Genomic DNA, 144,179 nt, shown 5'->3' on the forward strand with positions numbered 1-144,179 from the left:
TTCAGGTCTATTCTGCCAGTGGTGCAAAAGGTCGGCCCAGTGTAGATCTTCCCTGGGCCAGGAAGGACCTGCCAAAGGCTGGCTGTGCATAAGTGGGGTGGGAGTGAGAGAGCTCATCCTGAGAATTTCTGTTCCCCCTCCTCCCCCACCTCGGGGGACATCAGCTGACCAGCCTGAGCATTCACCCAGGCCCCAAGGTTTGGCTCCCCTTGTGTTAATTCTGGCTCCTTCTCCTTCCCTCTTTCTCTGCAAAGCCCTCTGTGTAATGGGTTTTCCCTTCCAGTTCAGTTTCAAGACATGTTGAGCCAAGAAGGGACCTTGGGTCTTTGCCAGTGTTTGTTGTCGTTGACAGGAAACACTAACGGTGAGTCACTCCAAAAGCAGTGTATCAAAGAGCAGGGCAGTGCAGGACGGGCTTCCTGTGGGGTAGGTGCTGCTCTCTCTGGGGGGGACTGAGAGGACAGTGCCCCAGGGAAGAGCCTCAGGTCAGACCACAGGCTGAACAGTAGTCAGTAGAGGAGAACCGACAAAAAGCCGAAGTCATCTCAAGTCACGAATCCAATGTCCAGGAGCCCAGTGCGTCAGAGCTGAAGGCCATTCCTCCTGAAAGACAGTGCAGGCCCAAGGCCTGGCCAGAGCCCTGGGCAGCAGAGGGCTAGGCTGACCCATCTAAGCCCCTTATTTGCAAGGCTACAGGAGTTGAAGGCCACCTGCAAATGTGGGTATCCCTGGGAGACACGGAACAGTGTTAGTGTGACCACTGTCAATGTTGTCACCATAAACAGACTGTTATGGACTGAATATTTCAACATATGGACCAAATCCATATGTTGAAACCTACCCTGCAATATGACAATGGTAAGAAGGTGGGGCCTATGGGAGATGATGAGATTGATCATGAGGATAGAATCCTGACAATGGGATTGGTGCCCTTATAAAGGAGACACCAGACAGCCCTCTTGTCTCTTCCTCCATGTGAGGACACATGAGAAGATGCTATTTGTGAACCAGACAGCAGGCCCTGCATCAAATCTGCCAGTGTCTTGATCTTAGACTTCCAGCCTCCAGATCTGTGAGAAATGGATGTCTGTTGTTTATAGGCCACCTGGTCTGCAGTGTTGTCTTATAACAGCCAGAGCTGAGGAAGACACACGCTCACACACACCTGTCATTCAAAATATTCTCCATGTGTGGTGACCATGAGAAGTGGTCCTAGTGAGATCTACACTGTCTAAATTAATGCTCACCTATCTGATGAACTCCAATCCTTATTTAACACTGACTATAGTCTGTGGCTGAAGGCACAAAGAAGCAAGAAAAAAAATTACCACCCTCAAGAAACTTTGACTCACAATGGGATTCAAAATAGAGCTGTGCAAAACAGAAAACAGTGCAGAATACTACACTCTCAATTGTATGAGTGTGTGGTTATAAGCCAAATAGTATTGGATTTTAGCGAGAAGAGAAAACTATAGCATCTGGAGGCCTAGATTATAGTAATCGGGGGAGGCTTCCTGGAGGTGGTGAGGCCTGAGTGTATCTTTGCATGATAGGTTCAGAAGAGGGGAAATGAAATCCTAGGTGGGAGAAGCAGCATGAATAGTCAGTACTGAATATATAGTTAGCTCTAATTATAGCAGGTTATTCATTTCTTGGCCCCACAACCACATTCTACTCAAATAGTAGATGGTAGGATGATAGAAATCCCTGAAGGGAATGAGAATTTGTGTTTCTAAGAAAAAAAGAATGTGTGTTTCTGACAGACATCTCTGCATTTCAGATCCGAGACAGGACAGATGCCAGTTTTTCACTGTCTACTGTGTGCCAGGCACTTTACAGAAATTAACTTATTTAGGTTTCACAACAAACCTAGAGGATATTATCATTATTCCCACTTCACAGACAGGAAAACTGAGGCTTACAGAGGTTAGGAACACTGCCCAAGGTCACATAGCATAGTGGCAGAGGAAATAACTGGGCCTGCCAGTGCCCTTTTCACTGGGCTTCTGCCTTCCTCCAGCCGGTGGTGGCCAGCTTACCTTTGCCCTTTGCCAAAGGTGCCTTAGGGGTAAATGCTTTCCCTCTACTCCAACCACCACTTCCTCCAGTGGTGATCCACCATGAGATCCTTCCTGATCTTACCTCAGCCAGACGTGCTCCGTCCTTCTTTGGATTTAAAGATCCCTGAGGTCACAGTGCATCTTAGGATGGAAAGCATCTTTAAATAACATTGACAGTGGTTGCCTGGGCATAGGAGCAGGAGAGGCATGGGTAAACTTTGGGGGGTGATGGCTATGTTCATTATATTATGTGGGGTGATGGTTTCACTTGTGTATTCACATGTCAAAATGGATCAAATTGTTCACTTTAAATATGTGCAGCTTCTCATGTGTCTGTCACTCCTCAACAAAACAGTTTAAAAGCATTCTAACTCGGGCTATCTTACTCCAAAAGAAAATGGTATGATGGGCAGGATATTTCTTCAGTGGCAAAAAAGAAGGGTGTGCTCGACACGGAGACAACCTGTGGTGCTGCTCCTGAGACCCCGCTGAGAAAGCTTGCTCCCGTGTCAGCAGCAGCTTTCCCCACGGAGACGCCCGGGCACCGTGCCACACAGGTATTGTGACCTGAAGCTATGCCCAGTGATACTTCAGAAAACCCAGCCCTTTTTGGCTCTGTCTGCTTTTAAGAGCAGGTGTGGAAGAGACTTTAATCTGCCATTTTTTAACAGATAAGGAAATGGAGCCAGAAGGAAAAAGCTCATAAATGTTCACGTCACCTCTGAGTCAGGACAGAAACAACAATTGACCTTCTTCCTTCTTTAGCGGCCTTGGGATGAAACCTGGGCCTGATTGCTCCATCCCATCAGAGCCCCCCAGAAACGCCCTCCTGTCTGCCCACCTAAGGTCCAGTGCCCCTGCCCACACACTCACAGCCACCAGCCCAGCCTGCTGAGAACACAGGGCTGCCTCCTGCGGCACAACGCCCAGGAGCGGGAGGCCCTTCCTTTGTTGCCTTGCTGGTTTCTTTTCATGCAGCTGGGCTCAGTTTCTGGATTATGTGATTTAGTACCACCAGTTTTAGGAGCAAAGGCATACTTTCCCCCTAAGGACACCATTCCACATGCTGCAAGGATGAATTATTACCATTGGATTAAGCCCAGAAGCAGGACCGCCACGTTCAGGCTGCACACTGCACAACCACAGGGGGTGCCATCACACAGTGACCTGCCTGGAGGGATTTGTGATGTCATGGGAACAAACTGTACTACAGAACTCTCTTCATCATAGACTATAAAAAAGTGGAACAAGCAGACTTGTCCATGTCAATGTCATGAATGACAAGCAGTGTAGGACAAGAGGCTAAGCCCCAGCTGAGGCCCAAGAGATCTGGTTCTAGCCCCAGCTCAACCAGGAACTAGCTGTTTGACCTCAGGCAAGAGCCTTAGTTACCTCATTCCTAACTATATAAAGCATGTGCAAGTACTGTAAAAACTATGTAACTTAGTAAGTGTATATATCATTATTTTGAAAGTTAAAATCCAACTGGACTAAAACGCCTTCAAAGTCCCTGCTGGCTGGGTCATTCTACAAGATACAAAAGGTAGAATTAGGACTGGGAGAGGATTCAGTGATGCGGGAACAAGAGGGAGAGCCAGGTGGGGCTAGTCTTACCTAAATACTGTAAGAACAGGGAAACCAGCCCACACCCTCTACAACTTCTGATTTTTCTTCACCCGTCTCAGCTGGAACAAAGAGCCTTTTTGTGAGTTTAATGGAGGCTGACTTAGCAAACTTTTCCGTCTCCTTCTTCGGTTGGAGAGAAAAAAAAACAAACCTTTCTCTGCTAGGCTCCTTTGAAGGCCTGGCAGCTTTGGTTTAGGCAAACAGGAACCTGGTTGGGTGTGCCCTGCTAAATGAGCTTTTTGGCAAGACTTTCCAGGAGACCTCCTGTGTGCAGAGACTGAAGAGGGAGCAGCAGTGGGTGGGGAGGGGGCTGAGGCATGAACGGGGCAGGAGAGAGCAGGCACTGGGCCAAGCGCAAGGGGCTCTAGTTATTGTGGCTGACATTTCCGAGCGCAGGTACTTTGCAGGCCCTTCATTGTATTCATTTATTGGAATCTACCTAAGTTAGCTCATTTAATACTCTCCACCAGCCAAACTGGTGAGGACAACTGCCCATTTTCTGGATTAGGAAATGGGGGTTCAAGAGGTTGTATAACTTTGCTGGCGGCCACACTACCAGATGAGTCAAATCCAAGGCCTGGGCTCCTTCTAAGGGCCCTGTCTGCTCCCCAAAGAACCCCCAACCTCCTCCCATTCTTCTCAATCCCCCAGGCCCCAGATCGTCCAAGCAGGCAGCTTAATAGTCACACCTGAAATTGGCTCTCAGTCACTCGAGCCAGGGCACCATTTCCCCAATGTTAAGGAAAAGAAGCAAGTTCCAATTCCAACACAAGCACCTGTAAACTCTCCCTCCTCTGCTCTGGCCTCCTGCTCCAGGGAGTGTCAGCCCCTCCCTGCCTGCCCCACTCCACACTCACCTACAGTCACACTCACCCCTGCACATACACATACTCTCGCTCACTCTCACACTCACACACACACACCCCTCCCAGCATACTACAGTGAGATAAGACACAGGTACCTTCCAGGAACAAGCTATCTCTAGGTGACCTCAGGCCCTGTAAACAATTCACCCATTCATCTGAGTGACTAATGATGGGTGTATACTCAAGGGGGAGGGATGAAGTCATTTATTTATTTAGATTTCCATCCCTCCACTCTTCCCCTTTGGCAACCCCAGCTATGTCTATGTGTCTGTTTCTGTTTTTTTGTTTATTCATTTGTGGTTTTTTGTTTATTTGTTTTTAAGATTTTTGTTTATTTGTTGTAAGTGATATCATATGGTTTTGGTCTTTGTCTGACTTGTTTCACTTAGCATAATACCCTCTAATCCATCCATGTTAGGCAAATGGCATGATTTTCTTCTCTTTATGGCCAAGTATGTTTCCACTGTATATATGTACTACATCTTCCTTATCCAGTCGTCTATCGACGGAAATCTAGGTTGCTTCCATATCTTGGCTACTATAAATAATGCTGCAATGAACATAGGGGTGTATATATCTTTTCAAATTAGTTTTTTTCTTTTCTTCAAACAAACACCCAGAAGTGGGATTGCTGGGTTATATGCCAGGTCTTTAATTTTCAGAGGAATCTCCATACTGGTTTCCATAGTGGATTCTCCCATTTGCAATCTCGACAACAGTGCACGAGGGTTTCCTTTCCTCCACATTCTTGCCAGCCCTTGTTTGTTCATTTATTGATAGCCATTTTGACAGGTATGAGGTGATATCTCATAGTGGTTTTAATTTGCATTTCTCTGATGATTAGTGATATTGAGCATCTGGTCATATGTCTGTTGGCCATCTGTATGTTCTCTTTGGAGATGTGTCTGTTTAGGTCCTCTGCCCATTTTTTAATTAGATTTTTTGGTGTTAAGTTGTATGAGTTCCTTATATTTTTTGGATATTACCTCCATATCAGATGTATCATTTTCTATTATCTTCTCCTATTCAATAGGTTGTCTTTTCATTTTGTTGATGGCTTCCTTTGCTGTGAAAAAACTTTTTAGTTTGTTGAAGTTCTACTTGTTTAATTTTTCTTTTGTTGCTCTTGATCAAGAAGATATATCAAAAAATATTGCTAAGACTGATGTTAAAGAGTTTACTGCCTATGTTTTCTTCTAGGAGTTCATGGTTTCAGGTCTTGCAGTTAAGCCTTTAATTTATTTTGAGTTTATTCTTGTGTATAGTATAAGAAAGTGGTCCAATTTTTTTGCATGTCCAGTTTTCTTAACACCACTTATTGAAGAAAGTGTCTTACCCTATTGTATATCCTATATCCTTTGTCATAGATTAATTGACAATATAAGCAAAGATTTATTTCTGGGCTCACTATTTTATTCCATTGATCTACGTATATGTTTATGTGCCAGTACCATACTGTTTTGATTATTGTAGCTTTGTGTTATACTATAGTTTGATATTAGGGAGCATGATACCTTCTACTTTGTTCTTTCTCAAGATTTCTTTGACTATTTGGTGTCTTTTGTGATTCCATATAAATTTTAGGATTAGTTTTTATTCTGAGAAGAATGCCATTGGTATTTTAATACGGATTGCATTGAATCTGTATATTCCTTTGATTAGTAAGGACACTTAAACAATATTAATCCTTCCAATCCATGAACACAGTATATTCTTTTATTTATTTGTATCTTCTTGGATTTCTTTCTTCAGTATTGTATAGTTGACAAGAATACGGGTCTTTCGTCTCTTTAAATTTATTCCTAGATATTTTATGCTTTGTGATTCAGTTATGAATAGGAGTCTTAGCTTCTCCTTCTAATCCTTTGTTATTGCTGTCTAAAAACACAACAGATTTTTGTATATTGATTCTGTATCCTGCAACTTTACTGAATTAATGTGCTAGCTCTGATAGATTTTTGGTGGAAAATAAAGTCAATTTAATGCCATTTCCTGTTATTGGAGTGTCCAGAAACAAGGAGAAGGGAAGGAAGTTCTTTCAGAAGCCCACACGTGCGCATGTGCACACACAGCAGCAGCAGAATAGCCTGCTTGGCTCCCCATGCACTGTAGCACCAAGCAGATAAAAGACTGAAGACACTAAACACTATCACTGGCCAGCATTTACTGTATACTCAGGATGTGGCAGGCATTATGGTAAGCTCTTTAAACTCAGAAAAAGAAATTTCCAATTAATTCTCACAACAACCCAATGAGGCAGGAACTATTATTCCCATTTTCCAGAAGAGGATTTTAGGGTTCAGAGCTTGGGTAACTCCTAAGCTCCCATGGCTAATAAGTGGCAAAAGAGCCCTTTTATTAACCAGCTGACTCTTCCCCTTCCATATAGGGCCCTCTCAATATCATAAAAGCCTCTACTATGTGGGCTGCCTACCCTCAGGTGACAATGCTGTTTGCCCAGTCCCTGGTGTGAAGTAATTACTTTCAGTTTTTTTAGCATGTCCAGTGCCTCAATGGATGGGCTTCCAAAGCAGGACTAGACCAAGGCTACCCCAGGGCCTTTTCTTCTCCCCTTTCCTCTGCTCTGTTCTCCACGGTTTCTCATGGGCTCCACACAGTGGACGCCAAGAGAGGGTTTAAGGGGTGGCCAGGGTGGGAGGCCAGAGACCCTATTACCTTTTGCTTCCTGGCTGACGTCTGCTTTTCCCAGCAGCTCTGAGGACATGTAAGGAGGTGTGAGTTAGGGAGCCAGAGTGAAGAGAAAGGTATGGTAGCCTGAATAATGCCTTCCCACCTAAAGATGTCATCATCCTAATTCCTAGAACCTGTGATTGTTGCCTCATATGGCAAAAGGGACTTCACAGATGTGAATAAACTAAAAATCTTGAGATGGGGAAATGGCCCTGTGTAATCACAGGGTCATGGAACATGGGCCATCCATCTTGCCTTGCCCTTGTACATCTGCTCCCTGGTGCTCAGACCTTTAGGTTTGAACTGACCGCACCACCAGGCTGTTGCTCACAAGAGGCAAGCAGAAGGGTCAGCGTCAGCAGGAGGGGGTTCACAGAGGGGGGAGTAACTTGAGGAAGGGGCCTCTAGAAAAAGGCAAGGAAGTAGGTTCTTTCCTAAAGCCTCTAGAAGGAACCAGCCTGCCAAGACCTTGGTTTTAGACTTCAGACTGCCAGAACTATACAAGAATAGATTGTATTGTTTTAACTGCCTGGTCTGTGGTAATTTATTATGGCCTCCATAGAAAACCAATACAGAAGAAAACCAGAACAGTGGAGATTCACATCAGGAGAAGATAGTGGGGACTGTCTCTGTCAGCTCAGGCGCCACAGCAAAATACCACACCATGGCTTAAACAACAGACGCTTTCTTTCTTACAGTGCTGGGGGCCGGAAGTCCAAAATCAAGGCGCCGGCAGGGCTGGCTTCCTCTGTGTGCACTCTCACTCCTGGTGTCTCTGTGTCCTCATCTCCTCTTCTTATAGGGACACCAGCTTGATTGAATTATGGGCCTTATTTTGTCTCAGTCACCTCTGTAAAGGCCCCATCTCCAAATCCAATCACACTTGGAGGTCCTGGAGGTTAGGGCTTCAACAGGTGGATTTGGGGGACACAGTTCAGACCAAAGAGGACACCTCCATGCTGGCCTCATCCCAGCAAGGTCCTGACTCTTCCAGTAACTTCCCACCCACCCAAGGGCTCAGCTTGAGCCCAAGCAGCCACTGCCAGTTGAACAGGTGGCAGCTTGCCCGGGGAACTGATCAGGGTAGGCCAGCGGGACCGAGCATCCTGAGAGAGAACTCAGGTGGGGGCAGAATGACAGAGGCACAAAGGGTTCTCAGATGGGCACAGAATAATTTGGTCTGTCATCCAGGAAGACCCTCACAGACTCCTACTCCTTCAGGCAGCTCTGGAATGAATGATCACACATCAGAATGGAGTGCCGCTGGGCACCATGCAGAGGGGCCACAGTTTAGACCTGCTCTGGCTGAGTGGCTCTTTGCAGGGATGGTGGCCAGGGAGAGAAAAGGCATATCTATCAGCAGTCCCCACAGCATGCCCAGGACTCCTAATTCCTGAGAGAGGAGCATACCTAATTTCTCCTCCCCAAACCACCCAGGCCCCTTAACTGACCTATGCCTGGCCCCAGACAGCGGAAGTGACTCAGCTGTCTTCAAAGTTTGGTCCCCCTTTGCTCCTCCTCACTGACTGATGAGGCCTCCTACCTCCACAGGGGTCCCAGCAATATCTCCTCTCTCCCCTCCCCTCCAGGCCTCCTCCAGGCCAAGCTGGCATCACTCTCATGACCTGGGAAGCTCCGAAGCTCATGGTCATGCTTCAGATAGGAGACTCACCATTACTTGAATGGAGAACATTTAATACACATACTGGCATAGTATGAGATTGCTAACCTGGTGACTACAAAGGTAAAATGATAACTCTGTAGTATCACCCCTGAGGCTGAGGGAGCAAAGGGGAGAGGCTGGGATGATTACAGCTTGGAAACTTGGAGAGGAGCTTATGGGCCTCGTAATCCACCTCAGAGTATGAGATTCAGCTGGTGCTGGTGTGTCTAAAGTGGGGTGCAATGAAGTTTTTATAAGTGTTGTGAAAGTCCTAAAATGGATTCTGCTCCCCAGCCTGACCCTCTACCTCTTAGATTCTGAGTATTTCCATGGTCTCGTCATAAAAACACAACTCACCTTCACACTGGCTCCCTCCTCCTGTATCTTCACTGACCCAGTAGTCTCAGCCAAGGTTGGAAAATCTTGGAGCTCACTCTGATCCCAGAACCCAACTCTGACATTTCTTCTGTCTTGCTTCTTCAGTTTATGCGATGGTAAATTTGACGTGTCTTCCTTAAGAGGCTAAGGGATATCCAGAGAGCTGATAAAACATAATTCCTGCATATGTGTGAGGGTGTTTCAAGAAGAGATTAGCATTTGATTCCGTGGACTGGGGAAAGCAGATCACCCTTTCTGATGTGGGTGGGCCTCATCTAAAACTTCAGGGGCCCAAATAAAACAAAAGGAAGGAGGAAGAGTGAATTCTCTTTGCTTGAGCTGCTACATCCATCCTCTGCCCTCGGATATCAGTGTTTCTGGTTCTCAGGCCATCGGACTTGGATTAGATACCACCATCGGCTTTCCTCGGACTCCAGCTTGCAGACGGCAGATCAATGGGACTTCTCAGCCTCCATAACCATGTGAGTCAATTTCTATAATAAATCTCTTTCTATTTATCTGTATATCGTATTAGTTCTATCTCTCTGAGGAACCCTGGCTAATGCAGCAGCAGGCTCTCTTTGGTCTGATATTCCCCTACTTGTGGCCAGGAGATGAGTGCACACAGGACCATGGGAGCTTTTCAGTGCCATTGTGAGAGCCGGGTTCCCCAGGCAAAGGATTTCCATTTAGTTGCCCGCAGTCATTGAGGGATCGCAGGAGACAAACTGGCACTCCATTCTTATCCACCCCTCTGTGAAATGGATAGAGGCCAGCTCACCCAGAGACTGCCATAGCCAGAGTAGTGTTACTCAGTCTGGTTATGCAGTCTCCCCACCCAGCATCAGACCTCTGGTACTACAGCTCTGTTCCCCAGGGTTTTAAAAAACTTTTCTACCACTTGTTTGTTCTCCAGCACATGTGTTTGTGGAGATCTGTTCTCAGAGAATGAGACCATCAAACCTCATTTTATAGAAAATCTAAGAAAAGATAGTTTTCTAATTAGAATAATTTGAGAAGGGTATAATAAAGGGACTTGCTAAGCCCTGGCTGGTGTGGCTCAGTGGACTGAGCACCAGCCCATGGACCAAAGGGTCAATGGTTCGATTCCCAGTCAGGGCACATGCCTGGGTTGTGGGCCAGGTCCCCAGTTGGGGGAGCACGAGAGGAAACCACACATTGATGTTTCTCTTTCTCCGTCTCTTAAAAATAAATAAAATCTTTTTTTTTAACAAAACTGACAAGCTATTTAAATAAGTAAAATAAAGGGACTGCCTAAGAAGGTTTCATAGCATGTAGGGAAACCATGGTCATGTTGTGCCCCATATGACAACGGCAGAGACCTGAGGAGATGGGATATGGTCAAGTGAAAAAGAGAAAGAGATGAGAGGAGCCGTGACCTCTGGGTCAGACACAGGGAGCCTGACTTGGCCCAGCAGGGAGGGATGCAGAATAAACACCTGCACCTCATTCTTCCCACTCTGAGCTCCAGCTGGGGATCCCCACTGCACACTCACCCCAGAAGGCAGAGAATAAGCCCACGCAGGTCATTCTCAGGGCAGGGAGCAGGATGGACCTGGAGGGGCAACTGGAAGGTACTCAGGACACTCAAAGTCCCCTGGAGAAAAACTACCTTTCTATAAACAATGCTCCCTGGAAAATGGCGATTCTACCTCTGCAGTGAGGCTAAGGGCTCTTACCCCAAAGGCCTGATGGATACAGGCACAGCCCGAGTCATCAGAGGAAATCTAGAGTGACAAGGATGGTTCAGAGTCTCGGAATGATTTTGGCCACTCTTTGGGGATCTGACATGGCCCAAGGTGCCCTCACTTCCATCAAGATTCCTTCTAGTGTATATGGCGCTGCCTGTTATGAAAAGCACAGGGTCTGAACCAGGCTGCGCAGTGCCCCTCCCACCCCAGCAATCCTATTGGAGCTGGGCACCGGTTACGAGGTCCTAAACCAAACACAATCCTGCAGGAAAACTCATCAAGCTCTGCTCCAGGTCAGCCAGTCAAAAATGGATTCTGATTTCTCGGAGGCACACATGGATCATTTCTGCTAATTAAACAAATATTTTTCCAGAGCTGTCTTGGTTTCCGCTGTTGCCGTTGGCCCAAGTTGCTGGCACGCCACTGGAGCAGTGCCCTGAAAAGCAGCACAGATGAGAGGAGCTTTTGGCAAAAGACAAGGAACATGTCTTCAGAGCAGAGGAGCTCTGAGTCCAAACAGAAAGAAGGAAGAGGGAAGGAACAAGGGAGTTCTAGCTCTGAGTCACAGCCAGCTTACAAATGCTTGCGCATTCACAGACACACACACTCACACACGCTGACGGAATGCAGTCTCTCTCTCTCTCTCTCTCTCTCTCTCTCTCTCTCTCTCTCTCTCTCTCTCTCTCTCTCTCTCTCTCTCTCCATCCCTCCCACCTCCAACACACAAATAAGCAATCCGGTACAGAATAACAATCCCAAATTTGGACGCTGAAGTGTGGCTTTTATACCCACCCTGAAGGAAGTTCAGGGGCAGCTACAGATGTTACTTGGAAAAAAGAGTGCTAAGTCTGCATTCAGTTCTTAAGCCCTGTGAGAGTGTGATTATCACGACCGCCCCAGACTCCCCTGCCAAACAACCCTCGTCCAGGAGAAGCATGCACACCATGTTCCCGTACAAGGTCAGAAAGTGCAGGGTTTTCTGAAGCTGGCTTAGAGGGACCCTCAGATCCTCGGATGGCAGCTCCAGAACCCCAGTGACAGAGCAGTCAGTCCTGCACGCTGAGCAGAGTTGTTGAGGACATTATTTGTCTTTTTCAGCACCCCTTGACTGGAAGCACTTAGCATCCTGGATCCTTCTCCTGGCATGTGCCCCCTGCCCCCACGCCCAAATATACACACCCAACCCAAGCTGCCCTTTTAAACTTGGAACTCTGACTTTCCTCAGAAAAGGCTCGGTATCTCTTCAGCCCCTTATGTTGCACAGGAGCGTTATGGACACCTGCCAGGCCTGGCTGCCCTGAAGGCTCTAGGTCTGCACTAATGACGCGATACCTGCAAACCTCCTTCTCTCTTGACCTCCGGACTCCTCGTCTATAACATGAGATGCATGGGCTGCACCAGCAGCTTCACACTCTTTTTAACCAAAAGCTCTTGCTAGGCCAGACTATAAAAGCAGAACAAAGCAGAGATGCTCTAGTTGAAGTAGGGGGTGGGGACCCCATTGACCCCTAGGTCTCTGAGAAGCACAATAAGAAAATGCTGGACTAAGTGCCCTGAAGCCTATGAATGTTATAATCCTGGGTTTCCTTGGGAGTCTGCATCTAAACCATCCATCTCCCCACCAACCCACAACTCATCACTCATAAATCTGTTCCTCCTTTCTGTATCATTCTATTTTAGGTAATCTGATGAACTAGCCAGGCTTCAGGGCTCAGAGGGTATTGTTAGGTTCATAAGCCAGTGCCACTCTCAGAGGCACTGCATTATAAAAGGGATCACTTCACTACAAGTGAGAAATGTTAAAATATTTTTTTTCATTTTTAAATTCCATAAGTAACATGATTTTTATAAGCAACTGCAGTACAATAGAAATACATTGCATAAGAGTTGAAAAACTCCTACTTTGCTCCCCTCCCTGCCCCCTGTCAAATTCAAGGCCTTGAGATAAAGAAATGCTTGAGTGGCAAGCATTCTAGCAGCCTTGGCAGTCCTAGCAAAGGCCTGCTGGGGAGAATGGGGCACCTTCCCCTCCCCAGGGAGTTGGCCACCTGCAACCTAGGGCTCTGGTCTGTGCAGGGGCTGCCAGGAGACCCTTGCCCAGGGGTGCATGAATTCGAACACTGAGCCCTTCAGGTCACTCTTCTCCATCAGCTGTTACTACCTTCCTGAGATAATGGGTTAACTCCCAGCTGACCTCACAAGGGTGGGGACAAAACCGGAAAAGAATCAATTCTCTCCTGATGGAGAAATGATAATCCAGCTCGTTAAGACCAGACATTCAGGTTTGGGAAATAACCAGAGCTCCCAAACCACCAGGGGTCTGGGGACTCTAAAGACCATCTTTAAGGAGCTTTCAATTTAGTAGCGTTGACAGGAAGCATCGAGTCCAGTGCCTTGTGATTGTGCAGACTCTGCTTAAACACTTCTGGTGATAGGGAGCTTTCTACGCTGCACTGGGAGAAGGTCCTTGTAATTAGGAAAGCCCTCCTCTGCTATGCACACCCCTTGGGGCTTCTGCTGGGCTCCCCATGTATCAAAGCACCCAGTGGAAACCCAGGGACGCCCTGATCCCTGTGCTGTGCCTTGATATTTCACCAAATAAACAATTCCCATTTCACATCAAAGAAACCTCGAAGCGTTATGAGCAACTCAGCGTCTTTCAGGCCAGGTGTCTTCTCCCCTAATAACCAGGCCTTCCCTTGAGCTCAGCTCTGCCAAGTGTTTCATCTCCATGTCCTGTTTGTGGACCAGGGGAAGCGTGGGTACATCTGATCTTAGCATGTGGACCTGCCACCAAACAATACATCAAAGTCCACTTCATTGAAAAACAGAGACTATCTTATTACAATTCCAGAACAAATTCAACCTAGCATTCCAGGAGGAAATCCCAGCTGACCTCTTGCTCCCTGAATTCCTAAGACACTTCACTGTGTGTACTGTCCATTGGTCACTTCGTCATGTGCTTCCTTAGCATCTTTTCTCTTGGGAGGGAGCCCAGGTGGACAGAGTGTTTCTCCCCTTTCCCTCCCAGCCCCACATTCTGGTCACAAGCTAAGAGAGAGTAGCAGAGAGCACCTTAATTAAGCTGTCAACTGAAGGGTTGTACCCCAGGGCCCCTCCCGGCACCCATGCTTCTAGGAAGAAGACTGCTTGTAGTGCCTGCCTGGGGGGAGTATCCTGGCAGGACCAGGGGCACTGGCTGCCGTGGTCTGAGGACACTCCTGCCACTTGACATAGTGGGTGGCACAAGTCTTCCCATGTGCCAAATGGATGCTCATCTTGAAGCAGCCTAAGGTGCAGGGGTATGCACTGGCAAAGCCAGGTCAGGAGATGAGGTGGCTAGAGAGGGCATCACCCACATCAGCAAATGCTGCTGGGCTGGGACCCCAAGTGTGTGTTGTGGAGCTCCTAGAGAACAAAGCCCCCCCCACCCCCCGGGGAAGGCCAGTGATGGGTGTCTGGGCAAGGAGGCCATTCAGGAGCCCATAGTGACACCATGTCCTGCATCCCTCTTCTTCTCCCCGAACCTCAGAGGAGCCCAGGGCCCAGGCAGAGGCTCTGGTCCAGAAGCTGGGAGGGCAGCTATGAAAGTTGGGCAGAGCTGGTCCCCCTTCCTACACTGCTGGGAACATCTTTCCGTCCATGCCCTGCATGACTGGGGCCCCCAGCCTCCTCCCAGCATGGGAAAGGGACAGTGCACTACTGCTAGCTGCTCTGGAAGTGCTGACCAGCAATGAGGGGCAAGGCCCCTGTCTTCACAGGACCCTGGGAGAAGACGGGCTCCGCCTTTGTTCTCTCAGGCTTGTGCAGGCACAGAAAGGCCTCCACCGCCCTGCATGCTCTTCTCCAACACCACCCGTTTATGAAGAGGTCCCTGCCACCTTTACCAGAAGAAGATGATCTCTGTGGAGCCCTTATAGCAACTGGGCTTCTCCCAGGGGACTTACTCAGTGTGTGGTGGATCCCATTCATCTTTGAATCCCAATTGCCCTGGACAGAGAAAGCCTCCAGTACATAGAAAGTGCTCAAAAATATTCATTGAACGAAGTTTAAAACAAGAAGCCAACTCTGCAGACAGCACCATGGAACCAGCAGCTGTGTGTTCCTGTTGTCCCCTGTAAGTGATGAGGACAGCCTGTCCCAGGTCCCAGTCTTGGAGGCAGAAGAGCCTCTGGAGGATATAGGTGTTGTTCCAACTCAGGATTGTTGCATGTTTCAGTGCATGTGGACCCAGATAAATCACAAATGATATCAACCTTAATTCCCTTCCAAGAGTTTCTTCTGCGAGAGATTCATCCAGCGGCCATAACTCAGCTTTATGTAGATGCACATTTTTTTAAGTGCACAAAATTTTTTGTGGGACCTCCCCTCCAGAGAGAATGAATGCCTCAGTGCCGTGCTTAATAAATGAAGACCAATGTGTTCGCACATGTTTTAGAGTGTTGACCTCACGCAAGTTATGTGTCGACTTCGCTGTCTAAGAATTTCTAATCTTTGATTGAGTGGCTTGGGCACTTGTTTACTCTTCCAGGATCCACAATACCTCTGGGAACCTGGATGGTATCAAACTTTAATCAAATTGTACCACATGGGAATTTCAAGTATGAATGATGCAATCTCTCTCATAATAAAAACCTATTACTTCCTCATCTGGCAGTAATACTGCCCTCCCCAGACCCCCACTCGTTGCCTTTTCCTTAGCGCCCCCTACCCCCACACTGTCTGGAGAGAGAGCCAAGAGTCCTCCCAGGAAGGAAACCGTGAAGAAACAGAATGTCTAAATAAAGTCAAGTCTTCTCTGAGCACCTTGAAATCATTACTCAAAGAGCTTTCACGCTCACACTCTCACTCTGTATACAGGACACCTTCCTGGGTGGCTTCAGAAAGTCACAGGCACCGAGGCCTCATCAGGAGGCACACACATCCACAAATAACTTGTCCTTTTTGGCCAGCTTCTCATTTAACAGCAGTCTTGGAGGGAAAATGTAAAGAATATTCAACCTTTAAAAAAATGACACATAACCAAAACTAACTGGCAGGGCTTAAAGGGCTAAGTTGGGATTTATCTAAAATTAGACTCAGTGTTCTGTGACTCAGTCACTCAGGTTCTTATCTGAAATACATTTGAGTCCTGGCCTCTTTCTCTTGGTGCTCAGCTTTGTCTCCAGACAACATGCGTGATAGGAAAAGGTCAGCGGGGTGCTGGGGGAGGGGGTGACCACAAGGCCGGGAATATTAGGTTGTTCTTGCCCAGTGATTCTTTGGAAACGGGTTGGAAATGACCTTCTAAGGGATTTGAGTGTCTTAAAAGAAACATATTCTATTTTACTTACAATAGTCCTGTGGGTCAAGTAATCAACCAATGACTGTTTACTGAGAATAGCAGAAAACTAAAGCCTAACGTTGGCTCTCAAGGAGCTTATGGTGCAGTTCCCAGGAGTGAGAAGCAGAGTTCACCAACCCAAGATTAAGGAGGGGGTGAGGTCCAGCTCTGCCACTTATAATGGCTGCATCACACGATTCTTGCCTCAGAGCTTTGTTGCAAAGGTTAGGTGAGGAAGTTTGCAAGAGACCTGGCACATGCAAGTTCTCTGTAAAGGTGGGGTATTACTATCATCTATAAAATAAAACCCCAAGGACCCATGCAGGATAACAAATTAAGTGGCACAGTTATTAAGTCGTGGAAACTCAGGCTTGGAGAGACAGGCAGGGATCAAGGTGACTTAGGGACCAGAGAGGAAGATGTTCACAGAGGAAATGTTTAGCAGTGACCAAGGCTCAAAAGTTCTGGTGGAGAAGCTGGTTACTAAGCATGGTAACTATGACCTTTACTCTTCCTTAGACATGGTCAGGCAGGACTGCTTTCTTGTAAAGGATGGGATTTCAGGTTATCTGCTTCCACTCTACTGGCTTGCCTTCCTGTCCCAGACACCACACCCAGTGAGTGACTCCCAATGACATGGATCCTCAGGGTGGGTGCCCTAGGACAAGGCTGAGGAATGTCTTCAGTGGGTGCAAGTGAGACTCCTCCCAGTGAAGATGACCACCATCTTCCTCCCCATCAGAAGAGGTAGACAGGAGACAGGGGCAGAGTGGGCAAATTTCAGGCCGCGTCTTACAGTTCAAACTTCTTCAGCACATTCCTTCCCACCACCTGACTGGCCCTGGCCCAGACCTGAGGAGAAGAATGCAAGCAGACCCTTCCCAGAACTCCAGCTCTCCTCGAAATCCCGCAGAAGGGGTTAGCCAAGGGTCGTGGTATGTGGTAGTCTGCAGAGAGTCAGATAAAAGTCTCAGTTGAGCTAACACTCTCTTTTATGAAAACTTCTTATTGAACGTCTGCTGATATGTGACCATATGCCTTGAGGAAGATGTAAAAATTAAGTTAGTCCACTCCTCTGGGTTCCCAGAGATCTTGGTTCACATCTCATTGACCTGGCATTGTAGCTGTTGACCCATTGCTTTCTCAACTGGATGTTCAGGTCTGGCCATATCTTTCTCTTTTGAATCCCCGATACCCAGCCGAGGGCGCAGCACATGGTTGCCACCACTTAATGTTTGTTGAATTAAATAAACCGAGTTTATGTCTTCAGGACTGAAGAGTCCTGTGCTGTGGTTAGCACAGTTCTCAAAGGTATGAATGATACAGTCACATTAGCCATGAAAGCAGAGGCCATGGGAGTTGGGATTGGGGAGCACATGTTCTACAGAGAAGGTGACATCTGAGAAAGCCCTTGAGAAAGAATTCAAAGTGAGGACTGGAGCTTCCGTGGGTGGAGAGGAGATTCCTAGGAAAAGAGGCAGGAAAAGGGCACCAGAATGTGTGGGAAACAGCTGAGTCTATTAGGATGTGATAGGCAAGGTGAGTCAGAGCAGGTGGGAGTTTGAGCAGTTGCTCAAGGTGCTGGACTTTACTCAGTGGACAATATTCCCTCTTCTTATCATCCTTATTTGCCAACACTGATAATACTAATAAAAATAACAACAGCAATACCTAGCATTGTCTGAGTGCTTAACATGTGCGGGGTGCTGTTTTAAGCATTTTGCATGAGTGAATCCTTCAATCCTCACAAAAACTCTATGGGGAGAGCCTTCCATTTTACAGATAAAGAAACAGATGCAGAAAGGAAGCTTCCCAAAATTAATAGTTCCAAGTGGCAGAGTGAGGGTTCAGACCCAGGCATGCAACTCCAGAGCGCACTTCCCACTTCTCCTCACTTCCACTCCCAAGGTCAGGATTGCCCACGCTGCTTCTCCTTGCTCCCAGCCCAGGCCACCACCCTGTGCTCTGGTTCTAATCCTCCTCCTGGTTTTATGTGTACGGGCTCCATTTCACCACACCTTGCTCTCAAGGCTGAAAAGCAGTCTGAGTGACACGGCCCTGCCTCAGAATGATGTAATGGCTTTAGGGGTGTAGTAGGTGCCCTCTTTCACTAGTCCATCAGCTTCCACCAGCAGCAGTGCCTGCTGTATCTTGATTGTCTTGTTCCTGAAGCCTTTCGTTATCTTCAGTGTGAAGAACATCAAGCCTTTCGAGCATCAAACCACAGCTGCTGCTGCTGGCATCCCCCTTAGGGGTAACCAACGGCACAGGCTTCTGCCCCCCCCCCCAGTGTTCCCCAAACCCAAATCTCCAGGGCCATTTTGACGCTGGTATGTAATGTCTGTCCCCACCCACAGGGTCTCACATGGACTTCATGGATCAGCTGCGTAAGCTTCTGCCTGAAACTCTCTCACATGTGGCTCAAAAGACAATTTATAGGACCTGCTATCTGCTATCCTCCGTCTCTGCCTGAGGAACCAATAAGTAGAGCTCCTCCTCACTGCCCCGCCCCCCAACACGAATTCCTCACCTCAACAGCCAGAAAGGAGTGGGTGAGACCTTTGAGGTCCCACCCCAACGTAGCCTCAACAGAGACCACCCTGCCACCAGTGAGCCCCCTTATTTATGTGCAAGTCTTCAACATGAATTGTTAATGTCTGTTTTTCCTTCTCTTTTCAAACTAGTTGGCATAAGAGAAATTTAAATCACTTAATTTTCTTCCTATCTAGCAATTCTAATAAAAAGCTTTGGTCAGAGTTCCATAAAGAAATTTTTAAGAATGAAATGATGAATTATCTAGATTTGCTTAAAAACACTATGGGCAGATACGGGGACTAGAGATGAAATGAGATTGGTTATGAGTTGATTGTTGTTGATGGAATGCAGGAGTGGAATGTAGAAGAGGCTCTGTTCACTTTTCCATGCATGCAAAACCTTCCACCTACAGCATAGGAAACATAGTCAATAATATTTTAATAATTATGTGTGGTGCCAGTTGGGTACTGAAAATATCAGGAGGAACACTTTGTAAAGTATATAAGTAACTAACAACTATGCTGTACACCTGACACTAATACAAAATATTATTAAATGTAAGCTGTAATTCAAAAACATCTTTTTAACTTAAAAATAAATAAAACTTTTCAACAAAAAAGTAAAAGATATAAAATTTAAGAAAATGTTGGTGGACAAGAGGTTCAAACTTACAGCAATAACACCATTTTGGAGTTTCTCTTTTTTATTGCATTTCTTCACATAATCTCTGGCACTTTGTTAGCCAAGAACAGGTGGGCCTTGGCTGGCTGTGTGTTCCTGGTTCAATAAAACAAGACATAGTTGGAATTGAAGTCTGTGAGTTGATGCCTCCCAGCTCACGAGCCCAGACAACCTGCCTAGAGTGTTCCCCAGGCCCAGCATTACAGCAGCTTCATCAAAGCCACTGCCCTGGGTCCAGACACAGGTTGGAGTGTCAATGTCCCAGCTTCTTCTGGGTCAGTGAAATGCAGACATCAACAATGAGGTCTGTGACATTATCGCAGAGGAGTGACCTCCTAGAGGTGGCCACCAAGTTCAGACGCCAAAATAACAGACTGCTGGAGGGTGTTGAGAGGGAATGTGGAGAAAAGGGTGAAGATGGTGGCATGGGGGTTCTCTCTTGGGCCTTTCAAGTGTCCGCTTTCATATGGAGGGGCCAAAGGGACATCTGATGGCTCAGATTTGAAGAAATTCCAGGCACCCTGAGGAAGCCAAGACATCTTAATTCCGTAGCTTTCTGTGATCCAGGCCTGGTGCCTTTCATACGTATGGCAGAATGGCTCTCAAGAAAGCGGGGTGCCAGCCTTGGGGAAGCCTCAGGGTTGGAACATGTTTGTGTGACTCAGAGAATGAAGTGGCCCCAGCCTGTGGACAGCCCATCTGCATGGAGGCCTCAGTCTCCTCCACCTCACCCACCCCCTCTGCCATCTGTGAGTGCCTCAGCAGTCAGCAGTGCACTGCCTCACCTGGTTAGAGCCCTCCCGTGCCTGGCCTCTTGGGTGCTATCCTGTGACTCCATGAGGACCTCAGAGGGTACCCTCCTTTTGGTTTCCAAGGGAGTTTCAGAGATGTGAGCCACTTCTGCATCAATGTTGTCCGAAGAGCTGAGTCCAGGCTGTCCTCTTCTTTCTCCCAGAGGCTGAAAGGAACATGGAGAGGAGACAGCAGTAAATCCAGCCTGAGTCTGACCCACACCCAAGCTAGACCACGGGGGTGCTCCAAGCAGGGATGTGGGTGCCTTAATTCAGTCTACGGTCACCTATCACCAGGATCACTGCAACGGGTCTCCTTGCACCAGTCTTGATGCCTCCATTGTGTTCTCACATGGCAGGTAAATGATCTGTCTAAATGGCAGGTCAAGTTAGATCACAGCCTGCTTGCAAACCTTCAGTGCCGGCCTATTGTCTCAATCTCCCTAACAGAGTCCTCTAGGCCTGACAGCCTCAGCCCCAGCACTGAAGCCCTCTTCGCCTTCCTTGCCATCCTCTCTGGCTTCTCTCCCCTCCTAAGGGCACCTCTGCTCTGGCCTAATTGGGACCCACTCTTCACTTTGCCTGTGCCCGCCAACACCAACTCCCCATTAGGGTCTCTGATCTCCAACTCTAGATTAATGCTATTACTTAGTGGGTGATCCGGTGTGACCTGCACAGCCCTTGTCACACTGTGTTGCAATTGCTGGTGTACTTCCTTGCTGCTATGGGCTTAATGTCTGGGTCCCCCCCAAATTCATGTGTTGAAGCCTAGCCCCCCATTAGATGGTGTTAGGTGGTGGAGCCTTTGGGAGAAGATGAAGTCTTGAGGGTGGAACTCTCAGGGCAGATTAAAGAGGCTTAAGGAGTCTCTGGAGATGAAGTCATGGAATGGGGAGTCTCTGGCTGAGAAGGTGTGACTCAGGGTGGAGTCAGCTGTTCCGGCCGCCTTTTGGGTGAGGTGCGAGGAGATACCTGGGAGGCGAGAGGCAAAGACTTGAACTCTCTCTTCCTGCTCTCGTTGAGGCATATGGACATCTGGGGGAGGAGGATCGATAGGGGTGCTGGCTGACAACTCTATGTCTTAGGGGCAGAGACTCAGTTCTGGATATGAAGGTGAGCATGGATGAGCTTACAAGGATTCAGACCATTCTCCAAGGAGTGAATGGAGCTTAACTTGTGCAGACAGATCAGGAATAGGGAAAGCAAGAGAACTTTGAGGGGACCCCCCCCCCCATCCTTACCATGGCCCAGTGGTTAGTCACCTCTGAGAGTTTATTCTCAAGGCTGATGGCCTTTCTGCAGGGTTCATGGGTTACCAGCTCTGATGTCCAAGAGGAGTCCCAGGAATTCCTTGTCTTCCTGAGGGATCCTATTGCTAATGTCACTATTGGTTAAGGCAGCACTAGGTTCCAGCTGTTTAGTGGTGAGTGATCGCTCAGGCAGCCAGCCTCCTTCCCCCATCCCCACCTCACCAATGCTCTCTGGGGACATACCACCCATGGGGCCTTCAGATGCCTTCTACCCACACCTGTTTCTCACTTAGTCCTTGGGGAAGAAGCAGAGGAACAGGGAAAACAAGGCCAGGAGAATCCATTCTTCTCAGGGGTGATTGTGGTTCCTGTATCTCCTACAATTTGTAAGGTGAGGAGGTCCAGGAGATCTTTAGCCTGAGAAGAGGCAGAACAGGAAGGCTTCTGGTCATGATAATTCATGTGTAAGGAGAAGTGACTTACCAGGGGTGGGCTATCTTGTCACATTTCCGGAAAAGCCACAAGATGGAGGCACACATGTGTTCAAAGCCAGTCCGGACAAAACTGTAAAGGATCCCAATACAAAAGACGGGGACATGCTCACCATTTTCTCATCTAGCTTCAGGGCACCATTTCACTTTGACTCACTTTGATGGTTATTAACTGGCTGTGGTTTCTGGCCCCTGGCCAGTTATTTTAAAGGCCAAGTTTCCATAACTATGTGACAGACCCTGTCTCTAGGCCATCAAATACTCCCACTGCCTTCTTTTCCACCTTCTCCTATATCCATGCTTTCTCCTTTTAAGACTCATATTTCACTTTATACCAAATTTCTCTTTTCTCTTTCAGTATGTTGACTGGCAATCACCTTGGCAACCCTCCCTACTCCATGAATCTCTTTTAGAAATGAGCCCCCAGGCAGGGGCTGTACTCATCATCTCTATTAGTCACAGTGGTGATGAGCTTAACTTCCCTCCAAATTCATCATCATCTTCATGAGTGCTCCCTCAGTTTGTTTGTAGCTAGGACAACTCTGTGATTAGTGAGCTTTGGGGAGGGCGGGAGAATCTTCCCTGGGGGCAGGAAGTAGGTCAAGTTGCCTCCGGCATTAGCTCCTCCAGTGATAAAAGGGGAGCTGCTCTAGTTCTCTGTACAGTACAAAATGTATAGTGCAAGACCGTTAACCATATACATTTTTTAAGCTGTATTTTACCTATAACAAAAACTACTTTGAAGATTTTTCTCACACTCATGATCACAAACTGCTTTTGTGGGTGATTTTTCTCAAAAATAAAGCTAGCCATAAATCCACAAAAGACAGGCATGAATGAGGGTCATTTTGCAAACCTTGCTATATCTTCTGGGAAATAAATATGCTGCATTTGACTCCCCAAGATGTTATTAAAATATTTGTGAGCCAAAAAATAGTCAGAAGGTATAGAGTTAAATATACTTTGTTTACGTAATCCTCCATAAATATTTACCCAGTGATAAGGGAAAATGCCACCTTGTTCAAAACTTGTATCCCTTAAGTAATGGTTTTAAGAGACTCAGCTAATTAAATAATACCAATATTAATTTTTTCTGATATGTGCACACATTTTATCTTGTGGTATGAATGTTATCACATGTTTTATGAATATATGGCCATGTTAATGATCCTAAATAGAAAAACCCCACCCCTGCTCTGGGTATGGGAGGTAAAATCTCTCTTGAAAGGTGAGGTCATTCCTAATGTCATTTGCCAGGTATAATGAAGTCTGTTGCTCATATCGAAAATGATCAGTGGAATATGGTTATTTCACAGGTATACAAAAGGTGTCCTCCCAAGAAAACCAGAATTACCTTTCAATACTGGCTTCTCCTACTAGGTAAGTGTTCTAGGAACCTATCTTTATCAGTGTACCAGTTGGTGTTGTTGTGAGAAGCTGAGTTTGGCCTCAGTGAATTTTTTTTTGAAGATTCTTTCAGTGCATTTGTTCATTTCATCATGCATGAGTTACAAGCACACCTGCCTACACCATGCTGAATGTTCAGCAATTTTTGACCAAAAATGGCCCCGTCCTCCCTATTCACCTGGTCTCACCCCAAGTGACATTTTTTTTGTTTCCCTGGATGAAAAAAGTCCTCAAAGGGAAACAATTTGCCAATGTGGACGAGGTGAAACAAAAAACAGCAGAAGCACTAAAAGGCATCAAAATTGGTGATTTCAAAACCTCTTTTGAGCAGTGGAAAAAAGTCTCGATAGGTGTCCTGCATCAAATGGAAAGTACTTTGAAGGCGACTGAAGCTTAAACATGTAAGAATAAATACACAATTTTTAATAAATAAATTCCATTTTTGAGGGGTCCCCCCTCACATACATATGTAAGAATCCATCAACCCATATACCTTTGTACATTTTATTACATCGAGATCCTGTAGAAAAACATGATAAATGATCAGGGAGAGTGCCAAAGGTGAACTTGAGATGTGTCAAAATATCTCCTGAAGTGTTTGTGTGTGTGGGGTGGAGTTATGTCATCAAGAGCATGACATAGGTTGTTCCTGATGTTACTCCCTCTCACAATATGGGATGGTGAACGGTACCTTTTTTCTGTCTTCCCTGCATCTATTTGTACAGGTTCTTAGCCTCATCAATTAGAATCACCCACTTTTCCACAAAGAGAATTCAGATTTTTATACAAGAATACAAGAAGGAAGATGTGCGCATGGTCCATTTTCTCACTTCCCAATAGGCCCCTTGATGCCAAACTCAGAAACAGTGGTTTTGAAAGACAGCCAAAACTTTTGATTAATTCCAAGAGGAGAGTTACTTTCAGAAGAGAAAAGGCTCTTTGATAATCAAGGGGGAAGGCATGGAAGGAAGTGGGCACAGGGTTTGCCCCATAAAAATAGGCTGGAAACTCTGGAGGAAAACCTGGCTGCCCAGTCCTGGGAGGACTAGATAATGGTCACTGCCTGAGAGGACAGAGAATGGGGTGGGAAACATCAGAGGGGCCTGAAAGAAGGGATCAGATCTGGTGAATCCCATCCTTGCAGCCAGGGTACAGACAGAGGCCAGGAAGCCACACTGGGGCCGAGCTGATGTCCACAGCTCACAGTCTGATCATGCAGGGGAACCTGTTCATCCTGCTTGAGGGGGTGGGGCACTCTCTGTCCTCAGTGCCTTTGGCAAGGACTGTCCACTGCCTACTCACTCTGCCGCCCTGTGGATTACCCTGCAGAATGGACATAACCCATGGCTTAACTTTTCCAGAAATTCATCAAAATTCCTGCCTGTATTTCTTTTTGAATAGTCCAGGACAGCTTTAAGCTCCAAACCAGAAGGTCAGGTCCTTGTTACTCAGAGGGGCATGGCGGTAGGGAAGGGAAAGAGCCCCAAGCCTAAGCTCTCGGGGCCTACCCCATGGCATCCCCTGGTGTGGCCTCAGTTAGAGGGATCCCAGGGCATTCCACTGAAATGTGTTACAGACACTGGTAAAATGAGTCTTCAGTTAGAAATATGGGATAATAAAATTAAGCTTTATCTCCCTGCCCTGGCATGTGAGTCTTCTTCTAGATGACAACACTAGCCAGAGACATGACAAAATGAGTCGTAGAGAGCCAGGGGCTCAGCGGCCCAGAGCACCACCCCACACAGCCTGGGACCCTCCTTTGAGCCCCTTCTCACCCCATGCAGCCCCATGACCAAACACCGAAGGCGAAGGCCTGCTCACCATGCTTCCATGCTGTCGATGCCCACCCTAGGAATAAGACAGTGGGTTGTATGGCCGCAGAATGACAGCCTGGAGATATGAGATTATAATTACACTGAGGGACTTTGCATGATGCATGTCAAGAAGACCCACAGGAGCAAACTGTCAAAAGAGTACAACTTTTTGAAGAAGGTTCAAGAAGCCATTCTAGAAGTCTTGCCCTAAAGAAAGCCCTGGGTGGGTGACCACCAGCACTGGAGACTTCCACATGGGACACAAGCCGTCCAGAGCGATGCCCACCCCACCCAGTGGTGTGACCAACCACTGGTGCAGCACAGGGATACCTGCCGGCCAACTATGCATCAGGAAGGAAGGCTGGGGAGAAGGGAGTGACCAAGAGCACCATGAGAAGTGAGCCAGTGGGCCTGCTGCCCCATGTAGTGTCTTGGCTGTGGTCAGAATTCCACAGCAGCCACCCACTGTGGGAGATGACAATGCCTCACTTCTCACTTCTGTGTCCACTGCAGTCCAAGCAAAGTTGCCACCTGCAGGTCCTTGAAGCTGGCAGCAAGTCAGGTCAAAGAGGGGAACCCAAACAAGGCAAAGGTATCTGGTCCTGTGAAAAGTGAGGCGATGCACCATTTCTCTTTTTTAATAGTAATTCTAAAATGTCCATGACCTTTGCTCTGACCAGGTGGCTCAGTTGGTTGCAGCATCGTTCTATACAACAAAGTTTGCAAAGGTTGCGAGTTGGATTGCCTGTCAGAGTACGGCGTAGGTTACAGGTTCAATCCCTGGTCAGGGAGCATACTGGGAGCCACTGATCAATGTTTCTCTCTCCCTCCCTCTCTCTCCTCCTCTGTCTCACTCTCGCTCTCCCCCTTCCTCTCTCTCTAAAATCAATAAATATATATCCATGGGTGAGGATTAAAAAATAAAATAATGAAATAAAATGTCCATGTCCTTTGACGCAGTCATTTCACTGGTAAGAAACTATTCTTAGGAAATTATCAGAAATAAGGACAGAAGTACATATAATGATATTGTTCTGTGCTGTTTATACTAATTAAGTGTTAAAATCAAAACTTTTAACAATGGGGTGATGGTTAAATAAATTATGCTGCATACAGCCAATAAAAGATATCACCAGAAACCATTCTTAACAAATGTTTACACTAAAGGTTTACTTCTTTCAAAAAGTAAGGTGCCAAACTACCTATATGGCAATTATGTTGTCATGTGTATTCAAAGGAAAAAGACTAGTAGGAAATATGCCAACGTATACTTGGGTGCTGATGATTGCTGTCGTGCTTCTCTTATTTTCCAAATTTTCACAGTGAGCATGTGTTGTTGTCTAAGCATGGATTTTTCCAGAAAGCAAGCCTAAGGCTGAGGGCAGATAGTTCATTTTGGGAAGCGATTCTAGGGAGCAGGGGAGTGACTGAGCAGTGAATCAGGGCAGGAGAACTGAGATGGTGTATGATGGACCTCTCGCTACTCAGGGAACAAGGAGGACTCAAGTCCCCTGCAACCCAGACCTCAAATCCTCAGCCTGTGATCCCAAGAGTGACTGTGTTTTTCTCCACAGAGCCCTGTCATCTGGGTACGTGCTTTATAGCCTGACCACCAGCACAGAAGGTACCCAAATCCTCATGAATTCTGCACCCATTTGACAATACTCTAGTAATAATAATGGCTAACACTTAATATATACCAGGTGTGTTTCTAAGCATTTAGTATTCATTATTTCATTTAATCCATACAACAATCCCATTGACAGGTGATGAAACTGAGGTACACAAGGGTGAATAACTCACCTCTGCACACAAACACTAACTCCCAGATTCAAACCAGACAATTTGGCTCCAGGCACTATAACAATCACTTTGGTGCCCCTTCAAAATGGGCCCATTTAAGGTGACTTCAAATGGAATCTGCAAAGAGAGATCTCCACCAAGCTGAACCTGCTCTTCAGCTGTGCTAAGGACTGATTTGCCCCTTTCTCCTCTCTCCTGAACATCACACCTAACAAGAGCCCTGACTTCTAATCCAGCCACATTTGGGGTCTCACCTGCGGAAGTGTGATTTTGACCTGGCCTTTGCAGGTTTCTCTACACACAGTGGTCACTCAGTCAACTTTGGGTTGCTCATGGTCGGCAAGTCGGATGAATTAGTGAATTCTGCCCTATCAAAAGTCTACTTTCCCCTAAATCTCTTCTCCACCAGTCTCAGAGTCTGCCATTTCCCATATTAAGATCACCACCAGTTCAAAAGCTTAATGGAAACAAATATTTTCACTAGATCACAGAGTTATTTTCTCAGTAAAGTTGGGAACATATGAACAAGCTAAAAATTCCCCAGGACTCATTTCTCTAGTACGCCTTCCCTTTCATCTCATGTCACCCTTACCAAGGATAGGCGCACAGTGGGTGTGTTTTGATGGAAAGGAGGGAAGAAGAAAAGACCTAGAGCAGAACTTCCCACACCAGTTCCAGAAAAACTGTTGTGAATTCAGCTGCTTCTCAAATGAGCTTCTTTGTTCTTCTTTAAATGATGGAAATCTGTTGTCAAGCCCCATTCCACCTTTTTTTATTTTTTTATCTTCATCAAGGACATGTTAATTGACTTAAGAGAGAAAGAAAGGGAAAGAGATATAGAGAGAAGTATCAATGTGAGAGATAAACATCAATATCTTGCCTCTAATATACACCTTCCTCCTCCAGGACTCGGGATCAAACCCACAACCTAGGTATGTACTGTGACCAGGGATCGAACCCACAACCTTTTGGTGCATGGGGTAATGCTCCAAGCAACTGAGCCACCTGGCCAGGGCAAGGTCCATTCAATATTTTAATGTGTTACCATGATCACAATTCTCCCCAAAAGGAGAATTTCATAGGCAAAATTTCTCAAAAACACTTCACCCTAGAACCACAGGCCAGCAACATGCTCACTTGAGAAGCTCAGCACAAGGAGTGCATCCTCAAGCAGAGGGTTCAGCTTGGTGGTGCCCTGGACCACCTGGGACTCTTAAAAACACAGATTTCCAGGCCCCACCCTAAACCTTTGGGAACAGTCTCTAGGTTGGGACAGGAAAAATTCCCACCCAATGATCTGAAGGTGAGCCATTTGGGCATCTCAGCTGAAGGCCTGGGACACTGTGGGAAGGCCTGGGTGGAAGAAGCCATGGGAGTGAGGGGTGCGGGAAAGGGGAGAGCTACTTGGGAGCCAAGAATTAGGAACATACTTACAGGAAAAGTGTCATGTGTTGGGGCCAAGCTTCACCCAACTGACAATCTCCCCTGTGTTCTCAGGAGCAGAGTGGGGGCCATGTACTTTTAGAAGGAGCAGCCTCTGCCACTAAAGTGAAGAGTGCAGGAAGAGTAAAAGCATGTTGTCTTCGTAGACAAGCACAGGCATGGTGCCCACTGGCTGCTGATACAGCCAGGCCAGCCTTGGAGGAGATGCTGGGCCAAGAGCTCTGCCCACTCCTCATCTGTCTCCATCATGCACGATGGGATGGGAGGCAGCCTCAGGGCCTCCAGGGTCCGGAGCAGGCTTCAGGCTGGGTCTCAGAACCTGTTTGGGCTGACAGCACTGGGAGGCCCGTGGAGCAGTGTTGGGATGAAGCCAAAAATGCCCCCTGGCTTTGGGTTCTGATTCTTTGTCCTTGACTTTCATCAACTTCCCTCACTACCCTGCCAAACATCCCCTCCTTACTGTTTCAGGTACCCAGTGCCTAGCACCAAGTCTGGCCCACAGTAAGTATGAGATAAGTACTCATTAAATTGAGTTGAATTCTTTTTGATTGCTCTCAAGCGCCTCCATTTCTCTCATTCTGGCTTCTAACAGTTGGGCATTTGGCTGAAAGAGGGATGTGCTTCAGCCAGCACTGTGCACACAGGAAGTGTTCAGTGTGAGCTGGACTTCTGGACTTGAAATGAGCACCTTCAAAGCCCTCTCCCCTTTGGTGTGGGGTTAGTCTGGGTCCCATGTAAACTTAGCTGCCACTGTTGCTTGGGGACACACTACCATGTCTTCTTCTCTTCCTGCTTCTGTAACCTCTGCTCTCAGTGTGAACCAGAGAGAAGCCTTTTGATTGTTCTTGCCTGTATCTGACTTGAGAAGAGGGAGTGAGGTATCTCTGTTCTACCAGCTGTGTGATCCAGAACAAACTGTCCAACCTCTCTCACCTGCCACGATAGAGGCTCAGCAGGTACAAGGGCCATATGTGAAACTATCACTCAGTAGATAAAGTTCTATTTACTAATAAAGATGTGGTTTACACGTTGTCGCATTTTTGTTTGAGCATTTGCATAAACATGTGTTTGTGCTTGTTTGTGAACATGTGTTGTGTGTTTGTTGTGGGGAAATATGTGCCCTCCAGGCTTGGACACTCAAACCAATTGTCTCCCAGGCCCAGTGCCAGGTCCCTCCTGCACAAAGGCCAACATCCTTGTCCGTGGGGACCCCGTGTTTGAGTCACAGTCTTTGTTTTCAGGACCACAGGGGATGTAGGTGGCTGGCTGGCAGCTGTTGCTCTCAGGAGGCAGAGCTGGAGGGAAGAATTCTTGAAGCAGGATTAATTCAACAAATATCAATTGAACACCTAACATGTAGCATGCACTGGACTTACAATCTTCTTTAGGTGAGTGGGGGCAAAGTCAGGGCACCGAAGATATTAATATTATTTTTTACAGATTTGATACAAGTTTATTGATATTTATTGAGTGCTGTGCCCAGGATTTTCAAAGCAGAGGAAGAGGAACTCGAGCTGTGGACATAATCGGGGCCCAAGGATCTGAGAGTAAAGGAGAAAGAGCTCCTCCTGCCCACATACCTGTGGAGGTGGGCACACTAGTCATATCTGGTTCCATGCCTGGGGCCCAAGTATAGTTTTAGAAAGTCCTACAGCTGGATAAATGTACCCTTAACAGTAGGTTCTGGGAAGGAAGAAAGGGGAATGACCACAGATCCTGAAGGCTTTCTACCTGTGTTTATTTATCCTGTTCTAGGCCATGGACTTGATAAGAACAGGCCACCTAGCAGGGATCTTTCAGCAACATGTGCTTATGCAATGGGGAAGGGCCTGAACAACACCCCCGCCCCCCAAGAAGGAAGTGCCCTTATCTTTCCTGAAATTGGGTTGGAACAATGGGAGAGGTTCCTCAGAGGACAGCCAACTCAGCAGAATCTGTGCCAACCCCTTCCCCCAGGAGGAGGAGGAAGATAGGATGGCAGAAGCCTTTTTGAGGACAATGATCAAGGTTTCCAAAGAGCTACAGCTCTGTCTGGGCCTTGTTTGTGGCAGGAGGTTCTGAGGGTGTAGGGGGAAGGGGACGACGGGGCTGGGGCTGGAGGGCTCCCAGGCTTGAGGGAGACATGGCAGCCCTCTAGCCCCTCTCTCATTGTCACCTTTTCGTCTTTGCAGGACTCTGAACAAATAATCAGACTCTTGGGTTAGCCTGGTCCTTAGACAGACCAAGACCCTGATGCTAGAAGGCATCGCTCTGGGCCTCCTTGCGGGCTGGTCCCCGTGGGCCCAAGCACAGTCTCCTGGTTCTATTCATCTCTTCCACTGCTTCCTCATGCCTTTCCTTGGCACATGAGTATGGAGCAATTATTCACAGGGCTTTTAGATTCACAAAGTCTGGACCTGATTAGTTGTGCTATGCCTGCCTGCATTACAGAATCTAAAGTTCAGGGAGATTAAATACATCGCTGAGGTCAAGCAAATGGCAGTCCACTGAGTCACTCAGCTGCCTTACAAATGCTGTTTAAACAAGGACAGAGCCTGAGGGGAGGTCCCCAACAGAAATTAGACATGAAGGGAGAGAAACTATGCAGCGAGCAAGTGACTAGCCAAAAATAAAATGAGCATTGTAATTATGAATAATGCACTTGATCTCAGATGGTTTTTACCATGTGACTGGTACCTTATAGCTATCATGTGGGAATTGAGCAAGCAGGGAGGGGACTTGTAGGCCAGTGGAATATGTAGGTATTTAAGTCAGTATAATTGAGTCTTCCTGGTCATAAAGATGGGGAAATTAATGAGTGTTCAAACCAGAATTTGTGTGTGCTAAGCTTTCTGTGTGTTATCTCAGAAAATATTCACAGCAGCCCAGGAACCCCTGGTGATCAGCTGTGGTTCAGATGCACAGGGGCCCATTAAATTGCTCCCTACAGCAAATCTGGCCTCCAGCTTGTCTCAGAGGCCCCACCACTGGTGTAAGATGCTGACTCTGAGCCTGTCGCATTTAGAACAACATCCCGCCTCCAGGCACGCCTAAACCCACTGCAGCATGTGCCCACTCTGTGCCATTCACCCTGAGGAGTCCTCCCTTCCCAGCTCTGAGGTCAACTCGGAGGAGGCTGAGGACAACATGTAGCTTCTCCCTCTGCAGTGAGCAGCACATGGTGTTCTTGTGCCTGAGAAATATATCAGGAATTTTATTATCTAAGGAGGAAAGCTCCAGGCTGCCCACGCCTACTGTAGAGCTGGCCTCAAAACCACAGTCGGTAGGAAGGCTGGGTGCACCTCCGTGATTGAATGTCCCCCGTGAGGCCAGACCAGTCTCAGTCTCAGCATAAGGGACCAACAGGGACTTTGGAGAGGACTGAGGTGCTGAAAAGTTGTGGAAGTATCACTGCTGGATAAGAGTCAGAAACAAGATGGGGACCAGTATTCTGACCTTGGTAATGCAACACCACTCAACAACTAGAAAGAAGGTCTCTTGTGCACACCTATTCACTCATTCAATCCCCCCGATGCCCGCGACTCTGCAAGGCCAGCACTGCTACTATCGCCATGCCAAATACAAGGAACCTGAGGCACAGAGAAAACAGGTTGTCCAATGTCACAACAGCCAGTTTGCCTCTTTCCCATCATGACCCTGTGGTTCTTACCTGCTCCTGCACAGCCTCAACCTCCCAGCCAGAAGGGCCACCTGGTTAATAATTGACACATTCTTCAGGATCCCAGGTGTTCAGGCAGCGTGCCCAGCTACTGGCTCACCAGAACCTGCTGTTTTATAGGTGATCATAAATGTCTTATGACCATAAGGACACAGGTTAGGGGACTCTCAGACACACAGCCAACCCAGGCAGATGCTCAGACACTTCCGCCTTGTGTCTAATCTTTGCCCCCACACACCCTGCACAGCAGGAGTGCTGGCACACCATCCCCCACTGCCCACTCATGCATGACACATGTCCCCCTCCTTCATGCCTGCCTCCTCCAGAACACTGCCCACTGTTACCCTCACTGAGCTGTCCTTTCCTCCCGAAAAGCTTTCTCTGACCCTCCACTTCCACAAGGCCACGGTGGGCAGTGCTTAGGAGCATGACTTGCCTTAAAGCTAGTTCACTAGCCATGTGACTTGGAGTTTTGGAGGCACATAAGATTGCTGTGCCTCAGTTTCCTCATTGATAAAACTTGATGTCCATTGAATTAGACGAGCGAGTGTATATGAGGCAGGTAGTAAGCCCAGTGTCAGACACTCTCTCTTCCTAGGCCCCTTGGCCCCTGCCAACTCAGCAGTGGTCTCTGTCCCATCACAGGAGATCCCTGACGGCAGGAACTGTGTCTTAGCATCTCCCCACAGAGCAGGTGCCCAGTAAATGATGTCTCTTTTAGTAGAGCTCTTTCTTAAATATCTGTGGTGAGGGAAGGAAGCATAAACACTCCCAAACAGAAAACATTCCTTTGCCCTGGCCGGTGTGGCCCAGTTGGTTGGGGGTCATTCTGCAAAGCAGAAGGTCACCGGCTTGATTCCTGGTCAGGGCACATGCCTGGGTTGTGGGTTCAGTCCCCAGTCAGGTGCACCAATCAATGGTTCACTCTCATATTGATGTTTCTCTCTCTCTCTCTTGCTCCCTTCCTTCCCCTCGCTCTAAAAATAAACAAAGAAAACATTCCTCCTTAATGACAGGATCACACTCATGAAAAGCAGGAAAGAGCACTTCATGCATTCTCAAGTTAGAAAGGATTTTCCATTTTCTCCTGGTAAGTGTTCATCCTCACAAGGTTGTTTTCACTTGTCTCCCTTATAAACTTATGGGGCAAGTGATTCATATGCAGGCTGCTGTGCATCCTTCCTTCACCTCAGTTTCTCAAGTCACTCATCTAACTGCTCAGTGACTTGACATAAAGCTGCCCCCTCCCCGGGGCAGTGCAGTGGTCCCCAAAGCAGGGCTGGCACAGTGAGTCTAGATTCACAGGATAATCTTCACAGGAATCTGATGTGCTCACAGGAGACACCGGGCTGGAGAATGGGACGCCACCTTGCATAGCCATGGTGAAGGTGGAAGAGCCGTGGGAAAGGAACTGGCATGGAAGTTATAAGTGGGACACTGTAACAGCCTGACTGTTGGAGCATCTCTTCACACGGCACTGTTTCCCGTCCAACACCCTCCGGCTGAAATCTGGACCAGGTGCCTGAGCTCCTGCACCTCACTCGAAGGAACCATGGGCCTCCCTGACTGCTTGGTCAGGGCCTGTGGTCAGGGTCAGAGGGGACAGCTGTCTCTCTTTTCAACCAGCCTCTAAGCAATGCCCTGCTCTGCTGAATGGTCCCCTGCCCTATCTGCTTGGAAATGAGTTTGGTCACGTGGGGACAAGATGGTCTCTGCCTCAGGGGGTACAGGAGCAGCTCAGGCAAAGACAGGCTGCCCTGCTGCCTGCCGTGCCCCCACTGTCTTCTCCCCTCCCCCCTTGACCCAGGCCTTCAGGCCTGCTGCTGGCTGCTGTTTCCTCTCTCCCTCTCAACCTCTGTCCCCCTCCCTCCCTGCTTCTCTTCCCCACCCCTGTTTTCTCCCCCGAAGAGGCCACAGCCTCCTCTAGACAGCTTACTTTGCTCTTGGCCTCCCTCCAGACATTTGTTTCCATTTCCCCTCAGTGGGGATCAGGAGGGGCAGTCCAAGGGCTGTGGAGAGAGGGAGAGCTGAGACCTGCCCTCCTGGATTTTCTCTGAAATGTGAGTATTTCTGGTGGGGTTACTCAGCCTTTTCAGAGAGCATCTCCTGTTTCCTCCTCTGCTGCCTTCCGATGTGGGGCTCTGAGCCCACGTTGGCTTCTGCTGCACCGCCTAGCCTGTGCACGTCTGTGCGTGTGTGCATACTCACAGGCACACATGGAAACATACACACTCACAGGTACACACTAACATACTCATACACAGTTGCACATGCACACATGTCTAGTGCACACTCACATAAACATGCATATAATCGCACTTGCAATCTCACACAGGCACACACTGACATGCTCACACATTCACACATGAACACACATACATGTGCTTGCATGCACACACAAATATACTCTGTTCCTTGCTTGGCATTTCCATGGAGGTAAAGGGTATACATATGAACCAAAGAAGCCTTCCTAAATAATGCAAAGTATGCTAAGTAAAATATCCAATTTAATGCAAATTTCAGCAAACCAAAAATTATTATAAACGCCTAAACTTGTGGTTTGAGGCATTAGGTTTCCTCCATGATTCTCTGTCACTCCTCTAGCAACAGGGTCCCCTGACTTAAGAGTTCAGAGCCCTGGCCATTGACCCCTGACCAGGCCAACACAGGAGCACCTGTCAAGGAACAGCACGGGACACTGTGCGAGGGGCTGGTGGGCGGAGCCAGCAGAGGGACCACACTTGACATTTGAAACAATCATTCCTGAACAGTGGACCTGGCCCAACCCCTGGCCTCCCCTCAACTCTGTGACCTAGAGGCGGGTCCAGAGCCTCAGCCCTTTTCTGTTGCTTTCTTCTGCACCACTGGTTGCCTTGGCAACAGTTGCTGCTGGCCCCTGGCCTCCCAAAGCTCAAACTGCAACGTGATCTCTGGCAGGTTTGTTCTGCTCCGCTGGCTTTGAAGACAAAAAGGGGGTGCTGGGCAGCAGCTCTGGTTTCAAAACCTGTCCCCAGGGACCTCCCAAGTAAGGGGAGGGAATAGGACCTGGGAGGAAAGGTGAAGAGGGGGCCACAGGAGCAGCTCAGCTAGGAGAGAAGCAGCTGGAGGAGTGGGAGTGAGGAACTTTCCTAGGACACCCTTTGGGTAAATGGGCTGGCTGAGAGTCCACAGTGGGACTGATCTGTCATTGATTAAACTGTAACAACTGAAGAAGGTGTCTTGGCCCATCCTGACCGCTCACTGTTTTAATCAATGACTCTGTGAAAACATGGCTTTAGAGTCACAGGTAACACAAAGCTGCAAGGCAGAGCCCATGTGCTTTGATGACTAGATTGTATTCATAGGGGAGACTTTATTAGGTTGAAGTAATAGGAAGTTTGGTTGCACAAAAATTGTCTTGAGGATGCTAATCACTCATGACATCTTAGAGAACAGATGCCTCTGGAACACACTGCATGCTTGGTAATCACCTGCTTCCTACATGCATAGTGGCCAGGAGTCTCTCGGGTAAGGTGTGTAGGTCTTAGAAATTCAGGGGGATGATGGGATTGGAATTCAGGCTCCACTATTGTTTTTAGAATGTAAGTATGTAATTGTGTAACTCAGAAACTGTTTAATGTTGTGGTTAAGAACAAGAATTTTGGAGCCAAACTAGCTGGATTTGAACCCTAGCTCTAGTATTTATAAGCTGTGTGTCCTTAAGGAAGTTACTTAACCTCTCTGTGTGTCAGTTACCTCATCTATGCTATGGAGACAATAACACTACCTATCTCCTACGGGCTGGCAAGAATTGTGCCATTGACTCTACATAAAACACTTAAAAGCGTGCCTAGCACACAGTTAATGCTTATAAGTAAGTGGTTGCTACTGGCATCAGTTACTTGCCTGTGTACTTTTAGAAGCTTGATGAGTTATTTTTGCCTGGAGGGTCCAAGACTCTGAATGCCTGGCCAACCTCCATATGCTTGGACAACTCGATCTCCAAACTCCTTGTTGCCCTGATGTTGTCAGGCTGTGCCTGGCCACTCTTGAAGTGAGGTTGAGGTTTACACCCAGGTATCCCTGTCAGTAAGAGGGCCCAGGACAGCCTGAGGCTATAAGCCCCCAGTCTACACATTGCCCTGGGTGAGACCCATTCATGAGAGCGCTGTCCCTCCTTTGACTGGTATACAAGGACCCACTCTTCTGAGGGCCACACCATGGCTGTCAGGAAAGCACATCTTCCATCCCAATTCCACACCCAGCCGTCCCAGAAAGGATGGAGGAAGCCACCATCTTTATTTTCCTTCTCTAGCTAGTGGTTTCTCTTCCCCTCTGAAGCTTGGGAAGGTTGGAGAGGCCAATACCCAATGGAGATGTGATATTATATAAACATCTGCTTGTCCAGAGGAGGAAGACACTACTCTCACTCAAATCCTAGAAGATTTGTCTGTAATTAGCCCCGTACACTATCTCAGCTAAGACCTTTTTCATTGATAATTTCTCCTTGCCAACATGGCAGTGTTGATTCTGGGAGCCTGGAACCCTCGCTCTCAGAGAAATGACTACACAATGCTTTGCGAGAATGTAGGCCACTGCTCCCAGGACTGAGGCTCTGAGGCGGGCAGGACCGTGGTCTTTAAGTGAGTTTTGGAATCACATTCCTTCCTATGTGCTTGCCCACAAACCAAAGCATATTTCAAACAACTGAAACTAGGCTTGAAAAACAAAACACACGCTGGGTAACTGCCAAACTTCATTTGAAAAACTGAATACGGTCTCTTCCCGTCTGTTGTGGCCACATTTTAATTCTACTTACGTTATTTATTTTAACAGATGCTGTTCTCAGAGCTTTGCAAACAGTGCCTCCTCCTTTAATCCTCCTAATAGCTCAATAAAATAGATGTTGTCATTATCTTCATCCCCATTTTCAGAGGGGGAAACTGAGCCATGGCGAGGTTAAGCAACCTGTCCAAGGTATATAGCCAGTAAGTAGCCAATTCAGAATTCAGACTCAGGCAGCAAGTTCCAGAGTCCATAGTCTAACCCACCATCCTGCCTTTCAGTCTTCCATGCTAGTCTGCATTTTCCATAAGTAGCCTGGAATCTTCTAGAAGTCATAGCTAGTGTCTTCATAAAAACATTTTACAGTGGGTACGCAGGCAAGCAGTAAATACTTGTAATGCTGTTAACAATAGTGCCAATGACCAAGCATTGTCATTTACCTCCATGCACCACTGTGGGACACTGTGGCCCTGGAGAGCAGGAATAACCAGCTCCTCCCCCAGGGAGCTGCTGCCAGTACAGCTTGCCTGGGTACTTTAAGAACAGTGACAGTGACAGTGACAGTGTCCCAGGGGTCCTGGGAAGGGCTGGGCAGCAGCAGCATGCCTGCTCCAGCAGGAGAGACAACTTCCCTGCGGACCTCGGCCTGACCTCTCCAAGACCTGTAACCACCCCACCCTTCCAGCTTCCCCAACTGAAAACAGCATCTTCGCTTCATTGTTCTTTGAGGAAGTTTGGCAGCAGCACAGAAAGCGTTTCTTCCAGGCCCCAGGCAGGCTTGCCTCTGGACTTCTCTGCCAGGACCTGCAGCTCAGGTGACCCATCCTCAATGGAGGTGCTGAACTGGGAGGGGACAAGAGCTGGCTCCCGGTTACAATCAGGTAGCTTGCCTGGCCTGAGCCCCCGGGGCTGGGGAAGGGCAGTCACCTCTAGGTGACATGGCCCCTCTTCCCATGAATGACCCACTTGTGTAAGCACAGCCCACACCATGCTCAATCCTGTTCCTGTGGGAAGAGTGACAGCTCTCATGTCTGTGTCACACAGGACGGGGGACACACATCTCCCAGTCCTGGCTCTGGTTTACTCCCTGACCCACTGCTGCTCGGGGTGGGTGGGGGGACGTTTAGCTCACACAGGTTTTTTTCTGGTAGCCCCTGAGGTTTACAGAGCAAGGTCAGCCCTGAAGAACACAGCAGATGGAAGCCCACTTCTTCCGCACACCAGGGGCTCTCCTCCCACATACTTGCTAGCGAGGCCTTGGGCAAGGATAGATGTGTGACCCCAAGGGAAACAAGGAGGGGGCAGTCACCACCCGCTGCTCTCTGTGTCTCTACAGTCAGCTGCTTCCTTCTGGGGAGGGACTGTTTCTGTATCCCCTTCCGGAAGCAAGGGCACTTTGCAGGTGCTGCCAACACCTCACGTGCCCCATCAAGTAAGTGGCAGGTTGTGTGTTCACAGCAACTGTGCAAAGTAGAGGGTCCTGTGCCCCTTTCGCAGATGAGACACCCAGGACCAGAGAGTGACCTATCGAACGGCACCCATCCTGGCTCATCTCAGGCACCCTTCCCTTCAACACGAGGCTGTGGAGGGAGGCGACTGAGCAGGCGGTGAGGGACGTGAGGAGGGAACTGCACAAACTTTATTGAGAGGTTTCTTTAAATTTGGAGCCCAGGGAATGCTACTGGCCTCACCTGTCCCAGCCCTGTGGAACCCTGCTGTCACGTGATTAAAGGCAGGCGTCCGAGCGAGGATCCTGTGGCCACACGCCCAGTTATTCTCCTCCACTCCAAGGAGAGCCCACCCAAAACTTAGCAAGCATTTCCTCTCTGTGGGAGGAAATCATCCCCAGGCTCTCTTCTCTGCTAGACTCTGGGATGCTCCTGGAAGGATCCACCTTCCCTTTAGAAAACCAAGGGATACACAGCAATAGTCAGCCCAGGAAAGTGAGCCTGAGGGACCTTGAGGAGGTGCCCTAGATAGAGCGCTTTTGAGTGACAGCTTCTTCATGGGCACAGCTGGGACAGTGTGGAGAAATGGGGCAGCAGGAGGCAGGAGACCGGGTGTCCCCAGTAGGCTTAGCAAAGCTATTTTGCAACTGGCTTATTGGGCGGCCAGCATGGTTTCCCCACGCTTGTGTGGTGACTCAGGAGGCACTGGGTACAGGGAGAGAATGGAGAGAACAGCTCAAGGGACACCAGATCAGCCAGGGGTGAAGCAAAAGGAAGGGGGAGGGACATGTGGAGGTGAAAAAGGCAGAAGTGGTGCGACTTCCGACCGGGGGGGTGGGGGGGTGGGGGGGAGCATCTCACCAGCCTGCAGGGCCACATATCTAGCCACCTCCTGCTGGTGGTGGGTGGCAAGAGCAGGCAAGCCACGCCTCCAAGTGGGCAGGTTCTGCCCTGCAGGCAGGTCAGAGACCTCCCAAGTGAGTCTCCAGTGGCCATGGCACCATCTGTCCTGGGGGGGCACGCACCTCCTGCTGAGGCCTTTCAGGAGGCTCCTGTCCTCCTAGCTAAAAAGCCTGTGCCCAACGACCAGCCCTGCCTGGGGCTCACAGAGCTTCCCTGGCATAGTGTTCCATAGGGAACGATCAAGGGGTAAAGGTTCTTCTGCTGCGAACCATCATCTGTAACAGCCTTTCTGCCCCCGCCCCACACCTTGAGATCCCGATACAGCTGCAGAGGAGTCAGCGCCCGTGGTTCCTGTCTGTCCACAGCTGGGTGGCCATAGTCCAGAACCTGAACTGTGCTACCACACTACTGCAGCCTTACTCCCAGCATCCTCCTATTATCTCCAAGCCCCAGGACCTGCCACGTCTGAAATGGAAATGGAAATGCCCCAGCAGTACTTACCTGGCCTGTGTTGCCTTGAGTGTCAGTGTCATGATAACAATTCAGAAGCTACTGATCCTGTTGAGAAACTATGACACAGATGTCCCAAAACTTTGATTGTACGAGACACAGGCCTTGACCAAAACAGGATTACCCACTAGCTGGATAGAATGTGTGAGTGAAAAAATGAATGGCATGACCGCATAACCGGTGGTAAGAAGCAAACCAGCATTGATACAACAAGAGGGGTTACAAGAGTTCCAGAAAGGGGACACCGCAGTTCCCAATGTTGTCCAGGCCTGAGGGAAGATTAGAGGCTTGAACTGAACTCAGACCCCGTTCTCAGCGCAAAACATGGGACAGAGGTTCAGAGGTGGGAGGGGGAGGGCAGGAGTGGAAAATGATGCCTTCACAGTGTCCAGACTAGAAAATCTAATAAAGGGACGCTTGCTAATTGCCCAGTCATAGGACTTCGGCAGCCTAATTAAATTGCATCTTTTTCAGTGATTCCATAAGGACTGAGGCTGATGCCAGGAATTTCCAACACTGGTGCAACACAGTTTTGGGTGAGTTGCCCCATCTCCCAGCTCTCTTCCTAGGTGTGCACAGGACTGGGGACTGCCATCTGGACTGGAGAGACCAACGATGAAGAGAGGGAAAAGCCCTCAGGGATAGAAGAAGAAAGCCTTGTCCACCCCATAGCAGGCCCCCAACCCCAGCGTCCCTCTCCATAGTTCCCTCCCGGTCCTGCCTTTAGGGAGCGCTGGCTGTTTCTGCAGAGCACTCTGTGCACAGAAAGGGCCTGCTCTGACTCTGATGCAACCAGCCCAGGCCTTTCGGCTAGGAGTCGCAGGTTTTACTTTAAGCTTATTTGTTGCCAAGCTTAGATTCAATTCACTCCTGCTTTCTGTTACTTATCATCATTCTTCTCAAACCTGGGGGCCCAGCTCCTGTCTAAATGCCTCCCTCCTCCAAAATTTATTCCCGCTCTTCCGTCCCACTACAACTCTGTATCTACTCATCATACCCCCTCTTTACTTCTCCTGCTTTTGCCTCATTCATGTGCCCTGACATTTAGAACGTTCTTTCTGTCATATTATGCCAGCTTCAGCCAAGATGCCTTGAAGTCTACATCTTACAGACTCTCAGCATTTAGGTAGGATGCTACCAGTGCAGTTCAAACACAATTGCATTTTGCAGTTATTTCTCAATGCTGAATATATAAAACTGAAGTACCCAACTAGGCCATTAGAAAGAAGAGATGACAATCACCACTCTCTAGTGGCCTGCCTGAAGACTTGGGGAGGCTAGCTGACCAAATGAAATACTAAGTGCCCTAGGCTGCCTGGTGGATGACAGGGGTCTCTGGCGTGGAGGTGGAATGTGCTCCCTGACCTGCAGCTCTCAGGGCCCCCGACTGAGCTCCCCAGGGTCTGCCCCCACCTGTCCCTGCACTTCACCCAGCCACTGGAGAGGCCCCAGCGCAGCTTCCCAGGCCCAGACGTGGGGAACTTTTGAGGGCTGGGTCTGGAACGAAGCCTTTCTGGGTCACAGTGGCTCAGAGAGCTGGCCTCCCAGTGTGAAAGCTCTAAGCTGGAGGTCTGCACAGGCCAGGCAGAGAGGGTGGCAGGCGTAGCTAAAGGCTTCCTGGGAACAATGAGCAGGGCCTGCTTTCACCTGTTGTTCTCTGCCCTGACAGCTGTGGGAGATGAATGAGCCATGAGCTGCGCCAGCTGCAAGGGGAGGCTGGCTGCAGCCCCTGTGTGGCCTGTGTGCACACACACCATTGCAGTCACATCCTTTGTAATGTGACCAGGACTCACGGCCTCCAGTCCTCCATGCCACCACGGCTGGGAGCTTCTGTTGACAGAGCCTGAAGCTGTATTGTCACAGGATCTTGGGCTGTGTTCCTGCTTGCTGTGCCTCGAAAGAGCCCTCTGTTCTGTTTATTATATAAGTGGATCTCATGAAGGAGTCAGCACGGCTGTGGCAGTACTTCCATCAAGGTCTGTTCCAGGAGCCCCTCCAGGTCACACCCACAGCAACTGCTTCTCGGCCACCCAGGAGGCAGATGCTAACAGGTGACTCATGACAACCACAGTGTCTTGCCTTTCCCTTATATTTTGCCTGCTCACAGGTGTCATAGCCCCACATTCAGAACTCTACTTCTTTTCTGTCGTATGTACTAAACATCATCCAGGATGCCTTGAAGTCCTTATAGAGTCCCAGAATTTAGGCAGAGTGCTCTCACAATTGAAATTTGCATTGATATCTCAATGTTTAATGTATATGAAGCACCAAGCAAGACCATTAGGAACAATTTGAGTGCTAACACTGGAACAATCCAGAGAAGATGAGCATAGCCTCTGTGCAAGGATGACACACAAATTATGAGGCATCCCATATTTTAGGTTGTGTTAACTAACTTTGTTGTGACAATCATTTTGCAGTATATACATACATAAAATCACTACTTTGCACACCTTAAACTTACACAATTTTACATGTCAATTATATCTCAATAAAGCCAAAAACAACCAATAAAAGGTACTTAGAAGGAAGATAACACAATCACCACTCTGAAGTGGCTTGCTTGAAGATTTGGGGAGGCCAGCTGGCAAACAAACAGGAAATATTGCAAGGACAGCACAAGAAAGAATTCAGTTTAGTGCCCAAAGGATGTTTCGGAAATGCTATGAAATGAAGGAGAATCCACCCAGGTGTGCGTGTCAGGAAAGCCTGACTGTTATGAAGAATGAAAAAACATGATTCTATGTGAGGTGCTGATATCAATGGCAGAAATGAGGAGTGTTTGCTTTTGGGAGAGGAGTGTGCAGAGCCGCCCAAATCCCAGTAAAGGGGGTGGAAGACGGAGCACGGTTCTGTCGCTAGAAGCAGCAGGAAGCCCCTTGTGAAAAACTGCCCCCCACCACTCCCACCTGGCTCTATCATTTCTAAATTAACAACTAAATGGGATTTTTTTTTTTTTTCGCTTCCAAAATGAGTCATCTGTGTTTGTGGCTGAAAATTCAGAAAATTCAAATGAACAAACAGAATAAAGTATAAATGAGGTGTATTCTCACCTACGGTAACACTGTCCCTCCAGTCTTTTCTCTATATGAGCAAAGTTTTGCTAAATTATCATTTGTTACCATTGTTTACCTTAGATTGTGCTATTGTTGCCCATGTTCATAGGTGTTTCAGTGACAATGATGACTCGTTCTGTGTGCAGGAGGGCTGGAAAGACTTATCCTTTGGGAATGATAACCATTATTTGTCACACCATCCCTTGGATTTATCATCCACCTGGATGGATGTCTTTGTGTGAAGAAAGGCAGGACTCTACCTACCATCCCCTCAGCCAATAACACAATCATTTATGTTATTGTCCCCATTTCACCTTTGTTTTCCTTAGTGCATGTCTGTGATAGAGTGTGGAGAGTGAGACGTATTTAAAATACTTCTAACAACTTCTCTGCCTCTTGTTTAATCTCTTTGGTTCAAAAGTAATAAACCCACATGGGGCAGGAAGATGTAGAAAAATGACTATGTGCACCCAGGCATGGCCCTTGACCTCAGGGAAGAGTCCATCCTGGGAGAAGCAGCACACAGACTAAACACTCATATAATGCATAACTGAGTGTGCTCATTGGCTCGCCTAATGGAAGAGCTGGAGGGAATGCAGGAACAATCTGGTCTGTCCACCCGGCCCACCACCACTTTTATATTGCAGACGAGGAAACTGCTAGAAACAGATTTACCCAAAGGCCTCCACCAAAGCCCAAAATGTCTGTTTCTGAGCCCTGATGTAATTTCTTAGCAGTTTTTGTGCATTCAGGTTTGGGTGCACACGCATCAGACACATTTTTAGTGAGTTCATAGTAAATCACTGTGACTCATGTCCTCTTCCTCCAAAAGGTAAAATCACCCAGAGCAAGTTGGAGGATGCAGGACCTTCTCCACCCCGAAGGGTTCACTGATGTAAGTGGTGATCGCCCACTGGTGTTTGGACAGGAAAGGAACTCGGAGGCTGTTTTTCTTCTCTGAAAGCCAATCCCAGTGGAGTCGCAGGGGTTTTTTAAACCAAACGTCTTTAAAGCTTGACATGAAAAACCATGACCTCAGCCGTCACACACGCAGCCCCTGCTGTGATACATCTAGCACCACGCACTCCGGGCGTCCCGTAAATAACTCGCGTCTGTGGGGCACATGTGGGGCCGATGAGCTGCCATCAGACATGGTTTTAGTTGGAAGGCCACAGACTCCAGCCCTGCAGACCGTACAGTCATCTGTTAGCCATTTCCCACTCCCATTAAAATCAGACGCTGGACCCATGTATGTCGTGGCAGACTGTCATAAGGGATTCATTTTTATTGCTTGGGCTCTGGTTTCTGAACCACATCAATTACAGTCCTTTGTGTTACCGATGGGGGTGTGAAATGAAATGATGACAATCTCCTTGCCGTGGAACAGTTCACAGATTGTATGGAGATGGAATCCCACGTTCATCATGAGAACAGAGCAGGGATGAAAATAGATTCTAGGCTACAGAGAAAAATCTACTCCCCAAAATACGAATGCCTAATCACTATCTGAGCAAACCATATTGGGAAGTTTAGGCTGCATTAAACGTAACTTCACCAGTGTCAGGCAATGGAGACTTAAAACCTTAAGGAGTAATTTTCAGAATTATGCTATTATTATTATTATTCATAACAGCATGTAAAAAATTTACTTGTTATTAACTAGCTTCATGGAGACTAAAACCCACAAGGGACCAGCCAGAGAAAAACTGGTTTTTGTTCTGGTTCTTCCACGAATTTGCTCTGTGAAGTTGGGCATGTCATGGACATTGAGCCTCACTTTCTTCTTCTATGAGATTAAGGGTTTAGATGATGTGGATTTTCCTCCACCTCTCACTTCCTAAGACTCAAAGCACCTTTAGTAAGTGTGCACATAAAATCATAGCAGATAAAGGCATGCATGACTTGAGAAATCACTGTCCCACAGCAGTGAACAGTGCTGGGCTACTGCCACCCAAGGCAGTCAGACAGAAAGGCCCGAGCCTTCCCAGAGCCCATGACCTAAGACACCGTGACTGCAGTGACAAGAACCCTTGTGCACAGGATTGAATTGGGGTTCAAACTCCAAGTGCTGCATCATGAAGGCCTATAAAGAACTACTTTACCATGCAGCGGGGCCTCCAGACCATTGGCAACTATGTTCTGCCTTTGAGGTAACTCCAAGCCCACCCCCAGGAGAAGAGCCGAAGTTACACTGTGGGAGAAGGGACCCTGGAACATATATGAAGAATAGCTTTTTGTCTTCAGAAAACCCCTAGACCTCAGAGAACGGGCCTGACTTGGCTAAAGATACCCCCAGCTCCCCCACAGAGGCTCACCAGCCACGACAAGTCCGTCAAATACTGGAAAAAAAGGAGGTTTGCAGCCAGGAGTTTGCAAAATTGTCTTCTCTCTTGCTCTCTTTTGTTTTCTTCAAGTGACAGATGGCTGCACAGGTGAGGAAGGTCAGCCTGGTAAGTCATTTCCTCCTCCAAAGGCATCTGACTCGCCTCTGCTTCACCTCGCACAAGTCTGCTCAGGACCAGACAGTGCGCCGGGGCTTTTTCCTGAGCTGTAATCTACCGTAGTTCTTGACTGAGCCCCGCAAGTTGCGTAGCTTGTTCAGGAGGCCCGAGTCTGGGGCTGTGGGACTGAGTCCTAATCCTGTTTCTCTGCTATTAACTTGGCAGGGACCTGGAATGGGTCCTGTTCATCTCATTTCCACTCTAGGGGAACAGAAGGATAAGGCTGCCCAGACTCACAGGAGCATGGAGTCCAGTCACACGGTCCAGCTGGAACAAGACCCCACTTGTCCCGAGTGCCCATCATCACCTGGCCTTACAAGGAAACTCAACAGCAGCTCCCACCAGGCTGGACACCTACACAGCTATGAATATCACATCCTGAGAAAAAATGTCTTAATTGTCCACCAACCATGCATTTTCCGGGCTTACCCCCAAAGCTTGGAGGAGGGAACTGCAGCTGACAGCCTAGGAGAAGGAAAGCAGACACTCTTTACTATGCCTTTTTTCTCTCTACCATGTGCCTGTGGACACCCAGTAGTGTGTGTGTGTGTGTGTGTGTGTGTGTGTGTGTGTGTGTGTGTATGTGTGTCTGACTCACACACATACAGCTAGGGGTGACTATGCATCAGCAGCCCCAGCAGAATGGGCAAAGGGAACAGTGGATGGAATGAGTCTTAATGAAGAGAGATCTGCCCATGGGCTCCAGCTTGTTGGGGGTAGAAGTGACAGCTCCACTTGCAGCCCATAGAGGACGCCCTTGGCCTGTATGGAGACAACTTCTGCCCATCATACCTGTCATTCTGTGAATCATTGCTGACTGCCTACAAGATGGACCGTCATGATCTGCCTGGGCCACAGAAACAGCTGGCAGACAGCGCTCATCAGATTGCCAGGGTTGCCTCCCGGGGGTACTGATCTCACAGCTAATGCCACTGAAAACTCCAGGGGCAGCAGGTGGTCCCCTGAAGGAAGACAGAGGTGGTTGGAGAGAACCAGGCTGTCTCTGCAGATTTTCCCACCACTGGAGGGGCCTGAGCACAGGCTGGATGCCCTCAGCAGGGGAGTATTGGGACCGGGGCGGGGGGTGGGGGGTGGGGAGGGTGACAAAAGCTTCCAAAGGCCCCATTGATTCCCACATTCCAGGATGATCCCACCTCCTGGGCATCTCAGAGAGACTTAGGTCAGGATTCTCCATACATAAAACATGTGGTGCGATCTGAGAGAGGAGAGTGGCTAAGGAGGCAGAACGGATTTGGGGACACCTCTCAGTCCTTCACTTCTACCTTGAGATGCTACTAAGGCAATAGGCAAAGAGGGGAACCAGGCAGCAACATTAGGGGACATGGGGAAGTGTGAATTCTGGAGGGTTTCTCTTCTTGAATTTTCCCCTTTCTCTAATCAAATTTTATGCCTGATATCCCTAAGTAAAAGTAGCAGGAATATTAACAGCAACATTCACTGGGTACTTAGTGTATGCCAGGCACATTTATTAATAGTTCATTTAATCAAGACAGAGTAGGAAGCAGAAGTAGCCCGCACATTTTTCTGGCTTTTGTTGGGAGAATTGGAGAGAGAGCGCATCTTGAAGAAACTTGGAAGCAAAAGAATTTCCCTCTGACAAAAGATTCATTTGGCCTGTGAGAAAAAAACCACAAGAAAAAAGAGGAATGAGAGAGAAGGTCGTGGATTAGGGGGCTAGAAAGGGGTGGGGGACCTGCTGAGGAAGAGAGAAGGTAGGTACATGAGCACTTGTCCCCACCTCAAGCCTGACAAAGAAGCACAAGGCCAGAGTGGCCATGCCTGGGCAGCAGGTGTCTCAACCCTTATCCTGGGCACTGTGTGTCAGGGACCATACAACTGCTCCCAAGGCTTTCGCACTATTCAAGAGCCTCGAATATACCACAATCTTTGGATAGCGGTAGCCCGAGAAAGGCTGTGAGGGTAAGTTTCCAGCAGCTTGGCAGAAGATGAGAGTGAGATTGGGTATTACTGATTGTTGTTATAGAAAAATAAACTCAGCCCTATCTCCCTAGTAACTGAAGTTTTAGACTGAGATTCACATGTGCTACATTTATCTGAATTTCCAACCTAACATCCAGTGGTTCTTCAATAAATGTTCATTGAGTGATTGGGTGAGCACAAGTAAGAAAGGGTGCTATAGATGAGGAAAATGCAGAAACAGTTCTTAAAGTGTGGAACAGGGACCCCTGAGGGTGTCCAAGATCCTTTCATAATAATCCGAAGATTGCTTTTTTTACTCTCATCCTCTCACAGTAGAGTTTTCCAGAGGCTACATAATATGTGATGTTGCAACTGATTGACTGCAAAAGCAGATATAACAATCCCACTGTCACCTATGAAGCCAGACATTCAAACCATTTTCAAAATGTAGAATAATATCACTCTATTCACTAATATTTTTGTTTTAGAAAATATAGTCATATCATAAAATATTTAATTGTATTTTTAATGAATTAATAACGCACACTTTTAAAAATTCTCATCTTGAATTTAATTGATCCCAAGTTATTTGGGAACTATGTACTGTAACAGACAAAGAGCATGAGGGGGAATAAGATAGAGGTACAGGAAGTCATTCAACCTCTACCAAATGAAGACTCTGGGCCAAAGGCTCCAAGGTCTCTGTCCTTAATCTCTAATTTCACAGGTATAGGCAGAGATAGAAGCTCAATAAAGTCAAAAGGGCCCTGCCTAAAATTCCAACTCCCTTTAGTGCACCATGGGAATGCCACAGCATGGGTTTGCTGGCTAAAAATAATTGCCCTGAGACCAGGGGGTCAGAGGGCTCCTCAGAGAGCTGGGAGGTAAATGATGTCAGTCCTGGGAGCCCTTAGCATTCCTGGGCGGCTCAGGTCTGTGAGTGACTGCTCAGGAATCCACCATCCTTTTGTGCCTCCAGAAATGTCATCTCTAATCTCTGCCTGAGCCCAGAGGGTGTGTGTGTGTGTGTGTGTGTGTGTGTGTGTGTGTGTGTGTGTGTGTGTACATGCCATCAAAGGCTAGAAGTGAATCCAATTTAGGATCTGATGTCCTTTCAGGGAAGCCTCAACAGAGAAACAAAGCTCAGAGGCTTATTTTTCAGTTCAGCCACCCTTTGCCCCATGGTGTGGCCTCAGCAAGAAGAAATGCTGAGGAGGAGGCAGGGGTGTCCTTCCCAGAAGCAATGACATCCTTCGTTTTCTACTCTATCCCTACCAGTGCTAGAGCCCACACTCCTCTGCGTGGTTATTGGAAACTGCTCTGAAACACTGGTATAAATACCCAATAATAAATAAACATGAGTTATTTCTGAAATGTACCCAGAAATAGCCAACTGCCCAAATAGCCAAGGTTGTTCTTCAGATCCTGGAAAAAATAGAAACATGGGTATGATTTATTTTTCCAATGCCCAAAGCAGAATAATTGCTCGTACATGTCTAATTATAGTTTTCTGTTTCCATTTTTTTTAATATATCTTATCATCTTGTAGTTTGGGGAAAGAAGAGGACAGAGAGAGAAAGATTACGAGAGTAAATAAAAACTAAAAGCAGGAAAGACTTTATTTTCCCATCCAGCTCCTCGATAACATTCAGAAAAACAACATGGTCTGGGCTTTCATATTTCCTTGACCCTGGTAGGCATGATGGTGGGTGAGCCTGGAGGAATGTTATAAACTTCCAAATCCCAAAGGATCAGAGAAAAAAACAGAAAGCTGGAAAAGAAAAGAAATACCACAATAAAGACTAGAGTGACTTGAGACTGTGGGTCACTTCAAACATCTTTCTGCCTCTGTGATCAGTAAGTCACCTCGGGCCCTGCCCATAGAATGCTTGCTCATTCAGCTCTGCCCCAACCCAGCAACTTTGGGGTTTACTTCTGAGCAACTTAGTCACCAAGGCGCTGTCAGGACCATGTGCAGTGACCCAGACAGGTGCTGCTCACCTCCCTACATCAACACACAGTACATTTCTGTATCAAGCACTCTCAAGCACAAGTCCAACAGCCAAAGCCATCAGGAGCCTCCCCAGGGGGTCCTCAGAGTTGTGGCAGGTGGGGGAAGCGGTTTGCCCAAGCCAGCGCCCCGCATGTGCTCAGCTACAGTCAGGTAAGATTTTGGTCTGCAGCTCAGAATGAATGTACTTCTGAGGAGGAAGGGAAGCGGGGCAAGAAGGCTCTGGTGCAGTTGATGATCCACATGATGCAGCTGGCAGAAGGCCTCATTTTCCTTCTGGATAACTGTGCTTACTGATCAAATTCTTAATTTACCATTGGACAGGAAGAGCAGGGAAGGTAGCAAGGCTGGTGCCTTCTTTCTAAGGAAGAGAAAATGAAGGCCCAAGAAACACAGTGATTCCTCCCCAGGTGGCCCATCAGTGACAGCTGAGGGCCAAGTCCAGCTCTCCTGTGCCCAGGTCTCCCCCACTGCCTGTCTTAGGACGCAGCAAGGCCTTGCCATGATCTGTCGCACTCCTCACTGTGTGTTTACCATCCTGGACAGCCTTCCAACAGCAGGATGTGGCCAGCATTAGAGCCTGAGTAACATAACCTAAATTCTGCACACACCCCTGTGCCTGGGACCCTGATCAGTGCAGAGAGGGTCTGACAGCAAAGAGACCATTTATCACCTAAACGATGACTTCTCCAGGTTCCCACTAAAATGCTTGTGAGTTATCAGAAATAACCACAAAAGAAAATCCATTCCAGCATCTGAGCCCTCAGGCTTAGTTCATCCTGTTAATCAAAATGTTTGTAGGCTCGCACATTCTTCCTGTCTGCTCACCAGTGCAGGAGCCACAGGGTGACCAGAGTCTTTATCCCAATCACACTAGCCCTACACACACACACACACACACACACACACACACACAAAGCATCTCAGCAAATATGTTGTCCACCTGGTCTTATTCTTCCAGACACCCCAGGCCCTGCTGGACCAGGGCTGGAGGAAGCATGGTATCAGCTCCACTGTTTGTATGTCAAGTCTACACTTGTGGATGTATGTTGTGTGTGTGTGCCTACACAGATATGCACCATTTCCTGGAAGGCGACAGCTATGCCACAAAGAAGGCATAATTCACTTCTCCGCACCAGCCCTCACCAGCACTGAGGCCTGTCAGGAGCTGGCCAGAGCCAGTGCCTCGTAGTGAACGAGGACAGGGTGAATATCCAAAGGCCAGCTTACTGTGGGCCAGCACCCTGCCCAGTCCCTCAGCCACCTGGGTGGCTCGTGACAGTGAGAAGAGAATCCTGGTTTCTCTGGGTAACTGCCTCTCTCCTTGGCTTCATAAGTATAATAAATATCCAGGAATCAGTGAGAATGCAAAGGTGGGTAAGGCAACATGGCTGACCTTACAGTAAGCACTGAGACCAGCCAGGAGAGAAAGCTTCATATCACATTGAGTGTCAGGGCAGGAGGGGAAAAGGGAAACTGAGAACCTGACCACTGCTTTTTGCAAGTGAGCAGTTCAAAGAGGAATGTCTCTAGTTCTGGGTCTTCCTTGGAAACCTGAAGAAAGTGCTGGGTGTGAGGTATCAGCGTTCCTAAACAGTTCACTGTATTGAAATTATAGTCGTGACTCCTTTTCCTAACCATACACCACTGGTCACCCAGAAGCAACCCTCTTGAGCATAGACTCTAAGAGATGGGCACTATAGGGTGGTCCTGCACAGCCAGGCCTCCTAAAGTGGTGACACTGGTCCAGAAGTGGACTGGAGAAATCTGACACCTTTACACAGAAGCAAAGAAGGAAGGAGGTGAGGTCTGGAGAAGTTCTAAGCTCAGTCCTGGTCCTGGCATGGTTGTGTGTTTCTTACTAAAGCCAACAAGCCAAACCATCTCACAGGATGATATTTAATTAGTCAGAAAGCAGAGAGAAAACCATTGCTCACAACCCCCATGGCTGGCAGCTTCTCCAGGGGCCAAGATAGAGTTTTCTTTATAAGCAGGCAAGATCTGGGCAGTGGAAGAATTTTTGTTTGCTTATGTTTGGGGGGTGGAGGGAGGGCGGCCTAGAAGCAATCAAGGGTGACTGCTGACCTTTTTACCCTGTCAAAGTCCTAAGGGCCCAGTGCCCAAACATGTGAGCAAAGGTTGGGGGTCTGGTAACCAAGGGGCAGGCAGAGCCCTTCGCCTCACTAATCTGGAAACATAAAAGAGACAAACAGACCATCTCTGAAAGCCCTGCTGGCGGTCTGCATTTCCAGTTTGAGCATAATTAGGGTGGAAGACTGAGAGATGGCTCCCAAAGGGATGGTCCTTGGTCATTCACAGCCTCTCTCACCTAGAAACATGCTTCTTCAGTACCGGAGCCCACCTGAGACTGACTGGATATCTATCCAATTATCTCCTCCACCCCCTTACCCTCCTGCAAGCAGAAGGAAACAAAGAGGCAAGTTTACAAAGATGGGTTGAAAGCTCCAGTCCAGCAGGTTATGACCATGGGCTTTCTCTTTTCTTAGAACTCCAGGTGAGAAGGCTCTGGGAGGCCCCAGCCAACTGGAGAACTTGGGGAGTATCCCTGTGGATGCTAGAGAAGGACATAGGCCCTGTCTGTGCTGGGGCCAGGAGGTACACACAGTCACAAACCCAGAGAACTCATGTGGGGCTGGGAAGGTGAGCAGAGACCTCCGATGGTCTTCAGGAAGCCTTGTTTCTCAACCTCAAGGCTTATGATTATGGGGGAAAGTAGGGGAGATGATCAAGGCCATTTAGCTAAAGCTTTGGGATCACTTTGTGGAGGTTTTGCAGGAAATGGAGGTCTGCCAGGAACCGGGAGTCTGGGTGTGTTTAGCTCTGCACACTGCCCATGACACTAATGGAACAGTCCTAAAATCTACCGTGCCGACCCACCCTAAACTCAGTATTTTGGTTAGGTTTGTTTTGCACCATCTCAGCACTAACCCTGTGGTTTTTCAAATGCCTCCTCCCTGCCCCTGTTCCACTAGGTTCCTCTGACCCCAGAGGGGTCTGCTGCCCCAAGCCAAAATAAACACTGGGAGTTGGAAAAGAGGAGGGCTGGATGGGAGCAGCTGCTGCAGGTCCCTCTCTCTGTAGGGTTGACCCCATCTCCACCTGCGTCTTAGCTGCACACCACACCGGCCAAAGGCACCTCCCAGGCTCCTAGCTGTTAAGGCTCCTCAAGTTTTTCTGTGTTGGCAACAAAAGGAACAAGGTGCTGCCGCACTGGAAAATGTCATGCTCTTACATCTCTTTCAGACCACAACTCTGCGATTACAGAGAAACTGATTTCATCCCGTTCCGCCAATCATCCCAAATGTAGGATCTCTGCTCTACTTCAGGGAAGAAAGGACAAACCATTAACAGACACTCTGATCGGGGCATGGTTCACCAAGTAGGACTCCCAGGTGGCCTTTGGCTGCCTTGGATAAGGGTTCTGTTTTCATTATATCCATAAAGGATGAAGTGTGGAGTTTCCCAGACCCCAGATTTCAGAGCCACCTCTCAGGCTCAGCCCATACTCTCCCATAATAACTTCATGCAAGATAGAGAATCTTAGTTAAGTTAGCAAATATTTATCATAATAAATTCAAATAAGAGCCTGATTAGCAATTCATTCTTCTTGTGGTATTTCAGCTATTTCTTTTTATATTTTTATCCCTAACATTCTTATTATTTTTAGCAATGTTTAGATAAAGTGAGGTCTGTAAAGTCTAGGGTCATTCAATGACTACAGTCAGCAAGGTCTACCCAAGTTCTGACTTAAATCACGTTGGCAACTTAAGCAGGCATGTTTTCTCTCAAAAGCATAATTGTCTGTATTAAAAAGCCTTAGGTGGGTTTACATATATGTCATTTTGTATTGACATGGAGAGACAAAGGAGGAATGATAAGATGCTATCTCAGGAGATGAAGAGAGGTGCTCACAGTCCCAGCGTTGGAGTGAAGCTCACGAAATAATTTTTTGAATATAGATTTCAGGACTATTTCATGACTGAGCAAGTTTATACACTATGTATTATTTAATCCTCCCAACAACCTTCTGAAATAAATATTGTTATATCCATGTTCAAATCAATACATGCAGAGTCTGTGACCTTCCCAGGGTCACACAGCCACTCACAGAGAGATCCAGGTCCAGGATGGGCTGTCTGGTTCTGAGGCGTGGACTTGTGACCCCTGGGGTCTGGATCTGATTCCCTTGTTCACATACTCAGCAACTGGAGATAAATTACTTTTCTTCTACGGCTTCCATCTTCTTATTTTGCAATGGCAACTTGTCGACCACTCATTTAAGCATCATTGGAAAATGACTGGCACTGCCCTGAGCTGCTAAGTGGCTCCAGGGTTGTTACGAAGATTCAACAACATGATACCTGGCGATCGTGTAGCACAGTGCGGGCACACAGTTGGCACCAAATAGACAGGGGCTAGCTAGGCATGATGGCCCCGCGAAGCCTTGCTGGACCACCCACGGCCAGCAAACTTCTCTTCTGAACTAACTCTGTACACTCATTCAGCATCCACCAGGTGTACAACTGTTGCTGCCATGACACAGACACACCGCTTGCTGATAAGGTCCAGCTCTGGCTCATCTTTGTATCCCTCCCGCATCTCACAAAGTGCTAATGCCATAGAAGAGACCCAGAAATGCTGCTTAGTCCATTCCCAAATGCCCTCTACCGGGCAGGCACCCTTGCAATGAGCTCCACACGGCTGGTGGGATCGTTGATTGTATGTGTCAACCTGCCTGGGTGAAGGGACGCCTAAATAGCTGATAAACATTATTTCTGCGTGTGTCTGTGAGGGCATGTCTAGAAGAGACTCACTTCTGAATCACTAGATTGAGTAGAGAAGATGGCCTTTACCAAAGCAGGTGGGCAGCATCCCATCCATTAGACAGGACAAAAGCATGAATAGAACAAAAGTGGAGGAAAGGTAAATTTTCTCTCTCTGAGCTGGAATGTCCATCTACTCCTGCCCTTAGATATCGATGCTCCTGGTTCTCAGGTCTTCAGACTTGGACTAGAACTTACACCACCAGCTCTCCAGGGCCTCCAGCTTGGAGAAGGCAGATCGTGGGACTTCTCAGGCTCCATAAGCATATGAACCAATTCCTGTCATAAATCCCTTTCTGTATTTCTATATATATCCTACTGGTTCTGTTTCTCCTGTATACATTGACCAATGCAGCAGGGTCCTATTCCCTCTCCTCTTCCCAATGCAAATGATACAATCACCTACTTGGTAGAGTATAAAACAATTCTTTTTGCATAACTGCTTTTTTTCCCAGTCATTTTTGTCCTGTGGGGATTCAAGTGTTTTTAAAGACCCTTGAAGGTGGAGGAGCCTTCAGCCGTAACAACTGTTGGGGGCACTTTCTGGCCCCTCCACTGTCGGTGAGCAGCATCAGGTCCAGGCCTCTTAGAATAGGCAAAGGTTTGAGTGTTCGGGCTTGGGACTGGGCAGAGACCCCTGGCAATGAGATCATGTCTGCAGAGGCCCAGCCCCTTGGAAGGAGATTCTGCTATAATTTCTTGGAAAGAACTCTCCCTCCAGCCATTTCTGCTCACACCATCTCAGCTTTCCTCATCTGTCTGCGGCCACAAACAGCAGCCAGCACGTTCTTGCCAAATTTCCACGTGTTTACCCTCTGCTCTTCTCATGCTTTGAGTTTCTGCCCTGGAGACCAGGTGCATGTCTGACCACATGAGCCGGGATTTTAAATTATATGGTCTTCACCAATTATTTATTCTTCAGATAACTGTAATAAATGGGGACTGGGGGGTTGGGGGGAACATATTTCATTCTGGTTTTGTTTGTTTGTTTTCTTCATTTTTATGCCTTCTCTGGCTGCGTTTGGACATAGGAATCTGGGGAGCAAGGGAGAAGGAAGGGTTTTTTGGTAGGAGCTACTTGCCCATTGTGAGTACAGTCGTGTAGGCTTTAGGGACCCTTTGCCAGCCCTCAGCTGTGTGTGGTGAACCTCCTTCTGTGGGTTTCTTCTCAGTGTACTGGAGTGGACAAGGATAGGAGGCACTATTGCTCCCTGAACAACTCTAAACTTACACAGTGTTTTATAGGCATGCGTTGTTTTAGTGCACTTCACAGGTGTTGCATTTTACAAATGGAAGGTAAGACCCTCCACCAGCAAAAGGATTGTGACTCACTTCATTGCGATATTCAGTTTATTATGGTCTCCTAGAACCAAAAACAATACCTCCAAGATGTACCTATATGTCAGTTATATCTCAATATAGGAAATCAAAGAGCATGGGTCCTCACGTCCCACTCTGTTTGGAATCCCCGCTCTGCCACTGACAGGTGTGTGACCTTGTGCATATTCCAGAATTTCTCTGGGCCTCTGTTCCCTCATTAGCAACTAGGGATCATAGTAATATCTACCCAATACAGACAGCCTGAGGATTTAATGAGATAATGTGTGTAAAACACTTAGAGCCCCACCTGGCATATTATAAGACCATAAAATGAGCTATTAGGATACTCTATTTCTCCACCATTTGGCTTTGAAACTGTCTTTGGAAACTGAATAAAAACGAGCCTTTTGAGAATTTTGGTGGTAGGAACTACAACTATCCCCATGTTCCAGATAAAGAAACTGTACCTTTGAAGGCTAAATTATATGCAGAATCGCAAAGCTGTGCAAGGGTCCAGGCTCAGTTAGGACACTGGCCCACTCCTCATCACGGAGCATGACAAGGAGCAAAGATGTGCTGGCCTGAGCCTTACAGAGTGTCTGGTGTTCAGGAAGGAGCACAGAAATGTAGGTGGTCATGTCCTAGAGGACTGAGTCCCTGGAGGATGCAGGTGGGCAGAATTACAGGCAGCTATGGAGGCAGGACCCAGGCTGGTTTTATCACACCACATGGGCCTGCACTTCTCCACGCTGTGGGCAGCATTCCAATTTCCTCTTCAGAAGAAGAAGCACCCTGGACCCTGAGGTGGCTAAGCTCTTTGTGCAAGCGCAGTGGTCGGTAATCAGTCCCAGCTGTGGCTGTGGGTCGGCTGGCCCAGGGTCAAGGCTCCAGCTCCTCATGGTTTTGTAGCCTGGCCAAGCTGCTGCCAGAGCCCAGGTCTCTCCAGCCCTATGTCTGGAACGGCCGCCTGTCTATTTAAGAGTGAGCCTGGATCAGAAATACTGCAATGGTGGATGAGTGACTGAATGAGTGAAGGAAACCTCCCACCTGTTCTATCGCCTAGCTTGTGGGCCTTTCCAGCAAGTGCTGAGAAAAGGGGGTCTGCTGTGTTGGAGGACCCACCCCTCAAGCCTCATGAATCAGAGCAGCAGCAGCAGCAGCAGGCCGACCTAAGCATCAAGCTCCTTCTGCCCGAGTGACCACTCCTGCTTTCCCTTTGCGCTGCGCCCAGCAGCGAGGGCACTTCAGTGCCCAAACAGCATCTCCAAGTTTGAGCACAGGGCCCATCAGCTGCTTCCCGGAAAAGGTGAGTGGAACAGGGCTCTCCCTCCAGAAGGAGGCAGAGGAGCTAGGGCTAGGGGGATGGGGCCCCACTCTCAGCATGGAAGAAGGGGCTGAACTGCTAGCCCTGGGGCAGAGACACATGTACAGAAAGTTAACAGAAAACCCACAAGCCAGACACTGCTCTCCAGAGAGGCTGGGGTTGGCTGGACAGCCGAGGAAGGAGAGGGGAACAAGAGACTTGATTAAAAAGCAGATCTGACACTTATTCCAGTTCCTCCCCTTGATTACCACACCCCCCCCCCCCCCACCTCGTGTGAAGGAGGCTAACATTTCAGCACTATTCTGCAGGGAATGTCCTCTCCCAGCACTTCATTCCCATTCCTCCTCCGCCCCCTCCCCGACCCAAGCAGAGACCTTTCTTTGAGTCGGGGGGACCCCACCGAAGTAGAGCCCTCAGCCCACACATAGGGGCCTCATCATGTCCTTCTTTTTAGTGGTTTGGAAGTGAATTCAATTCTGAGTTTTGAGGCTAAGATACATTTTTTAACTTTCCCCCTTTCCTCTTTTGTGTGCTTGTTATGACTGGTTTTGGTGCCTGGATTATGGAGAGCGAGAGAATGCCAAAGCTGTGTAGGTGGTGTGGTCCTGATAAGGGGAGGAGAGCCTGAAGGGGGCCTGGGGACCCCTGCCTGGAAGTGGGTGGAGGGGTGGGCAGGGGTTCCAGCAGTGCCCATGGGGCCGGTGCCCCCGGCCCAGATGAGGCTGCAGCCCAAAGAGCAGAAGGGTTAGGGTCAGGGTCAGGGTGATCGCTGCCTAGAGAATGGTTTGAGGTTTAGAAGGTCGATCAAGTGAGAACGGAGGAATTCCAAGGAGGGAGCCCTCTCTTGCGAGTGCTTCATGTTGTGTTTTAGGTGTGCTCTGAGCACAGACATTATTTATCCACTCCAACTAAGTGTTTCTCAAATGCTTGGGGTAATTGAGGGACAGGATTTAGGTTCCAAACCCTGAGGCCCACCAGGTTAGAAGAAGTGCTCCCGTGACCTTAGCCAGCTCTCAGGGACACACCCAGTGGTGGCTTAGCTCCCCAGCCTTTAGGTAGAACTATGTCCCGAGTGCCCAGGAAAGTGAGGGGTGCTGGGGTGCACGGTGCCCCAGAATTACAGTGACCATAGCCCAGGAAAGGCCAGGAACACTTCTGCAGACCGAACATGCAATGGGAACAGGCTGGCTCTGAAAACTGGCTATTTTTGCATCCCCGTTTGCAGAATTCCAAGGTACTAAGATACAGTTTAAAACAAGACAAACACTAGCCCTGGCCAGGTGGCTCAGTTCGTTAGAGCATCATCTAGATACACTGAGATTGTGGGTTTGATCCCCAGACAGGGCACATATAAGAATCAACCAATGAATACATAAATGAGTCAAACAACAAATCTCTCTCTTTCTCTCTCTCCCCCTCCCACTTCCTCTCTCTCTAAAAGCAATTAAAAAAATGTTTTAAAGATAGAAAATAATAATAAAACCTACTAATGAACATTGCTGGTGCTTTGAACAACATTTCTATGGCATTATTTTACCAGGGCAGCTGGTTGAAAGAATGCAGATTTCTGGGCCCCAGCACAGACCTACAAAATCAGTCTCAGGAACAGGGCCTGGAACTCCGTATTTCAGTCAGCACCCAGCTGACTTTTTTTGCACCTCATCTTAGGGCACTGCTGCTGCTAGCCCCTGGGCTGGGTGCTGGAGACACTGAGACATATAAATACCAGAAAATTCCCAGCGGTGTGAGGGCACTTTAAGTACAATATAAAGCAACCAGTCAGCTTGACTCTTTGCAGTGGGGGGTCTGGGCAAAGCAAGTGAGAGCTCTTGTTGGAAGATATGCTGTTGGATGACAGGTAGAATCCGTGCCCTGGGCTCGGTTCCCCTGCCTTTTCTGCACCCTCGGAACACAGCAGTTCCTCAGCAGCAGCAAAGTGGATGGTTCTAGTTTTCAGGAGCGGATGACCCAGGGGCCTGCGTCCAACCAACCCCCTTCCTCTGACAGCTCCAGCCACCCCTTTCTCAGCCAGTGTCTGGAAGGGAGGTGGGAGGAGGCCAGCGTCACCTGGGCCCCAGGGACACTCCCATGGAAAGGCCTGTTTCTTACAGACAAGCAAGTGAGAACCAGAGAAGGAAAGTGATTTGCCTATTGTCACCCAGCCAAGACAATGGCAGAGTAGAAAGCACAACCATCTCTTCTGGCCCTTAGCAGTACGTGCAGCACACACTCCGGTCCCGCTCTATTTCCTGCAGAATTAAAATTTGACAGCAGAGAGGCATGAGTGTTTCAGATAAGGCGGCCGAGGCCCAGGGAGGTGACTCTCCTTCCCAGAACCACATAACTCAGTGGTGACACATGAAGGGGCAGCCAGACCCACCTCCCGGGTCAGTGTTTTCCTGGAACTGCATTGCCTTCAGTGTCTTGGAAATGATGGGAGTTACTGAAGGTGGCAGGGAGAAAGGAGTCTTCTAGACAAATACCCTACTTGGGTCCAGGCCTCAGACAGCTGGGCTAACCTTGGAGCCAGACTGAGATCCGGGTGGACAGAACCAGGCCTGGGGGTCAGAGCAGCAGGCCAGCGCGTTAGTGCCCTCATGTGGCCAAATTCTAAAATACCAGGCTGCCGTCCAGTACTGCAGGGCAACCTCCCCTGAGTGTGGCCCTAACTGGCACCTTTCACCCTTGGGTCATTGGCCAGTGAAGCTGAGGAATTCTGTGCATATGGAGACTCAGGACATAAATGTGTGCCTACCACTGGCTGATCATGATTTGGGGGTGAACCCTTGGTTCATTCATGAAAACTGAAGACATGCAGAGGACCCCAAGCTTAAAGGAGCTGAATTGTGACATGAAAAAGCTAACCTTGCCCTGGCTGGTGTGGCTCAGCTGGTTGGAGCATGGTCCTGTACACTGAAAAGTTGTGAGTTCAATTCCCTGTCAGGGCACATGCCTGGGTTGCGGGTTCAGTCCCAGTTGTGGCATGTGTGGGAGACATCTGATAGATATTTCTCTCTCCGTCTCTCCCTCTCACTTCAGGAGAGAGAAACCAAAACAAAACCTCAAGAATTTCCCCTTTGGTTCTGTCTTCAGCAGATACAGAGTCCTAGAAGAGCCAGTTCTTGCAGAGCAGCCTTTAATTCTCTCATCCCAGCACTGACTTTCCCGCTACAACCCACAGAGCAACTCACCTCCAGGCTGTCGGGGCAGTGCCTGGGCCCATGACACTTTTAAGGACCCATGAAAATGTTTTAATTTCTTTTTAAGTGAGAGGGGGAAATGAATATAATAATGAATCCAGCCTGCAGTAAATTCATTTTTGTACCAACACAGTTGTAAAATATATTTTAAATTATTTTAATGAAGAAAGGTACCATAAAAACAAGTGTCTAGTGCCCATGACCATTGTAATGTAGGACTGAAGACCCCATACCTCCAGAAAGCCCCCCCTTTTTTTTATCCTTACCTGAGGACATTTTTTTTTTCATTGCTTTTTAGAGAAAGAGGAAGGGAGAGAAATATCAATGCAAGAGAGAAGCATTGATTGGTTGCCTCCTGTGTGCCCCTGAACCAGGGATCGCATGCGCCAGGACCCGGGATTGTAGGTGCTCAGACCTGGGACTGAACCCACAAGCCAGGCATGTGCCCTGACCGAGAATCAAACCCTCAACCTTTCAGTTACAGGACGACTCTCCAGCCATCTAGCCACACCAGCCAAGGCCAGAAAACCCTTATTAAGGTAAAACTATATTTCCAGAGCTAAGAACACGATTAGGCATTTCTTTTCATGAAGTCGACTGGTTCATCCATTCTCTGAGGCAGGGCAAACAGACAACTGAGGGAGCATAGTCACACCATGAAACCAGTGGGGTGAAGTCATATGGAAAAGAGTGGAGGGAAGGAAGCTGTTTAACCTTAAGAGGAGAAAACTCAGAGAGCTGAGCAGAGGGACAGTGGGACCATCACCACAGATGTTGATGCATTAAGAAGAAACTAGAAGTTAGCTACACATGGGTCCCTCTTTGCACGCACTCTCTTTCTTAGAATAGTCTTGCGCCAATGGTTTAATCTCTCAGGATCTTCTCTCATCTGAAAAACAGGGACAATAGGAATACTTCCCTGATACAGCTACTGTGACACACAGCAGATGCTCAAGAAATAGCTTAATAATAATAATGTTACACACTAAAAGTTTGTGTCCCCCAAGTTTCCTGGATTGAATCCTTAACTTGCAATGTGATGATTTTAGAGGTGGGGCCTTTGGAAGGTGATTGGGGTTAGATGAAGCCAAGAGGGAGGAGCCCTCATGATGGGATGAGTGAGAACCCTCATGAGAAGACAAAGAGAGACCAGAGCTCACTCTCGTCACCATGTGAGGACCCATTGAAAAGGTGGCCATCTTCAAGTCAGGAAGAAGGTCCTCATCAGAAACCAAATCAGCCAGCACCTTGAACTTGGACTTCCAAGATGGGTGTCAGGGAGAGCTACCAAAGGTACATAAGAACCAGGGAATCAGGCCACCATCTGGGGCTATTCCCAAATCAAGGGGAAAAGCTCAGAGGATACATAGTGGTCTCCTATTCTGCACCAGCCCTCCTGGATTCTAATGCTAAACTTCAGGCATCTTCTCATCCTGTCCTTGTCACCACAGACTCAAAAAAAAAAAAAAAAATAGAAAAGAAAAGAAAAAGAAAAAAGCACTCATTCTGGGAAGGAGTAATGAGAAAGAGAACCAAGAGAGACTATTACACTTTAAATCCCAGGAGGACATGGGTCTCTGCGGGTCTCTGAGTTTAGGGACTTTCTATAGCACAGAACCATCTTGACCATGGTCCCTTCCCTTCCCATCTCTCCTCTCTGGCATTCTCTCTTCAACCATTTTTCGATGCATTGCTATGCATGCCTGTTGCAGACTGCATTGTGCCGCCCCCCCCCCCCCATATCCACATGTTGCATCCCCAGCCTCCCAGGTGACAATTTGAAGATGGACCTGTTGGGAAGTGATGAAAGTAAACGAGGACCAGGAGAGTGTCTGCAGGGTCTCAACTCTACTTGGGAAAGACAGAAAACAGAACAACCTGGGGCTCAAAAGAACTCCTGCCTTTTCATAAAATACTTCAGGATGAGGGAGTATTGATATGATAGTGAAGAGATGTCATGGACTCTGCCTCCCCAGACTCTTGAACAAGTGGGACAGACCATTCCTGGTCCCAATTATACATCATCAATCAGGCCCCTAAGCACAGCAGCCTTCCACATCTGCTCTCCTCCAGCTGCTAACAATCATTGCTGCGCCAGCACTACACAACAGCCTTTCTCTCCACCTCTTTCTGTCTTAGTTCCCCACCTGGAAATCGATGTAGCCTGAAAGGAGTTATTGAGGTGTTTTGTGTGTCTTTTTTTTTTTTTTTTTTTTAATAAGGATTGGAAAAATTGAGTAGTCTTTTTGCAGAGTTAGATGGTGAAGATTGTATTCGTCTCTAAGTATTTCATGATGGAGAGAAGTTAGAGATAACCAGAAACAAGTAAAATGAGGAGCCTTTATTGACAGATTAGTTGGAGACTTCACAAAAAACACAATGGTGGTAAGAGCTATGAGATGTTACTTACTATTTTTTCTTCCGTTCTTCCTTAATAGAAGAAAACATATTATTTGGGATGACAATGTGCCCAAACTAAAAAGCAAGCACTGAATGTTCCAGTCTTCTTCACGTATGCGAGAGGCCGATGAGATAAAAACAGAAGCTATTAGGTGGGAGCTCCACAAAACAAGGCTTACTTAGGTGGCAGACACCCCTTTGTCTCTGCTCCTTTCTTTTCCTTCCTGCCTGGAACACAGGCATGATAACTGGAGCTGTGGCAGCTATATTGGGACCACGAGAGCAAGACAAGAAAGTTGTAAAGACTTTGGCCCTGGCATAGTTGAACTTTTAGAGCAGGGGTTGGCAAATTATGGCCCATGAGCTGAATCTGGCCCACTATCTATTTCTATAAATAAAGTTTTATTGTGACACAGCCATACTCATTCATCTGTCTGTGGTTGATTTGTCCTGTAATGACAGAGTAGAGTAGTTGCAATAGAAACCAAATGTCCCCCCAAAATAAAAATATTTATTACGCAGCTCTTTACAAGAAAAAACATCAATCTCTGCCATAACACATGGGCAGTAACTGCCTACACACAGAATTATTATGTAAAAATATTTAATCTTATATGCCATTTTCCTGTCTAATTGGTATATACTTATACTTCAGGCACTTAGAATTACACAACTATGGAAGCAGGCCCTGATCCAATAGGACTGGTGCCCTCACAAGAAGAGGAAGAGACACCAGAGAGGCACCCACGGTGGAAGGACTATGTGAGAACACAGGGAGAAGGTGGCCCACCATAAGCCAAGGAGAGAGGCCTCAAGAGAAACCGGCCTTGAAGACACCTTGATCTCGAACTTCCAGTCTCCAGAACTATGAGTAAACAAGCAAGTGTCTGTTATGTAAGCCACCCAATCTGTGGTATATTGTTATGGCAGCCTGAGCCAACTAAGACAGCATATAAATACACCACAAGGTGCTTTGGGGTAAGTGTCCCAGAGAGGCAAATATAACAGAGCAAATAGCTTAGCTCCACGGCCTGCATGACAAGGACCTGACAGCCCACCTGCTTCCATTCGGATGGTGAGCGGTGACTGGCATGTTCCCTGAGCTCAGGCTGGCACAGCCAAACCCCTGGTTTTCCTTGATTGATGTTCTATCTAAGAAGCTGGCATAGACTTGGGAAGACGCACATTCACTTGCTCTAATTTCTTCTCTCCAGTCTGAACTAAATGGCCCTTGTCTATTTTGAGAGAGAAAAACACACTGATGAGGCACAGTTTGGGGCTTTCTTTGTTCACTTACTGCCATGCCCAAATTGATCAAGGTGAAGTGTGCTAGACTTTCAGTGTCTGTCTTCCTCTTAATGCTTGATTTCCTGAGATTATGTTATTTTGGAAAACAGTGTTTCTTAGCCTCGACTGAGCTCAGTTAGTGAATATTTCTGCTACCTTGTCTCCCTTCTCCAGGTGTCGGCATTTGGCCATGTCAGAGAAAACACAGGCTCTGCTCTGCCCGGTGGCCTGGTCCTCTCACCCACCCGGTGTCCTGCGGGGCTGGAGCTAAGTGTTAGGTTAGGAAAAGTCATCTGTGTTTTACTCCCAATGAAGACAACAAGAGCACAAACATTTGCTCCAAGAAGAACAAACCATATCCTTCCTTCCATGTTACATGGACATCAGACATCAAGGAGGCTGATTCAGACCTCTCAGGCCTGTATAACTGAGGGAACTTCGAGAAGGAGGCTATGCTTGCATGCTTTGATACACACGTTGTTCTGTGTGACATGGGACTGTGGCAGACTCGGGCTAGCTGTTACCCATTTTCGTGTTTTTATCTCCCTGCCACAGAGCTACATGATATTCTCAGCATCCTTCCTTCTAGGTGGATCCTGTTCTCCCCACTAAGCTGTAATTGGCGGTAATGTGAGTCACTTCCAGGCTGAGGCAGGTGAGAGGGGTGTGTCTCCTCCACATAGTTCTTCTCCCTTGTTTGTTGTCCAGAAGATTCAGAGGAGAATCCCAGCATCCCAGATGGTGGTGAACCTTGGGTTCCTGATCTTGACAAGGAGCAGAAAACCTCATCAACTCATGTTCCCTGTTCCATGAAGAAAAAGTAAACTCTTGAATGGAGCCCCTGGGAATTGGGGCTGTTTGTTACTGCATCTAGCCTCTCCTGACTAATACAGAGACTTAAGAATAGAGCATTGGATGGAGTCCAAGCTGTGAACTCTCAGTCTTTCAGGGAAGACAGTCCCATTCCTTCCATTCTGAGCAATCCCACTCACAAGCTGACAGCCCTGGGACCCAGAGGGTTTACAGGACAGAGTGAAAAACTGGGCTGAGTGGGATATGCCCACATTCCTCCCTCCTTTTGGGATGTGCTGTGTATGTACTACACATGGTGTTACTCAAGACAAAACAATCCAGACATTAGGAGATGCACCCCAGTCACACTACTGTGCTTTTCTTGTCAGAAGCTTAAGATCAATCAGGCCTCTATTAGTGAGCATGGGAGTCCCCTGAAGATGGTGGCCATTCTCACGAATTGTCCTGGAAGGACATCATGAGGCCTGTTCTGGGTGGGAGATGAGGACTTGGAAGGCAAGCCTTTGATGAGAACAAATGAACAGTTCCTCTTCTCTCTTTAGTTGGGTCTCTGTCCAGATAAAAGGCTTAGAAGTGGGGGCGTTCGGGTAAAGGGGGTCCACCACCCACAGGCAGCCTGGGGGTGAGACAGGCAGACCTCTGCTCTTCCGTTATCACCAAACTTGGAGTACGTTCTCACTGATAGTTCAGCCAGGACTCTCATATTTTGGGGAGCAAAGAAGACTGGGGAGCAAGGTAAGGTCTCTACCCCCAAGACTAAAAAGAGTATGACCCTGGGGATCAGTGGTGGTTCCTAGTGAACAGTGACTTTCAGAGGGTCACAGGTAGCACAAGGTGACTTTACAACAAGGCCAGACTGCAAGGATCTGAGTACTTCCTCCTACCTCAGCACCCATGGGCCAGGCTCCTGGGAAACACAGAAATTGTGGGGCCAATTTGCAGAGGACGGGGGCTAACTTCCCAAAGTTGATCTTGCCAGGGGCCCTCTTATTGTCATTTGTTGAGTTACTTAGAAGTTCAGAAGCTTAGCAATAACCAGAGAAAAAAGGACACGCTCTACCCATTGGATACCAGCAGGGACTGTGATCCTGAGCCCCTGTGGGAACAATGGAATTCCTCACTCTGGGAACCTCGGCTCCATTAATGCTACAGTCTGAGCGGTAAGTTAGACACTTGGCCCACAGGTAGGCCTCGATCCTTTGTTCTCACTTCCACCACGTCTGAGGTCTGCAAGTCATCTTTCCAGTTTTGATTTGGCCACAGCTCTGCTTCCTCCTTTGAACTCCATCAGTAGGGTCAAAAGCCTAATTGCTTCAAGAGCTGAAACATAAACCATAGGAAGGACTGTGTCTTGTAAAGAGGTCCATACTCATCCCCTCTGTCCCAGGCTAAGAGACTGCTGGGTGTCAGGAAAGTCATAGCCACTCCAGGACTTGAAGGGTAAATTCTGATTCTCTCCCCAGGTATAAGTCTGCCTGGAGGAAACTCCAGGTACCAAAGAGAGGCTGCTAAGAGCCCCAGATTCTCTCTCCACCCTCTGATGTCAAAATGGCTTTTATAGATAGAATCAGTAGGGAACAAGGAACTTAGAGCTCCGCAGTCAGGGGACTGCATATGTTTGCAGAGCAGGAAGTGCTGCAGGCAGAACCAGGATGCTAGGCTGAGTGAAGGGTGGCCACTGGCCAACCAGCTCCATCTCTTGACCCTCCTTACTTTTTTCTTTATGGCATCACCATTGTCCCAGGAACCCAGGTCTGAATCCCTGAGGCCGCCACCACCACCCAGCCATAATCCACAGAGCCACTCAGTACAGTCAATTTTATCTCTGAACTGGCAGGTACAACCTTCTCCACTTTTCTCTCTAGCTTCCATCTCTCATCACCTCCCCTCAACTCCTAAAAGAACCTCTAACACATCTCATGCCTCCAGTTTCTGCTTGTCTTCCTATCTTGCAAAACACACGTGTTTCTGGTCCTTTCCTTCCCTGAATAAAATCCTTCAGGCAAGCTCCTCTGTCTCTAGGACAGAACTCCTCTGCCCCCTGCCCCCTCCCCCCAGCATTGCGGACCCCACCTTTCTTGCCATTATATTTACTGATTCCGCACCTCACATGTCCTGTGCCACAGTAGGCAGGCTTTTCTTTTCTTCCCTGGCACTCCCTTTGTGGGGTCCTCTGTGGTCTCCTAACACCCGTTTACCCCCAGTGATTAAGCAAATCTCTGGAACTTTCTTTCTAGCAACTGGTTCAGGAATGGATATTAATACAAATCTGCTCAATGTCTGCTGAGTGGAAGGTAAGGGACATCTGCTGTAAAAAGATGAGGGACATCTGCTGAGGAGATTTAGGGATGTCTCCCACCCTACAAGGAACCACAGAAAAGAGATGATCTCACTTCTTCCTCCAGACAGTGTGCCGTCAGGGTGTGAAGCTGGCATCACAGCAGAGCTTTCTACTCCCTGGAGGGTGCAGTCAAGCTGGGACACGAAGCAGAGCTGAAGAAAGGGCTATGTGCTTGATGGCATCCTTGAGCTATTGACTCAGGCCACCCTGGAGCCTGCCCCACTGCTGAACCCTCAGTTCTGTGGGAGACAACATTCCTTTGGGCCTGGGGTTTCTCTGCAGTCCAGAACACCCTGCATGAGGGCACTTCGGCATTCCTATTACCCACCTTTATCTGCCTGCTCTATTCCCTGTGCTTGTAAAGCTCACCCCCTTCTCTCACCGCCTCTCCTATTTAAATCTTACCCACTTTTCAAAGTTCAACTCAATACTCCCTCCTCCATGAAACATCTCCAGATACATACTTTAAATTTTTTTAAAAAAGGATTCCGAAGCACCTTTTTCCTCTTGTCCAGCATTCAATCTATTCTGGCTTTTATTAAGATTGATGTTGATATTATTTACACAGCTTTTATTCCCTCCTAAATCAGAAGGTCCTAGAGGGGAACTTTGCATTCCCCTTTCCAGTACCCAGTTCAGAACCAAGTATTGGAAATTCAATGTCTATTGAATAATGCATAGAGAGATAAGTAATAGATGAAATAAGTAGATAGATAGAAAACATTAACAGCTACTATTTCTGGTCTTGTAGAGTAAGCTATTGAAGCCATGTGAAAAAAAAAAAAAAAAGTCCTGGCTGCACTGAGTGGCGAGCAGGGCAGTGGCCCCTACTCTGGCTGTATCTTCCTGAGCAGCATCAAAAACAATGCCTTCCTCGCTGTCCACCTGGGAACGTGCCACAAACCCAATGAGCCTAAGGGGACCAGACATTGCAGTTTAGGCAAAAGGACCTCCTGAGTAAATAGAGTTCAGCCAAGGCCTCAGTCTGGCAAGTTCCTAAAAGGGAGGACCACTGTCCCCATCCTGCCATGAATTTGGATGTAGTCACTTCCCAAGTTTTATTTTCACTTTACCACGCAGTGCTCCAGTGCAGAAGGATGGTGACAGCTGCTCTCCTTCACCTCGTGAAGCTGCTCAGGAGCCAGACTTGACAAAGGCCCTTAATTCGCTTGAAAACAGTCTGCCCTCTGTATTTGCGGATTCCACTTTCGCCAATTTAACCAACCTTGGATCAAAAACATTCCCCCCAAAAGCTTGATTGTTGCTGACATGCTATGTAGTTAGGCCTGTAACAGAACCCCTGGGCTGCTCCAATTGAAACAGAACCCACGGGCTGTTTAGTTAGGGGCCCGATTGCCCGCCGCCAGAATTATAACTCTGAATACCAGAGTTTGGTGAAAAGAAAAAGAATTGTTTATTTACACATGGTTCTGCCTCCCCCTCCCAGACATGGCCAGTCTTAGGAAAGTCAGAAACACTGTTTCCCTACTTCCTAGACACAGTTCAGCTTTACCAGTAGCTGCCAATCACTCAATTCTGATTGGGGAGGTCCTTTCTGTGCTGTGGTGCCCTCCAGCTCTCAATGCAGGACCACCTGGATTCTCAGCCTCCTTGTAAACTGCCTTCTTCCTGCAAACCGCATGGATCTCCTCTCCTTCCCAAAGCAGTCTGGCAAGAGCCTCTTCTTAAAGCAGCCTAGAGATCCCTTCTCCAAGCCAGATGGAGGGAGCCCACAAGAGCCAGAGAGTGAGGGCGTGAGGGCCAGAGAGAGCCTGAGAGAGAGAGCCTCCTACAGCCAGAGCCAGCCCAAAATATGTCCGCAGCTGCTACTCTTCCCCTCCCTGCCTGCTCTCTCCCCCTGCGTCCTCTCACGCAGCGGGTGTTGCAAACAGTTCTGACCATTCACAAAACCCTACGTAGGCTCTGTCTGCTTTTTCTGTACCAGCCCACAGTCCAAGATCCCTCCCATCTTCCTGAGTCTTAGAAGTAAAGCGGATCTTTGCAACAATGTTTCCAGCCACTAGCTCCAGGCATGCAAGAGCATCCTGAAAGCTGCTTCCTGTTCCCTATCTCCCAGGGGCAAACTCTGGGGCTTGTTTTTGGACTCCCCTGTTTCTGTAATAGGCCTATGATGGCTATGTCTGTACTGAATGTGTACAAACGTTTTTTTTGTCGTTATTCCCTAAACAATACAGTATAACAACTATTTACATAGCATTTACATTGTTTTAGATATTACAAATAATCTAGAGATGATATAAACTATAGAGGACGATTATGTAGGTTATATGCTCTATGTCATTTTTTGTAAGGAGCTTGAGCATCCTCAGAGTCTGGTATCTGCAGGGGTCCTGAAACTAATCCCCCGTGGATACTAAGGGATGGCCATATAAAAAACACAACAGAAAACAAAATTAATGGTGGCATGTCCTTATTCACTGATAAGATAGAGATTTTTGTGATGCTTTTGGATCTCTTCCTTTTATCAATCATGTCCTTCAGTGGTTGGAACATCCTGTGGAAAAATAATAATTCACACTAGGTCTGAGGTAATCAGCAGTCTGTTGGCACAAAGTACATACAATTACAGTGTTCAGTTCCTGAGGTTCAAATGCTTGGCTGCAGCTGTGAGTCTAAACAAATGGTGACAGAAAGACACAACTGTACTTCATGTAGCCAGTATCAGCAAAGCACATGTCCAGCCTTAGAAACTTGGGAGAAGCTCAGAGCAGGGTCTACAACGGGAAATGGCCTCAGCTGTGTCCAGCATCTCAGAATACCATGTCTCCCTAAAATGCTAGATTCCAAGGACATTTTATTAAACTGAGGCTAGAAGTGAAAATGCGAGAGCCTGGTGAAGAGGAAACTGTAGCAGAGGAGAGCAGTGGTCCTCAAAGTGTGGCTCCTTCCTACACCCCACAAGCAGTAATTGTGTCCAAGGAACTTACTAGAAATGCACATTCTTGGGCCCTGCCCCTGATCTCCTGAATCAGAAATTGTTTTAACAACCCCCCCCCCCCCAGGTGACTGACTCTGAAACATGCTAAAATTTTAAGAAGCAGTGGAGTAGAAGATTAGGAAAGTTCCAAGACCACCTTCATCCCCTCCCTGACAAATCAGGGAGTAAGATTTGATATTTCAGGTTGATCTGACCCTGAGTCCCGGAAGTCTCAACCTGGCTGCACTCCTGCATTACCCCCTGACAAACACACTGCTCAGTAGGTGGTAGACTATACTACATAGTTTAATAAATGCCAAAATTTTAACAACATTCTTGCTTGGCAAACGATGGGTCCTAGGTTCATGTTCAGTGAGCACCACCATATTGAATGATGACAAGCAGATTTGTAAAATGCTCCTTTCTTGTGTTAGAGTACTCCAGGGAAACAGAACCAATGGGTCAGAGAGAGAGAGAGAGAGAGAGAGAGAGAGAGATTACAAGTGGCTCACACAATTATGGAGGCTGAGAAGTTCCACAGTCTGCTGTGTGTGAGAGCTAGAGACCAAAGAAGCTGGTGGTGTAGTCCAGTCCAAACCTGGAAGGCCTGAGAACCAGGGGAACCAATGGTTTAAGTGTCAGTCTGAGGATAGGAGATGGTGAATGTCCCAGCTCAGCAGTCAGACAGGGAGAGCTAATACACCCTCCTCCAACCCTTTGTTCTATTCAGGCCCTCAACAGATTGAAAGAGGCCCGCCCACAGTGAGGAGAGCGATCTGCTTTACTGGGTATACCAATTCAAATGCTAATCTCTTGCATAAACACCCTCAAAGACACTCCCAGAGTACTGTTTTACTGGCCACCTGGGCATCCATTGGCCCAGTCAAGTTGCCACAAAATTAGCCATCACACTTCTCATAGAACCCCTTTCTCCTGACCCAGCCTGAGGCATCCTGTGGCTGGCTATCACTCCAGATGTAACTACGCTACGCTGGACCAAATTCCAACATCTCTGAAATCTCTGACTCATTTCCTTCTCATTCAACCTTTGTTCAATAATTTGAGAAACTTATTTTCTACTCTCATTCATTTTATCTCTCACTCTTTTTTCCATTCTTAGCCCCAGGCTGGCCTTTCTGATGATGTACAATAGTCCTGGAAGCACACCTGTGACAAGGAGAAGGAACCACCTCTACTTTGAAGTCACCTTAGAGGAATGACCCATGTTGCAAACGTCTAAAACCCTTCCAAGTACCGAGAGCCCTCCTGTGTGCAGTTAGCTGGCTCCCATGCTCCAGGTTTTATTCTTCTGTGACATGGGCAGACCCCAACAGAATGCTCTAACCATTGCAGGTAACTGATTAAATGTTTCTGGAATGCAAAGGAATATGTTGCTGCAGGCTGGTCTGGGAACTTGTAATATTTGCTTCCGTAAAGAACGTGTTTAAATAAGAATAAAAGGCCTTATCTTAATTAGAAATGTTATTTGGCTTTATCAAGTTTTGGCAATTGTGCTACCCTGTTTGGGAGCCACTAGGTGGGATGATCTGGGGAGTCCTCACAGCGTTTTAGGTGCAGCTACCTGGGCCTGGGACTTGTGGGAATTTGGGCTGAAGTCATCCAGACTTTCAGATAATATTGCTGTGATCGGTGCCATATTCATCCAAAACCAGTCTGTTCGGAGAAGAAAGTCCCTGTCCCTACAGAGTTTTGGCTGGCATTCCTCTGGTGACACCACAAAGGAGACTTGACAGACTTGTGAAGCCCAACAGCGTAGCCCAGTACCCCAAGCCCCATTGACTTACCAGTACCCTCTCTTTCCTTTCTACCCTTCCTCGGTGACTCTATCCTCCATCCTTTCCTTTGCTACCCTTCTTATCCCATTTCCAGTTGGCTGTTATTTGGAACTAAATCATATATTTGCTATGTTTCTTGAGTAAAATGCTATGCTTTTTACTTTTTTATAGGAAGTAAGGGACACCTCTGATTCCCTAAAAGAAAATAAAAAACTAACCCTTGAAACTTTGAAAGTGGCTTTTGACAGATTTTTTCTATAGCTCAGTTTATTTAAAATTTTTTAATCCTTACACAAGGGTATGTTTTTATTGGTTTTGTTTTTTACAGAGAGAGAAACATCAATCAGTTGTCTATTGTATGAACCCCAGCTGGGGATCAAAGGGATCAAACCTGCAATCTAGACATGTGCCCTGACCAGGAAAGGAACCCACAACATTTTGGTGCACAGGACAATGCTCCGACCAACTGAGCAACCCAGCCAAGGATCATTTCAATTTTTTAAAGCCACCCATATATGTTCTGCAAGCTGTAGGTTCCCACAGGCTATAGGCAAAATCCCTATGCTCCTTGCTGTAGCCCATCTGGTCCTTTGTAAAATTCTCTTCCTGGTCTTTAAAAACCATAAGCATAAGAAGGGGTTACAGTATGGGCTTAAACATCATTCTCTTATTTCTGTGCTTGGGAGAAAAGGTATGGAACAAAAGAGAAGTTGCATCCTTGAGTGTTTTGTATCTTCACACTCATTCTGAGAAAGTGCTATCAATAACCCAGGTCCTTATGTTAATGAAAAATAGCAACAGATGTTAGACCTCAGTCCTTGAGTTCTGGCTAAGAAAGAATTCAGAGTCAAGACTCAGATACAAGCAAAGGTTTATTTAGAAAGTCATAGAGGTAGAAGAAGGGAGACATAGAAGAACAGAGCCAGCTGGGCTGTGAGGACTCAGGAAATAAGTTACAATGGCAAAAAAAGAAACCTTCGAGCTTCGGGGAAAGAAAGGCAAAGAAAACATGCCTAGTACGCTGACCAGTGTGGCTCATTTGGTTGGGCACTGCCCACAAAGCGAAAGCTGGCTGGTTCGATTCTCAGGGCACATGGCTGAGTTGCAGGTTCAGTCCTGAGGTGATTGTGAGTCCCCAGTCGGGACAACCGATCAATGTTTCTCTCCCTCTCTTTCTTCTTCCCTTACACTCTCTGTAAAAATAAATAATTAAAATCTTTTTTTTTTTTCCCTTAAGATGCAGATTTACCTGGTGGAAGGAGAGGGAGCAAGGTGTGGGTGAGCTCCAGAGAGTGGGGGAAGGACTGGGTCCTTTGTCTTAGGGGGTTTTATCTGGTTTCCAAAAACAGGGATTCTAGGGTAAGTCTTAGGGTATGATCTAGATAGAATATTAATCAGCTTTCCAGATGTGTCCTCTTGGGGGTGGTCTCCACTGATTGGTCAGTTCCAGGGAAGAGAGTCATTGGTCATCACACCTGGTGCTAAAGTCAGCCATGACACGGCCCGCCTGGCCTTCCTGCTCTTCTGGGCCTGGAGCTGAAACACAACTGAAGCTAGATGTTATCTCTAGTTTGATCAAAACTCTGTCTCTGTTGTCAACAAACCTGAGGCTTTCTTCTCAAGATTATTTGACACAGGCTGATTGTCATTGTTCTGAGGATTTAAAGCTTAAGGGAGTGGTTATGCAAGTGCTTATATGGGGGTCACATGAGGCTACTATCTGGTCCCTTTGTTTCTCCTCCAAGGGGGTCTACCACACAAGTAGTGACATGCAAGGGGAGGAGAAGTCAGGAAAGAGTTCAAACCACATGACTAAGTGATATGAAAGGTCAGGGGTCTAAACTGCATGACCAGTGATATGCTAGGGGAGGAAAGGTCACCCTGGGGGAGAGGTCCCACCTACAATACTTGCCCTCCCAGTTTTGCCCATTGCCTTCAGCCCAGGTGACCTTCAGTACCTGGCCTATTGTTTCAGCTCTGCTCATGTCTGTCTAAATGCCTGTTATATCATTTACAAAGCTTTGTAAACTACACAGCACTGTGAATAAAAAAATGTTTTTCTTTATACGATTGAATTTATTGTCCCAAGATTTGAGGAAAATGTCGAGGTCATCTCTCTGTTCTTCTCTCCCAGAAGAGTGAGCCCTTCCTTCTTGTTTATTGCTTCTAGATCCAGCACTTGTTCCTGTGTCTGCTTCCTGAGAAACAGTGAGATCCTTTAGAGCCAGGATTTGTTTTTATGCTGGTGTTTTGTTTTGTTCTGTTTTGTTTTGGTTTTGTGTCCTTCGTGCCCAGGAGAGAACCTAAAACAGAGTAACTGCTTGAAAAAGGAAGAAAAAGGATGGATGGGTGGAGAAAGGGACACAAAGAATGAGTTGATGTTCCCACTTCCTGTCTCATCTAAACCTCTGTCTCTTAACAGCAGAGTGAGCCTCGGGATTCAAAATAACAGCAAGAAGCAATGAGAGTGTTCTTGTTGATCACACAGAAAGCAGAAAGCTCAGCTAATTGTATTTCTGGCTCAGAGTTCAGCTGCAAATTCTCTCTCACCTCTTAAGTCTGTGGTTCACAAGAACCACACACCTGGAGACCAGCTGCTGGAAAATAAACTTTCACATTATAAATGTATGTGTGTGTAAGAGAGAGACAACTGCCATGAATCTGCATGGATTTAAGACATTCAGCTTTTAGGAGGAACCCAACGTAAGATATATTTTCATTCAAATTGCCAAAGATCTCAAGATTTTCATTCCAACATAACTGGGGCCTAGCTGTTGATGCCATGTGGCACCAACACTGAGGATAGAGAAAAAGCAAAGACTCCAGGGTCTGGAAGTACTTTCCATGCCATTACAGGGATGACAGTAAGTGCTACAGTGCTGCCCAGAGGGTGGGAAGGCGCTCCCAGCCTGATACCCACTCAAGATCCCACAACATGACCATGCTGCTAGGCTTTGTGTTTGGAGCCAGTTTGGGGGGCATTTTCGTGAATAAAAAACTCAATTGCTCAAAAGTAACAAGTGTTGCCCCCTGGAAAGAAGGCAGGAGAGGTAGTTCTAACAAAGCAGCCCAGGGGAGGAAGTAAGACATGCAAAGCATTCTTTCTGTCCCAAACAACTTCCAAGCTCTGTGCAGACTCATCTAGGAGTATAAATGGGTTATGATACGTGGCATTTATGTTGAAAGTGGCAGTAAGGAAAGGAGCAGGAGAGGAGGCCCCACTTTCTTCCCTGGAGACCAGAGGGGACTCAGAGATGACAGGAGAGAAGGGAAGGTGGGGTGACCCACTTCTTCCCTGCACCTCCCTAGCCCTGCCTGCAGAGGGCAGGCAGCGCCCGGGAGCAAGGCTGCATCTTCCAGCTGTGAAATGGTTTCTCAGTTTAGAGGAACTGGTTTCTCTCTCTCCACGGGGTAGGATCTGAAGCTAGGGACTGGGCCCAGAGCCACATTTAGAAGGTTCACAACATCTAGGAAGCGAGTCATGCCAAAGCAGAACAGGCTGAGCAGGGACAGGGAAAAGGGACTGCACCCAGCACTTCCCTCCCCTGAGATGCAGGCGGGTTCTGTGAGCCACACAGCACATTCAGGGCTTTGAAAGTCTAGTATATTTAAGAAAGTAGCTGCAACCTCTAGCCTTGTTCAGAAATGAGGTTGGTCAAAAGAAAAGAAAAGAAAAAGAAAAAAAGGCACCAACACCTGTTGTGGAATACAAAATCTTTTAACCCGAAATATGACATTTGTAGCCAATAGAAAGCTGAAAGGTATTCTTAAACAGAATCCAGTTCATAACTGTCACACAGGTATGTTACTTTTTTTTTAAGACATGTCTGCCCTTTGTCCCTGCTCTGTACATTAAATTTCTATTATAAAACAAAAATAAAAAACAAAACCCATGGAGAATGACACCCATGTTATCTGTTCACCACCCACCAGGAACAAATAGCATTCTTCATATTTGCTTTGTATCTGCTAGGAAATGAAATATCAAAGAGAAATGAAGTCCCTTGTGTTCCTGTTTCCAAGTCACAGGTCCCTTTCTCACGCAGAAGAATAGCATGATGCTGGTATGTAGGTTCCATGACTTCATACATTTACTACACACATAGGTATCCTTAGATACCTATGCTGCTTTGCTCTTCAATTTATATAAATAGATTTGTGTTGTGCATAAATAGGTTGGCAACTTCTTTTTCATCTGCTGGTATAAGTTTCAGATCTATTTGTGTTAAAACACATAACTCTGGCTCATCTTAACTTTTGTAGCACATACGCATTACACAGATATCTTCTACAATCTCTCCCCTACCAATGGGGCCTTTTACTATTACAAAATTGCTGCATTGAACATCTACACATTCTTATGATATGTCTGAGAGTTTCTTTAAAGTATGTTTTTAAAAGTAGAAGTACTGGGCACATGTGCTACACCCTTTTAATGGTTCTAGATATCATCTAATAGCTCTCCAGAATACAAATCAATTTATACCCCATTAGCAAGCTATGAATTCCCATTTGCCCGTACGGTCCATCAACATTAAAAAGCAGTCAGACCTTTTAATATTTATCAAGCTGATGGTATCATTTTGTTGAATTAAATATTTACTAATTTGCATTTCCCTGGTTATGATCAACCATCCTTTCCTGTCAGGAGACATTTGAGGATTCCCCTTTTGTAAGTTTCCTCTTCATAATCTTTGCCTATTTTATTTTCCTATTGGATTGTTAATCTTTTTGTTAATGATTTATAAATGATCTTTATTTATTCTGATTACCAATCATTTATCTATGTTGCAAATGTCTTCTCTAAATCTGTGGGCTGCCCATTGAGTTTTAAAATGTAAACTAAGAGGTCCTCTGAATACATCCCTCCTGAAATAGGGTGCTGTCCTAAGTCAGAAGGGAATCATTTACATAGCTCTAAGATCTACGAACACCAACAAAACCATAGTCTAGCCATAATCATATCACTTTTACATTTGGGGAGCACTTTGTTTTTCAGGGCATCTTTTGATCACCTAGTTTCAGCCTCAAAAAACCAATGAGGCTTGTAGGGTCTCATTTCTCATCTGTAAGATTCAGTAGTTAATCATAGACATCCTTTTAATGATCAAAGTCTGACCTTCTATCCCTCTTCTGCAGCTGGGGAGACCCAGGCGCAGGGGAGTGGAAAAACTTGTCCAGAGTCACACCCCTACGTAAGGATATAGGCAAGTTATTTATCTATTACAGCTCACTAAGGCTGGGTGTGGGGTGGGTACAGACTGTCAGGAGGCCTAAAATCTTAAGTCACCTGATAACTCAGACAGTGTCTCTCCACTGCAGCAGGAGACAAGGAGAGAGACAGGAAGATGGGAATCAGACAGGCACAGCTCTAGCACCTCCTGACCTTCCAAAGTAGGGGGAAGATGGCAGCGGCCCCTGTGGACTCACACGGGATGAAGCTCATCCAGTGTTTCTGTTGCCAACAAGGAAAGAGCCCTGTGAACACAAGGATGGCCTCTATTCAACACCTTTTATTGAGCAGCGAGTGTGGGGCCAGAACTCTGTGTACCCACTTAGGGAAATGCTACCAGCTCATTGCTAGAGGCAAGTCTGTTACAAAGATGAAAGGACAGAACCCAACACTTTTTTTTTTCATTGTTATTAATACATACAGAAACACTGATTTACCCAGAACTTGTATTTAAGACTAACCAAAGGGAGTGGCTCTTACTCTCAGCATAGAATGAGGAAACCATGGCTGGAACAATGAGATAGAAAAACACTGCAACCAGCAGGAAACTTTCCACCAGATCTGGGGCCCCAAGTAACTGCAGAGATGCTCTGCTCATGTAGCACACTTGGCATTACCTTGGCCAATTCAGGCTCATTCTATTCCACACTGTCTGGAAGAATGTAGCGACATCCACATTTCTGGGATATTCACAAGGGGTGCTTTCTCTGTTTCCCCAAAAACCAATATGCCTGAACTAATTATGCAAGGTCCCCCAGTTTAACTCCCTGGTTTTTGGTGGTTTTTTTTTTTTTTTTTTTTTTTACTATTACAACACAGAATCTTAGACAGACAAATGCAGCCTGAATATTCTTAATACTTCACCACATGGCTTATAATGTAGAATTACTTGTTTCTATTACTATAGGAACAGATTGCAAAATTCTTTCTTTCCCTGTCTATGATGCTGATTCTGATTCCTATCCAGTTCAAAACACCAAGACAATGCATTAAGCATAATAAATGTTCCACAAGTATCTGCAGAATGCATGAATCAATGGTTGGTAATACCCATTGGGTGCTGGCAACATCTTCTTACCAATTTCAGAGCTTCAAGAAGTTAGCAAAATTTAGGGTAGGAAGAAATTTATATGGCGACCATAAAAGGCTGAAAAATAATCTCCAAAGCATTTCCTAACAATCCTTCATGTTGGAAATGACTGCTCATGGAAATTTGTGTTAACACAACTTTACATTAACTTTTGCTTTAATTCATTAACTAAATCTAAGTTATAGCCTATATATCTTCTAAAAGATTTGTTTTTTTTTTTTACCCCTGACATAAACTTTTTAAGTTGAGACCTAAAACTGAAGCAAAACTTCCTATGAAACACTGTGCTTATGGGGAGTGAAGACCCTGAGTCTTCTTCCAGAAGACCCATACAAAGCCCCTGAATTATGGGTACACCTGCACACAGGTGGACCTTGGAAAGTGCCCACCCTCAGCCCCAGAAAAAAAGCGTCCAAATGGCAGGATATCACCAATGCAGCCATCCCAGGCCATGTAGTGAGGACCTCACCTCCCACGGCCCACCCTCTGTGGCACAGGGCTGCTTAGTGCTGAATGAGTCAGAGATGGCATCATGCTCCTGGAGCTCCCAGGCATGTGGAAATCAACAGCAGTACCTGGACCCCAGCCCTGCCTGGCCTTCCCCTGTACTCCCAGAAGACTCTTTCCTGAGAGTCCTTCTGAGAAAGGTCAATGCAAAGAGGACAAATGGATGGCTGAAAACTCCAGAGTTGGAGCAAGGTTCCAGGAGAGCCAGCACAGGGCCATGACCCCAGCAGAAGCTGAGGCAGCGCCTTCCCAGTGCCTTGGAAATATTCTCCAGGAGTCTGCGGAGAAGATGAAACAGGATGGCCAACAGACATCTATACTAGCTGAGGCTTCAGACAAGCAGCACAGGGCTCAGCAAGGCCAGCTCCTGCCCCCTGTGCCTGCAGCTCAGTTGTAGGAAAGGTAAGCAATGAGCCGGGAAGGGATGTCCAGCTTGGCGATCTTCTCCAGCCCTCTGACACCGGTGGCCCTCCTAAAGCTCACCCTGCAGAGCTGTAACAGGGTTAGAGGTGTCTCTAGAGAAGGGGAACAGAAAGCACACGAAGTTAGCTTATCGTAGTTGAACAGAGATTAACATCCTTCGACTTAAAAAATATCAAGAACTGGAAACACATTCCTTTTCTTGGAAATAGGACATGCCCTCCAACTGGTCCCTGGAAGGCTACCAGGAAGGACAGCCAGGGCCCATGGAAGCAAGATTAGGGAATGGAATTCCAGTCATGTCCAGAGGGATTTCATTTTGTGGGTGTTTTGTGGGTTTATGTTTTATGTGTGTATGCACATGTGTGATTTTTGCCCCATAATGTTATAACCTGGCACAAGGATTTGTCAGCAAAGCACTAATCTACAGCTAGTAGCCTTGTTTGTCAAACTTCTAGACAAATGAGGGACAGGGTGAGAATTAGTCCTGGGTTGGTGCTGGCTGCTCTCTGCTCGCTGCTGCTGTTCCAGGCTGCAGGCTCTGCTCTGGCTACTGAGTGCCGCAGGGCACAAGGAGACCCCAACAAAATTGACACACATGGCAGCTACAGCAGAGTATGCAACACATGTCCTAATGCAGAGAGAGGGTCAGGACCTCAGGACTAAAGACAAGCCCGGGAGCTGTGGCTCAGGAATGCAAGCAAAGAGGGCTAAAGAAGGAAGATGCCTGGAGGTTCCTGGCAGCTGAGGCACAGGGGCATTTGCAAGGCAGAGGTTGGCCGCAAGGACCTGTCTTTTAGAATGATTTATGTTCGACAAAAATATAAAAACCAAAGAGAGTTTTCTCAATTTATCAAAAATTTTTAAATAAGAAGTTCTTTGAAAGAAAAAAATAAAAAGGATTACTGGTGAAATTGATTTTCCCATGTGACTTTTCCCCCACAATTATTTGCAAGAGAAACATTATTTGTCAGGAAATGTTAGCCAGCAGATATGCATAGAGTTTGCCTCTGAATTCATAATGAGTTTTGGTGGAGTAGGGCTGGCAAAAATTTGAATAGTTTTTTTTCAACTGGTAGGTGTTTGAAAGCCTCTTGTGACTCTAATTCTATGTAAACTCATTAAAAACTTGTACCCAAAGAAGACATCTTGTCCTTAGCCAGGTCATCTGTTTCCTGAAGAGTGAGGGCTGGATCTATATTCTCAGCCTTGTATGGACTGAGTCTGAGATTATTTATTTGCTCATAAATGATCTGATATATTGTCAGAAGAGAACTTCTTGCATAAGGGTCTCCAGTGCAATTCTATAATGCATTGCATCATTCAGACAACAAAGAGAGCCTGGTCTCACTTTCATAGTGCTCAAAGCACTTGGCAGGTGCACTGCTACTCCATGTGTAGTCGGAGGGCTTCTTCCCCCGGTTGTCCCGTGCATAGATGTTGCCTCCAAACTCAATCAGCATCTCAATGAGGTCCACGTTCTTCACCTTGGCTGCATGATGAAGGGCTGTCTCATGAAGCTTTGCTGCATTCACATTGGCCCCTGTAGGTAAAGTGGAAACAAGTATCACCAAGGAGAGAACTTGGAGTTGAGAAAAAGCTTTGACTTTTTCATCCAGCACAGGATACAAAAGCCATCCCCATCCAGGAAACAACATCAAGGCAGACTCTGCTGCAGCCTTTTCAAAATCTTTTTCAAAATCCAAAAGCACTAATTACTTTTTTTCTTAAGACAAGAAAGCTAAAGAAAGGTAGAAATAATAAAGAAATGTAACTGGAAATAAAAAAGCAAAATAAAACAAAAATTTCCCTGTGAGTTATGAGACAGGTCTAATGTCCTATACAGTTTGTCCCCAAGGGTCCTGAGACTGGGAGCTCAGGTTGAGCTACTCAAGCTCTCCTGCCAGACCTTGCACACACAAATGCACACACAGTCATGCACATGCACATATACATATATGTATGTGCATGCACACACACTGCAGGCATAGGACAGAGGCTCTCACACTGTGTGTTGCATGAATAAATGACTATTCCTTAAATATGAATATTCCTTTACAAAAGAGATGCTCAAATCCTTAAATATGGATACTCCTTTACAAAAGGGAAACTCAAAGAGAAAATAGGTGAGGTTCCTCAAACACCTTGGGGTTCAAATAAGAGATGAGATCTCATAACTTTGAGTTTAGCTCTGCCATCTACCTCTTACCCACGATAACAATGGCCATTCAAAAACATGCAGGCAAGTAGTAGCTAAACATAGCAGTTTTAGATGCACAAAAATACGCAGATGTGATAAAAACGTGATTTGTGTAAAATCTCATACTTAGGGAACAGCCATCACAACTCTATACAATAAAATCTTCTGGAGCCTTAGAATTGTTTTTGAAAATGCCAAGTTTTTGCATCAAACAAATAAAATAAAATACCGAGAAATAAATTTAAGCAAGGCTGTGAAAGATTTATACTCAGAAAGTTATAAGACACTGAAGAAAGAAATTGAAGAAGATACAAATAAGTGGAAGCATATACGATAGGAAGAATTAACATCATTAAAATGTCCATATTACCCAAAGCAATCTATAGATTGAATGCAATACCTATCAAGACACCAGTGGCATACTTCATAGAACTAGAACAAATATTCCAAAAATGTATATGGAACCACAAAAGAACCCAAATAGCCACAGTGATCTTGAGAAAGAAGAACAAAGTAAGAGGAATCATGCTATTAGGTCAGGAAAAAAAATCCCTCAGTTAGAAAGAAGGCTAAATTACCTAATTATTTAATTTGGCAGGTGTGTATTACAAGCAAGATATTTAAAAGCAATAGATTAAATAAACATTAAAAAAAAAAAATTTCCCTGAAATCTGACCACTGCACCATGTCAGGGATATTGTTCCAATACTTGCTATGTGAATAAATAATTGTAGTGTTGCAATCATAATGCAGATATGAACTTGAATGCTAAGCACAAATTTGTAATGAAAAATAAATTGTACACGATGAACTACCACCTCACACCTGTCAGAATGGCCTTCATTAACAAATCAACAAACAAGAAATGCTGGCAAAGATGCAGAGAAAAGGGAACCCGGGTGCACTGCTGGTGGGAATGCAGACTGGGGCAGCCACTGTGGGAGGCAGTAATGGAATTTCTTCAAAAAACTAAAAACAGAACTGCCTTTTGATCCAGCAATTCCACTGCTGGGACTATATCCTAAGCATCCTGAAACACCAATTCAAAAGAACCTATGCACCCCTATGTTCATGGCAGTGTTATTGACAACAGCCTAAGCGCTCATCATTAAATGAGTGGATCAAAAAATCTGTGGTACATTTACACAATGGAATACTATGCAGCAGAAGGAAATAATTAACTCCTACCCTTTGTGACAGCTTGAATGGAAGTGGAGAATATTATACTAAGTAAGATAAGCCAGGCAGCAAAAGACAAAGACCATATGATCTCATCCATAAGAAGAACCTAATGAACAAAACAAACAAATGAGCAAAATATAACCAGGGGCATAGAAACAAGGAACAGACTGACAGTGACCAGAGGGAAGTGGGGAGGAGGAGAAGTGGGTAAAGAAGGGGAAGGGTCTAGTCAGGGAACTTGTATTAATGACCCATGGACACGGACAACAGGATGGGGATTGACTGTGGGAGCAGGGGGTAGGGGAGGGAGGAGGGGAAGTGGAGAGCAATGGGGGAAAAATTGGGACAACTGTAATAGAACAAGCATAAAAAAAGAAAGAAAAGAAAAAGAAATTGTAAAGTCTACCAAATCTAAAGTTCAGGTAGCTTTCTCTTGGGTCATTAATTCTCGCAATATTCTTGCCAATAGGGAATAAAAATGATTGTCTATTTTAGTGACCGAGAAAGGGACATGGGGGGAGTAAAGCTACTCTCATGGTCAAGGAGAAAACTATGGCTGAAAATAGCTCTAAAAGTCATACCTCCCCTTCCATCCCATTCCATGTGGTATCTAGATTGACAAGGCCTTGGCAGGGCGACTCCAACTGATGGCCATCCCATGGTACAAAACAGGATCTCTTAAAAATGTGTTGTTGGCATCCTCTGATGGGGTATAAAGAAGACTGGTGACTAAGAGGTAAGCTGACATACTCTGCAGCAGTTGAAAACAGCAGGCCAGAGGTACACAGGGCAACATGGGTGGGTCTTAAAAACTGACAGGGCTGAGTGAAAAAACAGGAAATATAACACAATACCATTTATCTCAATTAAAAATACATGCTTCAACTAACAATGTGTATCTTTCAAAATACATACAGATAGAGCGTATATAGATACACATTGGAATGGTGGGCTGGGGGACCAGAGGAAAGAAGCAAGGGAGGAGTTGGGGTAAGAGTGGCTTTGGGAGGACTAATGATCATCATGTACCTTGAACTGAATGGGGAGAAAGAGAAAGAAGGAGAGACAGCAAAATAGCTGTCATGCTTCATGCTTCAGAGAAAACAGGTCAAAGTCTGATCACTATCAAAATCCTGATTTCAAAGCAAAACAGGACTGCAGTGGACTGAGTCAAACCTTAGCCAGCAGAGATGAAAGGCTATCATCAGCTTAGCATGCCAAGAACTTGGCACAATTCCCGGGCAGAACAGGTACACATAGCTCGGCACTAAGCTCAGCACTACGCTGGTTGAAACAGTAGCTGAGAAATGTGTAACAAGCACTGTGCTGGGAAGGTGGAAGCAAACACTGCTCAATTTGCTCCTCTGAGTGCCTCCTACAGAGTTAAATATTTACTGCTGGTGATCAGACTAAAAATTACCCCACTGTGATAACTAGACTTTGCCCTTCCCCAGCCTTCCTCCTCTGCAACAGCCTCCTATCCATCCCTGGGAGCACACATGGCCCCACAGCTCGGCTCCTCAAGCAGGGCCGGGCCCTACCTGAAATCGAGTGCAAAAGCACCTGCATGCTTATTTTTCTAGAGACATGGTCAGTGGCCTGCATTTGGTTTTCCAAGGGGTCTGTGACCAGCCCCCCACAAAGTTAAAAATAGCTATTTTAAAAAGAATCCATGCACTGTCCTCTTCGCTCTACTTTTCTGTATGTTTGAGATTTCCCACAGTTAAATAATAGTTTCCTTAAATAAGAAAAAGACTGCTTGCGATCTAAGAAGACTGTAACAGCAACAGATCACCTGAGAAGAGAAGAGCAAGGACTGAGTCTGGAGTCAACCACAGCACAGTAATTAGACACTTGCACATGGGGAGCTGTCCCAGGAGAATTCTGGTGTTCCCTCATGCAAGTTCTCAGGTGTATGGAAACTCCCTTTAAAATTTACCAGGTCCCCTGCTTCAGGCTGTAATAGACATTATGGATCCCTTCCCACTCCTTTCCAACCCCACCCCACTGAACTGCCACTCTGAGGTGTGGAGTGCAGTCCTGGGGTGGGAGAGAGCAGGACGGCCTAGCCTGCTCCCGGTGTGGGCCCACCTAGACCCAAGCCAACTGGAATCTGCAAGTCAGGCCAAAGGGACTGGATAAGGTTTTGACACAGGACCTGATTCAGGCTGATGGGACGGACATAAGGGGAGGTGTAAGGGAGACATTTGGAAGTTTTCACTCTTCTGAGAAAGCTATCAGAAGCCTCACAGAGTGAAGCTTTTGGATTTCAGCCCAGCTCTGTTGTATCCATCCTACCCCTTGGGGACACCAGGCATATGATCGAGTGAATACTGAGGAAAGGAGAAATGCAAAATTCAAAGAAAATGGGTGACACTGTTAGATCCCAAGGTCAAACTGGCCCTGAAACTAGCTCTAGTTCTGATCCTTTCGGTTATCTGTACCAAGAAACAAAGCCCCTCACCCAGGTGGAGTTGGTCTCCACTAGTTATGAAGGAGAAATCTCTTCTGTAAAGTCCTAACTAATGCAAAGAGGATGTTGGGGTTAAAACCTTTAATTTGGCCCTGGCCAGTGCGGCTCAGTCGGTTGGAGCATCGTCCCATAAACCAGAAGTTCACAGGTTCAATTCCTGGTCAGGGCACATGTTTCAATTGCATGTTTTGTACCCGGCAGGACTGCAGGAGAGGCAATCAATCAATGCTTCTCTCTGGAGTGGATGCTTCTCTCCCTCCCTCTCTCCTTCCCTTCCCCTCTCTCTAAAATCAGTAAGCATGTCCTCAAGTGAGGATTGAAAACAAAAATCTCTAATTTGGTCCCTTCCCCAGCAGCCATAACAAAATGAACTAAAAACATTAAATGAAGGTGTACTGAGCACGCATATACCAGGCACTCTGCAGAGGGTTGGTGCGCTATCGCACCTTTATTTTAAAAGCTCAACAGTAATGACAGGTAGATGCCCAGACTGAGAGAAATGGGATCCAACCATGTGATGAGTGACTTGTCTGGAAAACTTATGACTATTTCTAATCTAAATATTTTGTCATTGTATAAAAAGTAAAAACTACCCCCATGACCAACCTTACTCAAAATTAATCTTTTTCACTGAAATGACTTAAAAGTGACACTTTAAAGTAAGACTCACTAATAGAAAACTATGTATAATTTAAGCACAAATGACCATCATCTGAAGAGAATTCATAATCTTTCTATTCCCGAACAGTTGTTTTTCATCCTAAACTGCACCCACAATAGATGAGTTAAAATTTTCTCTCAATAAAATATTTAAGTTGGATTCATAATAAAAACTCCTTGCCAATACCTACTTTGGCTTCATTGTAAAACTCCCATGGCAGACAAGTTCTGAATTTAACCTTCAGTTAGTTGGGTTGTTCCTTATTTTGTTTGTTTGTTTGTTTGCTTTCATCTTGGGAACCTCTCCATTCTATTCTGAGCACTTTTTATGAACATTTATTTCACTTACAGTTGGCATACAATATTATATTAGTTTCAGGTGTACAACATAGTAATTAGATATTTATATAACTTACAAAGTGATCACCCCAATAAGTCTAGTACCCACCTGACACTGTACATAGTTATTACAATATTGACTGTATTTCCGATGCTGTACTTTACATCCCTGCGACTATTTTTCACAACTGGCAATTTGAACATTTTAATCCCTTTCACCTTTTTCACCCATCTCCGCATCTCTGCCCCCACCAGGCAACCATCAATTTAGTCTCGGTATCTATGAATTTGTTTCTGTTTTGTTTGTTCATTCATGTTGTTTTTTTAGATTCTACACATAAGTGAAATTATATATTTGTCTTTCTCGCAGTGTCTTGTGCGGGCCTCTTGAGGCTCATCTTGTTTGGGACTCTCTAGGCTTCCTGGACTTATATGTCCATTTCCCTCAAAAGGTTAGGGAAGTTTTCAGTCATTATTTCTTCAAATAGGTTTTCAATCTCTCGCTCTTTTTCTTTTCCTTCTGATACCCCTATGATGCCAATATTGGTATGCTGACGTTGTCCCAGAGGCCCTTAAGACTATTCTCAATCTTTTTAAATTCTTTTTTCTTTCTGCTGTTCAGAATGGGTGTTTTCCATTACCTTGTTTTCCAGATCACTGATTTGATATTCTGCTTCATCTAACCTGCTATTGATTTCCTCTAATGTAGCCTTCATTTCAGTTATTGTAGTCTTCATTTCTGAAGGGTTCTTTTTTATGGTTTCTCTTGTTGAAGAATAAGGAGAAACAAGCTGCTGATTGTTTGAGGTTTGTGTACATTTGAGAGATTTTAGGAAAGTTGTCAGCACAAGCTGAGTCAGGCCACTTGTCTGGAAAATCCCCTGGAAGTGGCTTGGGCAGGGCACATAAGTTGGGTGGGGTAGGGTCTTAGCAATTCACCAAGGTGGGGCTAATGGTGGTAGCTAGGCTAATGGAGAGCTCAGATTTGGCATCTGCCAGCTGGGTAGGAAAAGGGCTCAACAAAGAAACAATGGCACCTGCCAATACTTCTGTCCCCAAAGAGAGCTGCCCTGACCCCTTCCCCTACATCCCTCGCCTTGAATCTAGTTAAATCAGTTCCTCCCCATATGCCCTTGTCACTCTCTGATCTGCTACTCTCACACTGAAGCCCAAAGCAAGTGCATGTATGAGTGAGTATATGAGCAAATGAGTATGTGCTTGTGCCCCTCAAAAGGAACACTTTGGTCTCCCACAGCCCTCCACCCTCACTCAAACAGAGCCCCTGGTGGTTTTCATGACTAGATGTCATGGGGACCCCTCATCCCTGAACTGGTGGCCCAGGCTGGGGAGCCTGATATGGCACTGAGACCCCTCACTCCTCAGGGGGCACCTCGAAAGCCAAGATAACCCTCCTGATTCTTAATCACTACACTATTAATGTGAGACCTGACATTTCCACATCTCTGCCCCTCCTATTAGTCTTGATATGGCTTCCTCTGTATGTCCTTAGTTATAGGACTTCTGTTCAGCTAGTCTTCAGATAGTTCTCAGTGATGGTGATTCTATAATTTAGTTGTGATTTTGAGGTGGTTTTGGGAAGAGGTGAGCAAAGCATTTACCTACTCCATCATCTTTACCAGAAGTACCCTGAGTATTTTGGGATCACCTGACAATGACCTGGATTCCAAATACTGTCACCCCCATTCTCCACTGGGTACCCATCTCTTTCTGGTTTAGACAGCAACCTTATTAGGCAGGTTTTGTTGGTGGTTTCCTAAAAATAATTATTAGCATTTGTTGAGTACTACTATGCTCCAGATACTGCAGAAATGATATCACAAATCCTCCAAGAAACCTGCAAAGTAAGTTTTATTCTTCCAGTTTTATAGATATAGAACTGAGGCCCAAGGTCTCAGCTGGCCAATGAGAGTGCTAGCTTCAAACCTGAGCTGACTCCGCCACCTAGCTCTCTGCTGGCACACAGGGTACGTAAACACAACACACCGGCATGGAGCGCCTCAGACACCAACATGCCTGCACTGAGCAGTGCAGGTATAAACACAACGCACCTGCATTGAGCAGCACTTTGACACAGTCCAGATGCTCCCGGGCACAAGCAACGTGCAGAGGAGTCCCAAAATGGCAATCATGTGCTTCCAAATTGGCTCCAACATCAATTAGAAGCCTCACACATTCGGAACTTCCTTAAGAGAAACAGAAAAGAATGAAAATAGTCATTGACTATAAACCAGCAATTTTCAACTTTTTTTATCTCATGGCACAAAAAAACTAATTACTAAAATTCTGTGGCACACCAAAAAATATTTTTTTGCCAGTCTGATAAAAATAGGTATAATTTTGATTGATTTACAAAAAGTAATATTACCTATCATTTTTAAAAAGGATTTTTATTTATTTATTTGGAGGGGGGGGGAGAAATGGAGCAAAACATCAAGCAGTTGCCTCTTGTACATGCCCCAACAAGGCACCGGGACTGCAACCTTACCTGGAATCAAACCAGCAACCTTTCACTGTGTGGGATGATGCTCAACCAACTGAGCCATGCAGGTCAGGGCAATTACCTACCCTTTTTTCTCCAAAGTGACTTTTTAAAAAATCAGGTGCCTATACTTGTATATAAGGATATCTGGTACCAAGAATTAACTAATCAGATGCAACCTTATTATGCAACATGACCAATAAGATACAATTCTATCATATGACCTACGTATTTATGGTTCAAGACAGGGCATTCACACTGAATGGCTATTGTTATGTTGGCATCTAAGGAAAAAGAGGTCAGTACCCCTGACTAAATAGTCAGGTATTGCATGTTTTAAAAATTCTTGCAGCATACCAATTGAAAATTACTGATACATATTTGAAATAGCAATCATGACAGAACTGATGGAACAAGAAAGCCCCTTGTTTGGTTGTAGGGGCAGAGAAGAGAACCAGGACTACATCTCAAGCTAAGAGCAGTTCATAACCCCATGTAGCTCTAGGGAGCCAGTGGATGGTTGTCCTTTCTTCTGAGGGCAAAACAGTTCTGCAAGCCTGCCTGGCAGCAGCAAGAATGGAGCACACAGCCAGCCCTGTTTCTGGGAGAACAAAACATTGGGGACTATCCCTTCAGAACAGCCAGAAAAGTCTCTCTTCACTGCTCCTCAGCTCCTCAGTGGGAGAGAAGGTGCTCCCCCTTGGGGGCTGCCTCCCAAAGCTGTGTTGGGTGCACTGAGCCTGGGGTTGATGACATAAAGCTGCTGGCATCCCCCAGTCCAAGCCTCCTGGGTGGACTACTTAAACTTTCTTACCACGGGGTTCCTAGCCTACAGATACCTTTCCTGCCTCTTCCCCTGGCTCATCTATGGGTATCTTGTTTGGATGTCCTAACCACTACCAGGCCCTCACCCCCTCCTCCCTGGGGGCACATTCTTCTGGCCAATCCATCAGTCGTTGGCCTCACTCCCTGCTCAACCCTGAGTAGGTTTTGATCCCATGCTCTCCTCTCCCTCATATCAAGCCCATTAATTCTTCTCTCAGTTTTCTAAATGAATCCATCCCACTTGAACTCTAAGAGCTTTGCACTTGGATCATTGTGATGGTCCTCAACTCATCTCACCACTTCCAAGATACTCCCCCACAACCACTGTTTCAATCTATTGAAGGGTAGCAGAATATGCGACCCCAAAATATGCCACTTTAGCATAAGGTTTATTTTGAGCTGAAGACCATTCAGAAGAAACAGATATAAGAAAAGCTCTCTGCCCTCCCCTAAACTGCCAAAAAGAAGGACATATATTTGTAAAGGTGTCCCCCAGTCCTCTCTATCAGGAAAGGCAGAAGTTAATTACCGGAGACAACTCTGGGTGGCACTGCTAAAACTAGCCCCATCTACCATTAGTTCCCCCATATATTTGTCTCCCTACAACTTGCCATCCTAAAAGCTCATAGTCCTTTTCCTTTGTCTTGTCATTTCTCTAAAAATGTATTGTTCTATATAACCTCAAGTTCTAACCACCCCTTTGCGTGGCACCTTGCCAACCTCTCCCATGTGGATGCATGATGCACTACTTATATTAACAAAATTCTGTTTTCCTTGTTAATTGGTCCCTTGCCACTTAGGTGGTAGGGCCCACCCAATGAACCCTAGATAGGTAAAGGAAAAATTTACCCTCCTCTACACTGTACATGGATGCCCACTAAACTGACCTTTCAAAAATGCTGTTTTTTTGTTCATTCAATATCTGCTCAGAAACCTTCAGGAGCCACCTGTCGCAATCCCCAGTGCCTGCAAGTGGTGAAAGATGACCTAACTGTGGGAATCGGAGGATGAGGCCGCAGGGAACAGTGGCCCTGCATGAAGGCATGGAAGAGGGCACACCACACACCCCAGTGAAGTGTAACAAAGACAAATACTGTACCAGTCAAAATACAGGCCACAAGTTTGCAACCTTTGCTCAAGAGTAGAATCCAAAATCTTCAGTCTGTCATTTAAAATTTTTCCACCAGCTGGTTCCACCCTAAATTCCAGTCTTATCTGCTATTTCTTGTCTGTTGGGAGCTTCTGATCCGGTGAGACTCTGTCATCTTTCTCATACACGGCCTTCCTCTTATCCTCCCACAACCTGAAGCCCATCCATTCTGGGGGGGCAGCTGAAATCCCACCTGCTCCTTGAGCCTGTAGGACCAGTTCCCCCACCTCTGAGAAGCACCTGTCCTTGGGAAGGTATCTGGGTCTCATCTCTCAACTAGATCAGGTGTTCACAAGGCAAGATGACAGCAAAAACTGAGAGAAAGACTGCAGAGTGGACTGATCTCCAGCATTAGTGTCTGAAAGGCACTGAGCATCTGCTAAGAAGTAGGATCCTGTCGTGGAGACAACAGCCCCCTAGTTCTGGGTAAGGACTGTATCTCCAGGAGGAAAGCTGAGCATTTCCATGAACTACCAAGAGCCAGATACAAACCAGGAGTGCTTTGGGCCAGGCAATGGCTTCCACGTCCTTGACCAGATGGCTCCCTTCTACCTGACTCACCGCTCATGCAGGCCTCGTGCAGTGGGGAGGCTGTGTACAGGGGAGGGTTGACCTTGGCCCCATAGGAGAGCAAGAGCTTCACACATTCGATGCTGCCCGAGGCACAGGCATCGCAGAGAGGGGTACTGCCGTCAATGTTCCGGGCATCCACCTTGTGGGAAGAAAGAAACTGGTGTTACAGGGCCAAGGGGAAAATGTGTTTTCTCATCTTCATGCGCATTCATCTGAATAAAACACTTCTGAGTTTTTCTAAGAAATTCTTAGGTTTTCTAGTACATGCTAGGGTGCCATGGTGGGCAGAGGAGTTTATGGATCAAAGGAACTTGGGTTGGGATCACTGTCTAGCCTCCTAAACACAGGCGTCATTCTGTCTGAGGCTCTTTTCTTTCTTGGGCAGGATCAACTTATTAGCCTCACTCTCACCACCACCCTAACACCTAATGTGCACAGAGCAGGAAGGGGAGCTCCAGGTTCCAGCTGAGGCAGGCAGGGCAGAAAACAGGGCTTTGACTCCAGCCTCAGCTAAGACTGCCTGAAACTGCTTACCATGCCTCCTCTAGTTGGAAACTCATAGGAAAGGAAAAAGGCAGTCCCCCAGCTGGCAGATTTTGCCTACAATGTGCCCAAATGCAGCTGCTATTTGGGTACTTGCTGAAGCTTGCTGCACTTCCTTGTGAACTGTCTTCATGGGCAAGCTTTGGGAAAGAGTAAGCAGTGCACCCCCCTCACTCTGCCCTCACCCTGAACTCTGACATCATCCAGCCTTGGTGTGTCTGGGCCAACTTGCCTAGCCCACTGTGAAACAGCTAGCCCACTGTGAAACAGCTAGCCCACTGTGAAACAGCTAGCAATTCCACCAGCCAGAAAGCCCTGGCGGCTGAAATCAGTGTCTCATAAGTACTTACACCAGGAAAAGCAGCAAATCGGTTCAGAATCTTTTTTTTTTTTTTTTGCTACTTTTTTACCTTTTTTCCGGAGAGCAGTTTGCCAGCACCCCACTTAGTCATCCTGCTGAGCCCAAACAGCAGCTCTGAACCAAGGCCCGCCAGCCCTCCAGAAACTGGGTCTGTGATGTCCATAGCCTGCCAGGACCCCTGCCTTGTGCAGAGCACGGCACTCCCGCCACCACTTTGCTAAAACTGCCTTCTCCTTAGCCAGCCAGGACTCCCTAACAGCCAACTCCATGACCACACTCACTGGTCCTAGTGTGGGGTTGACATAGACTTCCATGCCTCTTCCTGGGGTCCCACCACACCCCATTCTGATTTCCTCCGTCCTTTCCTGTTCAGTCATCTGCAGTGGTTTCTTTACCTCCAGTTCGTTTGCAAATCACAGAATGCAAATCCCAAAATCCTTATTACCCTCTGTAGGGAACCATGAAAGCTGAAGTTACAAAAGGAAGGCCAATTCGCTTGGTTGGAATCAGCTTGATTGTCTACATTTGCTGATGGGTCAGCTATTTTTGCGAGGTCTTGCCTGACTGAATACCTTTGCAACATGTAGCCTTTTGATAAGGAAAGCTGGAGCCCTGGGGGCTGGAAACAAAGCAGGAGCAGGGAACATCCTGACTATTAGATTAGAGCAGGAGCTACTTGCAAGATATCTGAGAACACTCCGCCTACAGCTTTCTCAGGATTTTCTCATCAATTTTGTTTGTTAGAAGTTTCACTTGTTAGTTTTATCTCCTGACTGCTGATGTAATGAAACATTATAAATAAACTTGGTGGACTCAGACCAGTGTCATTGTCCTTCCATCTGAGGGCAATGGACCACCTGACCCCGCTTTGCATTAATCTTGTGTCTTGTGTCTTGCATCTGTGTTTTTCTTTTAAACTCCAGGTCACACCCCTTCTCTGGTACCTTAGGTTTTGACATGGAGCTGCACGGGTCGCGGCAATCCTCCCTCTACAAGTCCCTTGAGATGGTCCCATCTATGCTCACAGCCATAGCCAGGCTCAGTGGATGTCCTAAAGGGCCGCTCACCTGGGCCCCAGCAGCCAGAAGCAGCTGCACACACTGTGCCTGGCCCTGCAGACTGGCCGCATGCAGCGGTGTGATGGAATCCACTGTGACCTGGTTGACACAAGCGCCATTCGCGATCAGCTGCTGCAGCTCCAGGGCCTCACCATGATGGGCAGCCTCATGCACAGGGGTGCGCTCCACCCAGAAACCTGGAAAGGAAACAGACCCAGTGCTGAGACCATGTCACTTCTTTCCAGGCCAAATGAACGCATCTACAAGTCCAGCGACCTTTGACAAAACCCAGACACTGTACATGATCATGTAATTTGTCTTTGGCGGCATATCAGGGCCGTGCTCACCCCATTGACCTATCTCCCATGTTACCCCACAAACCCCATTCTCCAGTCACACTCGTAGCTCATCATTGACCCTGCTTTGTCACATCTGAGTTTCCTTGCATGTATTCTTCTCTGCTTGAAATGCCCACCTTTGTCCCTACCCCAATTGTCCATCCTGCAATCTCCCATTTTGACCCCCACATACTCTACATGAACCCAGCTGAAATATGCCCTTCTCTGGGAAACACTTCTCCCACAGTACTCACACATACACACTCGTTTACACTGTCCCCCTCCTTGCCTGGAAGTGCCTTGAAAGTAGGGACCAGGCTTTAGTTACTCTAATTTTAGTGGATTCCTCAGGATTTTCTACATACAAAATCATGTCATCTGCAATTGAGATAGTTTTGCTTCTTCCTTTCTAATTGGAATGCTTTTATTTATTTTTTTTCTTGCCTACTTGCTCTGGCTTGAACTTCTAGCACAAAGTTGAACAGAAGTTATGAGACCAAACATCCGTGCCTGGTTCCTGGCCATTGAGTGAAAGCTTTGTCTTTCACAATTAAGGATGATGATAGTGTAGGTTTTTGTAGATGAACTTGATCAAGTTGAGGATGTTCCCTTCTGTTTCTGGTTTGTTGAGTGTTTTTATCATGAGAGTGTGTTGGATTTTGTCAAATACTTTTTCTGCATCTACTGCAATAATTATGCCAGCTTTTTTTCTAAACTCAATCAAAATTGTGTATTATGTTAATTTATTTTTAATTGATTTTCAGATGTTAAACCAACCATGCATTCCTCGGATAAATCCCACTTGCTCATGGTATATAGAACCCTTTTTATATGATGCTAGATTTGGTTTTCTTGTAGTCTGTTGAGGATTTTTGTATCTATGTTCATAAGTGTCATTTTTCTTGTATGTGTCTGGTTTTGGTATCAAAATAGTACTGTGATGAGTCAGGAAGTATTCTCTCCTCTTCTAATTTTTGGAAGAATTATGAAGAATTGGTACTAACTCTTTCAGTGTTGGGTCAAATTCACCTGTGAAGACATCTGCGCCTGAGCTTTCCTATGTTAAGCTTTTTGGTTATAACAAAAAACTCTTTTTTGGTTCTAGGTCTATTTAGATTTTCTATTTTTTGAGTCAGTTTTAGTAGTTTGTAGGTTTTACCTTTTTATAAACCTGTCCACTTCATCCATGTTATCTAACTTCTTGGCATACAGTTTTTTATGGACTGAATTTTGCCCCCCCCCCCCAAATTCATAAGTTGAAGCCCTAACCACTAGTACCTTAGCATGTGACTGTATTTAGAGAAGGACCTTTACAGAAGTAATTTTGTTAAAGTGAGACCATTAGGGTGGGCTCTAATCAATTTGACTGGAGTCTTTATAAGAAGATGAGATTAGGACGCACAGAGCGACACTAGGGATGTGCATGAACAGAGGAAAATCATGTGGGGACACAAAGAGAAGGTGACTGTCTGCAAGCCACGGAGAGAGGCCTCAAGAGAAACCAAACCTGCCAGCACCTTGGTCTTGGACTTTCAGCCTTCAGATTCTGAGAAACAAGTGTGTGTGTTTTAGGCCACCTAGTTTGTGGTATTTTGCTATGGCAGCCCAAACAGACTAGTTCACAACCGCTCATACTATTCCCTTATAATCCTTTTATTTCTGTAAAGTCCACAGTAATGTTCCCTCTTTCATTTCTAATTTTGGTAATTTGAATCTTCTCTCTTCTTTTTTTTTCTTGGTCAGTTTTGTTAAAGGTTTGTCAATTTTGTTGATCTTTTCAAATAAATAACTTTTGATTTTGTGGATTTTCTATATTGTTGTCTGGTCTCTATTTCATTAATTTCCTCTCTACTTTTTGTGCTTGCTTTAGGCATAATTTCCCCCTTCTTCCAGTGTCTTAAGATGGAAGATTAGGTCACTAATTTTAGATCTTTCTTTTTCTTTAATACAGCTCTTTACCACCATAAATTTCCTCTAAGCACTGCTTGAGCTACATGTCATTAGTTTTGGTTACAAGCTCATAAAATACATGTTTCACATTTACTAAATAAACAAAGGCATTCTCCTAACCCAAAATGGAGTAAAATTCTCCCTCTTTCTCATGTAGTAGCTTACCTTTTCTCATCACTCCCTACCCATCACCTATCTCTAACTCTGGAGAATGAGGTACACAGAACGAATTACTCTGATCTCCCTTTAATCTCCAGTGCTCACATTTGAGCACCAGCATCACCTGGAGGGCTAAGTCCCAGCCCCAGAGTTTATGAGTCAGTAGGTCTCAGGCAGGGCCCAAGAATCTGAATTTCTAAGAAGCGCTCAGGTGATGCCAATGCAGCTGTCTGGGGACCACACTTTGAGAACCACTGCTTTAGACAATACTTTTCCCTCTGAATAGAAACCCTTCTCTCCCCAGCTCTGCCTCTTTAACTCAGTCCCTGCAACCACCACCACCATCCCCCGCCACCCTTCCTCTCCCTGCTCATCCTAGATAACCTACTTGCACCTTTCTTGACTGAAATCCAATGGTTCTTTTTTCCAGGAGGCCTTGCCTGCTCCACAGTCCCCATCCACTCTGGGTTAGCAGCCCCTCCTTTGGGCCCCCTCAGTAAGTGTTGTCTGTCTGTAGTATTCTATGTCCCACCCCCAGATTTGTATCTATGTATCTTGCCCACTAGCCAGAGAGCCTGTGTGACCCGTGAAGTGGGGACATGGGGGTGGGGAAAACAAAGGGAGAGCTGAAATGCGAAGGAAAATTTAATCCCCACAAAATATATAAGCCAAGCTAGTGGGACTTTATACTTACCAACCAAGAAGGGGCCCAAGTATGTTTCCCAGTAGTACTAATTAACAGTCACCTGCAGGTCTGTCTTGGGAGGTAACAAAAAGTGGCTGTGGATCACTTTAAAGTTAATCTAGGGGGAGCAACATCCCAAGGGGAGAATGAGAAGTTGCAGCCCTAAAAACGGGAGAGTAGGGTGAGGCCCTGGGACTTGTAGCAGAAAGGGAAGTGCAGCTCAGGAAGGCTGGGCACTGGGGAGACCTGTGGCTAAATGGCGGGCAGCCAGGCATGGCTCCCATGTGCATCCATCCAGCAGCTACCTAAAGAGACATGGCATCTTCCACTGTGGTGTACAAAGATGAATAAGAAGTGACAATATGCAGTTCATAGCCATAGGCAAGGGGGACATGCAAATAATTCAAAACAACATGACGCTATACTGGAGGGACATTTCAAGTTATAGGAACTCAGAAGCAAGACCACCCAAGCATCCAGGGCCAATCAGGAAAGCGTCATGGAGGAGACAAGCTGCAGTGAGTCTATGACAAGCATCACTTGTTGGCTCTATATTCCCAGAACCTGGCACAGAATATAGCTCAACAAAGATGCTCATATTCACCTGCATGTTGAATGAATAAATGAATGAATGAATGGAGGGAATTACTAGAAGAAATTATAAAGTCTGGGCATAAAAAAATTTTAAAGAAAATATAATTTTCTTTCTTTATGACAAGTCTGTAGAGGAAATGCAACTTACTGGTAACCAGTAGCAGAGATGGAGGGCAGAGATCAGAAGCAGCAGGTGCAATAACAAAGCAAAGCAAAGAAACTTGTGCACATCAAAGGGCACAATCATCAGGTTGAAAGGCAACCTACAGAATGGGAGAAAATATTTTCAAATCATATTTCAAAGGAGTTAATATCCATAATATATAAAGAACTCCTACAACTCAACAACATAGACAATCTAATTTAAAAACTGGCAAAGGACTGAAATAAATATTTCTCTAAAGAAGATATACAAATGGCCAACAAGCATGTAAAAAGACGTTCAACATCATTAACCATCAGAGAAATGCAAATCAAAGCCACAATGAGATATCACCTCACACCCATTAGGATGGCTACTGTAAAACAAAAAATAAAAAAATAATAAAATGTTGGTGAAGATGTGCAGAAATTGGAACCCCTGTGCATTGCTGAATGTAGAATGGCACAGCCACTATGGAAAAGAGTATTCTGGTTCCTAAAAAAAATTAAACATTTTACCATATGAGCCAGGAATGCCACTGCTAGGTACATGCCCAAAGGAACCGAAATCAGGATATTGAAAAGGTATCTAAACCTCCATGTTCACTACAGAATTACGCATTCTAGCCAAAAAGTAGAAGCCACACAAACATCCATGGATAGATAAATGGATAAAGAAGTGTGGTTTATCCATATAATGGCATATTATTCAGCCTTAAAAAGAAGGAAAATTCTGTCACATGCTACATGAACGAAACTTGAGGGCATTATACTAAATGAAACTTTACAAGGTCACAAAAAGGCAAATACTTATATGGTTCCACATACATAAGTCACCCAATTCATACAGACAGAAAGCAGAATGGTGGTTGCCAGGGGGAGGAGAGAACGGGCATTGAACAGGTGCAGCCAGTGTTGCTAGAGGGAAACGTTCTGGATATCTGTTGCACAACGATGTGCACCTAGTTAACACTACTGAACTGTATACTTAAAACTTAGCAGCTTAACAACTTCTATGTGGTTTTTAAACACAATTAAAACTTTAAAAATTATTTTTTTTACAAGTAACAAAAAGATGCAGGAGTCCCTGGGGGTGGGGAGGTTGTCACCTGCAGCTGGTATCAACCACAGGCTGTCATCAACAGGGGGCAGTTATAGTGGGGGCGAAGGGGGAGAGGGGAAGAATGTGACTTCAACAGCCTTTGGTGACTCCAGGAAGGGCTGAGAAGGGAGGGGAGAACTACCAGAACACAAAGAACGTGGGGGCTGCATGTGCCCCATGCAGCTGTGTGAATGAGCACTGGCTCTCGGTGGAAAGCTCAGCTTTCCCCCAGTGAAACCTTAAAGCAAAAAGATACATCTGCTTGTGGTCAGTGAACACAGCCCAGGGAAACACTACACATGACTTAGCCCAATGCCAGGCCTGACCTCAGGCTTTGTTTCCAGCTCTGTGCCTGAACCCCCAGTTGTGACATGATGCCCCACCCCCCTGGGAGAGGGGCCAGCCTGGAAACCTGAGAACCTCAGGTTCTGTGGAGTCCCCTCCGGGATGAACATTCCCCTAAATCCCAGCTCTGCCACTTAATTGGTTTCTTAGCTTCCTTCTTCCCATCACCACCTCCCTCTCATCACATCCCCCTCCAGCCTTCCCATCCCTCCCTGCACCCCTCCCCTCACCCCCTCCCTAATGCAGCTAAATCATAAGTGGGTCACGTGGATTCTGCTCAGGACTGTTCAACTGCCTTTTTCATCAGGATAAGATCCACACTCCTTTACAAACCAGGTACACAGGCCCTCCAGAATGGAGCTCTGGCCTCTTTTCCTAGTCTTCCTTCCCCCTCCCCACCACCACCCTTGCCCCTCTCATCACATCCCCCCCACCCCCGACACACACACCTACACAATTGTCTCCAATCATACTGAACTTCATATAGCTCACATAGGGTCAGGTGGTCCAGGCCCTGTGTCTTTGGGTTTACTGTTCCTGCCTGAAACACATCCCCAGCTCCCCATACTGCATCGTATGCTTGAGTGAGTAAAGTCCTCCTCAGTAAGACCCAGTCGAATGTCTGCTCCTTCAGAAGCCTTTCAACAGGCAGCTCAACCACCCACTCCCTTCTGTACCAATGGCTGTGCACACCCTCATGCCTGCATCTCATTTGCACTCCTCTCCCAACCATCCTCAAACATCTTTAGGATAGGACAAGCCCACCCTCTGGTTCCAGCACAGCACCTGGTACTCTCCAGAAGCAGGTTTGACAGCCAGACAACCTCCCTGGGTCTGCCCTCCCCCAACCCCACACATGCCAAAGCACGACCACCTTCCCTGCCCTTCATAGGCCTGCCCATCTCCTGCCACTGAGCCAGGTGCCAGGGCACCAATTAAGTAGGAATCTGTTGTAACAACAGCCAGGGCTGCAGTCTGGAAGAGCATCTGTGCACTTGAGCTCCAGACCAAAAGCTGGATCCCAGCTCATTCCTGCCTCTCACCTGTGCTTTATCTGGTTTGAGGTCATGGTGACACCTGTGTCATTCTTCATGTCGACCAGCTGCTGTCAAGCCCAAGATCATGAACTGATAAGTAAGACCTTCCTCTTGAAAACTAGAGTTTCACCAATGTCATCTACAAATCTACTGCCAGATGACAGGAGGGGTTACCCAAGTAGGAATGACAGATGCTTGGGAACTCTTTTGCTACCTTTCTGCCCCACAGTAAAACCTAATTGATTCCTCCTGTGTACCAGATGTGCACCTTTCTAGTTCTCAGCTCTGACACCCTCATTGCCTTAGCTGGGGCTCCCAATACCTCACATCTGAGAGCCCCAAGCCCATCCTTTGGGAATTAGGAAGCCCCAGCTGAGTACTTCAAGTGGGTCTGCATCGGCCTGCCCTGAGGGAGATCGTATGTGGTGACCGAAGAGCCTCAGAAATTACCCAACACCTGCCTCTGTCACTTACAAGCTCTGCAACCTTGCGCAAGCTACCCTCTCAAAGCCTCCATTTTTTCAATTATAAAATGAAGATACTTTTTGTCTACCCCACAGAGTGGCTGTGAAAACTGAATGGATGCTATTTTGCACTGTGCCCAGCCAAATGTAAGCACTCAGCACACAACAGACATTATGAATGTGGTGGGATTATTATCATCACTATGACTACTTCTGCTAGCCCTGTTGGGATCTGGGTTCCGGCTCTACCATCCATTTTTGTTCCATAACAAGCCCCATCTTGGACCCCAACTGCAGTAAATGGATCCTGTGTGAGCCCCCTGTTACTGAGCCCCTGCCCGGTTTACCAGCACAGTTCCTGGGCCCTCTGACACTGCAGCCTGTATTCCTACCAGATCCTACCAGCTTGCCATGGCCGACTGTTAAATATCCGGGAACTCCACCAACCAGAAACCAGTGGGGGCTCAAAGTCAGTCAAAGTGAGATTATTTATATCAGGAAAAGCAGCAAGTCAGAATCTTGTTTGTGTTCCTTCTTTTTTTCCCCCTCTTTTTTTGTCCAGAGAGCTACTTTACCAGTGTCCCACTTAGTCATCCAGAGACTAGAATCCTGCTCTTTGGGTCCAAACAACAGCTCTTCAGCCAAGCATCCACCAGCCCTCCCAGAGAGCCTGTGTCTATGATATGAACGGTCTGACAGGCCCCTGTCCACATAGAACAGAGGTCTGTCTCATCGTCCCTACCAAGCTCTCTAGAGACCAAAACCCAAGCCACTCTGACTGTGCTAGCCCTGTCTGTGACCCTGGTCCTGCTCCAGACCTTTCTTCCCCCAGCTGGGCAGGTCTCTCCACAGGCAGCAGCCCTACTTTGACAGACTGTTTTCCAAATGCCACAGAGAATACTTTCACTGCGAAGCTAATCCAACACGCTGGCTTTGAGTTGGGGTCAACATCCACCACGCACTCTTATATGTTGCTTGAGCCAAGAATTTAGTTCCACGTACGTCATTAAGGTCAGCCTGGGGTCCTTGCTGCAGAAAGGTCCTCCTCTGCCTCGGCTTCAGATTGAAAATAATCGGTCAGCTCTGCCGTAAACCCTTCTACCAAGTGCCCCAGTAAACATTCTTGAAGTGGTGACAGAGCGAGATAGAAGGGAGGGCAGGCCTTTCCTGCGGGGCAGCCCAGTGTGGGGGACACAGCAGCCAAGAATGAACACTGAAGTCCCAGTAGAGATGGTTTTCTGAGGCCTGCTCCCTGGGCTAACCTTCAGCTCTCAGGGGAAAGTCAGAGGTCCCAAGTGGCTCATCCACCAACGTCCCCAAAGGACAAATATGTTTGTGTAAAAGTTACCAATGAATTTTAAAATGAACGGTAAGGACCTTATAAATCCTTTATAATCAACACTTCCAGAAGTATACCCATCCCTCTGATAGTAAAGGAATAAAGAAAGAACAGGATCATAAACCTGTAAGGGCAAAGAGACCAGCGCCTAAGGATGACAATACCTACTCTGCAGTATGTTCTATGAATTAGACACTAATATATGTGAAGAGCCTAGCACAAAGTGGATGCTTAATTAAGAGTGTTTATCACAACCACCAATTTTGAATAGTACGCTCTGAATTAAAGTTTTAGTGTACTGGAAATTAGCAGTCACCTTGATTCTTAAGGGAAAACAGAAATTTTTATTTTTATATATAGAAACCCTTACTTGGGAATTGGGGCCAAGTGTTCTGTTGCTTATTTTTAAAGATATTATTTATTTATTTATTTATTTATTTACTCATTGATTCATTCATTCGTTTGTTTATTTATTTAGAGGGGAAGGGAAAAAGAATGAGAGGGAGAGAAACATCGATGTGCAAGAGAAACATCAATCAGTTGCCCCCTACAGGGGACCTGGCCCACAAACCAGGCATCTTCCCTGAACGGAAATTGAACCTGCAACCTTCTGGTTGCGGGGTGACACGCAACCCACTGGGCCACACCAGTCAAGATGTTCTGTTGCTTTTTAAGAGATTTTTCAGCGAGGTCTTTTTCAATGTTTTAATTATGAATACTCAAAATATTATTTGTCAGTAAACATGCAGTCAAGTGGCCTACAGTGTGGTTTTAAGACTTTAAATTAGTAAAAATTAAATAGAAAATGTTATCTTCCTATAGAGACAAAACAGTCAGAACTCAGTAAAGGAGGTAAAAAGAAAGTGAAAGAGAATAACTGAAAGCAAAAGTAAAAGAAAGTGAAAATAGATTACTAACAAGAGAAAAACAGCCAGGAAGAGGTATTATTGGGAGGAGGCAGCTTCTTCAGGGGGTCCCTCTGCAGGCAGATCTCCTGGAACATGATTAGATTTGCTCATCTCCAACACTCACCTCCTCCCTGGTTCCTCATCCTCTCACCTCTGAGTACAGAGGGCGAGGGCTTTGCAGCCTCACCACTAAGCAGTCACCCTCCATCTTACCCTTCTTAGCCCAGGGACTTTGGGAAGTTTTTCATTTCAAATCATCTAAGCATAAATTTTCTTATCGTTGTAGATCACATTTCGCAGGGCCATTTAATGGAGAAAATAAGAGAATGATGTACAGGTTTATTTTCAGGTGCCAGCCACCTGGAAGATGGGGGACTCACATCTCAAAGCCTGTCTCCTGGGAAGATGAGTGACTCATGTCAAAAAGCCCATCTCCACCTCTCAGTGGGGGCAGAGGTAGAGGAGAACAGAACAAAGAGATCAAGAAAGGGGTCTAAAAAGTTCTCTACATGCAGTTTCCGGTCAAGATGGAGGCATAAGAAGATACGCTTCACCTCCTTGCAAAACCATAAGGATTATAACTACCTCAAAACAAGCAACCAGAACTTCCAGAATATCGAACTGTATGGAAGTACGACAACCAAAGATTAAAAGAAGAAATATTCATGCAGAATACGAGGAGGGGCAGAGACAGGAAGCTGCGGTGGAGAAACGCAGTGTGGCAGAGGCAAAGTGGTGCTGTTAAGGCACCAGCTGCAGCTGGCAGAACGAGCAGTCCCACATTCACACGTGGCGGGTAGAAGCCAGGAGGGACACCTGGGGAGTAATCCCAGCCCCAGGCTAGACCATGCAGCTCATGGTTCTAGCGCCCGGAAAATCAAATCTCACTCTTTCTGACTGTGCAAACCAGTAGGGGTTGGGGTGGAGGAAGAAACTGCCAGTCTCTCAGCAGAGTCCACTTGTTTAAAGGGCACCCAAAGTCCTAGAACGTCCGCAGACCAACCCACTCTGGGACAACAGCCAGGGCAACAGCTAGAGAGGTGCCAGTCCCATACAAAGTGGGAGAAGTACCTGGAAAAGGGGCGAGTGCTGAGCAAGCACTATTGTTCCTTCTCAGACCCCTCCACCACAAACAGCGTCACAATGTAGTGAAACGGGTCACCCTGTACTGACGAATACCTAAGGCTCCACCCCTTACAACATAACAGGTGCAACAGCTCTACCTAAGACAGAGGCAAACTAACACAGGAGCCTGTCAAGATGAGGAGTCAGAGAAGTATGGCCCAAAAGGGGGAACAGATCAAGGTTCCAGTGGGAGAACTAAGCAACGAGGAGATAGCCAACTTCACAGATGCAGAGTTCAAAACACTGGTGATAAAGATGCTCACAGGCCTGACAGATATGCTTAAGTAAGGAAAACGCATAAGGGAAGAAGTGAAGGCTATGCTAAATGAAACAAAGGAAAATCCACACAAAACCAATGGTGAAGGGAAGAAAACTGGGGTTCAAATCAATGATTTGGAATATAAGGAGGAAAACAACAGTCAACCAGTACAGAATGAGGAAACAAGAATTGAAAAAACTGAGGAGAGACTTAGGAACCTCTGGGACAACTTTAAACATGCCAAAGTCCAAACCATAGGGGTGCCAGAAGGAGAAGAGAAAGAGCAAGAAATTGAAAACGTGTGTGAAGAAATAATGGAAGAAAACTTCCTAAATTTGGTGAAGAAAATAGATATACAAGTCCAGGAGGCACAGAGACTTCCAAACAAGCTAGACCCAAAGAGGACCACACCAAGACACATCATCATTAAAATGTCAAAGTTTCAAGATAAAGAGAGAATCTCAAAAGGAGCAAAAGAAAAGCAGAGAATTACATACAAAGGGGGTACCTATAAGACTATCAGTTGATTTCTCAAAAGAAACTTTGCAGACAAGAGGGACTGGCAAGCAGTATTCAAGGTGCTGAAAAACAAGAACTTACAACCAAGATTATTCTATCCAGCAAAGTTATGATTTAGAATGAAAGGGCAGATGAAGTGCTTCCCAGACAAGGTAAAGCTAAATGAACTCATCATCACCAAGCTATTATTATATGAAATGTCAAAGGGACTTACTTAAGAAAAAGAAGATCAAAATTATGAGCATTAACATGACAAACTCACAACTGAATCTAAAAATAAAAACAAAATCCAACTAAGCAAACCAGAATAGGAATAGAATCATAGGTATGGGGATCATTTGGAGGGTTATCAGCTGAGAGGGGGAAGATGGAGAAATGGGGAAATGGTGCAGGGATTAAGAAGCATAATTGGTTGGTACAACATAGACAGGTGGAAGTTAAGAATAATATAGGAAAGGGTGAAGCCAAAGAACTTATATGTACAACCCATGGACATGAACTAAGGGGGGTGGTGGGATTACTGGAAGGAAGAGGGGGTATTGGGCAGAGGGGAGCAAAGGGGAAAAATTGGGACTACTGTAAGAACACAATCAATAAAATATACTTAAAAAAACAAACAAAAAGAACTAAGCAGCACAGAGGTAGCCAATCTATCGAATGTGGAGTTCAAAACACTGGTGATAAGGATGTGCAGAGAAATTACTGAGTAGGACAAATGATAAGGGAAAAAATGAAGGCTACACTAAGGGAAATAAAGAAAAATCCACAGGAAACCAATAGTGAAGGGAAGAGAGCTGGGGTTCAGATCAATGAATTGGAACATAAGGAGGAAATAAACAGTCAACCACTACAAAATGAAGAAAAAGAAATTCAAAAAAATGAGGAGAGAATAAAAACACCCTGGGACAGCTCCAAAATGTGCCAACATCCAAATCATATGGATGCCAGAATGAGAAGAGGAAGAGCAAGATATTGAAAATTTATTTGAAAAAATAATGAAAGAAAACTTCCCTAATTTGGCAAAGGAAATAGACATACAAATCCAGGAAGCACCAGAGAGCCCCAAACAAGTTGGACCCAAACAGAACCACACCAAGACACATCATAATTAAAATGCTAAAGGTAAAAGATAAAAAGAGAATCTTAAAAGCAGCAAAAGAGAAGCAGAGAGTTATCTACAAAGGAGTTCCCGTAAGACTATCAGCTGATTTCTCAAAAGACACTTTGCAGGCAAGAAGGGACTGGCAAGAAGTATTCAAAGTGGTAAAAAGCAAGGACCTAGAACCAAGATTACTCTATCCAGCAAAGCTATCATTTAGAATGGAAGGACAGATGAAGTGCTTCCCAGACAAGGTAAAGCTAAAAGAGTTCATTATCACCAAGCCATTATTATATGAAATGTTAAAGGGACTTATTTAAGAAAAAGATGATCAAAACTATGAACCCTAAAATGACAACAAACTCACAGCTATCAACAAATGAATCTAAAAAACAAAAACAAACTAAGCAAACAACCAGAAACGGAACAGAATAAAAGGTATGGAGATCATTTGGAGGGTTATCAGCTGTGAGGGGAAGGGGGGAGATTGTGGAAAAAGGTGCAGAGATCAAGAAGCATAACTGGTAGGTACAAAATAGGGGGATGTTAAGAATAGTAAAGGAAAAGAAGAAGCCAAAGAACTTACACTCACAACCCATGGACATGAACTAAGACGAGGGGGGTTGCTGGAAGGAAGTAGGGTACTGGGCGGAGGGGGGCAAAGGGGGAAACCTGTAATAGCATAATCAATAAAATATACTTAAAAAGGAAAATAAATGAAATGAAAATAAAGGTTCCATTCAGGAAGTCTAAAATCCAATGAACAGGGGTGCCAGAAAGAGAAAAGAGAGCTCTCAGAGATATTACACTGAAAAGGCCCCAAATTGAAGTGGATGGGTTTAGATAAGACCGGTCCAGTGAGTAGTCGCGTGATGTATAATAAAAAGGGCCCCATTGTCATATAATTTTAGAACAGCAAGGATAAGGAAAACCCCTGAATGTTTGTAGAGAGGAAAACAACCTCATTTAAAGAATCATGAATCAGAATGGCATGTGATCTCTTAAAGCAGTTCTGGAAACTCGAGGACAGGAGTATACCTTCAAAATTCTGTGAGAAAAGGATTTCCAGCCCCGAATTCCAAACCCAGCCAGGCTGCCAATACGTGTAGAGATGGAAAAAAGACATTTGGGTACAACAAGCAAGATCTCAAATAACTTGCCTCCCTATCACTCTTTCTGGGGACATTCTTAAGAGATGTGTCCTTTTGAAATGAGGGAGTTAAATCATGAAAGAGGGAGATATGGGATGTAGGATTCAATGCAGAAGAGAAGTGTCATAAGTTCCAGGGCCTTGGGCAAGGGAGGCTCCAGGATGACATGGGCAGCAGTCTCAGAAGCACCCTGCAAAGATGGAGCAGGAAGGGGCTAGCTGCAGTGTTTATGTCCCTAAATGATCCACGAGACAAGAAAGACAGTGGAACAGGTGGGTTACCTGAGGTGCCTGAGCAGACTGAGAGACAGCCTGGGGATGAATTGTGAATAGAGAAAACTAAACAAACAAACAGAACAGAACAGTCGTTACCTCCAAGAAAAGCAAAAAGTTATACAAAGAGAGAAATGTAATCCTAGTATAGCAAGGAGTGCAGCTGTGGACAATATTCACAGTCATAATAATCTGAATGCCAGATACTGAGTTAAACAAAAAGAATAGTAATTATATTAGAGGATCATGGAGGGAAATGAATGGAAATAGAGGAGCACCAAGTGGGCAAGGGCTTCATTTCCCACAACAGGATGTCTGTAGGGAGAGAGTACTAAGTTTGAAAGTCAGGAAATTGCATTTTCAGCATGTTAGTTAGACAAATAGAGGTAAACCAGATAACAGCTGAAAGAGTTGAAGTATGTAGTTGCTTCTAAGTAGTGGAAATCAACGAGTGTTGAGAGGGGATTGGAAGACAGAAATGTTTCATGGTAAATCTTGTGGTTCCATTTAATTTCTTAAACTATGTAGAGTATTACACTTATAAAATATATTTTAAATACTAACAAGAAATCCTTTATAATCTCTCATTTAACCCATTTTAGAAAACAAATGCAACAAAAGATTTGCCTAAGATCACACAGCATAGGAATCCCTGCTTCTCTAACTACTCCAGGTTCATGCGTGTGTTTGTGTGTGTGTCCCATGTCTAGAAACTGGCCCATCTGGACATGGGACATATTTCCTGTCCCAACTAGGAGTCTTGGCTCTGGCTCCTAATAAACATGTTAAATATACTCCAGCCCAAATAGGACATAATGATTTCTGGCTTTGCCTTTCCAACCCATCAAAGTCAAATTTTCAAAGCTTAACCACTCACAAGCATCTAATGAATTTCACTGTTTGTTTATTTTTGTTTTTTACATACAAAGAAAAAGCACAGGTAACTTCGTGTTCGCATCCTTGAACAACTTCTTCCTGCTCTCTTTCTCCAGTGGGTTCTGAGTGATCTCTCATATCACTGCACAAGTGATGCTCGTTGACCCCGTACTCCTGATCCCTGGCAGGCCACCACTTCTAGCATTGCAGGGGCTTCTTTACATGAAATACAACATAAGCTTTAGAGTCCCTTTGTCCTATAATTCTATTGTCTGGAACCATGCAATAAAACTCTCCTCACACAGTGGGACACTCCTTATAAAAAGCCCCTTTTGGCATTTGACTTGGTGTAAGTGCCTTTGAAAGAGGCCCCAAACTAGCAAACTTACACAGAATTGTGTTATCTTAAAGCAGGAGGCATGTGTCTGTGCTTCTGTTAAAAATATACTGCTTCAATTACAACCATGATGGAACAGGTAAGCTCACTCCAATCTCCTATCTGAACATCTGTTAGCCTCAGCAGGTGGAAGAGTAATTTTAAATAGTGGGTATGTTAAAATACTGGCAAGCAAGGCAAATCTCAGAGCACAGACTTAGAAGTTTTCTCGCTTTTGACTACCAGTAGTCTAATCTCTATCCACACTTACACTGGCCATGAAGAGCGATTCAGAGAATTTAAATTATCTTATCACTTATAATTCTGTTCCTTAAAATATTGCTAGTGATTTGTACATCTCCAGAGATGTACTTTTCAAACTTTGCTTCAATATACTGTGTCAGACCACAATTTGGTGCTGTTTAAATCTTCAGGAAGGTAGAAACAGGAGAAGGAAAACATATTCCTCCTCCCTTCTTTCTATCTGATTCTATTAGATTACACTGATTATATCCATGGTTGACATTAGTGCTTACCTTTGTTTCCACTTAACCAACAGAAATTGGAAAGTAAGGCTTTACAACCAATATAGGTATAATACTTTCCAAAGGTGAATCCCACAAAGGCCTGGGGCCTGCTAGAAGCCTAAGGAACAAAGCTATCCAAAAGGCACGGAGAAGGAACAGACCATGGAATTCCTCAGCCAGAATTTCACAAAACAACTTCACCAGCCTCTCAAGAACTGTGAATTTACTAAACACACAAATCATTATAAAAATATTATTTTTATCCTGCCTGTTCATTTAGATAGATACTGCCCTTTTATATTCCAAATTTATTACTTTGCCCTTTTATGCCTCAAAGTCATTATAAACATTAGTACCGATGGGGCAACATGAGATTCCATGCCTAGAATTTGGAATAAGGCTGTCCTGTTCATAACTAAGACTTAGTAAGGAAAACAGGGATAATAAGCCATTTGCAGAAGCAACTCACCCCAAGAAATGGGATGAAAAGGTTTAGAGAGAAAACCCAAGAAGGTGACTGACTGGTTGTCTCCTAGGAACAACAATGTAACTTTTCCACAGCAAGCTTCTACGGAGCAGTGAACTAGTTGATAAACTCATTTTCCCCTTTGGCACACAGGGTCTCTATCAGAGATGACTATCATTAACAAAGAAGCTTAAAGCTCTCAGCATGTTGTAACATTCAGCCCAATTTCATTTTACTTACTCAATTCTGTACCAAAAATTTACCTCTTTTTGTGCTGGCATGCTTGGGTTTGCTTCACCTTCACTCCATTCTCCTCCCTAATTTCATAGAACTGTTTCAGATTTGCTCAAAATTTTCAATCTGCAATAGGCCTAGACTTACTCTGCATCAGTGGTTCTCAGCTTTGGTTGCATGTCAGAATCACCTGGGGCACTTTTAAAATGCATGGTTGCCAAGGTGTACCCCAGAGTACTTATATCAGAATCTACGGGATGGGACCTAGGCATCAGCATTTTTTAAAGATCCTCAGGTCATTCCAGCGGGCAGCCAAGATTGCAAATCACTGCTTAGTTCTTTCTCTATTGTTGGAAAGCGCTGCCTTTACCTTCCACTGTATCCTGGAACCAGCTTCCCAGAGCATCTAGCTATCCTTTCTCCTTTCCTTCTGAAGGACCTTTGTGGTCTAGCCCAAGACATCTACTTTTATCTACTATTCCTTTATTCCCAACTAAAGAAACTCCCAACACCTCCCCATTCTTCAAAGCAACAAACTTATACCAAAAAGTTAAAACTCATTTGTACTGCTATAGATGGCAGGCACTAGCAGCCACAGTGACTGCCTCAGAATCCCAATTGGTGTTAAAATCATCCTAAATAGATTTCCTTCAGGCATTTCTGTTACCAGTGTAACACAGTACCCAGAGGTTTCTCCATTAAAGGACATTTCTAGAGAATTCTAGAATGCAACTGTCTCTAAGGCAGACACAGAAACTCCAATTTGAAAAGACTTAGAGGAAGTTGACTTCTCATCCAGGGCACTGCTTATCTAGATCTCTCAAGATGCTTTCAGTACAATTATATTTAAAAAAAATTAAATTCTGCAGACACAACAGAAGGATGACTTGTATAGAGGTTTCCAGGCACCAGGAGGCTCCTGACTGTGGACCCCTGAGGCAAACACATATCTCACAGCAGGAAAGGCCATATGGTTCAATGGGGAAATGGCAAGGATGTGGTAAAGCACTCCCAGGTCTCCTGAGAAACCCACAGCAGACATATCTGTCCATTCAGTCACAAAACCTGGACAGCTCTTCAGGTAATCTTACAAATCGGTTAGAGACAGACTTATTTGATGGGAACAGTGTGAACGTTTTAATGTAATACGAGCAACAACCAAAAAAGGCCTAAAAACCCCTCCTGGGTTTAAACCTCAGCTTTGCTTCTTTCCGGCTGTGTGAACTCAGTTTTGCCTTAAATTATCAACAATAATGACTGTCTAGCAACTCTCCCAGGGCTTGTAGCTAGTGCCTGGCATATAAACTAGAAGCTCAATGGCTTTTATTGCTGTCCCAAGAGCTGCCTCTCCTTTTTCTCTTTCCATCTCATCTTCTGAACACTGTAGACAGCAATGAATTGTGTTTAGAGTTCTTGACTTAGGATAACTGAAGAACTCAGCGGCTCACGTTGCTTAGAACCCAAACTTCCTAAGGCTCCCTTTCATTTTCTACCAGCCTCTTCCTTCCAAGTTAGAACCTCTTGAGGACAGATGCTGAGTATGGGGATCACTTTTTCAACTTTGCAAATAGGCATTTACCTTAAGTCAATAATACTGTATTACATTTGCTAAGTTATAAACATCAGATTCACTTGAGGATGTGACTTGCCCTACATTCTTTGTACTTATTGACAAGACCATATTGTAAGACTGCAATCTTCACCTCTGTGAGGTGTTATTTTAAAAACTGGAAAACTTACATGCTTTGGTTGGAGTTCACTGAACACATAGAATTTAAGACCAAAATAAGCCTACAATGAGCCTATACCTCTGCTGGGATAGCAGCACTTTTTTGGATTTTCCACACACAGCTTATTCATTAGTGTTGAAATATAAATGTCAGTAGGATATACTTTGGAGAAATATATTAAACAATCAAGAATAGCCACAAACTCCAGAAACTGTGCACCCATTAGTTTAGAATGTGCTTTTCTTCTAATTAATTAATTTTAAAAACCAACCTCAAAGTCATGCTGTGCTGCTGAATGCTCTACATGACTAAAAATTTGTTTTAAAAGGCTTCCATGATTAGCTGTTTGTTGCTTATTTATATGACCCAACAAACAGATCACATTGGCAGGGTCAAAGTCTTGTGTCTGCCTGTGGCAGAATACTAAGTAAAAAACAGATGTTTATTAAATGCTTTTGATCATGTTGAAGTGGCTCTTTCACAAAATCAAAATACCTTTGCCTTGCAATGACTGCAATTCCTCTTAAGCTAAACTTACATTTAGGATTTCTCACTTTTATTCCCACTACTGTTTTTACCAGTGTAGAAATACTTTAGAGTTTCTTTCCAAGCTTTCAAAATGCTTTCACTGCTCCTTTGATTTGCCATAGTCTTACTTCATAGACAGGAAAGTTTGCTCCTGGAAAGGTCCCTTTTCCCTCAAATCCATTTCATCCTTGGGTAGCCCAAATGGTAAAGAAGGATCAGGAAGAACAAGATTTCATTTTTTACAGTGTGACAATGTCACAAGGGCACATCCTCCTTCTGGAGCTGATTCCTCCTGTCACACCTGGGTGGGTGGGGGCGGGGATGCTCATGACATTGCCACACTGCTTTCTCACAGGGGCCTGTAAGACGTTCCAGATCCCACCCTGGGCTTGTACCAAGGCTGCGCTACAAATGGTCCCTCATGGGCATGTTCCCGGGTTCTCCTTCAACTTGACCATGACTACCCACTCCACCCTACTCTTTTCCCATCTGTATCTTCCTCAAGGTTGCCAGGGCTCTGGTGGTGGGTCTGCAGTTCTTAAGTCCCACTACTGTTGGGTCACAATCATGAACAGCACTTCAGTGCGCCGGCGGGGGTCGGGGTTGGGCACATAAAGCCACTCCTTTAAGGCCATAGCCCTCCAACCAGAGTCCACCAAACTGCCCCTGACGACACATTCAGAGGGCGCACCACCGACCACAAAGGCACCTCTTCAGTCCCCGAGTGCCCGCTCCGGCGGTTCTGGCTCTTTTGCCAGCCCCCCAGCTCTGTAATCCCTGTACCGGAGCCCCGCGCCGGCTCCACCGGCGGCGCCCCGCACGTACCGACGTCGCCCAGGAAGCAGCCGTCAGCTACCCCGGGCTCCATACCGCTTGCTGCCACGCGCCCCCAGCTCCGTATCCCGGTGACTCTGGGAGCTGGGGACCAGGGCCTCTGGCCGAAATGGCCGCGAGAGCCGGGAGTTGTAGTTCCCGGGTGGTGCCGTTGAGCCTCGCGGGATTCCGGGCCAGCGCCGCGTCGTGGTCATCTGTGTCCAATTCCACTGTCGCCGCCTCCGCTTTGCTGGACAAAACATGTCCGGGTGCAAAATATATGTCCACGTGCAAAACTGCCCCTGTGTCCATGTGCATAGCGTGTCCACGTGTCCAACTGCTAAAACTTACTACCATCTTTTGCATTGATCACACTCAGCAAAGCTCCAGAGTTCCTACATGTTTTAACTTGAATGATGAACTTCCTACTGGAGCTGACATGCTACTTGTTCTTTCATCTTTTGAGAGGAAGTCATAAATCCCAAATCGTTCACATTTATTAAAACACACACACGCCCGTCCAAGTCTCATGACAGAAATAAATAACCTGTTTCCGAATGATTCCAAGTCGACAATAAGGTAAGGGAGTGTTTTGGTTTTGTTTGTTTAAACCCACCCTGACCTGACTTAAGCCTAAATATATAAGTCAGTTTGGGCTGGAAAGTAAAAATATCAGGAGTTCTCCGGTCTGGAAACAACATAAAGACAAGCAGAGAGCAGAACGTTTGATGGGTCACACAGGCAGAGGCTTTCCGGAGCACATGAATGTCCAGTTCAGGCAACAGGCACTGTATTTAGGAGAGTTTGAGCCCTGTCAGAATCCATAGCTGCTGGGAATTGAAAATCCCAGGCCTAGGAATGACATTTCATGCCAACTAGAAGTGTGTGTTTGTACACTTTTTGCCACTCGTCTACCAAAATTAGGCTCTTAAATTTTCTTTGCAAGTTTCTTTACTAAATGAGGTACATTTTTGAATTAATACATTTGGGATATAATGTTTCCCCATGTCAATGCCATGTGCTTGTGTATTTGTATTTTCTTTAATACTTCTTTCCTGACAAGGTATCTAGATCTGAGTATAGATCATATGTTCATATTTATATATGTATACACTATATATATTTATAAACAATAGATCAGTGTGCCTCAGTTTTTTGAGCATCATCCCACAAAGTGCAAGGTTCCCTGTTCGATTCTTGGTCAAGGCACATACCTGGATTGTGGGTTTGGTCCCAGTCGGGGTAAGGTACCAATGGATGTTTCTCTCTCACATTGATGTGTCTCTCCCTCTCTTACTTCCTCCTTTCCCCTCCCTCTAAAATAAATAAATTTTAAAAATCTTTTTAAAAATTTATTTAAAAAGCAATACATATTTATTTATATTTATATACTTAAGTCTATATATATGCATGCAAGTATTTGCTAAAATATTACAAAGCAAATATTTCTTATTAGCTTATTATGTTGTAACTTTTTCTTCATTCTGTTGCTCCATTCACTAGTAAATTGCAGAAAAGCTTTTTAAAGTTTTTATGTATTCAGAAATATATTGTCACAGTATTTCCTCTTTGTTTAATATCCAGAATGCATTTCCCCATCAAGAGTCAGAATATGTGTATTACTTTGTTTTGTTGTTATTAAGTCTTTTATCCATCTGGCATTTTTTGCAATGTATAGGATCTAATTTTTTTCTAAACTGAAACAGAATTATTTCTGAAATGCCATTAAATAGTAGTTTATTTGTCTAATTTTGTGTTAATCTTTTATTGCAGATTTGTTCATCTTTTTTTTTCTTTTTTTAAGTATATTTTATTGATTATACTATTCCAGTTGTCATAGTTTTTTCCCCTTTGCCTCCCTCCACCCAGTACCTCCCTGCCCTCCAGCAATCCCCCCTCCCTTAGTTCATGTCCATGGGTCATGCATATAGGTTCTTTGGCTTCTCCATTTAGTTTTCTATTCTTAATATATATATTGTAAAATGGTCACCACTGTAAGTCTAGTTAACATTCATCATCCACATATAATTACAACTTTTTTTCTTATGATGAGAAGTTTTAAAATCTACTTTCTTAGCAACCTTCAGATATTCAGTACAGTACTATTACTCACCATTCTGTACCTTTCAGCCACTTTCATCCACTTTGTGCCTCCCACCTCTGATTATCATCAATTGGTTCTCTGAATCTATGAATTCATTTTTTTTGTTTTGTTTTGTTTTAGATTCCACATATAAATGAGATGACATGGGGTTTGTCTTTATCTTGCTATTTCATTTAGTATAATGCCCTCAAGATCTATCCATGTTATCACAAATTACAAGATTTTCTTCTTTTTCTGTCTGAATAATATTCCAGTATGGAGTGTGTGTGTGTGTGTGTGTGTGTATCACATTTTGTTTATCCATTCATCCATTGATGGACACTTAGGTTGCTTCCATGCCTTGAGTATTATGAAGGATGCTGAGATGAACATGGGGATGCATATATCTTAACAAGTTTAAGTGTTTTCATTTCCTTTGGACAAATACCAAGAAGTAGAATTTCTGGATCATATGGTAATTTTATTTTAAGATTTTTGACAAAACTTCATACTGTTTTCCATAGTGGCTGTATCAATTTACATTCTCACCAACAGTGTACAAGTGTTCCCTTTTCTTCAGTGTCTTATCATTACTTTGCAGTTTTTTAAATTGAGAAGTATGAGTCCCTCTGATTTGCAGTTATTTTTATGAATTGTTTATTGGCTATCCTGGGTCCCTTGCAATTTCATATAAATTATAGAATTAGCTTTTCAATTTCTACAAAGTCATCTGGGAATATGCTAGAGATTTATGTAGTCTGTAGATCAATGTGGTGAGTATTGCCATTTTAACAATGCTAAGTTTTCTGATCCAAGAAGATGAGATGTTTTCCCAGTTATTTATATTTCTTTAATTTCTTTCAACAATGTTTTGTAGTTTTGAGAGTATAAGTTTTGCTACATTTACTCCTAAGTATTCTATTCTTCTGGTTATTGTAAATGGAATTGTTTTCTTAGTTTATCTTCAGATTGTTCATGCAAGTGTATACAAATACAATTGATTTCTCTATGTTTATCTTGTATGCTGCGACCCGCTGAACTCATTTATTACATCTAATAGTTTTTAACTGGATTCCTTAAGATTTTCTATATAGCAGATCATGTCATCTGAAAATAGAGATAGTATTACTTCTTCGTTTTTTTTCTGAGAAAAAAAAATGTTTTATTACTGTGACTTGACCATAAATTATAATTATTATCACTTATGAAAGTTACATAAATGTAGGCTGATCATCTTTAAAGTCTCAAAAAGCCAAATATAAAGCACAGAAAATAAATTTGATTGACAAATGTACTTACATAATTCTTCTACATGTTATGTGAAATTCTGGGAAGAATCACTCATTGGAATAATTATTCAAAGTAATATTAAAGGTAACAGAAGAGATGTTTGGTCTTAAATGTAAGTTTAAATGTATAGTGTCTACACTAAATAGATCAGAGCTAAAGTATATTTGCAATTTCTAACAAAAAAAGTAATTAGTTTGCAAATACTCTGTACTCTTCAATGAAAAAAGAAAGCAGATCAAGGATGAACCAGGCCACCTCTTAAAGATAATTTTTCAGGATAGCTAAAATGAGTAACAATAAAGCTCTTTATATATAATTAAATTGTTTTTTATACTAGAACCAGTAAAACTGGCCCTTGAACAACACAAGGGTTAGAGGCGCCGACCCCCTGAGCAGTGGAAAGTCCACATATGCCCTGGCTGGGGTGCTCAGCTGATTGGAGCCTCCCACCCCTACACCAAAAGGTTGTGGGTTCCGTCCCTGGTCAGGGTACACAGCTAGGTTGTGGGTTCCATTCCCCCATGCAGGCGGGTATGAAAGGCAGCAGATTATGTTTCTCCCTCACATCGATGTTTCTCTCTCTCTGTATCTCCTGCCCCTCCCCCCCTTTCTTACTCTAAAATCAATAAGCCTATCCTCAGATGAGGATTTGAAAAAAAACACATGTAACTTCAGTTGACCTTCCGCATTCCCGGATTCCCAACCTTGAATAGAAAATACTGTTTTGATCCAAGGTTTGTTGAATCCGTGGATACACAACCCCAAAATATGAAAGGCCAACTGTATATTTATTGAAAAAAAATGTCACGTTTAAGTGGATCTGGCCAGTTCAAACCTGTGTTGATCAAATATTAGCTGTATTTTTATTAGTAGAGTTTGCAAATCAAAATGTTACTAATAATTATACATCAGTATTGGTGGGAATACCAAATATTATCTCATAACTGCCACTATGTGTTTGTTCTCTGACATTCTTGGCACAGATCAAGCTTGCTAATTTTGAGACACTCACTTCCTTTAATCAACGAGCTGATAAATATTGGTAGATGATGGTGAAGAGCAATATGTTTTATATGATGATGATGTTGAAATTTCTCCTACAACTTCTGGTTATAATCTTTGGCTGCCTTTTCTCATGATGTAAGCACACCCAATTTTTCAGAAGCATTAGCTTTCCATAGATGAATGTTCATTTCATCAGCTCCGCACATAATGTATTGTACTTGCTATCAGAAGTCAATTTTACACAGATAACATGTTGCAATCTCTTTGTGTGATATACTTCCCTGCTTCTACTTTTGTCCACAGGAAAGATTCAAATAGGTTTAACAAAACTAGCAGACATGAACTCTTTCCCAGAGGGAGAGTAATCCACATCAAGCACCACAGATACATTATCCATATGCATCATTGCAGGAGTATCCAGTGCACGCATATCAAAAGTATATAAGTTGTAATCTTCATTTGCTGCAGTAAAAATGAAAGCTTACATAGGGTTTCAATAAATTATATTTGTTTTCATATCTAATATGACCTTTTCAGAGGAGTAGCTTGCTTCATATTATATAGTATTTACATATTCTTGTCAGAAGCACAACTTCCCAAAAGAAATGTCTTGATTGGGTTAAATTTAAGAGAACTTATACTGTCAAATCCCTGGGTCATTAATCATATAGGACTGGTTCTTTGTTCATCCCAAATGTTTTCTTGCTGTCCACATGTAGCAAAAATAACTTCTTCCCAGTGATAATCAATTCCTGTATACACTGTCTTTCCTAATATTGTATGCATTGGTTCTTCCTCTTCTCCAAAGCCTGGTCCATCCATTTTCCAGAGCTTCACTGTTTTGTCATCACCAACAGTAAAAAAAAAAAAAGGGGGGGGGGACTCCCACAAAAATGAGTACATGTTCCCTCTATAAAACCTTTATGTATTTGTAGTGTACAGATACAGTTTTGTCTGATCAAGTTCCAGATTCTAACCTCTCCATCACATGCCACAGAAAGGACATTAGCCAGGCTCTTTGGATACTTGGCTGAACAATTGATTCCATCTTGGTGACCACCCAGAGAAATAAGAAATTGTTTTGCAAATACCTTCCCAGTTTGGTACCATTTAAAACTTACATATTCTTGTGGGACCTCAAAATGATGTAAGGTAGGTTATATTATAGTTTCTTGGAAGTCTCTATAAGTCCAACTTGATTTTGTGGACATAGTTGTCCAGGTTTTGGCTCAGCGTCTTTACTTTCATCTTAGCTGCCAGTTCCTGCCAACTCCACGAGCCTTTCCCCTACTTCTTTGTTTCTCATCTAGATGCTTTTTCTTTCTTAATTACCATGTTAAATAGAAGTAAGAAGAACAGACACCCTTGTCTTGTTCCTGATCTAAAGCAAAAACCATCCAGTAATTCTAGTTATTATCTGTTTTTTTCTAATCTGTATTATCAAGAAATCTACACTTGAAATACGGAAACTTACAAAATTAACACATCACGTTTGGGTTAGTTATTTAACTTTGTTTTTTATAATGATGAATGCGGCTAAGTTATGTAAATGATTAATTAGGCTGCACTGATGAAAGTTTTCACTTTGTCCCTGGTATAATTTGCATTGAAATACTTTATGAAATAAAAAGGTTCTACTAGAACTAATTTTAGCACATTTCACTGAGCAAAACTATCATACTGACACTTCTTAAATTGCTTAATAGACTGAATAAATTCTGCTCCATGTTTTTTCAAAAATGGTCTTTTACCCTTAGATATGGTGTTAGAATGGGTTTCCGTAGATGTCTTTATCAAGCTGAGAAAGATCCTTCATTTTCCTAGTTTGTTGAGTGTTGGATCTTGTCAAATGCTTTTTCTATGGCTATCAAGAGAACCATGTGACTTTTGTTTTTTGTTCTATTGATATGATTTATTACATTAATTGATTTTTTTGATGCTAAATTCACCTTGTATTTCTGGGATAAATCCCACTTGTGCATAGTGTATTTTTACATGTTGCTGGATTTAGTTTGTTAGTATTTTGTTGAGAATTTTTGCATTAATATTCATAAGAGATATAGGTCTGTAGTTTTCCTTTTGTGTGATAGTTTTGTCTTTTTAAAAAATAATTTATTCATTTGTTTGTTTGTTTGTTTATTTTTAGAGAAGGGGAAAGGAGAAAGAGAGGGAGAGAAACACCGCTGTGTGGTTGCCTCTCACTCGTGCCCCAACTGAGGACCTGACATGCAACCTAGCCATGTGCCCTGACTGGGAATCAAACCAGCGACACTTGGCTTGCAGGCCGATGCTCAATCCACTGAGCTACAGCAGCCAGGGCTGACTTTTTTTTTTTTTTTTTTTTTTTATCATGGTAACACTGGACTTATAAAATGAGTTGGGAAATGTTTGCCCCTCTTTTATTTTTTGGAAAAGTTGTGAATAATTCATAATTATTCATCTTTAAATGCTTGCTAAGGTTCAACAGGGAAACCTTCTGTATGGGCTTTTCTTTGTTGGTATTTTTTAAATTACTAATTCAATCTCTTTACTTGTTAAGAGTTTCATTCAGGTTGTTTATTTCTTCTTGAGTCAGTTTTCAGTAGCTTTTTGGTATTTCTAGGTATTCAGCCAATGTATCTAACTTGTTGGCATACAGTTGTTTATTACTCCCTTATCACCCTTTTTATTTCTGTAAGGTTCATATTCATGTTCCCTCTTTCATATCTGATTCTAATTATTTGAATATTCTCTTTTTTGTGTATCAGTCTCACTAAAGGTTTGTCAATGTTTTTAATATTTTCAAAGAACCAAATTTGAATTCATTGATTTTTCTTGTTATTCTATTCTCTAGTTTCTTAATTTCTTTGCAATTTTTTGTATGTTTTATTGATTATGCTGTTACAGTTATCCCAATTTCTTTTCCCTTTGCTCCCCTCCACCCAGCAGCCACCCCTCCCTCCAGCAGTCTCCCCACTTTTTCCATGTCCATGGGCCATGCATAAAGCTTTTTTTCAACATCCCCCTGTCCATTCTGCACCCTCCTACTATGCTTCTTAATTCCTGCACCATTTCCCTCCCTCTCCCCATTTCCCCCTCCCAGCTGATCTCCCCCTACATGCTCTGCAAATCTTTATTATGTCTGTATTACTGCTTGTTTTGGGTTTAGTTTACTCATCTTTTATCAGTTTATTAAGGTGGGGGTTACATTATTGATTTGAGCTTTTCTTTTGTTTAATCCTCACCCAAGGATATGCTCATTTATTCGAGATGGAGAGGAAGGGGGAGGGCGGGGGGGAGAGAGAGAGAGAGAGAGACTGAAGTGAGAGAGAAACATCAATACATCAATTGGTTGCCTCCTGTACACACCCCAACCTGGGGTCAAACCCACAACCTAGGTATGTGCCCTGACCAGTAATCGAACCCACAACCTTTTGGTGTATGGGACAATGCTCCAACCAACTGTGCCATCCAGACAGGAAGAGTTTCTCTTTTTTCTTAATATAAGCATTCACAGGTACAAATTTCCCTTTAAACATTTCTTTAGCTACATCCCATAGGTTTTGGCATGTAGTGTCTTAATTTTCCTCAATGAAAAGTATGTTTTTAAATCCCTTTTGATTTATGTTTAATCTATTGGCTACTTAGAACTGTGTAAATTTGCACATATTTGTAAATTTCTTGATTTTTTTTCTAGCTATTGATTGCTAATTTCATTCCCTTGTGCTCAGAGAAACACACTGAATTTATTGAGGTCTGTTTAATGACCTAGAATATAGCAGTCTACCCTTAGACTGTTTCATGTGCACTTGAGAAGAATGTATATTCTGTTGTTGAGTGGAGTGTTCTACAGAGGTCTGTTAGGGTTAGTTGTGATTCCTATTTAGTTATTTTATCCATCATTAAAAGCGGAGTATTAAAATCTCCAACAACTATTGTTTAAGTTTAATTGTCTATTTCTCCCTTCATTTCTGCAGTTTTTGCTTCATGTGCTTTGGACTTCTGTTATTTCTATTTATAATTGTTATAACGTTCTATGAATTGACCCTTTTATCATTATAAAATTTCCCTCTATCTCTTAACACCTTTTTTTGTTTTAGAGTCTATTTTTTCTTATATTAGTACAGCTATTTTAACTTGCTTATGAATCCTATCTGCAGTATGTCTTTTTCCATCTATTTACTTTCAATATATTTATATCTTTAAATACAAAGTGTGTCTCCTGCAGACCCATTGGGGGTGGTGCCCACAAGCCTGTTGTGGGGGGTGATGCTGACACTTCTTCCCCTTCTTGGGGTAGCATGGGCTGAGCTCCCAGGGGAGATAGGATTTGCCTCCACCCTACAATGCAGCAACACACTCCAGAACCCATCTTGTTCCTGGACAAAAGCTTCCCTAGGGAGACACAGTCTGAAAGTTCCAGCTCTACAGGCACTCTGGTCTCCCTGGGCCACTGAACTCAGCAGAATGAGGCTGACCACGTGATTCAACAGGTGGCCGGGGGGGGGGTAGGGGGGCGCCAGCTGTACACTTGAGGCGGGGGTACACAGGCCCCCTTTCTCAAGCCACACAGTTTAGTCATTGTCCTAGTCTCTGCCAAAATTCTTCCCAGAAAATGAGGGTCCTGAAAAGTCAGTGCTGAGTGCAGCAAGTGGACCCCTCTGCAGGGCCTGAGTACACCAGCTTGGTCTCACCAGCGGTCAGATATAGGGCAGTGCACTCCCCAGGCTGGTACTGTTAACAATAGGTGTGCTCATCCCTGGGAAGGTGATGTATGGGTATCCTAGGTGAACTGAATCACCACTGATTTTCACCACCAGATGATTTGCGGGCTCCTATTCCCACCTTTGTTGCTCTGGAGTTCCCTGTGAGGGGTTGAAACCCCACATTCCTGAGGGGAAGGAAGTATTGCAGCTGAAATATCCCTCACGCTTCTGAGCCATCACAAAACCTGGATGCAGGGAACAGCCCTTTCCACATCCCCACCCTTCTTACCAGTCTCTATGTGGTTTCTTCCGTGAACCCTTGGTTATTATATTTCAGTTCAGCTAGCCCTCTGTTGGTTATTCAGGTTGATTGCTCTAAAATTTAGCTGTAAATCTGGTTTGGGGCTAGGAGTGGGTGAATGTAGCTTCCACTTACTCTGCAATCATCTTGAAATCTGGATCTTTTAAATAATTGTTTATTGATATTTTCCATCCGATGCGACATTGTCAGCATACCTTCCTTTACTTCTTTAGACTTTCCTTTAGTTTTTTAAACATATTTATAGTGGCTACTTTGAAGTCTTTCTCTGGTAAATTTAATATTAGGCACTCTCACAGGAGTTTTTGTTGCTTTCTTTTTTCTCAGTGAATGGATCATATTTTCCCGTTTCTTTGTATGCCTTATAATTTTGGTTGGAAAGTGAAGATTTTAGATAGTAAATTGCCCCAACTCTGTGTACTGGTCTCTCCTCCCCCCGTTGGTACTTGTTAATTAGTGGCTACTTTATTCACATGTATTTAGTGACCAAATGGTTTATTTTAGTGATATCTATTTCCCCATGCATACAGCATTGAGTTTCTGCTGTTTCTCTTCAGGGAGGAACAGATTTGGTTACGCCTACAGTCACCCTTGTATGACAATAGTATGGTTCGAGGTTTTGGCTGCAGGTTGGATTCCTATTTGTTCTAAGTATGTTTATTCTGAGTTCCCAGGCTGATGGGGGAATGGCCACATGAGATATGGTTTCCTCATGTGTATCATCTGAACTCAAAAGCCAAATCGAACTATACAAGCACCCTAAGACTCCTGTTTATATCATGTCTGCTCATATTCTAAAAGGCAAAAAAATTCACATGGCAGAGAACAATATTAATGAGGTAGAGAGAACCAACAGTAGAAGAGGGAAGAGTATAAATATTTGTTGAAATAAAAATCCAAATTATCATGTCCAGCATGTCAGCATGGTACACACCCAACAGAAATGATGTATGTGTGCACTGAGAGACATTAATAAGAATGTGCAAACAGCATTATTCATAATTCCAAGAACTGGAAATAACCCAAATGTCTATCAACAGTACAATGAATAAAGAAAATGTGCTACACCCACACCTACATATATGGATTTCTCCCACTATCTAAAAGTAGTGTTCCTTATGAAGAGTTTCTTAAGCCAAAATAATGAAAAGAGTATCCCCTGCTTTCAAAACATCATGTTATTTCACCTTGCTACATAAGTACACTAATGGATTTTATTTGTAGTGAAAACAGGTACTAATGTAAGTATTTCATAAAAATGAATGGCACCCAGTAGACTTCCTGAAAGTGAGGGGATACCTGTATAACAATGAAAATGAAAGAATTAAGTACACACGAAATCATGAGTCCCACAATTTACTTCAAAGAAACCAGGCACAAAATCAATTTATATAAGTTTCAAACCACTAAATGATAAAGTTTAGGGATGGTCATTGGCGCCAATTCAATGCCAACAGGAATCCCCAATTTGAGGTGCAGTGAAGAAGAAAACTTTATTCATGCAAAATAGCATAACTGTGGTACAGTGCAGCTATGAGGCAGCCCTGGTGCCAGGCATCTCTCCAGCTGGACAGCTCTGTTCTGCTCCTCCACAGTCTGCTCCGCTCTGTTCAGACAAAGATATTCCATGATTCAGCTCAGGCAGGGAAATACAGTCTTCATTGGGAAGGAAAAGTGCATTTCCAGAGCCAGATAGGAGCTAATTCACACAGATACCCCTGGTCCTTGATTGATCTGTCATTATGCAAATGAGGACTCCAAATATTTGCAGTTTGATTGGTCCAAAAGGCACTGTCCTGATTGGTCAGAATAGAGTCCCTGTGGATGATGGGTGAAGAAGCTGGTGGAGATATAGTTGCACCGGCTCCAACTGGATGGGGAAGCCTCAGTATTGGTTGAATCAGTTTTCCAGGAACTCTTTCCTAAGGGCTGGCTCAGATGGCATAAACAGTGCAGGCAGGCTCAAGTTGAGTGCAGTGGCAGGTAGTTCATTGTAAGCTTCTCCCTTAAATGCAGTTTGTATGAGAGGCCCCTGTGTAGAAATGACTACTAGGCTTTTTTTTTTTTTTTTTTTTTTCCAAATTTGAGCCCAGTTAAAATACCGGGAACCCTTCAGTAGGTAACTTCTTTCTCAGTGTCCACAAAACCTATTAAGAAAAGTAAAGGAGATTACAGTGGAAGTTAAGAGTAGTGGTTACATTTGGTGACAGAGAATGAACGTTGGTATTGATTGGGAGGTGGCACAAGGAGGAGCTTCTGGGTTTTTGAAAATATTCTATTTCTTGACCAAGTTGGTGTTTTCATATTTGCTTTGTGATAAATCAAGAGATTTGTAAATTTTGTATTGTGTATTTCAAAATATTTGTTCTATTTCATTCTCAGATTTGACATACAGCCAAGCCTTCTTCAGTTCTTGAATACACTTAATTTTACTTCTAGGGCCTTTGCACTTGCTTTGTCCTCTACTTGAAAACCTCTTTCTACCCATCTTCTAAGGACTAGTTTGGTTTGTTTTTATTATTGAAGTTTGACCTGAAATATCTTTTTCACTGAGATCTTGTATCTCTACCTGTTCTGCCCCTGGCCTCCAGCCTTCAACCCCATCCTCCAACGTTTGCAGCTTGTTTTCACAGCAGCATTGTTAAATGAAATTCTATTTTTGTTGTGTTGGTGATGGCGGTAATTTACTCCTATTTGCCATGTACCTCTACAATAAGTTTAATTATGTGCAGGGTCCTTGTCTAACTTGTACGCAACTGTAATTCTAGTGTCTAATTCAGCATCTGGCCACAGCAACCAGGAAAAGATACTATTGGATTGGCCAAAAAGTTTGTTTAGTTGTCTTCAACTTCATTCGAAACACTTCCGTTAGATTGTATTCTGACAGCTGTCACATCAACATGCATTAAAAAAAATGATCGACTTCTGGCCAAGATGGAGTCGTAGACAGACACGCTGCGTCTCCCTCCACAACTAAGAAAAAATACAACTACCTCAAAACTAGAGACATCCAGAAGTTTCAGAAAACTGAGCTGCATGGAAGTCCAACAAAGATATAAAGAAGAAATACTGATCTAGACGGGTAGGAGGTGCAGAGCTGAGGCAGAGAGGACGTGGTGTGGTGGTGGCAGCAGCAGACTGCCAGGAAGTGCAGTCACACATATTAAAAAGTCAGGAGGGACACCTGGGGAGCACTCCCAGAACCAGACCACACAGCTAACGGTCCCAGTGCTGGGGAAAATAAAGCCTCATTGCTTCTGACTGTGCAAATCAGTGGGGGTTGGGGCGGAGGAAGAAACAACCGGTCTCTCAGCAAAGTCTGCTTGTTTAAAGGGTCCCCACGGCCCTAGAAAGTCCACAGACCCACTCACTCTGGGAACAACAGCCAGGGCAACACCTAGAGAGGTGCCAATTCCATAAGGAAGTGGGAGAAGTGCCTGGAAAAAGGGCAAGTGCTGAGCAAGAGACATTATTCCCTCTCAGACCCCTCCCCCATAAACAGCACCACAACTTGGTGAAACAGGTCGCCTGCTACAGATGAGAAAGTCTAAGGTTCTTCCCCTTACAACGTAACAGGAGCAATAGCTCTACCTAAGACACAGAGGCAAACAAACACAGGAGCCTGTCAAGATGAGGAGACAGAGAAGTATGGCCTAAAAGGAGGAACGGATCAAAGTTCCAGTGGGAGAACTAAGCAACAAGGAGATAACCAACCTAACAGATGCAGAGTTCAAAACACTGGTGATAAAGATGCTCGCAGGCTTGACAGATATGCTTACATATGGCAAATGCATAAGAAGTGAAAGCTATGCTAAGTAAAACGAAGGTAAATCCACACAAAACCAGTGGTGAAGGGAAGGAAAACAGAGCTCAAATCAATGATTTGAAACATAAAGAAGAAAACAACAGTCAACCAGTATAGAATAAGGAAACAAGAATTGAAAAAATGAGGAAAGACTCAGGAACCTCTGGGACAACTTTAAACATCCAATGTCCAAACCGTAGGGGTGCCAGAAGAAGAAGAGGAAGAGCAAGAAATTGAAAACTTATGTGAGAAAATAATGAAGAAAATTTCCCATATTTGGGGAAGGAAATAGACATACAAGTCCAGGAAGCCCAGAGTCCCAAACAAGCTAGACCCAAAGAGGACCACAACAAGACACATCATCATTAAAATGCCAAAGGTTTGAGATAAAGAGAGAATCTTAAAAGCAGCAAGAGAAAAGCGGAGAGTTAACTACAAAGGGGTGTCTATAAGACTATCAGCTGATTGCTCAAAAGAAACTTTGCAAGTAAGAAGGGACTGGAAAGAAGTATTCAAAGTGATGAAATGCAAGGATTCACACTCAAGATTTCTCTGTCCAGCAAAGCTATCATTTAGAATGGAAGGGCAGATGAAGTGCTTCCCAGATGAGGTAAAGTTAAAGGAGCTCATCATCACCAAGCTATTATATGAAATGTCAGAGGGACTTACTTAAGAAAAAGATTAAAATTATAAGCATTAAAATGACAACAAAGTCACAACAATCAACAACTGAATATAAAAAATAAAAACAAAATCCAACTAAGCAAACCAGAATAGGAACATAATCATAGGTATGGGGGTCATTTGGAGGGTTATCAGCTGGGAGGGGGATGGGGGAGAAATGAGGAAATAGTGCAGGGATTAAGAAGCATAATTGGTAAATACAAACTAGACAGGTGGAAGTTAATAATAATACAGAAAAGGGTGAAGCCAAAGAATGTATATGCATGACCCATGGACATGAACTAAAGGGGGTGGGATTGCTGGAGGAAAGGGGAAAAATACTGAAACTAGTGTAACAACAATCAATAAAATATACTTAAAAATTATCAAAATAGCTAATTTTAATATTGAAGATGGAAGAAAATATGCGACATTTTCAGCATATTGTTATTATTTCAAGAAAGGTTAAAAACGCAACTGAAACACCAAAGAAGATTTGTGCAGTGTATGGAGAAGGTGCAGTTACTGAGAGAACGTGTCAAAAGTGGCTTGTGAAGTTTCTTGGTACTATTGACAGTCTGACCAAGTAATTCTTTGCTATTGGACTATCTTATGAACTGGAAGATGTTCAGCAGCACCCCTGGCCTCTACCCACTAGAGGCCAATGGCAAGAGACAGCCAACATACTGAAAATGTCCAAATCAATAGTTATTGGTGAAAATGAAAACTGGGTCTCCTGTGGAAAAAACTAAAACTTTTTGGCTAACCCAATATTTAATGAATAAATCTTTCTATGCCCATCCAGTGGCACAGGACCTTGTTCACAGTGTACTTAAAACCTCTCATTGGTAGAATTAATGCTATTTGTGGTCCTTTCAGCCCTCTACATAGATTATAAACTTCTAGTGTTGTTTTCCTAGGTAACTAGAAAAAAAACAAACGTTTCATGGATTTAAAATTTATTAAATTAAAACAAGGATTAGACTTCGTAAACGTCGCTTTTGAGCAAGACACAAAAAGGGTCACTGAGACGACTTCAGCGCGCGACGAAAGGAGATGCAAAAACACCATACCTACAGCAAGTGATGCCCCAATGCAAGCGATGCCCCAAAGCAAGCGCAAGGCCGCCATAGTGGCAACTGGGCTTCTTCAAGTGGGCAATTTCCGTATCCCATGACGTCCCAGCCCCAGGAGACTACCCGCCAAGCCTCAGCGCACGCCAGATTCCGTCATCCAATCCCGGAGTGCGCTGCGGCATGGCGCTTGCGCAGAGTGGAGAGGCGAGTGCCGCGTGGACGCCAGCCGCAGCCTGCGCTTGCGCGTCCGCTTCTCCTAAATGATTGGTTTCTACCTTTTGGGGGCTACGCCACAGTTCAATTTTCACTTTCTCTTCCCCCACCTCTTCCTGAGGCCCTGGGGTTTTACTTCCGGTTTCCAGCCCCGTCACTGGGGGGTCGACATGTTCCTTCGGGCCGCGAGGCGTCTTGGGTTCGTTTCTTTTTTATGTCCTTTGATGGGAGGGACGACGCTTGGCTGACTAGCGCGGCGGGGCTTGAAGGTTCCGAGCCTGGTGCCCGGCGGCGCCCTTCTCCCCTGCGCCTCGGGCCCGCCCTTCAAGGCCGGGACCGCCTTCCCCAAGTCTTTGGCACCAGGGCGGAGAGGAAGGACGCGCTGCGACGTGGTGGGTCCTGCGCGTCTCTCACCTGCCTGTGCTAACGGGAAGCCAAGGACGCCCATTGAAAATCCTGGAGGAGGGGAATCCCGCAAAAAGACAACTTGACGGGAAGGAGGCAAAGAAAAATATCTGTCACATTTGGCCGCGAAGATCGAGAGGAAGGAAGCTCGTGTGTGGAGGAGCGGACAACAAGAGCATGGGGAAAAAATGGAAAAATAATCCCAAATTCTCGGGAGCACCGGCAGCACAAAGGACAGGTAAAACTTCCCCGTGTGGGGGCCTCTGTTTGTGGACCTTTGTAGACACCTGGAAGGAATCGGGAGACCCTGTCCTCCGCTAAGGTGCATGGTGTAGCTATTTGGGGGTTTGTGGCTTCGCTGTTGCAGTTGAAATTTTTTAAGTTGCAACTTGCATGCTTTTTATGAATGATGAGTGTTACTAACGCGTTCTTGCCTGTTTGCCCTGCACCGGGTGAATGGGGTGGAAGAGGAGGGTGGTTGTCAGGATCGTTTTTGCCTGCTGCTTTTTAAATTTCTCCACTTTTAACCACCTGTGGCCATTCTCAGTTTCATCTTAATTTGTTTGTAGGAAGTAAGCATTTTACAGGTTTCTATGGGGTTTCAAAATTTGTCTTTCCCCCTTTTGAGGCAAAAAGTCTAGGCCAGTTTAAGTATTTCCTTTGACTTGCTTGTCAGAGGACAGCTCCATCTTTATGGACATTATAATACTTGAAGTTTTGCTCGTTTGGTTTGGACTGGCTGTTTAATTTTGTAAGCACTCTCTGTGAATCCTAAACCACACATTTCTTTCTGTAGCCACTTACTGTCCGTGCGTGACCCTTTTTTAAAAAACAAAAAACTAGGTCTTAAAGGAAGATACCTATCCATTGGGGAGGGTTATTTAGCAAACAACTGAAGTAGCGTGTAAGCAATATCAAAGTAGCTGCAACCCAGCTGTTTGTCTGTGTGGCACCAAGCTGCATTTTGTGGGAGGACTTGCAAATTAACCTCAAAATTTGAGGAAGTAACCTTGAAAATCCTCAAGTTTTATTTAATCACCATTTGTCTATTTGAAATTCAAAAATTTAAATAGACCTCTCTGACCCCTCTTTATTCTCCTTGTAAGGTAAAATTAGAATGATAAAGCTTATGAAAATAAATTCTTTAAAAAAATGTTGTACAAATTTATTGTGTTATTGTAGTAATGTTAGTGATCTAAGGGCCCACAATGTTCCCTTAAAAAGCCAGTAAAAGGGGAAAGAGTTTGTATATGACATAATATTACAGGATGTGAGATTGTTAGTAAGCCTACTCAGTAGGCTTATAACAAAACATATTTCTTAATATAAGAATGCTCTTGTGTTGAAAAACTGCCTTCTAGAACTGGATAACACTATACAATATGTTAAGTACATCAGTAAATAACTCACCCAGACTAGAGAAAAGTAAAAACTGACTGCTTATACACAAACATTTTAGGAATGACAAAGAACAGTGTTTGAAATTTTGTGTTTTCAGAACATTTGCTCAGATGTTACCAGTTCTCTTTAATAAGAGCTGTATCATGAGCATCTCTTGTAATCCAAACAGAGTTGCTTAAATGAATTAAAATCTGCAGTACCTAAAAACTCACCTGAGATAGTTTGTTAAATAAATATAGAATGATATCGACTTAGTATAATTAAGTAGGTAAGGCATCAGTTTATCAAATGAGCTTTCATTCCTCTATGAATGGATGTTTACGTTATCTTCAAGTTTTTCCTATAATGATGCTGCAGTACTTATATTTATAAACAGTGCTTCATAGCTCATTATAGTATTTCTGTAGAAATTATTCCCTATGAGAGTCCTATATAATAATACTGTTAACTTGCCCTCAAATGATTTTACCCTTTTATATTCACTCTCTCAAAAGGTGTTTTTTTAATCTCTGCTAGCCAGCACTGGATTGTAACATTTCTTAAATATTTTACTAATTTTCTAATAATTGAAAATATCTCGTTTTAATATTTATTTTCCTTGGGTAACAAGTAAATTAAACATTTTTGGCCAGGTTATTTCCTTTGCTTGTTTATTTTGGGGCCGGGTGGTTCTGAATGCTTCTTCGACCCATTTATCTATTACCACACTGTTTTAATTATTGTAGCTTTATAATATATTTTGGCACTTCCTTTTGAAAAAAGCTTTGGGCTCTTTTTTTGCATTTTTCTTCCAGATGAAATTTAGAATCATGTTTTCAAGTTCTATAGAAAATCTTGTTGGGATATTGTTTGTGATTGCATTGAATTTATAGATTAATTTGAGAAGAGACATTCTTTTGAGTTTTTCCTTCTAGGACAATAGGTATGTCTCCCTGTTTTTTCTTTTACACTATTTGTTGTGAAATATACCATTTCTGTGTAGTGTAAAAAAGAAAAGTATATGTGTAGTCAGCTTGATAGAACACTGCAGGTACCTTAGAAGCCATTAGTGTGTGCCTTTCCCCAGAAGCAAAGTATTCTTTGCTCCATCACCATGCTCATTTTGAATTTTGTGTTAATTACTCCTTTGTTTTCCTTTACAGTTTTATCATATTGTTTACTTTCACCAGTTTTTGTACTTTACGTATTTAAATAGAATCATGCTGTACATTCTGTGAATTACTTTTGTTAAACATGTTCCTGAGATTCATCCCTGTTAAGGCATGTGCTCGTATCAGCAATTCAGAAATTTTTCAGTCTGAGGACTCCTTTACACTTTTAAAAGCTATTGAGGACCCCAAGTGTGTTTTGTTTATGTGGATTATATCATATTAGACATTGAAAATGGCCAATTTTAAATTAATATATGGCATCTATTGGTATATTTATATATACCAAGAAATATACTATATGTTTATTGGTACCTCTAATACTATGATTACTATATGTATTGGTACCTCTAAAAGTAACCATAAACCTATTACACCTTAATGTAACATTTTTAATGAAAAATAACTTTTCCACAAAAGTAAAAAATTAGTGACAAGAGTGGCTTTGTTTTACATTTTTGTAAATATCTTTAACAAGTAGAGTTTCATGTCTGCTTCTGCATTCAATCTGTTGTGATACATTGTTTTGGTTAAAGTGTATAAAGAAGATCTGGCCTCAGCTGTGTAATTAGAAGTCGGTAGCAAATACCTTTTCTCTCTTTGTGGTCTTTTTTTTTTTTTTTTTTTTTGTATGTTCGTTTGTTGTGATGAGCAGAAGTTCTTGATTTACAGAATTTTCACTTTATGTCTATATACTTGGAATTGTTATTTGTGTGTAGTTTGGAACAAAAATGTAATTTAACTTTATTCTCATGTGGATAACCACTTGTGGTAGAATTTACCATTGAATCCACTTGGGTCTGAAGTTTTGCCAGTGGCAGATTTTTGGCTAGTTGATATAATATCTAATGGTTACAAGATTACTCAGATTTTTAAAATTTTGTCAGTCGTAGTAAGTTAGGTTTTTTAGGACTCTGTCCATATTGTCTAAATTTTTAATGTTTATTGTCACAAGAGTTGTTACAAGTGCCTTTTTACTACCATTAATGTTGGAAGCATGTGTAATTATGTCTCCTTTTGTCTTCTGATACTATTTTCTTGTTTCCCCTCTCTTCTTTCTGTTAATTCATTTTGCCTGTAGCTTATTAGTTAGAATTATCTTTTCAGTGAGTTTTTTGGTTTTGTGGTAATCTCTATCAAATATTCTTTTTGTGTTAATAAAATAAACAAAAAATTACTCGAGATAGCTGTAGAGTCATATGCACTTGAATGTTTTAGATATCTCTTAAAGAGCACCTGTTGGAATTTTTTTTTAAGTATATTTTATTGATTACATTGTTACAGTAGTTCCAATTTTTTTCTCCTTTGCTCCCCTCTGCCCAGTACCCCTCTTCCCTCCAGCAATCCCACCCCCTTTAGTTTATGTCCATGGGTCATGCGTATAAGTTCTTTGGCTTCACCCTTTCCTATATTATTATTAACATCCTCCTGTCTATTTTGTACCAACCGATTATGCTTCTTAATCCCTGCACCATATCCCCATTTCTCTTCCTCCCCCCTCCCAGCTGATAACCCTCCAAATGATCCCCATACCTATGATTCTGTTCCTATTCTGGTTTGCTTAGTTGTATTTTGTTCTTATTTTTTAGACTCAGGTGTTGATAGTTATGAGTTTGTTGTCATTTTAAAAAGTGTTCATAGTTTTGATCTTCTTTTTCTTAAGTAAGTCCCTTTGACGTTTTATATAATAATGGCTTGGTGATGATGAGCTTCTTTAGCTTTACCTTGTCTGGGAAGAACTTCATCTGCCCTTCCATCCCAAATGATAGCCTTGCTGGATGGAGTGATCCTGGTTGCAGGTTGCCTTTCATCACATTGAATACTTCTTGCCAGTCCCTTCCTGCCTGCAAAGTATTCTCTGAGAAATCAGCTGATGGCCCTATGGGCAACCCCCTGTAGGCAACTCTCTGCCTCTCTTGTTGCCCCCAGGACTCTCTCTTTATCTTTCACATTTGACATCTCAATCATGATGCATCCAGGTGTGGTGCCCTCTGGTCCCAGCTTGCCCGGGACCCACCATGCTTCCCGGACCTGTATGTCCATCTCCTTTGCAAAATTTGGGAAGTTTTCCTCATTTTTTTCAATTCTTGCTTCCTCCTTCTGCACTGGTTGACATTTTTTCTTCCTCAAGTTCCAAATCATTCTTTTGAACCCCGGTTTCCTTCCCTTCACCATTGGTTTTGTGTGGATTTTCCTTCGTTTCACTTACCATAGCCTTCACTTCTTCTCTTATGTGTTTGCTATACTCAAGCATATCTTTCAAGCCTGTGAACATTTTTATCACCAGTGTTTTGAATTCTGCATCTGTTAGGTTGGTCATCTCCTTGTCACTTAGTTCTCCCACTGGAACCTTGATTTGTTTCCCCTTTTGGGCCATACTTCTCTTGTCTCCTCATTTTGACAGGCTCCTGTGCTTGTTTGCCTCCGCATCCCAGGTAGAGCTGTCACTCCTGTTATGTTGTAAGGGGCGGAGCCTTAGGGATTTGTCAGTACAGGGTGACCTGTTTTACCAAGTTGTGGTGCTGTATGTGGGAGAGGGGTCTGAGAGGGAACAATGCCGCCTGCCCAGCATTTGCCCCTTTTCCAGGCACCTCTCCCACTTCAGCAGCGGACTGGTGCCCCTCTAGCTGCTGCCCTGGCCGTCATTCCCAGAGTGGGTGAGTCTGTGGATGTTCTAGGACTGTGGGGGCCCTTTAAACAAGTGGACTCTGCCGAGAGACTGGCAGTTTCTGCCTCCGCCCCAGCTCCCTCAGGTCTGTACAGTCAGAAGCAATGAGGCTTGATTTTTCCTGGTGCTGGGACTGTGGGCTGGGAGGTCTGGTGAGGAGCTGGGAACGCTCCCCAAGTGTCTGCGCTTTCCACTGGCCTGCTGCTGCTGCCGCCGCCATACCGATGTCCTCTCCGCTCTGCCTCCGCCCCTCTTACATGTCTGGATGAGTGTTTCTTCTTTATATCTTTGTTTGCTGGACTCCGTGCAGTTTGATTTTCTAGAACTTCTGATTGTTTCTAGTTTCGAGGTAGTTGTATTCCTTCTTAGTTGTGGAGGGATATGCAGCGTGTCTGTCTACACCTCTCACCTTGACCGGAAGTCCCCTGGTCCTAGAATTTCTTAATGCAATATTAAAACAATTTTAACTGGGACATATAACCTCTTTACATTTTACTACAATTGCTCTTATTTTGTGCTTTTTATTTGTCCTGGCTGTATTTTTTTAAATACTGATTCAATAATGTTTTGTCATTCCATTTTTCTCATATACTAGTCTGGAAATTCTGTACATTTTTCTTTTCAGGGTTATTTTAGAAATATGCATCTTTGACTTTCTCAAAATCTAAAAATAACCAATATTTTTCCCTTCCTCTTAGACAATATATGAACCTTAGAAGTTTAACTTCATTCAACCCCTTCATGAGTCAAGTATTACTATCATATATTTAAATTAAAAAAAAATTCTTACCAGAGGAGGAATTATTAGAATTAATAATGTTTAGAATTATTGTGTTTTACAGTCAGTGCTTATATACATTTCCCACATTTTTACTGCTTTATATATTAGTCATTGCTTCTTTCATGTTTTAGACCATCCTTCTAGGACCATTTTTCTTCTACTTAAAGTACATCCTTTGGAATGGCTTTTATGGAAGGTCTTTTGATGATGAACTCTCAGTTTACCTGAAAAAAGTCTTTTGTTTCAATGTCATTTATGGGAAATGGTTTTGCTGAATATAGCAGTTTAGTATGGCTGTCATTTTCTTTTAGTACATCGAAGATGTCATTCCTCTTTCTTTTGATTTTCATTTTTGCTATTGAAAAGTCCACTGTCAGTTTCTCAATACCTTTTTCTCTGGCTGCTTTTTTCTCTTTGTCTTTGGTTTTCTGATGTTTAACAGAAATATATATCCTTATTTATCTTGCTTGGGATTATTTGGCTCCTTAAATCTGTAAATTGGAGGTGTTTTGAAATCTGTTATTGGCTATCCATAATTCCATTTTTATATTCTGTTGATTTAGCTTAATTTTTACATAAATATTTGCTAAATGACATAGTATATATGTTCTGCTGGTATTTTGCTTTCCTTTTCACTTTGTTTTCCATAGCTTCCCCAGTAGAATGATTTACCAAACTTGTCAATTTTTGATAATCTGATAAGTGAAAAGTGAAAAAAAATAATAAAGTTCTAGGATTTGTCTTTCTGGGAGAAGGGATAGGACAGTGAGTACTCTTTCAGTTTTTTCATCATGATTGGTTTATCCTAATGTTTCTTCTATTTAGACCAGTGTTGATAAATTATATTCTTACAGTTTTCAAAATTACTGGTATAAATTGTGTATGATAATTTATAATTTTAGGAATATTTTCCCTATATTTGTGATCATACCCTTCTTTTTGTTTTCAATATTTAACTTTTTAGTTTTTCTTGATTATATTTGCCAAAAGATTAATATTTCAAAAGAACCAACTTTTGCTTCTATTGATTATATTGGTTTTTTGTTTTTGTTTTTAAATTTGGCTTCTCTTTTTAAAATTGCTACTTTTATTATAAGAAATGTGTCTGGGGCATACTTTTTATTTTTCTTTAATAGTTTAATGACACTTAATTGGAGAACTAAATCCCTAGCTAACATTCTGTGTGAAGATTCACTTTCCTCTTTGACATGGTGAAGTACCTTTGAGTACACCTGCTCCCTCATTAGGAGAAAGAATTGAGGCCTGGCTTGACCAGTCTAAGCACTTGCTTTTCTTTTGTTGTTATCCCCTACTTCTCTGTGAGCCACCTGAAGTGAACAGGCCTGTGTTTTGCCCAGGCATTTGGGATGGGATACATCTAGGAGTGGTCATAATTTGCGGGGGGCGGGGGACAACGACCCAAAACTTGATTGTGCCATGGATTAGATGTCACTCTCTCTTTTGTCATATGTAATAATTAAAAGAATCCAAAGCAGGTCTTAAAATTTAATTATGAGAGAAAGTTCATTCTTAGGATTTTCTTGTAAGAGGGACAAAGCTAATTAATATCTTTATAATAAATACATTAATGCGGCTATTTCATTGCAGACTGATAGTTTAATGCTAAAGCTCAAATTAATAAAGTTCGATGAGGATCCAGAAAAAAGATCAGTTATTTTATAAAGATGTCTAAAAATGGCACCATATAAACTTGGAAGTGATTTTCTAAAAGGTCCATAATTTTGAATACAGAAAGTATGATCTCCAAAGGAACTGTTGACTTTTTATATAGCATAGCAAGAAAGAAAACTAAATTTGACAGGTAAAAGATTATAAGTATCTGTATGATATGCAAAAATACTTTTTCCAGTTGGATTGTGTTTTGAGAATGTTAAAACAGTCTTCAAAAACGGAATATTAAATCCAAGAGTAAATAAGCCACAGTTAAATGAAAAAGTTGTATTACTGATAACTGATATATAATTTATTTTGCACAATGGATATAATCCCCCCAAAATATATTTTTTAAAAGGCAATTTCTGTCCCATTGGATATACTAAATACCCTAAGTGAATTTGTTACTTTAAATAGCACCTGATTAACTTATGTGATTCTGTATGTATTTTAGTAATTTGCTTAGTGAGTTCAGGCTTTCCTGTTTTCTATATGTACAACGCAGGAGCAGTAATGATTCTTCGGACTATCCTGATTAGATTTCCTCTTGGAAATCCAGATGCATGTGAATGTCTTAGGTTATTTGGGTAAAAAATAAGTCATAAGTAAAGATATCCTTAGGTCAGACCAAATACTTCATGCCCACCCACTCCCATTTTTAATTTTTGGTGAGTTTTGTTAGGGCTGCATTGCTTAGTGGGAGGAATTAGCACCCCCAGCAGGACTCCGTGTGTTGGTGTTACCAGCATCTCTTGGGGATCTATGGAATATCAAAGTGATATTCAGTAAGCGTTTTATTTTTGTAGATTATACAACAAAGTTCCAGGACTCAGGTGAGTTTGCTAAAAAATAATTGGAAAGCTTAACAGGGGCAATGAGTTAGAATAATATGGGGTCACTGTAGTGGAAAGACATGGATTTCCAAGTAGGTCTGGGATTTACAATCTGACTTTGTTAGTGATTCCCTGCCGACATGACTCTCCAGGAAATTGAAGCTGAGAGCCATCATTGTAAAAGAACAATAAAACCATCCACCTTCCTCCAACCCATGTGGCTTAGTTGGTTGGACTTCCTCCCTAAAAGCAGAAGGTCGCTGGTTCAGTGTCTGGTCAGGGCACATGCCTGGGTTGCAGCAACTGATCAGTGTTTCTTCCCCTCCCTTCCCTCTAAAAAAGTAAATTTAAAAAATTTTTAAAGTCCATTTTTTGGTATTAGAGGACCTCAGAAACAGGACCGAAGTCACTCAGCTTGCCTTTCCTGCCCTCAGACCACCTTGCAGCTTCCACAAATCCCCCCTGACCGGGTCTTGCGCATGCTCGCGATCTGCTGCCCTCGTTGAATTTTAAAAGGGGCCATCCGGTGCCTCCGCGTGCAGTACTGCACTGGCTGTTGCTGGCGGGAGGGGGCCTCGAAGGGCCGACATCAGTCAGGGTCGGCAGGGGCTTTGGCACAGCCCCCCCTACCCCCACCGTGCGGTAAGGAGGGCCAGTGGGTCGCCACGCCCCAATTCTGCCTCCCTTCTGCTGCCGGTGGCACCTGAATGGTCTGGGAGCTGCGTACCAGAGCGCAGGGTGCAGCGGAGACTGGTAGAAGGAACAGACTTAGGTGCCCTACCTCGAGGAGGCTTTAGGGAGTGACTTTGGTGGGGCCAGGAAGCTGAGATGGGTGAGGACACACCCCACATCCGGTTGTATGGTACTTAAAGGTTTACAGAGTGCCTTTGCTCTTAACTCATTGGATTCTGTAAGTAGGGTAGTGGGGAAACCCTTGCAGAACTGCTAAAGATGGGATCACTTCATACAGCATTTATGTGTGTGTAGACTTAGAGTATTTTAGATCATCTTTTGAAATTTAAAACTGATTCCGAATGGGCTTTGTACTTCAAATAACAGTAAGGAGTATCTTGGGATTTATTCCTTTTGTACATGATTATCGACATCAGAAAACTTTAAAACGTGTATGGCAAACACTTTTAAATATTTATGAAAAGCATACATTTCTCATTCTATAGTATTTTCTGTTTTTTAATGGGAACACTTTGCTTTATGGATCTCTTTATTACTGTTTTGGTTTATGGGAAATAGTATTTCCATTTTTTTTCTCTACTTTGTCTTCATTTAATAAACTAACTTGCTGCTACTTAGGGCTATGGCAGATCTTGTTTTCCAAAATTAAAATAGCTTTACCGCCCCCCAGTTATATTTTATACTTAATGTACCATTTCAGATAATAGTACATAAATCTGTAAAAGTGTTACAAAAATTACCTATACCCACCCAGAGACAACCTAAGTAGAGTATTGGGTATCTGCTGTGGTGCTAGGTGCTGTGCTGGACTATAAGGGACTTTGGTGAATAAGACAAAGAATATTTACCTCTATGGACCTCACATTCTAGTGGGGAAGATAGACACCAAAAAAGTAAATTGATAAAGTAATTGTAGTTACAATTAATGCTTTCAAGAAAACATCTGCTTTAGGTGGGGTGATCAGTGGTTTATCTGAGGGGACTTCCAGATTACACTAAAGGAAGAGAGGGAGTTAAGCCATGGGCAAAATGGGGGGAAAAGCATTCCAGTCAGAAATAACCAGTGCAAAGGCCTGAAGAGAGGATAGAGCTTGAATTGGAAAGATCAGTGTAACTAGAACTTAATAGTAACTCAGAAAGGTGGACCACCATGAGTATAGGAAATTAGCAGGGGCCAGACTTTCATGGCTGAGGCAGGAGTGTGCATTGTATCTGAGGGTGACAAGAAGCCACTGGAGGGTTTTAAGTAGAGAAATGATCAGGAAAATGAACTCATTCATTATGTAAATGTTTATTGAAACTTTACTGTGTACTAGGCACTATTCTGGGCACTGAAGATACAGACTGGAAAAGGACAAATTCCCTATATTTATGAAGTTATTAATCTAGTGGCAGGAGGATAATCAAAAAAACAAAAATATCAGTTATTAATAAGCGGTATGCAGAAGAATGACCATTGCTTATTTATGTATTTATTTTTTTAATCCTCACCCAAGGACTTGTTTACTGATTTGAGAGAGAGAAAGACATTGAGAAACATCAATGTGAGAAAGAAACATTGGTTGGTTCCTTCCCATTGGGGATCGAACCTGCAGCCTAGATAGGTGCCCTGACTGGACGTTGAGCCCACAATCTTTTGGTGTACAGGACAGTGCTCCAACCAAATGAGCCAGCCAGCCAGGGCAAGATGACTATTGTTTAAATTGTGCTGTGCATTCTTTAAGGACCCCCCAACTCCTTCCCCCACACAGAAACAAATGCACATGCTTTTGCTTTCTTCCCTGAGTCAATTTATGGTAGGCCATTTATTTTTTTTTTAAATATTTTATTTGTTTACTTTTAGAGAGGGGGAAGGGAGGGAGAAAGAGAGGGAGAAAAACAGCAATGTGTAAGAGCTACATGGATCTGTTGCTTCTCACATGCCCCCAACTGGGGACCTGGCCTGCAATCCAGGCATGTACCCTGACTGGGAATCCACTGAGCCACACCAGCCAGGGCTCTGGTAGGCCATTTTTCTGTGTTAAACAGCTTCCTTTTTTATTTGGGAACATCTTAATTTTGTTTTTAAGGTTAAGTATGTCAAAAATAAGACATTAATAAAAAAATGCTGTATAGCAACAAAAATTTACATACAAAGTCTGTCCAGAATGTATCCAGCCATGTAATATGAAAAACAGAGACGCTTATTGAAGAAGATAAAAGAAACATCGTACGTAGGACAATGATGCCTCAGTCCCCTTCAAAATAGGCACTTTGGGACCTCACACAGTTCTCCCAGTTACCATCAGCTGCCCTGTTGTAATTTCCTGAATCTCATCAATAATCTGAAATCTCTTCCCTTTCAAAGGTGATTTTAGTTCTGGGAAAGGGGTCACATTTGTGCTGTAGGAGGACTGAGTCACCTGAGGGCTATGATGTTTTGCCAGAACACTCTGAATGAGACATGATGTGTGAGTGGATGCATTGTTGTGATGAAACTGCCAATCACCAATTGCTCATAGCTGCAGCCTTAAGAATCATCCAAATAGTTTCCACAGTGTTATTCAGAATAGTCCCAAAGTGGAAACAACCCAAGTGTCCATCAGGTGGTGATTGGATAAGTAAAATATGGCTTATCCATAAAATGAAGTATTTGGCCATAAAAAGGATTGAAGTACATGCTACAATATGAATGAACCTTAAAAACACGCTAAGAAAGAAGCCAGTCATAAAGACCACATATTGTGTGATTCCAATTATATGAAATGGTCTAGTATAGGTAAGCCTTGAGAAACAAAGTAAATTGATAGTGATGTAGGCCCAGAGGTAGGGAATAATGAGGGGTGAGGAGGATAGCTAAGGGATAAGGGTTTGGGGGTGGTGGTGTAGTAAAAGTGTTCTAAAAATGATAGTGGTGATGGTTGCGTAATTGAATATACTAAAAGCCATCAAATTGTACAGTTTAAGTGGGTAAATTGCATATTATGAAAGGTGGGGGAGAGAAAGGGAAACATCAATGTGAAAGAAATTATCCATTGGATGCTCCCATACATACCCCAACCAGGGACTGACCCCACAACCCAGTTATGTGCCCTGACCAGTAATCAAGCCTGCAACCTTTTATTGCATGGAACAATGCTCCAACAAACTGAGCCACCTGACCAGGGCTTATACTTTATTTTTTAATTAAAATTTTAATCTAAGTACACAATTTTATATTGGTTGTATTAGTTGTGGGTGTACAATATAGTGATTCAGTATTTTTATACTTTACAATAACGTTTACCCCACTAATTCTGGTTAATCTCTCATCCTTCCCATTTTCACTCCTCACTTCTGGTAACTATCCCTTTGGTCTCCGTTTTTATGAGTCTGTTCTTCTTTTGTTTGTTTTGTTTTAGGGTTCCACAAATAAGTGAAACCATATATTATTTTTCTTTCTCTGCCAGACTTATTTCACTTAGCATTATACACTCTAGGTCATTCATTTTGTCGCAAATAAGATTTTATTTTTTATTGTGTAATATTCAATTCCGTGTATATATATCACCTCTTCTATTAGTGGACACCTAGGTTGCTTCCATATCTTGGCTACTGTAAACAATGCTGCAGTGAACAGAGGCATACATGCATGTTTTCTAGTTAGTGTTTTCATTTTCTTTGGATAAATACCCAGAAGTGGAATTGCTGGGTTGACTGTTCTTTTCAGGTTTCTCTGTCAAGGCTACGCTAGCCTTATAAAATAATGAGAAGATTTTCCTGTTTTCTGTTCTTGAAAAAAAATTTTATGTTGAAAACTTCTGGGCCAACATTTATATGTCTATAACAATTAAACAACTGTTTCAGTTACTTAATATTTATAGGTATATTCTGGTTTTCTATTTTTCTTAGGTAGGTTTTGATAAATTGTATTCTAGGCAATTCTTTCATGTTATCAATTCAAATTTTGTCATAATTGTTTCTATTTTTTTTAAATAACTTATTTTGTTTATTTATTTTTAGAGAGAGGGGAAAGGAGAAAGAGAGGGAGAGAAACATCACTGTGTAGTTGTCTCTCACTCGCGCCCCCAACTGGGGACCTGACGTGCTAGCTAGTCATGTGCCCTGACTGGGAATCGAACCAGCGACACTTGGCTCACAGGCCGACGCTCAGTCCACCGAGCCACAGCAGCCAGGGCCTAATTGTTTCTATTTTTTCCATGTTGATAGCATATATGTATAAATCACATCCCTTTTTATTTCTAATGTTTTATGTGCCTTTTAAAAAATAATTTAATGATGTATTATTTTTTCAAATAACTAATCTTCATTTTTTATTTTTTTGCCCTGCTCTGTGCTTTTTTCTTCTATTTATGTCTGATTTTATTATTTATTTCCTTCCCTTATTTTCTTTTAATTTACTGTTTCTCTATTTTTTAAGTTCTTGAATTCACACTTTATTGATTTTTCAAAGTTTTTTCTTCAATTTCCAAACATGGGCTCTTGAGATTAACTTTTTATGGTTGCATTGTAATTTTACTGGATTTTGGTCAGAGATTATATTCTATATAGTATCAGTATATAATACTTGAACACATTTTAAGTATGTAGTTCAATGAATTTTGGCAAATGTATGTACCCTGTAACAACCATGCCAGTAAAAATACAGGATATTTCTGTGACTGTAGAAAGTTCCCTTGTGCCTACCTCACTTGCAATCAATTTCTGTATTTCTGTCCTTTACCCCGGGCAACCACTGGTATGATTTTGATTACTACAGATCTGTTTTATTAGTTCTAGAATTTCATATAAAAAGGAATCCTATGGTGTGTACTCTTTAATGTCTAACTTATTTTGCCTAGCATAATGTTTTTGAAGTTCATACATGTATCAGCAGTTTTTCTTTTTTTTTTTTTTTTTTTTTTGGTGAGTAGTAGTATATTATAATTTGTGTATCCATTCACGTATTGATAAACATTTAGGTTGTTTCTAGTTTTAGCCTACTGTGAACAATGCTGCCTTGACCATTCATGTACACACATGTTTCATTTCTCTTGGGTTAATATCTAGGAATAGAATTGCTGGGTAATATCATAAGGGTAACTTTAACTTTAATTGCAAAACTATTTTCGTAATTGACTGTATAGTTTTATATTTCTATCAGGAATGTATGAGAGTCCAAATTGTTCTTCATCCTTGTCAACACTTAGTATTTTCTGTCTCTTTAACTTAAGCTATTCTAGTGGGTGAGTAGTATTTTATTTTAATTAGCACTTTTCTAACAACTAGTAACATTTACCATTTTCCCACGTACTTTTATGCCTTTTGTGACGTGTGTCTAAGAAGCCTTTATATACATTCCCTCACTTATCGCGGGTATTACGTTCCAGGACACCCCCCTCCCGCAAAGTGGGAACCTTATGTTTACATTTATTCTACACTCTTAAACCTATGTAACTTTAACAACATACGTATACAGTACCACAAAATCCTGCAATATAGCAAAAAATCCACAATAAATAATTAAGTATAATATTTTTTAAAATCCCACGATACAGTGAGGCCACGATAAGTGAACCACGATATAGCGAGGGACTGCTGTATTTTGGACACAAGTCTTTCTCAGGTATTTTCTACTTAATAATGATGTCTTTTGAAGATCATAAGGTTTTAATGTTCATAAAATTTAATGTATCAGTTTTTCTTTTATGGTAACTGGTTTTTGTGCCCTTAGAAATCTTTACACACTCCACCATCAGGAAGGTTTTTTCCTATGATCTTTTTCTAGAAACGTTATAGTTTTAGCTTTTATGTTTAAGCCTATCATTCATTTCCAGTTGAATATTATGGTTTGAGTTAGGGGTTCAGGTTTGTATATTTTTCCGTTTTGGTTGTTACAGCACAATTTGTTGTAAAGAGGTTTTTCCCTATGGAATTATAATTGGTAGTGCTGGTAAAAATTAGTACAGTATCTTTACCCTGTTCTGTTTGTTGATCTATAGGTATTCACATCAACATGACAGTCTTGACTACTTTAGCTTTGTAGTAATTCTGGAAATGGCATGATGAGTTCCTCAATGTGGTTCTTTTCCAAAATTATTTTGGCTGTTTTAAGTCATTTGAATTCCCATATAAGTTTTAGAATCAGGTCATCAGTTTCCTTACTGGAATCGTGTTCAACATCTATTGATCAATATTGTAACTCAGCATCCCCAGCAAGGCCACAAAGGTAGGCAATAGTGGTTACAAAGCTAGGCAGTAGTATTAGAGCGCTTGATTCCAGACTGAAGCTGAAAAACATAGTGTTCCACAGCAGAGGTCTCCAAAAACACTTGATGTTTCTCTCTACTCAAAAGGATATTTTTAGTTCTATAATATAATATCAGGCTGAAGTAGTAATTGGTACCTGAAAACCAAGGAGAGGCAATTTGAAAGTCAGAAAAACAAAAACATCATGTAAGAAAGGAAATTGACTACCCATTGTGGCTCACCCATGATCAGTGTATACAGTTTAGTGAAACATTGAATACTGATATAACAAAAATAATGATATTACTATGAGAAGTTGGGAGGGAGAACTGTATTTTTATGTGTGGCAGGAAGGTGTTTTTCATTAAAGGAATATCTATTTTATACAGATATTTTATTTAGAAACATGGATGTTTACCAGAAGACACGGCTAAAGTTGAAAGTGGTTGCCTAAGAGGATTGAAAATAGGGGTACTCTGGGAGGGTGGGGGCAACGACTTAAAAGCCGAGTGATATTTGGCTTGTTATTTAGTGTTTATGCTTTGTTGAAATTTATTTTTAAAAAGAAGGGAGCCCTGGCTGCTGTGGCTCAGTGGATTGAGCGTCGGTCTGCGAGCCAAGTGTTGCTGGTTCGATTCCCAGTCAGGGCTCGTGACTAGGTTGCACGTCAGGTCTCCAGTTGGGGGCGTGAGTGAGAGGCAACCACACAGTGATGTTTCTCGCCCTCTTTTTATCCTTTCTCCTCTCTCTAAAATAAACAAACAAATAAATAAATAAATAATTGCCAAAAAAGTAAATAAATAAAAGAAGGGGAAGAAAGACTGAGAAGCTTTCTCAAAGTCACAAAGCTAGAAAGACCTGGGTTCAAAATCTTGTCTTGCCAAGTCCTTTGATTCCAGAGTCCATGCCCTTAATCACTTCCCTTCAGTCTGAAGAGGAGATTGTCCTGAACACAGTTGTTCCACAAAAAATACTGAAATTATGACTAAATGCTAAAAACTACTCTTTTAGGTAGGCAGCAAGTTGTTCTTTAATTTTCTCCTGTAATCCCCAGATCTAGTGGAGAGCTATACATATAACAGGACTGTAGTAAATATCTGTGAAGACCGATTAATGTGAGCTGGAAAAATCTTAAGACATAGGAGAAGCTAGGCTTTAAATATGAGGAAAACTTAAACATAGAGTTGGGGAGGCAGGTGAAAATCAGACTATATATAACTAATGAGGGGTATTACATGAATAGTGATCAGAGTCACAGGTATTTTGTTCTTGTGCCTGGGAGGGAGATAAGATTTATTGAGTAGGTGGAAGTCAAGCAGTCCGAGGCTTTAAATAACATTTTAAATTTCAAATTTTCACAGAAGTTATATTAACTTTTATCATTCTTTGCTAATAGTAGGGTAAGCGTCTCTTCATGGCAACAAATAAAAAAGGAATTTGATAAGTTATTTAGTGCAGTGTGCAATGCTTCATACACAGCAGGCCTTCAA

At 44.3% G+C, this 144,179-nt stretch overlaps 1 protein-coding gene, 1 long non-coding RNA gene and 2 pseudogenes across 2 annotated transcripts; 2 read left to right on the forward strand and 2 right to left on the reverse strand.

Annotated features, from left to right (window-relative positions):
• The first annotated feature begins 42,100 nt into the window (after positions 1–42,100).
• LOC150019514 (U6 spliceosomal RNA) lies at positions 42,101–42,197 on the forward strand (annotated as a pseudogene).
• A 14,442-nt stretch (positions 42,198–56,639) lies between these two features.
• On the forward strand, positions 56,640–71,773 carry LOC150019515 (uncharacterized). Its single transcript, XR_016509257.1, has 3 exons — positions 56,640–56,796; positions 63,070–63,392; positions 70,914–71,773. It is a non-coding gene; the product is annotated as an uncharacterized LOC150019515 (long non-coding RNA).
• Positions 71,774–77,603: 5,830 nt separating this feature from the next.
• Positions 77,604–111,959, reverse strand: ASB13 (ankyrin repeat and SOCS box containing 13). The gene is made up of 6 exons (XM_090266459.1): positions 111,753–111,959; positions 92,713–92,900; positions 90,730–90,880; positions 87,763–87,897; positions 80,191–80,382; positions 77,604–78,934 (listed from the first exon to the last, which is right to left on the reverse strand). The coding sequence occupies exons 1-6, from the start codon at positions 111,793–111,795 to the stop codon at positions 78,807–78,809; spliced, it is 837 nt and encodes a 278-aa protein (XP_090122585.1). The 5' UTR covers positions 111,796–111,959; the 3' UTR covers positions 77,604–78,806.
• Positions 111,960–116,063: 4,104 nt separating this feature from the next.
• Positions 116,064–117,329, reverse strand: LOC150019517 (DDB1- and CUL4-associated factor 13-like; annotated as a pseudogene).
• Between the last annotated feature and the right edge of the window lie 26,850 nt (positions 117,330–144,179).

The sequence above is a fragment of the Furipterus horrens genome, unplaced genomic scaffold (assembly GCF_987537825.1).
Source record: "Furipterus horrens unplaced genomic scaffold, mFurHor1.1.pri manual_scaffold_2, whole genome shotgun sequence".
NCBI lineage: Eukaryota > Metazoa > Chordata > Mammalia > Chiroptera > Furipteridae > Furipterus > Furipterus horrens.

What these genes read in the sequence shown, in the direction of transcription:
- ASB13 (XM_090266459.1), bottom strand. Translation starts at nt 111,795, where the DNA reads ATGGAGCCCGGGGTAGCTGACGGCTGCTTCCTGGGCGACGTCG. An exon ending in CTGCTTCCTGGGCGACGTCG is followed by an intron (nt 92,901 to 111,752) that starts GTACGTGCGGGG and finishes TTTCCTTTCCAG; the next exon opens with GTTTCTGGGTGGAGCGCACC. An exon ending in CAAAGTGCTGCTCAATGCAG is followed by an intron (nt 80,383 to 87,762) that starts GTGCGTTGTGTT and finishes CTTTACCTACAG; the next exon opens with GGGCCAATGTGAATGCAGCA.